Raw genomic sequence first — 144,179 nt, forward strand, 5'->3', positions numbered from 1 at the left:
CGCAATGCTTTTTCCCCTCGAATCGGCCTCCGGATGCTCCAAATCTATCCAAAAACAGATTTATACCATCAAAATATGGTAAGGGAACAAAGCTCACTCGAAAATAACCAATTTACATCACAAATCCCGAAATTGGCCAAATTCGACCCCCGATCCCACGTCTCGGATTCCGATAAAATTATAAAACTAGGATCCTTACACACTCACGAGTTCATACATATCAAATACATCAAAATCCGACCACAAATGACCCCTCAAATCCCTAGATTTAGGTCTCCAATTTCCAAGCCCTAACTTCCAATTTTTAGGCTTAAATTCCACAAATTCCATGATTAATTAGGTAGAAATCACATTAGAATTGAGTATTAAGTTCATAAATCTTACTTCCAAGTATTTCCCCTTGATTTCCTCTTTAATCTTCCTCAAAAAGCTCTAAAATCGCCCAACAATGGTGAAACTTAGACCCAAAATCGCGGATATAGCCTTTTAAAACATTCTGCCCAGCTATTCAAAATCCTTCTTCGCGATCGTGACTCCCTGTATGAGAACGCGAAGCCTCAGCTTCCCAACTCATACGAACGCGATTCCCCACCCGCGAACGCGAAAAACAAATCGACCTGGACCCAGCTGCTCACCTTTCCTCTACGCGAACGCGGCTAAACCCTCACGAACACGATGACCATTGATCTCAACCCTTCACGATCGCGGGACCACCTTCGCGAACGTGAAGGCCAACTTCACAGCCTCATATCCCAACCCTTCACGAATGTAGGACATGCATCGCGAACGCGAAGGTCAAAAACTTGCAACACCAACAACAGTTTTTCTGCAATTTCCTCCAACATGAAATGGTCCGTTTAACATATCTCATAACATTATTCAAACTTGTTCCAACCTTCAGAACACTCAAAACAACATCAAAACACCAAATTTGCATTGGATTCAAGCCTAAGAATTCCAAAAACTTCCAAATTCCGCTTTTGATCAAAAAGTCTATCAAACCCCATCCAAATGACCTGAAATTTTGCACACACGTAACAAATGACACAACGGACCTACTTCAACTTTCGGAATTCCATTTTGACCCCTATATCAAAATCTCACCTATCAACCGGAAAACGCCAAAATTTCAATTTCGCCAATTCAAGCCTAAATCTACTCCGGACCTCCAAAATACATTCCGATCACGCTCCTAAGTTCCAAATCACTTCCCAAAGTTATTCGAATCATCCGAATTCACATCCGAGCCCTTTTTCACATAAGTCAATATCTGGTTGACTTTTCCAACTTAAACTTACTCAAAAGAGACTAATTGTCTCAAACCTCACCAAAACCTCTCCGAACCCGAGCCAACCAACTCAATAACACATAATATAGCTGAACAAGACAATAAGAAGCAGAAATAGGGGAAACGGAGCGATAACTCATGAAACGACCGACCGGATCGTTACACTCACTTAATATCTGAGATCGAAATAATTAAAATTCAGACCTCCATTAAGTGCAAACAAACAAGGACCAAGTTAGTAAGGTCTATTGAAAAGATAGCCAACGCTAGAAAATAAAAGAGGATGACACTCGAAATGTCCAAAAGAAATTCACAGTGTATATACTAAGAATCTATATATTAATATTAATATAAAGCAGAGACATAGAATTGTGATGTGGCACTTAAGCTAGGAATTTCATTTATCTTTAATCTCTTTTTTTAGGGGTTTTATATTTTTCCCCTTAACAAAACCCAGACGGTTTCACTGAAAAGGCACCACCCCTCTTATTGAAGAATCCCAATGGTTCACGAAAAAAAATATGGGTTTCTTCTGTCGATTGGTACATTCTTGCAAACACACAAGATAAACTCCTATTTTATCTCTTTATTGAACATTCCAGTTGATTTCCATTAACAGTTGTATTTATGCATCTCTTTTTCTCTTTATCCAATGAGAAGAAATTTCAAGAGTCTGCACCATAATTAAACTCTCATGTTGTTTCACACATGAAACAAGAAATAATACGCCGATTTTGTCTTCTTTAGTACCGACCAAGACTTTCAGATTGGCACCGGCTAAGAATTTTCAGATCATTAACCATTTTTCTACCCAGACCCTTTATTGCGGGAGTATTTCATTGTGTTGATTTGAGAAAATCTTGACGGGAATGAAAGTTGTTAGCGGGCTGAGAGGACTTCCGCCGGTCGGAATGCACAGAATAGCCGAAGTGGTTTTTCTGTAAAGTTGTGGGCGATGATTTCTATTGTTATTCTTTTGTAGAAGTAAGCTTCCTAATTCTCCTTCAATATCCACTGATCTTGGTGTTTTTGTTTTAATTTTTCTAGGCTTCTTCTATTTGACATGCAATTCTTTTTTTACTTAATCGTAATTTGATAATTTATAGTAATGAATTATTTTATTGACGAGGCTATGGATTCTGTGTTGAGAAGTTCATTAGAAAAGATGAAGTTTTGCAATTTGGTTCGTAAATCAACTTTTGAATTCTTTTTAGATCACCTGTTAATACTTTTACTTGGTCTGGGGAATAATTTGATTATAGTTGGGGGATGATATATATTTTGTTAATTTGATCGGTTAATAATTTTATTTGCCTTTATTTTTGGATGGATGATTGGCAATGTTATCTTTAGAGAGGAAACTGAGGCTGGCCAGGCAAGTCATTTGTTGGAGGCATTTCGTTGGATTAAAATGGTGATCGGTTCAGAGAATTTCAAAGCTTTTGAAGATGTCTTTGAAGTTGTGATCATGAAAGATCGGACCACTGCATGCCATGCAGCCATGCTCCTTGTTTTGATTTGCAGAGGCTACTGTTGTTGAAAAGCACATGAATGATGGTAGAAATATAAATAAAGCAGTAATTTTCTGAACGACACCTTACAAAGTGTTCGTTTGCAATTTTTATTGAAATTTTGTGTCAATTTTTGGATTAAATTCACGTGATGTCGATGAAGCGTATCAAATGTAGAATTTCTAATTGTGTCCATATTTCTTCAAGTTCTCTCTATTGAAATACTTATCTAATTGTTGTTTTAGAAGTGTTGTAATTATTTAAGATTACTATAATATATTGGAATCCACTTTCATGGATTTAAATAGTTCCATCTATTGACATATCTGAAATATTGACATTGCATGGTCAAAGAAATTGATTCAGTCTGAAGAGCTTTAGCATTACATGAGCGAATCTGCTTGGAGCCACATAATTCGAAGGTATTAAAAGTGTTCAGTTATAGCACCATTGGTCAATTAGCTTGATCTCTAAAAACGTGAAGGTTAAAATGTTAATATGTTGCCTGAGATGAAAGTGAAGTAGTTACTATTTGGAAATATGTATTCAAACCATGCCTTAATTAGGCAGATGTAGCGCTTACGATTTTGGCTTAATCATCACATTCTCTTTGAATTGTCAAATTTTGTTGTAACCCCATTGCTATAAAACTATATGCCTATATCAAGGCAAGAAATTCCAATTAATATAGTAATTATATGCCATCAAAACAATGTCTTGATAGAAAATCAAATAATAAACTAAAAAAGAATGTATGTTTCTTTAATATTCCATTTTATTAAGAGGTAGAATCAGAAATAGTTTATTCTTTCTTCTTTTCCTTTTCAAGGTATTTGCACATTATTTGCCAAAATTTGACTCAACAATTAATAAAGGAGTACTTAATTGTAGGAAAGAAGGAGAAAATAAAAGAAAGAAGAAAAAATAAATTAAGGATTTTTTAAATTTATTTTATCTTGATTTAATTTAAAAATAATTATTATTATTCACCTGTATCTTATATAACTGTGCGAAGTGCTACCAATTCACTAGTGGAGTATATAATTTTGTGGTGTTTAGGACCTTAATTAGGTGCCTCTGTCACCGCTTGTGAGTCGTTGTTAAGAACTTTCCACTGTACTGGTGATTCACTGCTCTAGATACTAGATAGTACATTTAATTTGTAGCACGGGCTTTGTTGTATTTAGCCATGAATAAAAATGGCTAAATGCATATGCAACCCCTTAAACTTGTCATGTTTTTTTCATTCAGATTCCTAAACTAAGCATAGTACTTATTGAACACTTGGGATCATTTGGTATGAGGTATAAGAAGATATAAGGGTGGTATAAAAATTTAATACCATTTTAATATTCTGTTTGGTTAGCAAACCAGGTACAAGTTATTCCGATGTTAATTTTAACACTGAGATAACTTATACCTTATAGAAGATAGGGTAATTAGCACCGGTATAACTTATATCTTCTTCTTAGAAATGATGTAATTGTCATTCTTAATACAACATACCAACTAATGAATAAACAACAATCCCAGCATAACTAATCCCAACATAACTTATCCCAATATAACTTATACCGACATAACTTATACCGGTATAAATCATATTCCAACCAAACGACCCCTTAAAGTTGATAGGAGAGTGATATGGCATGGAGCGTGCATTACACTGCCTTTGAGAGCGTGAAACAGTCCAATTATTTCATCTCCGTTGCCACCATCTCCGACACCTCAACCACCACCGTGCTTTCTCCACCACGACACCACCTACATACAGACCACCCTAATGGTACGAAAAAAATAAACTTACAAATTTGTACGACGACATAAACTTAGATCGACAACAAAACTAATGCTTAAAAGTCAACTACTAGTATTATTGATGGAATCATGCCATTTTTGAAGAGAAATCTACGGCTGTTAATGGTGTTAACAATTGGTGGGTGTTTACTGTTTCTCCTTGAAACTATTTTCTGTCAAACTCCGGTGAAGTTCTCTACGAGTCTTTTCAGATTTTCTGGGTTTTTTTTGCACGATTTCGTATTCTAAAGTTGATTTTAAGAGAGGAACATGAGTTAGAAGATCGGGCGATTACCGGTTGGATATTTTCCGGCGGAACTCCGATGAGATTTTTCACCATTATTGGGTCCGATAATTTGTAACAGAGTGTTTTGTGGGGGAGGGGGGCTATGGAGGAGAAAATAAATAAGAAAAAGATCACCGGAATATGTTCCAACCACCGTCCACTCCGGTCATCTCTTTCTTTTACGGTGGCCTCCAAGCTCATGGTCATCAGCCTTTCTCGTGAGAGGCAACAAGACAGAAGGGGATTGGTCGGAAGGGGTCTTATTTGACACGTCATTTTTCTTTCCAAATGTATCTTTTTTATTGGTTGCACTTTCCAAGTCAGATGTGTGAACTTCATGCGTTTAAACGTATGAGCATATTACTAAAAATGTGTTCAATAGATACATTTTACACTTACATCAAGTGTTCAATAGGTACTACCCTAAGTTTACGTGTTTAAATGGTAAAACTTAACAAGTTTAAGGGGCTGCACATGTATTTTGCCAATAAAAATCATTATGTTTCTCGACTTTTTTCTTTGAGATGGGAGAAAGAGAGGGTGGTTTGGTTTACATATTAGTGATGTGAGAATTATTTTATATTCTTCGTATGACTATTTATCCGATAATTAACACCTTTGAAAAAATTATTATATGGTGATTCATAATATAGAAATTATTATACATGTATAAAGCACTTACTCTAAAAGGGTATTTTTTATATTTAGATAATTTAATCCTTGCATTACTAATACTAGACGTATTCTTATTCCATATTCTATCCCGCATAGCTTAATGTTAATATTACTCCTACATAATACCACTAACCAAATATGGCACTATAGTTACGTGGCGATTATTTTTATTATATGATCAATCAAATACTACAATATTAACTTATAAAAGATTTAATGCTGGAATAAATTAATAAATTTTATACCATCAACTATACGACCAAAAAACTTGACATATGCATGAATCGTACTAGGAGATGCTTTTATAATTAGAGTACTATATATGTCAAACGTCATTAGCAATTGACACACTATAAAACTCGATTTGTTTAGCTTTTGTCGTGACAATTGATGTGAAATATCAACTAATCAAAACTGTAAATGGATTCACAATACGTGAAACAGTGACGTAAAAGAATTTGCATATAGCTGTACAATTCAAACTTGGGAACTTACTTTTTTTCTTAGTAGAAAAAAAGGAAACGCAACTTGTCTGCATATATTTTGATGGTTGTACAACCATTTATAGTTGTAACTTGTTAGTATATTCCGCTGTATATTAGGAGGGTTTTTGGTATAGATAAAAACATCTTTCATAAGAAATATTTATAACGACCCGACCGGTCGTTTCATGAGTTATCGCTCCGTTTTCCCCATTTCTACTTCTTATTGTCTTGTTCAGCGGTATTATGTATTATCGTGTTGGTTGGCTTGGGTTCGGAAAGGTTTTGGTAAGGTTTGAGACACTTAATCTCTTTTGAGTAAGCTTAAGTTGGAAAAGTTAATCGGATGTTGACTTATGTGAAAAAGGGCTCATATGTGAATTTTGATGGTTCGAATAGCTTCGGGAGATGATTTGGGACTTAGAAGTGTGATCGGAACGTGTTTTGGAGGTTCGTAGTAGATTTAGGCTTGAATTGACAAAATTAGAATTTTGACGTTTTATGTGTTTATCTTTTCTCACTGCTTCTCATTCACTCGTTTTACTGTTAAAAGATGTATTAAAGAAGCTTATACTGAACTGAGGTGTTTTTATAAGTTTTCACTATTTTATTGCATTGTATTGGTTTTACACTGCCTCTTTGTAGCATTTTGTTGTGTTTTATGTGTTTTCTTATCGCTCAGTTGCTTTTACTTTTATTACTCACTGAGTTGGCGTACTGACATTACTCCCTGCATCCTGTGTGCAGATTCAGGAGCTTCGGGTCCCGTTAGCGAGGGTTGATTGCTTCCAGTAGGCTGTTCGGAGTTCACTAGGTAGCTTTTCGGCGTTCGCAACCCAGTGCTTCTCCTTCCTATCTCTATTTTCATTTGTGTTGGAATTGTACTAGACTGTGTAGACTTTTCGAACTCTTAGACGGATGTTTTAGATGCTCATGATTGATGACACCCCGATGCCGGGCTGTATTTGTTTCCGCAAATTGTACTATTTCACTTTTCTTTTGGGATTTAATCATGCTAATGAATTAAGTTGAATTGTTCTAACTGTTTAAATGGATTGGAAGTTTGTGTCAGCTGGTCTTGTTTCACAATAGGCGTCATCATGATCGGGTCCGGGTTTAGGGTCGTGACAAGTTGGTATCAAAGCCTAGGTTACATATATAGATCTCACGAGTCATGAGCAGGTTTAGTAGAGTCTCACGGATCGGTACGGAGATGTTTGTAGTTATCCTCGGGAGGTTGCAGAACTTTTAGGAAAAACTTCATATTCTTGAAATTTTTGTCGTGCAAATCTGTTGATCCGAGTACTAAACTTCTGTTATTCTATTCTCTCGCGGATGGTGAGGACACGCACTACCGGTCAGGATGGACGACCACCAGTACCACCAGCTGGGGCCACTAGAGGCTGAGGACGCGGTCGAGGTTGCGGTAGGGGCAGGGGTGTAGCTCGCACAACAGCTAGGGCAGCACCTACAGATCCACCAGCCGCCCCAGTTCATGATCAAGTCCCAGTTGTGGACACTCCAGCAACACCAACTCATGCCCCAGTTGTGACCATTGTGATCCCGGGTCTTCAGGAGGCCCTAGCCCAGATTCTATCAGTATGCACTGGTCTAGCTCAGGCGGTCTCAGTTACTACAGCCGCAACTACTTCTCAGGCCAGGGGAGGCACTCAGACTACCGTCGCTCGCACACCTGAGCAGGTCGTGCAGGGACTTTAGACACCAGGGGCACCTCCAGTCCAGCCGGTTGCAGCTGTTCAGGACTATGTAGCCCCTGCTATGCCAGAGGACGAGCATCGCAGGTTGGAGAGGTTTGGTAGACTTCAGCCTCCGACTTTCAGTGGTGCAGAGGGCGAAGATGCCTAGGGTTTCTTGGACAAGTGTTAGAGGATTCTTTGTACAACAGGTATTCTGGAGACCAGCGGGGTCGCTTTCACTACTTTTTAGTTTTCTGGAGCTACCTTTACTTGGTGGGAGGCTTATGAGAGGCGTTGGCCAGTTGGTGCAGTACCTCTTACCTGACAGCAGTTCTCCGTTCTCTTTTTGGAGAAGTTTGTGCCACAGTCTCGCAAAGAGGAGCTGCGGAGGCAGTTCAAGTGGTTACGTTAGGAAGATTTGACTGTGACGCAGTATGAGATGAGGTTCTCAAAGTTAGCTCGTCATGCTGTTTGGTTGGTTCCGGCAGATAGAGAGAGGATCAGGAGGTTCGTTGATGGCCTCACTTATCAGCTTCGGATTCTCATGATCAAGGAGAGGGTGTATGGTACTACTTTTGAGGAGGTTGTAGACATTGCTCGTGAGATTGAGTCAGTTCATCGCCAGGAGCGAGATAAGATGGAGGCCAAGAGGCCTCGGGGATCTAATAGTTATGGTGATGCTCCATCGAGATGTCAGTTTCAGTACGATAGAGGCCGCCCATTCATGCATGCTCAATCATCTCGCCCAAGTTATCGAGGGGCATCATCGGGTCATGGTTCTCACAGTTCTCATCAGGGCCAGTCATCACTCAATGCCCTTCCAGCCCAGAGTTCATCCCGTGCTCCATCAGTTCAGGGCTCTTCTATGCCAGGTGCATTTTCTAGTCATTCCGGTGCTAGGGGTTCCCTTCAGTCCCCGTCTCCAGCACCCGGGAGCTTCTATGAGTGTAGAGAGATGTGTCATATGTAGAGGTAGTGTCCTTGTCATCTTGGGGGTTCATCTCAGCAGAGAAGTCAGCCATCGGCTTCAGCGCCAATTACTTCACCACCACCCTCCCACCCAGCTAGGGGTGGAGGTCAGTCAGCTAGGGGTCGCCCTAGAGGGGGAGGTCGATCAGGTGGTGGTCAAACCCATTTCTATGCACTTCCAGCTAGACCCGATACTATCACTTCTGATGCTATGATCACGGGTATTGTCTTAGTCTGCCATAGAGATGCCTCTGTATTATTTGATCCTGGTTTCACTTATTCTTATGTGTCATCATATTTTGCTCGTTACTTGGATACGCCCCGTGAGTCTCTTGTTTCATCTGTTCGTGTATCTACTCCGATGGGCGATACTGTTATTATATATTGTATGTATCAGTCGTGTGTGGTGACTATTAGGGTCTGGAGACCCGAGTAGATCTTTTGTTGTTATATATGGTAGATTTCGATGTTATATTGGGCATGGATTGGCTCTCTCCATGTCGTGGTATTTTGGATTGTCATGCTAAGACAGTGACATTGGCTATGCCGGGTGTGCCACGGATTGAATGGCGAGGTTCGACTGATTATGTTACTAGTAGGGTAATTTCATTCTCGAAGGCCCAGCATATGGTTGAGAAGGATTGTCTTTCATATTTAGCCTTTGTGAGGGATGTCAGTGCAAAGACTCCTAGTATTGATTCTGTTCTTGTTGTGAGGAATTTTCTCGATGTGTTCCCAGTAGACCTGTCGGGCATGCCACCGAACATGGATATTAATTTTGGTATTAATTTGGTACCGGGCACTTAGCCCATTTCTATTCCACCGTATCGTATAACACCAGCGGAGTTAAAGGAACAGCTTCAGGAACTCCTTGATAAGGGGTTTATTCGGCCTAGTATGTCGCTTTGGGGTGCGCTTGTTCTATTTGTGAAGAAGAAGGATGGCTCGATGAGGATGTGCATTGATTACAGGCAGTTGAACAAAGTAACAATCAAGAACGAGTACCCTTTGCATCGTATCAATGATTTGTTTGACCAGCTTCAGGGAGTGAGAGTGTTCTCGAAGATTAATCTCCGTTCAGGTTATCACTAGTTGAAGATCAGGGACTCGTATATTTTTAAGACATCTTTCAGGACCCGATATGGTCATTATGAGTTCTTAGTGATGTCTTTAAGGCTGACCAATGCCCCAGCAACATTCATGCATTTGATGAACAACGTGTTTCGGCCTTATCTCGACTCATTTGTCATAGTTTTCATTGATGATATTCTGGTGTACTCACGTAGTCAGAAGGAGCATGCGGAGCATTTGAGAGTTGTGTTGCAGAGATTAAGGGAGGAGAAACTTTATGCAAAGTTCTCCAAGTGTGAGTTTTGGCTCAGTTCAGTGGCTTTCTTAGGGCACGTGTTGTCCAGTGAGGGTATTCAGGTTGATCCAAAGAAGATAGAGGTAGTTCAGAGTTGGCCCAGACCATCCTCAGCCACAGATATTCGCAGCTTCCTTAGTTTGGTGGGTTATTACCGTCGGCTGTTCAGGAATTTTCATTCATCGCATTGCCCTTGACCAAGTTGACTCAAAAGGGTGCTCCTTTCATGTGGTCGGATGAGTGTGAAAAGAGATTTCAGAAACTCATGATTGCCTTGACCACAGCTCCAGTGTTAGTATTTCCATCAGCTTATGTTCATATACCGTGTATATGATACTTCGAGGGTTGGTATTGAGTGTATATTGATGCAGAAGGGTAGAGTTATTGCTTATGCTTCTCGTCAGTTGAAGCCCCATGAGAAGAACTACCCTGTTCATGATTTGGAGTTGGCTTCCATTGTTCATGCGTTGAAGATTTGGAGGCATTATTTGTATGGTGTGTTTTGTGAGGTGTTTACCGATCATCGTAGCCTTCAACACTTGTTCAAATAGAAGTATCTCAATTTGAGGCAGCGGAAATGGTTGGAGTTGCTAAAGGACTATGATATTACTATCTTTTACCATTCGGGAAAGGCCAATATGGTGGCCGATGCCTTGAGCCGGAAAGCGGTGAGTATAGGAAGTTTGGCAGATATTCCAGTTGGAGAGAGACCTCTTGCAGTTGATGTTCAGGCCTTGGTCAATCGGTTCGTGAGGCTAGATATTTCAGAGCCCAGTCAGGTATTGGCTTGTGTGATTTCTCGATCTTCCTTATTTGATCGCATTAGAGAGCGCTAATATGATGATCCTTATTTGCTTTTCCTTAAGGACAGAGTTCAGCACGATGATGCCAGAGATGTGACTATTGGTGATGATGGGGTATTGAAGATGTAGGGTCAGATATGTGTGCCCAATGTAGATGGGCTCCGGGAGTTGATTCTGGAGGAGGCCCATAGCTCGCGGTATTCCATTCATCTGGGTGTTGTAAATATGTATCAGGATCCGAGACAATATTATTGGTGGAGGAGAATGAAAAAGGACATTTTGGGATTTGTAGCTCGGTGTCTTGATTGTCAGCAGGTGAAATATGAGCATCAGAGACTGGGTGGCTTGCTTCAACAAATGGATATTCCAGAGTGGAAGTGAGAGCGGGACTTTGTAGTTGGGCTCCCACGGACTTTGAAAAAGTTTGATGCTATTTGGGTGATTGTGGATCGGCTGACCAAGTTCACGCACTTCATTCCGGTTTGTACTACCTATTCTTCAGAGCGGTTGGAAGGGATCTATATTCGGGAGATTGTTTGTTTGCATGGTGTCCCAGTTTCTATCATTTCAGATAGGGGCACTCAGTTTACTTCACAGTTTTGGAGGTCTGTGCAACGAGAGTTGGGTACTTAGGTTGAGTTGAGCACAACTTTTCACCCTCAGACGGACGGGCAGTCCGAGTGCACTATTCAGATATTGGAGGACATGTTGCGTTTGTGTCATTGATTTTGGATGGTCATGGGATCAATTTCTACCGCTCGCAGAGTTTGCTTATAACAACAACTACCAGTCGAGTATTTAGATGGCTCCATATGAGGTTTTGTATGGGAGACGTTGTAGATCTCCAGTTGGTTGGTTTGAGTCGGGTGAGGGCAGGCTATTGGGTACAGACTTGGTGCAGGATGCTTTTGGACAAAATGAAGGTGATTTAGGAGAGGCTTCCTACAGCCTAATCGAGACAAAAGAGTTATGCTGATAGGAAGGTTCGGGATGTGTCCTACATGGTTGGTGAGAAGGTCTTGTTGAAGGTTTTGCCCATGAAGGGTGTTATGAGATTTAGGAAGAAGGGTAAATTGAGTCCTCGGTTCATTGGGCCTTTTGAGGTGCTTCGGAGGATTAGGGGTGGCTTGTGAGCTTGTTTTGCCACCCAGCTTGTCGAGTGTACATCCGGTATTTCATGTTTCTATGCTCCAGAAGTATATTGGCGATCCATTTCATATTTTGGATTTTAGCACGGTTCAGTTAGATGATGATTTGACTTATGGTGTGGAGCCAGTAGCTATTTTGGAGTGTCAGGTTCGAAAGTTGATTTCAAAGGATATAATTTCAGTTAAAGTACAGTGGAGAGGTCGGCACGTGGAGGAGGCTACCTGGGAGACCGAGCGGGAGATGCGGAGCAGATATCCTCACCTATTTGAGGCTTCAGGTATGTTTCTTGACCCGTTCGATGACGAATGTTTGTTTAAGAAGGGAAGGATATAACGACTCGACCGGTCATTTCATGAGTTACCACTCTAATTCCCCTATTTCTGCATTTTATTGTCTTGTTCAGTGGTATTATATTTATCGGGTTGGTTGGCTTGGGTTCGGAAAGGTTTTGGTAAGGTTTGAGACACTTAGTCTCTTTTGAGTAAACTTAAGTTGGAAAAGTCAATCGGATGTTGACTTATGTGAAAAAGGGCTCGGATGTGAATTTCAATGGTTCCGATAGCTTCGGGATATGATTTGGGACTTAGGAGTGTGATCGGAACGTGTTTTGGAGGTCCGTAGTAGATTTAGGCTTGAATTGGCGAAATTGAAATTTTGGCGTTTTCCAGTTGATAGGTGAGATTTTGATATAGGGGTCGGAATGGAATTTTGGAAGTTGCAGTAGGTCCGTTGTGTCATTTGGGATGTGTGTGCAAAATTTCAGGTCATTTGGACGTGGTTTGATAGACTTTTTGATCGAAAGCGGAATTTGGAAGTTTTTGAAACTCTTAGGCTTGAATCCGATGTGTTTTGGTTGATTTAATATTGTTTGAGGTGTTTTGAAGATTGGTATAAGTTTGAATAGTGGTATATGACTTGTTGGTGCTTTTGGTTGAGGTCCCGGGGGCCTCGGGGTGATTCAGATGGTTGACGGGAGATTAGAGTTTGGTTTTTGGCAGCTGAAGATTTCCCATTGCTGTCATAACCGCACCTGCGGCTAGGGGACCGCAAGTGCGGGCTCGCAGAAGCGCCCAGATGCTCACAAATGCAGAATTGGCCATGTGGGGCTGGGATCGCAGAATCGGCTGCTCGATCGCACCTGAGGTGGCGCATGTGCGACTTCTTAATCGTAGATGCGGAAATGGGCGCATTCGTGAGAACCGCAGATGCGGTGCATTTGACCGCAGAAACGGAGGAAGGGCCGCAGGTGCGAAAACCCTGGGCCAGAAAGTATATAAACCCTCATTCGCGATTTTCAGCCTTCTTCACCATTTTAAATCGATTTTTGGAGTTTTTGGGGGATTTTGAAGAGGGAATTAGAGGGAACTTCGTTGAGGTAAGAATTTTCATCATAAAACTCGTTCCTATGGTTTTATTTTATTGATTAGGCTTGAAATTTATGGAAAATTTGTGGGTAAATATTGAAGAAACTAGAGCTTGAGATTGGAGATCTTTGAGCAAGGGTTTGAGGGGCCATTTGTGGTCGGATTTTAGTACTTTTGATATGTATGAACTCTTGGGGAGATAATGAGTTTATTGATATAAATTTTATCGAATTTTGAGACGTGGGCCCAGGGGTCGGGTTTGGTTAATTTCGGGATTTGCGTTGTATTTTGATTACTTTCGAGTGGACTTTGTTCCTTTAGCATATTTTGATGGTTATGTACTGATTTTGGTTAGATTTGGAGCATCCGGAGGCCGATTCGAGAGGCAAAGGCATCGCGGGCTAGAGTTGGACCGGATAGAGGTGAGTGATGATTGTAAATGTTGTTCTGAGGGTATGAAACCTCGGATTTCACATCGTTGTGCTAGTTTGAGGTGATGCACACGCTAGATGACGAGTGTGAGGTCATGCACTGTTGGGAATTGTAACTTAGTCCGTCCCGAATGACTGTTTTACTGCGTAATTGATTGAAAACTGTTTGCTATCATCATGTTTTGGGCTGAATGCCATATTTGGGCTTCGTGCCGACTGTTTTGGACCCTTAGGGGATTTTTACTACTATTCCTCACTGTCTTGACTTTATACTTGTACTTAGTCATGCTATATTCTACTGTTTTTCATAACTCATCTATGTTTACTCTGTTTTGACATCTTAAATGATATTTTGAGTTGAGCATCATATTTTACTGTGCCCGAGTGGCTTTTAGAGATTTTTGACTGAGTAGGGCCGAGAGCCTGTATTGTGAGGTTATTATGGGATCTGGCTGTGCGCCGCAACGGTATTGTGCTGATTCATGATATGAGGCCGAGAGCCTGTTTGATTATGCCACGAGATGGCTTGTTATTGCGTTTGGGCCGTAAGGGGCCCTTTCCAGAGTCTGTACACCCCCAGTGAGCGCGGATACCCAGTGTGATATGTGATATAGCCCGAATGGCTGATGTTGTTCCTTGTTATTGCCCAAGGGGCTGATACGAGTGATTGTGAGATAGCCCGAGGGGCTGATTCTGTTGGTACTTTGCCCGAGGGGCTGGTTTTATGTGTTTATCTTTTCTCACTGCTTTTCATTCACTCGTTTTACTGTTAAAAGATGTCTTAAAGAAGCTTGTACTGAACTAAAGTATTTTTATAAGTTTTCACTGTTTTATTGCATTATATTGGTTTTATACTGCCTCTTTGTAGCATTGTGCTGTGTTTTACGTGTTTTCTTATCGCTCAACTGCTTTTACTTTTATTACTCACTGAGTTGGCGTACTCACATTACTCCTTGTACCCTGTGTGCAGATTCAGGAGCTTCAGGTCCCGTTAGCGAGGGCTGATTGCTTCCAACAGGCTGTTCGGAGTTCACTAGGTAGCTGCTCGACGTTCACAGCCCAGTGCTCCTCCTTGCTATCTCTATTTTCATTTGTGTTGGAATTGTACTAGACTGTGTAGACTTTTCGAACTCTTAGACGGATGTTTTAGATGCTCATGACTGGTGAAACCCCTATGTCAGGTTATGTTTGTTTCCGCAAATTGTACTATTTCACTTTTCTTTTGGGATTTAATCATGCTAATGACTTAAATTGAATTGTTATAACTGTTTAAATGGATTGGAAGTTTGTGTCGGCTGACCTTGTTTCACGATAGGCGCCATCACGACCAGATCCGGGTTTAGGATCGTAACAATATTTTACACAAAAATCTGTCTACCTTTTAAAAAATAATTGTTTGGGATCATTTACAAATTACAATATTTGGTTGACTTAAAGTATGTGATATATATTTATTTTACAAAGTGGAGGATAATGTATGGGTATATATTGATAATGTTTTTTCTAATAATAAGGTTTCGTATTTCAGGGTCATTGTAAGCTGCATTAGGAGTTTAGGAATTCTACATAAAAAATTTAATGTTTGCATAATTAGTACATGGTTTCGATTTAAAAATTCTGCATAAAACACTGTTTTCCTTTGCTAATCTTTGTTATATTCTCAATCTTTGTTATATGCCCATTTTACCAATCGAAGCAACTGCACTAAAAACGTGAATATTGTGCCACGAGTATATTTAAATTACAAGTAAAAACGGTATATTGGATTCAAGCTAAGATATGATATTCTGTTAAGTGTTAATTATCCATTAATAAGGACTCTAATTTCATTAAAATCCCCTAATGAAGTTATTAATCACAAGATTTAAATCATGGATATACAACTAACAACCACTTTATAGTAATTTTCACAAACAGAAAATTGAGAATATTCACCCTCAAAAGAAAATTCAGACACCTGCCGTGTCAGCAAGTAATCATAAAGGGTGGCAAAGAAAGAGGAAAAAGAGCAATTTGTTCATTTTACACTTTCTTGTCAACTTCAAAAACCCATCTCTAGCTCTCTTTCAAGATTCCCCTATTGGAAATAGACCATTTTTCACTTTCTTTAGCGACAAACGCCTAGCTCTTGCCTTTCTCTCTCTCTCTCGCTCTGCCTGTGATTTTGTGTGCGTGTTCTTGTGATATTTCCAAAGCAACCACTTTTAGCACTAAGATTCATCGTCGATCACAATATGGCTGACGAATCGATTTCAGGTTCTGCATCTATCTCTTAATGGGTACATAAAACATACATTTACAAATATTGAATGTATACTCTGTCTGTTATTGTTTCAGAATTCTGGTTTTAGTTGCTTATTTGTTTCAAGGTTCTACATTATCTTGAATCTTGTTCAGATATTCGATCTTTGTTGTTTCATGATAGTAGTAGCTTTCTTGGGTTGTTGTTTTTGTAATGATCATTATAGAAGCATCATATTTTAAAGAAGAGTTAGTGTTTTTTTCTTTACACTGTAATTCTAGTTGATCTGAACGAGTTCCTTATATTGCTATTAAGAAATTATGAATAAGAAAATTGGCCAAATGTGTCATATTTCGGTAGTAGATTTTCTTTTGTGGTTCTCTTCAAGTGTTGTCTTTTAATTTTTATTGTGTATATTGGAATTAAGTCCCGTTAATTCAGATTTTCACAAGATTGGAAGCTTTCTGGTAGAAAGAAAGAAAAATGATTTCTGGTTTATCTAATTCTGAACTACTTGATATAGCTCATGTAAACAAGGATTCATTTTGACGAAGTTTGTTAATGCATGCCCAAGTCTTGAATGAAATTAGTAGTAGTTGTATTTGTTAGCGTGGGGGGTTTAGCAAATTAGGAAAGAAAATTACAGGTCTGTTTTTTTATTTTAAAATAAAAATTTTGATGCTTTTAATTTAGAAGCTGCTATGATTTGATTTGATTCAAGAGAACTTGGTCATTTGGTTGTAAGCTCCGTTGAGCTCTGAACTTTGGTTGTTTGCAGGCAATTTGAAAGACCTTTCTTTGAACACGAATGGTGCGGCAACAAAGAAGTCTCATTTGGTTGTTTGCTTTGGAGAGATGCTGATTGACTTTGTCCCAACTGTCGGTGGAGTTTCACTTGCGGAAGCTCCTGCCTTCGAAAAAGCTCCTGGTGGTGCACCCGCTAATGTTGCTGTGTGCATTGCGAACTTAGGTGGTTCTTCTGCTTTTATTGGGAAGGTACAATTCTTTTCCTATTGTTCTTAATTCTCATTATATGCAGTAACGGAGGGTTGTTTGGATGAGAATGCTCCTTTTTTTCTCTTTTGGGTGGGAGGTTGAAAATGTTTGATCTAACATTTATTATGTTCTATAAGTGCATGTCTGATATTGGATTACAAATTTCTCCTATCAGAGGGTACCTACTTTGAATTGTTGAAGTCGTCCTTGACTCCTTGTGCTTTTGCCGTACTATATGGGGAGCAAGAATTCTTTGTTTTATTTTCTTGGTGCTTAAATATGTACAAGAACCATGCAGTGCAATTCTACTGTGAGATGTGTAGCATGAGAGCAATGCTGCCTTGTCCATGTACTGTGTTATATTGATACTTAAATTGTAAAATTCAAATCAGTTATTGTCTTTCAAATGGTGAATTCCGCTGATGCATGCCTAAATTTTTAGGTTGTGTTCACTCTCAAATAGAAAACTGAAAACAGATTCCTTCTTAGTAGTTCATGCGAATAGTTACTAAGTTCTTCTTTTTCTTTGGTCTTTTAAAAAAAAAAGGGAATTCATAAAGAAAAAGTTTAAATTGCTATTTTCTTGTTTGAAAATGCTAAGAATCCTTATCATTCTATAAAAAAGGCTTAAATCGCTACTTCTGCCTTCTGTGAGTGGATAAATGTGTAAATGATTTTGCATACTATGAGATAGGCTAGTGTAGAGTCTACTCAATCGCATAGAAACAGCAAACAGATTGTCCAGTCTATTGGTATCATCATGCTTTACGTATATATCGTCATCCAACTAGTTTTCAGATGAAGAATTTGGAACAGTGCTTGCATTAACATTTTTATATGTTTTGAGTTTCTGTATATATTGTTTATCAGTCAATAGAATGGATCTGGGATGAGGAATTTTACTTTTGCAAGACCCTGCACTGGTTCCACTTAGTCATGTTATGTACTTTCTTTTTGTTGCTTGTTCATCTTGTGGACTGAACGTTTTTCCCTTGCTTCTGTACTGATTATTATTCTTAATTGAAACCTTTGTGCTATGCTTTAATTGGCGATGACTTCAAATGCGGCCTATAGATAGCTTTAAGATCTGTGCATTTTGAATTAGGTCGGTGAGGATGACTTCGGGCGTATGTTAGCTGACATTTTGAAGCAACACAACGTTGACAATTCTGGCATGCGGTTTGACCATGATGCAAGGACTGCACTAGCCTTCGTTACACTCACAGCTGAAGGTGAGCGGGAATTCGTGTTTTTCCGCAATCCTAGTGCTGATATGTTTCTTCGGGAGTCAGAACTCGATGTAAATCTTGTTAAAAAGGTGTAAATTCCTGCTTTATTCCTTCAATGCATAGAAGCATTTTCCATTTAGCTTCAATGCAAGATTTCCTAAAAGGCGTATTAATCATGTCCAGGCCACCATCTTCCATTATGGTTCAATTAGTTTGATCGAAGAACCCTGTAGATCAACACAACTTGCTGCAATGGACATAGCCAAAAGATCAGGTAGCATACTCTCGTATGATCCAAACCTGAGATTGCCCTTGTGGCCTTCAGAAGATGCTGCTCGAAGTGGAATAATGAGTGTGTGGAACCTAGCAGATGTTATTAAGGTATGATTTTTCTCGATAAATGCATCACCTGCTGAGTTCTCTTTAACAATGAAATACTGTGTTTACATGCAGATAAGTGAGGACGAAATTTCATTCTTGACTGGAGCTGATGATCCAAATGATGATGACGTGGTGTTGAAGAGGCTTTTCCATCCTAATCTGAAGCTTTTGCTTGTAACTGAAGGTTCGGCTGGTTGTAGATATTACACCAAGGTATTATTTTCCCTATTTTATCCATATATTTTCTTTGATTTTGCAGGAAAACTAACATATAATGCTTAGAGTTGAAGATTTTACTATGCAGCTACAACATTATTTTCTCTGAAGATGTAAAATGTCTCAGCCTGCCAGGCACATTAAATTTTACCAAATAGTATTAAACAATAAGTAGAATTTACATTATGTATATTTATCATAAAAAAGAATTTTATGTTATTTATGCAGTGCATTTTTGTACTTACATGTTACTGTTAGTGATGTTAAATGCATGAATATCTTAGTTTTTGTCCTCTTAGAAACATTATTTGCCTGTAGATGCTGACTCAATTGATGCAGGAATTCAAGGGAAGAGTACATGGTATTAAAGTAAAAGCTGTTGATACAACTGGTGCGGGTGATGCATTTGTCGGTGGAATTCTCAAGTGTCTAGCTTCTGATGCTGATCTCTATCAGGTGCATGAATTTGGATATGAGCAAAAAAGCCAATAGTAGTTTTCTCATTGTTCATGCTTCTTACCGCAATCTATTGTTCACCTTATCATACTTTCTTCCCCTTGTCAACTCTTTTCTTGATTTGGTAAAAAAAAAAAGGCCCATTGTGACATCTTCACCCAATTGCATACCTTCACCCCCTCCCCTCTCTTTCTAATTCTAGTCTCTATTCTTACGAGGTTATAAATAGGGAGAATAACTCACAGAAGTTTGTAGTTTCAAGTAGCTGCTTCATGTTGACTTCGCAATTTTAACCGTGTCCTCTTGCTGAGAGGGCAAAATCCTTCCAGCAGTACTGAAAATCGAGTTACCCTGTCAAAACCAATTTGTCAGTTCACTGCTTTCGCGACTGTATAGTTATTTGATTGATGAGGTAATTTGTTCCCTGATAGTTTGATCGTACACCCCAGCAAGTTAAGATTGTTTTGCTTTCACCGGCTTAATTGGTCTTTCTCAGGATTGTTTTGCTTTCATCGGTGTAATTGGTCTTTCTCTAACTATATCCCATCACAACATTGTGAAAGATTCTATTGTCTCCTTTTGGTGGGCACTTTTTCTCGTTTATTTCCATTTTTTGATCTCATCATGTCTGTTTCATTGAGTGAACATCAAGCTCCTAACTTTGGAAATCCTTTTTATAATTTCTTGGTAGGATGAGAAGCGGTTAAGGGAGGCTCTCTTTTTCGCTAATGTTTGTGCTGCCCTGACAGTGACAGGAAGAGGTGGAATCCCTTCCCTTCCTACACAAGAAGCAGTTCAACAAACTCTCACCGAGGTCACTGCATAAGAAGACAAAACAAGTTTTGTTCTCATCATGTTGTATCTGCATTATTTTAGATTTATCTGCATAATGAGCTATTCATTTTCTTTTCGTCTCTGGTATCTGCTGGTTCTTTCCTCAATTTGGAAAGTTGTTGCAGTGAAAGAGACATCTAAGAGATGCAAGAAAAATAGCCTAGCGTCTTCTTTCGTCATACAAGGAAATGGTGGAAGCCTTTTCTGCTAATCCAAAAGAACTTTTGTACAAGCTGGGATGTCTCTGGTACATATCTGATCCTTGTTATGGATCCATCAGATCATGGTATACTTAGGATGTTAAACAGCGAAGATAGGGAGGGTTAATATTGAATTTTGAGGGAAAAATAAAGTGTGTATGCATTTCACGACCTTTGGTTATAGCTTTTGTTGTTGTTGTTCAATAATGGTACCACTGTAACAGAATGCCATTTCTTTCCTTTTCAATTGCCTTTCTTTTGTTTCCTTTAAGTCTCTGTATTAGGATCTGACTTCATGAGATCATTGTTTCGTGAGAACTAATGGGGAATCTGTCTTAATATGAAACAGCGGAACGAAACATTATGTGGTTTGACAAACAAGATATAATACTATTCTCAAATTAAGGGAAGCAAGTTAGCAGTATTACCTGTCAAAGCATGGGGTTTCACTGATTTGCATAATTTGATCTTATTACAATCGAATGAACTATTATACTCGGTGGGTGGGTACAATTCCAGCCTAACGTGAGAGGATGATGGGTCAGAAAAGTTGAACTTTCTTGGGACGATTTATCAGCAAATGTATACTACTACATATCAAATAAAAATGTGCTAAATGTTCAACACAGATAGTGCTTAGACTATCATCATGTTATCTAATAGAACCAAACCACAAAAACAATTAATAGTCAACCACATGCTTTAAAATTTTGTATCAGCATCCCGTTAATTTTATGTAACTATTTGCAATTCTATTTTTTTTTTTTCGATAATGACATTTTTTAAACTCCCGCAACGGTAGCCGAAGAGGGAAATAATCAAAAGTGAAGCTAGTTGGTATTTGCAGCTCTTCATCCATTTTTTGTTTATGGGGCCAACTTTGGCAAACTGATACTCGTAAAATTGACAAATGTGCTCTTCTTTCTTTTGCGCCCAACATTCCCCAAAATAAACATACTACCTGCAAATGCCAACGACGTGCTGGCGCCGCCTGCTGCTAATTAAAGCAAATTTCGCCAACTAGTTCCCACATTCAGCGAAACTCTCACTCTTTAGAAATTAGGATTCCTTCTACGAAAAAACTATTGTCAATTTCCCTAATCCACTGTCCGTATCGATCACTTTCCTTCTTCTTTTGGTTACTAGTGAAATTAGAGTGTTGTATCAATGGCAACCGACACCAATTCAGATCGGAATGCCACAGCCAAAACTGTGCTGCTTCCGGAGATTGGGCCCGATGGCATTGCTAGAGAATCACCCGCCATCGCTTACACCGAGAAGGTCCGTCTCTAATTTATACACTTAATGCGTGCTTGCTTTCAATACTTAAGTTACACTACTGACTACACGCACTGTTGATTGTTGCAATGTTGTTTCCAGATAATTGAGGACGAGCAGCTTCAGTTAAGAAAGTAAGTTGACTTGTTACTTCTACTCTCATGTATCTTACACTTCAGTGGGCAAATTCATGACTAAAGTATCTGTTAAATGTAGATTCGAGAGGTGAATATGGTGGTAAAATATGAAAAGCTAAGTATATAAACAAATTGACAAATCATATTGGTCCTGATTAGTATGTAAAGCTCATTTATGACTGATAAACTTATGGACAAACCAAATAATCCAAATCCTTTTTCTCATAAGGAGTTTAGTTTAGGAGCATTAAGAATTACATAGATTTTCCACAAATTGGAATTCGTGAAAGAGCTTTTCCTTCATTCTGCATATGAGAGCATCGCTGATAGAATGGAAAGATCAAGAAAATTGAAAAGGTAAAGTTGTTTCCATCACTGGAAAGCTCTTTTATCCTTGGAGATCCTTGTTCTACGGATTCTTACTGTTTTGCCAGTTTTTAGTCCGTGATCTTAGTTCCTCCTATCAAGTGAATACATTGTCAACAGTAATTGATTAGAGCAGAATATCTGAATAGGAACCTGAGATTATATGGAAGTAATGGAAGCATCTTGTAATCATGTTATCACCAGCATTTAAGTTCTTTTTACATCAGATATGCTCCCTAAGTTTTGCATAATGATTTTGCTCTTCTTTGTGTATCTTGTCAGATATATTGATGAAAATTACTCCAAGATCCGTGATGTTGAAAGGGAACTGGCAAATCTTTCAATGGAGATGAAACTTACAGCTGGGCCTAAGAAAGCAGGTCTGTGCCTTGAGTATGCTGCTTATTTGTAACCTTCAGGTCTTGTAATTGTATGGCTGATTTATGAGCACCGCTATAACCTTCAGCACTTGAACAAATGAGAAAGAAAATAGAAATGTCAACAGAGAAAATCCATATTGCTAAGCTCAAGGAAGAACAAGTACGAAAGGTTCGTCTCCCCTCTTTCTGTTCTTTTTGGTTTTAAAATCACTAGTTTCTTGCCACGTGCGTTGCACGTGTATTACCAGTCATATAATACACTATTTTATAAAATAATGTCAACATATTAGAATGAAGCTTTTATTAAATAATTATATATAAAAGAATAATGTATAAACGATTAATGTGGTTCACTGTATTGTGACTTGTTTGTCAAGGTTGAGATGATTGGATATTATCTGAACCTATTAAATCCAAGGAGAAAGATCTTTAATATTGTAGCATTGTTTTCTACTTTCGTCACCATTATAATTTGTTGTGCATAACCATCAACCGTAATCTTGATGCAAGAAGAATATCATTGCTCTTCTTTATTTATAATGTCGGTGATGTTTATATTAAACCTATGGTATGAATCCTATACATGAACATTTACCAATTTATTAGATCATATTATAAGAAAAGCATGTCTACTGTGAAAAAATCTTAAAAGCTACCTGCACATACATATGCCAGTAAGATATCCACAATATTAGCTATCTTCACTTCTTGATTTTTTCTAATTACGGACTAATACCAGTAACATGTTAGAAGAGTACCAAACAAATTTACATCGAGTTTAATATTATAAGGAAGGTAGCAAAAAAATTCAGATGCAAGTTCGTAAATGGCAAACTTTAAATGTTCGCTCCAGGCAAAAACCAATCTTTGCCAACAGCCAATTAACTTAAGCGAAATAGTAACTTCATTACCGAGTGAAACCTCCCAATACCATCTGATGACAAGATAAATATATGCATATGATGTTAGTACGTACACTATCTTCCAGCTTTTGAATAATTAAATGTATACTACAATAATCATCATAATAAAAGTAATAACGATACTATAACAATAACAACAACAACCACAAAAAAAATTCTAGAAATTAACATCACAATGATACCTCTACTTCATAACTTTCAAATTTTGCTTGTTCTGTAGCCAAGACCAAATTCTACCGATCAGTAAAATAGTTCTGTCAAGGACCAAAGTGCATTATAATCATAAAATGCAAGCAAATCATCAAATCACTTCATTTTGACTAAAATTAGCATCATTGAGTAACCAAACACATAAACTGTTATGAACTTTTTTGAAGAGAACATGCTAAGAAATCAAAACTAAAAGTAAAAAGATAAAAGGAAAGTTATCAGTGTCATCAACATTGAATTGAAGACACATAGATAGGCGTAGGACACGATTGATGAATACACTGGGACAAATAATCATATACTGTTTTCGATGAGAGCTCACTGGAGTTTACGTGTTTGGTATGGTGATTGTTTATGGAATAAGCCAAGGCTTTGGTGGAGCTTTTTCCCGCATAATATATGAAGAATATAAAAATTGCACCCTTCTTAATCTTAGTGTTATTCAGATATAACTTCAATTGTAATTTTTACTCGGTAAACTAAGATGCATTAATAAACATGACAAGAGTTATATGAAGAGATAAATATGGTGCTGTTACTGGTAAACGAAGGCAAGTGGCAATTACAAAGTTGCAATATAATTAAACACAATATTGACATCATACAATATGAATATGTTTCTAATTCACTTGATTCCTCATCCAAATAACTGAACCATAAACCCACAGATACATCCTACTTAGCATATTTGTGCAGAACGTGCCTAAGATGATTAGATTTCAAGATTAGCAAACAGTATTCGCACAAAAAAAATAAAATACAATCCATGTGTATTGGAGAAATCAAATATTTACTGCATCATACAGATATATAAATGTCTAAGTCATAGGGGCAATATATTTTTAAAGAGAATGAAACTAAACGGTGAAACTCTTCGGGAGCGAACAACGGTTGTCGCTTACTCTATTATGGATTAATCTTCTATGATTCTAGGATGGTGGGTTAGGAATGGCTTTGTCAGCCAGCAGCATTAGATTGTTCTATAGAAGTAGCACCTCTAGAATAAACAAATAATTGTGGATTTGTGGTCTCAGAATTCGAACTTTCATGCAGATGAAGTAGGTTGGAACATTATAGTAAAGAAGTCTGATCGCATACATACTAACAACATAAATCGGGGACCTAAATGACGCGAGCAAATTTCAGATCTTGCTCTTTCACATCAAAATTACTGTACTTATCTTTTTGAGTCTTGTATATTCATAGCGATGTATTGATTTTTAAAGGAATGAAACTAAAAGGTGCAACTCTTCAAGAGCGAGCAACAACTGACGTGAATTCTTTCAATCGGTATGATTCCATTGCCTTAGGTTTTTTGGATAAGCATGATATTTTGGTTATTTAGAAGGACATTTAGGTAATTTAACTTTTAGCTTTTGAGGTTCCCACTTTTATAATATTATAGATTATCTATCTAAATAATACTCATTCAATCTTTACTGTCCTTTTTTTTTTGGTATTTGACACTCAAAAGCACTTACTATTTCTAGGCTTGGACATGCTGTTTTAGATGGTGAAAGCTTGAAATGACGAGAAGGTGAAAGAAAAAGTGGTTATCAAATAATGGCTTTTAAATCTTTTGTTAAATTGTTAAAGGCACCTAAACTTTGAAATATAGAGTATTGTTCCTCTGTTCCATTTTATATGACACTATTACTATTGGGGAATCAAACAGCTTTTTCTGACTATTTTCAATTATGAAAAATTGTTACATAATAACTTTATGTAGTTTGTAAATTGTACATTTTATTTTCTTGATCGGAATCAATGTTCCAATTGATGCCAAAAAATCGAATGGTTTGACTCTTATACTTCAAATCCTACCATTCTTTCTGCAATGGATGGAAGTAATAGAAAAGTTACAGGATTTCAGCAGGTTTTCCTCTTCCTTGGTAACCTTCATGCAAGATCTTTGTTTTTCCGAAAGAGGTCAGCATAATCTTATTACATATGCATTTTCTGAAAATTGTGGAGAAAAGTAGAGATGGTTTGAAGGAGTCATCATGCCTATTCCGTCCCTAAAGGCCAGATGCTTGGTGAATAGTATATTTTTTCAGTGTAATCTCAAAGTTGTTAATGAAATTTGTATCTCTGCATGTACTGGATGCCAACCTCATGCAAAGGAGCTTGTGTGTTTTACAAAAAATATCCTCATAATTAAAAGAGAAATTTAATGATACAATCCATCTGCCTTTCCTCTTGTTTATTGCACACTTTGGAAGAACCTCTCACCATCACTGACAATTTGGTGACCCATTACTAACTCATTGAAAGAATACACACAACAACTACGCCTCAATCCCAAGCAAGTTGGGGTCGGCTATATGAATCCTCATTCATCATGCTGCTTCGTTTAATCCTCATCTTAGAACTCGCTGAAGAATTATAAGCAAAAAATTCTATATCTGAATAATTGCCTTGATGATTCACTGGGGATCCTATTGCTTTGTCCAGTCGTCTATTGTGAGGGTGAACAACTGAACGCGTACTATGCACCTCCCTCCCTCTGTATCTCATCATCTCCTGTCTCCTAAGGAGAAAGAGCTTTGCAGCGCCTTCAATGACCATCTAACCAACACCAAATAGCACTAAGATCAAATGCCACTTTTTGTTGGTCTAGCGTAATTTCTGTTCTGCCAATTCGTGCATATAGAAATCTATGGTCCATCTACAAGATTGGGGGGGGGGGGGCAACCACTATATTGTGTTGTTTTTTTGGTTCCTTCTCCAATCTTTGGTTTTCCTCCCTCTGAACTACACGAGGGGTTTGCCAAGGAAGAAACTAGACCGCGAATCTGTACTGTGAGCATAGATGATATTAGCTTCTACAAATAATTAGTTATTCATTCCCAAGAAATCAGATATATGATAATAAAGTCTATTCTCAGGTCCATCTTATTACTTTATATCCTGTAGTTTCCTGTCTTATCAGTTACCTAGAGAAGGTCTTATCCTTCTCTCAATTGCCTGCATTTCCTCTTACAATACCCTAATGAGAATTTGTTTGTTTTCATATCTCTTTAATGGTTCTTCTTCCACAATTGCAACCTTTCTTCTGTATGTGATTTTCACCATTCAAAAAAGTTTTAGAAAAAAAGGACGGAGGAAAAGACAAAGAACATATAAAAAAGGGAAAAAAAAAATATTAAAAGGAGACATGGAAGAAGAGCTTCAGATTTTCCATTTAAAGAAAATTGTAACCAACTTCTAAATTTGGTATGTGATTTACTTCTTCTCATCTGATGATATCTCTAGGCATGGGAAGCAGCATCAAAAGCTGTTAAGGATGAGGAGGATATCAAGCAAAAGCTCTGTGAAGACTTGAATAATCTGGTACTTAACCCTCAGGGGTTGGCCTGGTGGCAATTGACTTGAGTCTTGGGGTTTGCTCCCTTTCAAGGTTTCAAGTTCGAATCTCACTGGGTGCAAACAATTTCTGAGGGACATCGGACTGGGTAAAACCTGAATTAACCGTGGTGCACTTGCGGGAAACTCCTTGCCGAGGGCCTGTGTACCCCCGGGATTAGTCGGGGCTCTTAGAGACTCGGACACCCGGTGCAAATAAAAAAAAAAATAATCTGGTACTTTGCTTTTGTATAATTTCCTTGTTTTTATTTATGGTGAGATTGTGTGAATCTTTTTGAAGTGTCATTACCTTTTACAGGTTCGTGAAAGTAGTAACAGTCAGCTTGCTAGATTGGAGGAACTGAAAAGGAAGCTGGAAGCTCTAAATCCAAGCAGAGCATCCACGTCCCCTGCCTTGGTAAGAATTACTTTTTATTTTCTAGATGGCTACTAGTTCTGTTAGCAGTTTGATATCTCCTTTTATGCTGTGGTATTTTATCTCCATTGGGACATGTGTTAATTGAGGTGCTGAGGATTTTCTTGACCTGTGATCCTCTTAGTAACTCAAGTCTTTGACTAATTCTAGAGTCCGGCAACACGCACTAAGTAGTATCTGCGGCAACCAACCTGCTGATTCAATATAAGCCTGCCTACAAGATGATGGTGCAAGAGGGAGTTTTAGAGACAATTGGAACTTGAGTCTCTGTTTAATCAATATGGTAATCTCAGATTGAATATATGAAACTTGAGTAGTTTTTGGGATATGGAGCCAAATTCTTTTACTTGATTTTCTTGTTGCTTATGAGTACTGATGTATTTTTCAACTGAATGTGGAGAATTATGATTTGATTCTTATTGCTTTTTATTAACCTTCTGTTTGCTTCTATGTTGCTTAACGAACTTTGTCATATATGGTTACTCTGTGAATATCATGATTGAATTTCCAATACACTTGTTTTCTGTTATTCCTTTTGCTTGATGGTGCTGAGCTCACCATTATTCCTTTCTCTTTTCCCAGACTGCATAAGATACTGTCTTTTGTTTGCTAAAACTTTCCCTGCTGTCTTCTATCCTTGATCACGAAAAGTGCCAAGTTTTCCACCCTTCCACCCACAAAATCAAATCAAGACCAGTCATTCACTCCCAAATATGCTATTCTTTTTTCCAATTGTAGGGTAGTGATTGCCTCGCATTTTGCATCTCCAAAATTATTCCATACTAGCATCAAGGTAAAGCTGTCTTATTTGTAAACCTGAAGAATTCTATTTGGCAGCACTTAAGCTTGAACAAAGTCCAACTTATTTGGGGTTTAAGGACAGTTCCCAAGCTGTCCAATTTGGCTGGACTGTAAGATTGGATGAGCTTGTGCCTAAAGAACAGTACCCAGAATGCCCCAGTTTGGCCAATGCTCTGAGCCATTTCATCAGAAAGCCCTTACTTCCCCTTGTTTGTCAGATGTACGACTATGTTTCATACTTATGTTATGTAAAGTGTGAGTAACTTTCCTAGCATCTCCCTTGCAAAAGAGATGACAATGTTGAGGGGAGAATGAGCATAATGTAGACCAGATGACATATTACCGCAGTGTAGCCAAAACTAGAAACTGAAAGGATCCTCCAGTGTTTGCATGAAACCTTTATCCTTCAAATAAGGCTAGCAGAGTTCCTCGTGCTTCTTTTTTGCTCCTTCCATAATCTTGATCGGTACTCCAAGAGTAAAAGTGGCACTGAGAATCTGATATGATATAATGCTTGCTGTGTTATCTGGTTAGTAATGCTTATTGTTAGAGATAACTATGTAATTGTCCCACATTGGAATAGGAGTAGTATCCCATTTGTATAGAGTAGCTATAAATAACACGTCTTGTATTACATTACACACAATATCAATATATATCATATTTTCTCCCGTGCCTTCTCACATGGTATCAGAACTATCTTGAGAGATTTATCGCTGTGCATAAATTCCAGCAATTCCGGGAAGTGAAATCAGTCACCAGAACCCTTTTTCCGGTGACTTTCAAAGTTGTTTTGCGTCTGCTTTGTCTCAGTTAGTGTTGTGCAAAAAATCCAACACTACCACAAGAGTAGTCACTGTCCGGCGACCAAACCCCAGTGAAAATCTCCGGCGGTACTGTAGCTGTCCAAAGAAAATTTTTCGGCGAAGTTCCGACGTCGCGTGGGCCACCTTCCGGCCATTTTTGGCGACGACTCTTCAGGACAGATTGTTCCCCTTACAATTCCGAGCCTACCCATCCAGGTTACACCAAATTCCGACCACTTTTATATTTTTCCGGCGTGAATAGTGATTTCAAAAGTGGACTTCCGGCCATTTTTTGAAAAAGTTCCTTTAGAACAGTTGGGTCTTCTGGTAATTCCGATCCTATGCCTACTGTTTTTATTTCATTCCGACCACTTTGAATATTTTCCGGCAGCTACAGTACTTTCCGGTTGCTACAGTAACTTTCCAACTGCTACAGTGGTTTCCTATTCTGGTTCAGTGTTCCTTACTCTATTTTCAGTGGATTATAGTTGATTATTTCTCTTATTTGGTAATAATTTACAAGATGTCTTTGGAAATTGATGTTTTTGGGTTTAAAAGCATGAGTTCTGGAAACTCTAATGTTATGATTACCTCGGAATCTTTAATGGGAGGTTCAAACTACTTAGTTTTGGCTTCATCTGTCGAGTTGTGGTGTAAAGGTCAAGGTGTGCAAGATCATCTAATTAAACAGTCTAGCGAAGGAGATGAAAAGGCGATAGCGCTTTGGGCAAAAATTGATGCTTAATTATGTAACATCTTGTGGCGTTCTATTGATTCTAAGTTGATGCCTTTGTTTCGGCCATTCCAGACATGTTATTTGGTTTGGGCAAAGGCTCGTACCTTATACACTAATGACATATCTTGCTTCTATGATGTGACATCACGGATGATAAACTTAAAGAAGCAAGAATTAGATATGTCCACATACTTGGGTCAGGTACAGACAGTCATGGAGGAATTTGAGATATTGATGCCAGTTTCTGCTAGTGTGTCAAAACAACAAGAGCAACGACAGAAAATATTTCTAGTTCTTACACTCGCTGGACTTCCTCATGATCTTGATTCAGTACGAGACCAGATTTTGGCGAGTCCGACTGTCCCCACAGTTGATGAATTATTCTCTCGATTACTTCGCCTTGCTGCAGCACCAAGTCACCCAGTGATTTCATCACAGATACTTGATTCCTCTGTTCTTGAATCCCGGACAGGGGATGTTCGGGCATCTCAAACTATGGAGAATAGATGAGGAGGAGGAGATCTAAACCCAAGTGTTCTTATTGTCACAAACTTGGACACACTCGTGAAATGTGTTATTCCCTACATGGCCGTCCACCTAAAAATGCCTACGTTGCTCAGAGCGAGACTACAGGTAACCAGGGCTTTTCTGTATCTAAAGAAGAATATAATGAGCTCCTTCAGTATCGAGCAAGTAAGCAGACATCTCCACAAGTAGCCTCAGTTGCCCAGACTGATACTCATGTTGCTGGTAATTCTTTTGCTTGTGTTTCCCAGTCTAGTACTCTTGGACCATGGGTCATGGACTCGGGCGCTTCTGCTCACATCTCTGGTAATAAATTACTTTTGTCGAATATTGTATATTCACAGTCTCTTCCTACTGTTACTTTAGTCAATGGATGTCAAACTAAGGCACAAGGAGTTGGACAAGCCAACCCATTGTCTTCTATCACCCTAGATTCCGTTCTTTATGTTCCTAGTTGTCCTTTTAGTTTTGCATCTGTTAGTCGTTTGACTCGTGCCCACAGTTGTGGTATATATTTTATTGATGATTCTTTTATTATGCAGGACCGCAGTACGGGACGGACAATTGGTACAGGTCGTGAATCAGAAGGTCTTTACTACCTTAACTCGCTCAGTCCTTCCACAACATGTCTAGTTACAGATCCTCCAGATCTAATCCACAGACGTTTAGGACATCCGAGTTTATCCAAACTTCAAAAGATGGTGCCTAGTTTATCCAGTTTGTCTAGATTAGATTGTGAGTCGTGTCAGCTTGGGAAACATACCCGAGCTTCCTTTACGCGTAGTGTTGAGAGTCATGCAGAGTCTGTTTTCTCCTTGGTTCATTCTGATATATGGGGTCCTAGTAGAGTCAGTTCAACCTTGGGATTTCGTTATTTTGTTAGCTTTATTGATGATTACTCAAGATGTACTTGGCTTTTCTTAATGAAAGATCGTTCTGAGTTATTCTCTATATTCCAGAGTTTTTGTGCTGAAATCAAAAACCAATTTGGTGTCTCTATCCGCATTTTTCGCAGTGATAATGCCTTAGAATATGTATCTTCTCAGTTTCAGCAGTTTATGTCTTCTCATGGAATTATTCATCAGACATCTTGTCCTTATACCCCTCAGCAAAATGGGGTTGCAGAAAGAAAGAATAGGCACCTTATTGAGACTGCTCGCACACTTCTAATTGAGTCTCGTGTTCCGCTGCGTTTTTGGGGCGATGCAGTTCTCACAGCTTGTTATTTGATTAATAGGATGCCTTCATCTCCCATCAAGGGTCAGATTCCACATTCAATATTGTTTCCCCAGTCAGCCTTATACCCTCTTCCACCTCGGGTTTTTGGGAGCACATGTTTTGTTCATAACTTAGCCCCGGGGAAAGATAAGTTAGCTCCTCGTGCTCTCAAGTGTGTCTTCCTTGGTTATTCTCGTGTTCAGAAGGGATATCGTTGTTATTCACCTGATCTTCATAGGTACCTTATGTCAGCTGACGTCACATTTTTCGAGTCTAAACCTTTCTTCACAACTGATGTCACTTCTGCTGACCACCATGACATATCTGAGGTCTTACCTATACCGACTTTTGAGGAGTTTAGTAATCCTCCTCCACCTTCAACCACAGAGGTTTCACCCATACCAACTTTTGAGGAGTCCAGTGTTATCCCTCCTAGTTCCCCAGCCACAGGAACACCACTCTTGACTTATCATCGTCGTTCGCACCTTACATTAGGCCTATCTGGTTCTCGTTCTGCACCTGACACGGCTCCTACTGCGGATCCTGCTCCTAGTACACCGATTGCACTTCGGAAAGGTATACATACCATACTAAACCCTAATCCTCATTATGTTGGTTTGAGTTATCATCGTCTGTCATCTCCCCATTATGCTTTTATATCTTCATTGTCCTCGGTTTCCATCCCTAAGTCTACAGGTGAAGCGTTGTCTCATCCAGGATGGTGACAGGCTATGAGTGACGAGATGTCTGCTTTACATACAAGTGGTACATGAGAGCTTGTTCCTCTTCCTTAAGGCAATTCTACCGTTGGTTGTCGTTGGGTTTATGCAGTCAAAGTTGGTCTCGATGGCCAGATTGATCGACTTAAGGCACGTCTTGTTGCCAAAGGATACACTCAGATATTTGGGCTAGATTATAGTGATATCTTCTCTCTAGTGGCTAAAGTGGCATCCGTTCGCCTTTTTCTATCCATGGCTGCGGTTCGTCATTGGCCCCTCTATCAGTTGGACATTAAAAATGCCTTTCTTCACGGTGATCTTGAGGATGAGGTTTATATGGAGCAACTACCTAGTTTTGTTGCTCAGGGGGAGTCTCGTGGCCTTGTATGTCGCTTGCGTCGGTCACCTTATGGTCTAAAGCAGTCTCCTCGAGCCTGGTTTGGTAAGTTCAACACGGTTATCCAGGAGTTTGGCATGACTAGTAGTGAAGCTGATCACTCTGTGTTTTATCGGCACTCTGCTTCAAGTCTATGTATTTATCTGGTAGTCTATGTTGATGATATTGTTATTACGGGCAATGATCAGGATGATATTACTAATCTGAAGCAGCATCTCTTCCAACACTTTCAAACTAAGGATCTAGGCAGATTGAAGTACTTTCTAGATATTGAGGTTGCTCAATCTAGCTCAGGTATTGTTATTTCTCAAAGGAAATATTTTTAGGCATTCTTGAGGAAACATGGATGACAGGTTGCAGACCTGTTGACACGTCGATGGATCCGAATTCTAAACTTCTGCCTGGACAGGGGGAGCCGCTTAGCGATCCTGCAAGCTATAGGTGGCTGGTTGGCAAATTAAATTATCTCACAGTGACTAGACCCGACATTTCTTATCCTGTGAGTGTTGTAAGTCAGTTTATGAATTCTCCATGTGATAGTCATTGGGATGCAGTTGTCCGCATTATCCGGTATATAAAATCGGCTCCAGGCAAAGGATTACTGTTTGAGGATCGAGGTCATGAGCAGATCGTTGGTTACTCGGATGCTGATTGGGCAAGATCACCTTCTGATAGACGTTCTACGTCTGGATATTGTGTTTTAGTAGGAGGAAATTTGGTGTCCTGGAAAAGTAAGAAACAGAATGTAGTTGCTCGGTCTAGTGCAGAAGCAGAATACCGAGCAATGGCTATGGCAACATGTGAACTAGTCTGGACCAAACAATTGCTCAAGGAGTTGAAATTTGGTGAAATCAGTCGGATGGAACTTGTGTGCGATAATCAAGCTGCACTTCATATTGCATCAAATCCGGTGTTTCATGAGAGAACTAAACACATTGAGATTGATTGTCACTTCGTCAGAGAAAAGATACTTTCAGGAGATATTACTACGAAGTTTGTGAGATCGAATGATCAACTTGCAGATATTTTCACCAAGTCCCTTACTGGTCCTCACATTGATTATATATGTAACAAGCTCGGTAAATATGATTTATATGCTCCGGCTTGAGGGGGAGTGTTAGAGATAGCTATGTAATTGTCCCACATTGGAATAAGAGTAGTATCCCCTTTGTATAGAGTAGCTATAAATAGCATCTCTTGTATTGCATTACACAAAATATCAATATATATCATATTTTCTCCCGTGCCTTCTCACACTTCCTAACCAAAGCTGCACAAAACTGATGGACCAAAATGATCTTAGGATCTGAATCCGGTGGGACCTGCACCGAGCAGTATTACTCAAGATGTTTCCTCAGTTCAAGGTACACAAGAATCAACAAATGGATCATCTGACACTACATTGAAAGAAGAAAATGCTAGAAATGCTGCAGCAGAAAATGGACTAAACCAACAACATGAAACAAGAGGGAAGAAGAAAATTAATGTACAAGGAAGAAGGAAGGGAATCGGCATGCTTCCTAAAAGTAGAGTTTCAGCGCCACCTAGTTGGACGAGGGCTGGGTTTGATGTGGATGGTAGAAGTTGATCGCAGTTAAGCTTCATTGAAAAAGGTACACCTGCTGGCCTTAATTGTTATAATGTTTAGTCCTAGCTTTGGATTAAGATATCTTTACTCCCTTCTGTTATGCCCTGTTTGTAAAATGACGATACACATATTCAATTCTGAAAAATTTCTTAACAACTCATGACTAATGCTTTGAGTTATAACATTATTTGTCACGGTCCAAAATCCCATCTTAAGGATCGTGATGACACCTAGTCTCTAAAACTAAGTAAGCCAATCAATTACAACAGTTAAACCAATAAAACATGATATTATGAAGTAGAGTTTAATATAAATGCAGAAATAAAGGCGATACAAGCCAACATGACGATAATTACAGCAAATCTCCAAGACTAGGTGGTACAGAGTCACGAGTTCTAACTAAATACGTAATATATCTCTAATTACAATGCTGTTCGGATAGAGAATTGACAATATACATGTAAGGAAATGACTCCAAGGGACTGACGAACAAAGCAACTCTACCTTGGATCCTTGCGATCAAAGAGGCTCTCACAACTTGTGTCCGCTACTTACAATACCTGGATTTGCACAAAAATGTGCAGAAGTGTAGTATGAGTACACCACAGTCGGTACCTAGTAAGTATCAAGACTAACCTCGGTGAAGTAGTGACGAGGTTTAAGTCAAGACACTCACTAGTCAAATATAACATGTGCAAAATATCAAACGACGATAATAGGAAGAATAACATAAGGCAATAACAGAATCTCATCAGAAAATATGATAACAATTTAGAACAAATAAAGGTCCAGTTTCGATGATAAGCCATCAAATTGAATCACACACATATGGCACTTCGTGCCCACATTATCAATCACCCTCGCACGACAGAAACCTCGTGCCACAACATAAGTCACACTCATACGGCAAAGACCTCGTGCCACAATATAAGTCACACTCACACAACAAAGACCTCGTGCCACAATATATACCACAATCGCACGGCAAAGACCCCGTGCCACAATACATACCACAACCGCACGGCAAAGATCTCGTGCCACAATATATACCACAACCGCATGACAAAGACCTCGTGCCACCACATATCGTACCCGTGTCAGTTACCAATAACACGTTCAAGAAGCATTTATCAAGAATCATATAAAGGAAAGCGTGATAATAACTTTCTTTTTACTTCAATCTGTTATGTAACCAACAACTCAACAGAATATGAGATAACAACTCCACGTAGGTGAATCCATCTTGGCAACCAAATCATCAAGTAATAACAGAGACATAGATTAGTACATTAAAAACAACGCAACAAATCACGTAAAATGCATGACACACACAAAGAAGTCATGCCACCACACAAATATCAACAATGAAACACCTCCAGGCCATCACGCCCGCCTTGTCTCGCCACACTCATTTTATTAATCATCCCATCTTGTCTCACCACATGCGCAAACCCGATATATATAGCCCGCCTTGTCTCGTCGCATGTGCAATATCAACAATAACAATAACACGGGAGAACACCTGAACAATCTGCTCAACAAGTCCACATGTGCCATAATCACAACAACACAACATACCAACAATTGTCATCAAGACATAAACTTATAATTTGCCAACACATTGCACAAGGACAAACCAAATAAGGAAATGCAGATGGGTGTTCAACATATAAGCATGAATTCAGCTAACTCAATTTAGCAAAAATCTCACAAACGCCCAACTTGGCCAATTTAGGAAATGCAAATCCTAAAACATGATCTCTAATATGGAACATGAACTCAAGTAATCATCCAAGGCAAATCCACGTCGAGCAGAGACCTCACAATCAAAGCAAAGCAATAAGAGCAACCTTGGGTCAAATTCGGTCATTAATCCCACATACGACCGTGTACACACTAGTCACCTCGTGTACACGTCGTTCCACACATATCACAAATAAACAATTAAGCCAAATCCTAAGGGGTAATTTCCCCACACAAGGTTAGGCAAGATACTTACCTCAAAAGCCCTCAATCAATACTTTAAAATTGCTTTTCCCTTAAAAATTCGCCTCCGCTCGGCTCAAAACTAGCAAAAAGTGACTTAATAATATCAAAAAATGCAAGAGAAACCAATTTTGATTAATAAAGTTAAGATATTTACACAATTCCCCAAAAGTCAACAAAAGTCAACTCCGGGCCCGTTCGGTCAAAATCCGAGTCAAAGGGTAGATCTTGACTACCCATAATCCCACGAGTCCAAATATGTGTTTGGATTTCAGAGTCGAATCGAGTCCAATTCGACTCTGAAATCTCAAATTTTTATTTTTCAAAACATAGTCAAACATACCCAAAATTTCTACAAAATTCCATGATTTTAATATTAAAATCCATAAGACATCACGTTAAAATATTGAAATTGAGTCAAAATAACTTACCCAATAGCTAGATATGAAAATCCCCTCCAAAAATCGTCTCCCACCAAGTCTAGGGCTCAAAATGTGATAAAATGAGTCTAAGTCTCGAAATCCCAACCTTAATACCACCTGCAGATGTCGCATTTGTGACTGGAGGTTCGCAAATGCGACACAGGGATCGCAAAAGCGAACCCTGTCTGTCTCTGCAAATGTTGCAAATACGACAAGCTCTTCGCAAATGCGAAGCCAGAACCATTGCAAAAGCGACAGTCCAATCGCAATTGTGAGTACTCCAGCCTAGACCTCCCATCGCAAAAGCGATCCTAATGTTCGCAAATGCAAACATCTCCATGCTAGCCCACCTCTCAAATGCGGTTCCCACCTTGCAAATGCAAGGTCCGCAAATGTGAACAGGATATCGCATTTGCGAGACCTGAAGCACCAGCAATGAACCAGACATTCTAAAACTCAACTCAAATGGCCTGAAGCACGTCCGAAACTCACCTGAACCCCTGGGGCTCCCCATCAAACATCCGCACAAGTATATAAACATCATACGAACTCGCTTTCGAGCTCAAAACACCAAAATAACATCCGGAATCACAAATCGAATACCAAAACACATGGAAATTACAATGAAACTCAAGAACTTCTAAAATCACAACCAATCGTTCGATTCCTACCAAACCAACTCAGAATGACACCATGCTTTGCAAATAAGTTCCAAATGACACAACGGACCTATTCCAAGTCCCGAAACCACAATCTGAACCCGATGGCCACAAAGTCAACCCATGATCAATCTTAGGAAATTTCTAAACCTTCAACTTGCCAACTTTGGCCAATTGGAGGCAAAACCTTCTAGAAACACCCAAATGCAAATCCGGGCATATGCCCAAGTCCAAAATCACCATCCGGACCTATCGGAACCATATCTGAGGTCAAATTCATAAATGTCAAACGTGTTCAACCATTTCACCTTAAAGCTTCTAAATTGAGAATCATTCTTCCAAATCAAATGTCGAACCGCTCAAAAACCAAAACCGACCATACACGAAGTCATAATACATCATATGAAACTACTCATGACCTTAAACCACCGGACGAAATGCAAATGCTCAAAACGACCGGTCAGGTCGTTACATTATTAAATCCCTTCTGTAATAGAACTTTTCTAGTTGGTTGACCTAGTTAGTAAGTCGCAACGATATCACTTGCTGTTTTTTAAGTGAAGGGGGTGAGGGAGGAAGGACTTGACAAATTATGCGTCTTGCTCTCATTTGGGGATGATTTTGCTTGGTTAGTGTTGATGTGGACAGAAGTTGACATCTCGATTACTAGAGTACATCACTCATGATATGGGCGATAAATGTCCTTCAAGTTGGGCTTCAAAGGGGGTTAACTACTGCATACAGCTCTTAAATCAATGATATTTCCAGCTTTCAACGTACTCAATTATTGTTAGGCAGTTTACAACACCGAACACCATTTGAAGTATACTTTAAGATAATTCCTTACATCTTAGGTTAAGATATATCTTGTGCGGATATTTGTAACATGTACAAATTAAGTCCTGTTATTCGGGCATATGCTACACCTATATGCTATGTGGAAGCATAGATGTGGTAGTGTATTATGAATTTTTGTCACTTTAATTTAACAAAGCTGTTTCACACAGTAGGGGTAAGGTCTGCATACACATTACCCTCCCCAGACCTCACGTGTGAGATTTCACTAGGTTTGTTGTTGTTGTTGTTGTTGTTATTTTAACAAGGCTGCTTATCTCCTCCTCCTTTTTATTTTATTTAATTCAAATCGTGATGACATGCTCTCCATGATTTCATAGATGTAACTTATAATCGCGGCTTCTGGTCAAGTAAATTCATAAGATATATAGAGCTGATAATTGAGCAAAATGAGCCACCTCTAAGGTACAAACTCAGTTCGGCTATTTGTTATACAAGCCAAGAGTTGAATTCAAACTGGGGTAGAATAAATTTTTACGAAGTTGATCGAGCTTGAGCGTATGCTTGAGGCCAGTTAACATCCAGCCCTTCTAGGAAATCGTTTTCGATTGGTTGAAAGGCGTGAAAGAAAACGTTGTTTTTTCCCACAAATGGTACTAATTCTTGAAGAAAAATACAACTAGAAGTAGGCAAAATATAACAACCCAAAACAATAGTTTTTCTAAGCACCAGAAGTCACAAGTCTTATGTAAAATATCCTAAGATGGTACCAATTCTCTAAGAGAAATATAACCAGAATTAGGCAAAAGAAGACAACCAGACCAAAGAATTCACTTGGAAGAAAAAAAATTGACAATTGTAGTGTTAAAATTCCTGAAATAATATCAATTTATGAAGAAAAGTACAGCAAGAGGCGAAGGACGGTTTATCATAGAGTAAAGGTGGAGGTGGTGAAACGGTGGTCATTATGGTGGTGGTGATGGTCGCAATGGTGGTAAAAGGAGAGAAGGTGCAAGTGATGGAAGAGGAAGTGGAGAGATGTGGTAAAATGTGTTGGGGCTGATGAGATGGCATGCCACGTGGTGTCCATGTCATCAAATTATAGTACTATATGAGATTGGGTGTCTACCTTGGACATCTTTAACAGAAGAGGGGCATATTTGAGCCATGTCGGGGCTACTTTTGTACAGGAAGTATAACAGAGGGTAAATATGATCCTTTTCCCGTAGTAGATGGGAAAATTTGACCTTTTTCCCTTTCCCTTTTAGGTAAACGAGGTACTATATTATTATGCTAAACTATTGTTCTTGTTTGCTCGGTAGCTATCCTCTCCTGCAGCTGTCCTTTTTCTATTATCTTTGTGGTCACGTGTGTTAAGTCAAAATCTAAGTTTCAATTATGACAAATTTATAGCCCGTTTGGCCAAGCTTCTAAAATTAGCTTATTTTGAGAAGTGCTTTTCTCAAAAGTACTTTTAAAAAAGTGTTTTTGGTAAGAAGTAGTTTGTGTTTGGCTAATTAATTAGAAAATCACTTTTGAGCAGTAATTAGTATTTGGCCAAGCTTTTGAAAACTGCTTCTAAGTGTATTTTTCTCAAAAGTGCTTCTCAGAAAAGTGCTTTTGGAGAGAAGCTACTTTTTTCTGCTTCTCCAAAACTGCTTCTGCTCAAAAGCACTTTTTTTCCTTCCAAAAGTTTGGCCAAACACCTCAATTTTTGGCCAAAAGTGCTTTTGGCAAAAAAAAAAAACACTTTTGGCCCCCAAAAAGCTTGGCCAAACAGGCTATTACTTACCTTGTTTTGCAGAAATCAGGAATCAACAAAAGGAAAAAAAAACTATTGAGAAGCTGTCCAATGATGGGTTGCTGAATTCATGGACAAGAAAAAGGAATCCAAATCTATCATATCCTTTCAGCCTCAATCGAAGGAAATCAAGATTACAAAGAAAAAGGAATCAGATCCTTTCAGCCTCAATCGAAGGAAATCAAGACTACAAATCAGGGGCTATTTCCAGCAAATATTTCGTATCCTCAATTAGCTCAATCGAAGGCACAAATTTCTCCACAATGTAAGATCGTGACAAGGAAAGTCATGAACGAATCCGGCCCTCCCCAAAAGCAGGATTCGAGAGGCACCCCTTAGGTCAAATCCCTTTGAAAATCCTGTGCCTCTAACTCAGTCAAGGTTCAACGGCTCTCAACTCTTCTATAAGAAGTCTGCTAAGATCAATTGGAAAATATGTGCAACTACAAACATTGTTTTCTAAATCTCTCTACTTAGCCTAAACACTGTATTCCCCAGTTTATCAGTGTCACAAAAGATAGGAAGAGTTAGAACGCAAAAGAGAATTGTATCACCATTCAAGATACACTGTTGCTATACTTCATTGATGGTGAGCGAATTAAAACCATACTTGTTGTAATAACTTTCAAGATCTAAGGGAACCCTTGTGACCCAAGGGAAACTGGATGTAAGTACCATACCGGTACCGAACCAATATAAAAATTGCCATGTGTCTTTCTCATTCTATTTACTGTTTTTTTCATCCTGCAAGAAATCTAGTCGACTAAAATCATCGTTAGTCGACTAATTTTTAAATAGACTACAATTCACCCCCTTGTACTTTCAACCTACAAGTACATTTCATTGTTTTGGTTTCTGTGCTCCAGCTTGCTAGGCAAAATCTAGTCAATTTAGCTGTACTATTTATGTACGCTAGTTGTTGAATTCCTAGTATGGTTTTCCATCCAATATGCAGGCATTGTGGAAATGATTTGGTAAGCAAGCAATTCTTCGGAGTCAATAACCTGACAGTAGATGCACCATTGTAAAGAGTTGCATTTCCAAGATAATTGCTAAATATGATTCTTGGTTATTTGTAGGCTATTGTGGAAGCTTATAGCATGAGTAAACTGATTACTTTTTCAGGTTAACGTATAGTCAGCCCACTGTTTTCTGGTACCAAGTGGTCTGCCTTAGTTATGACTCATAGGTAGTGTGGGGGACTACACTGCAATGCTTAATGACGTTTAAGGCAGTTTTGCAGGCCAGTAATTTGGTGATCCCAGTCAGATGTCAGTTAGATATGGCAATAAAGTTTGTTTTAGTTGGGTTGGTTTGTGCATTTTCCAGAAATCAAAAGCTCTAAAGAAGTCTGTAACGTGCTAATAAGGCACAGCAAGTCTGTAACGTGCTAATCAGTTTGAAATTTGATTTTTTTAATTTGATTGTTAATTACTTTATATAAATTTATTTTATTGACATTAGTATGAGTCTGATAAAATGCAATCGCTGCGCTTGAGAAAACCATGTCGAAGGAACTCGGCAAAATGATCCTGTAACTTCGGGAGAAGGGGTGCTCTCCTATCTTTTGATTAGAAAAGTGGCAGCCCGAGCGACCAGACTTAACATAAATGTAGCCGATAGAGCCATTCTAAAAAGGGAGAAATTAGATGGAAAACGAAGTGTATCGATCCTCCCCGGCCTCTTCTCTTTTTAGTGGGTGAGGAGCTCTATAGTCCAGGTGCACTTCTTCGTAGAATTTCCCGTATCTCTCAGCGCATCACCAGTATTTCCTTCACGTGAATAGGCTCTTGCTAGTGGGATTTGGTTCCACATTCTACACCCTATTTTTTACACAGAAGCTTATTTTTCATCGAGACTGGCTTGGTCTTCGGTTAATGTTAATAAAGGACTCAAAAAGAAGTCCCTAACCATTATTGTACCCCTTTAGAGGTAAAGTGATGTCGTTCTATAGGTAATATACCTATAGGGGTCCATGGAGCTTCGACCAACTACCACCAGTCAATTCCGCTTTAGGGCCACCCCTGACTCTACCATTATTATAGGAGCATGGGGTTCGAGACAAAGAAAGATCAAGGCAGTATAACGGGGGTGGGGGGTGGTAGTGGAAGAGAGACCGTACTAGTCAAACCCAATTCATGTTTATATATCAGCAGATGATGACATGCTTAGAAATTAGAACTATTAGTTATGATTTTAAGGCAAAATACATAATTTACCCATTGACCTTGCACCAAAATCTCTGTTACACACCTCTTTGTCACATGCAACCTTTTACACACCCAACCTTTTAGAAGTGTGTCAATGACATACTATTCTGCTTAGCTGGCATGTGCGTGTTTAACACAAAAAATAAGAGCGTGAGAAAGGTAAATCTTTTGTCCAAAATCTTATTTAAGTGCCATCTGTCAAGACCAAAATGGAAATTATTTTAAAAAAACAAACACAAAAATAAGAGAAGAAAAGGAAAAGTCCATCTGGTCTGAATTCGCGGACAGCTTCACCATAAAGAAGATAAAACCCAATCTACAATTTACACCATAACATTCAATCAAATAAAGTAATTTAGTCATCTTCTCTTTCTTTTCCTTTTCCATTCAGAAATTTGGACGATTTGTGGTGGCGTCGAATTTTTGAATCGTCATTTGGGAGGAGAAAGTTTCGAACCTCCATTGTTAGGGTTTCTTGAGTTTTCGAATCGGCGTTTGGGCGGAGAAATCTAGCAACAATGTTAGAAATTATTTGGACCGAATTTTTGAGCTTGTTTACTGAATTAAATTTTTGTTGTTATTCTGAAATTGATTTTAAAGTTATTCTTGGATTTTTGAATCAGCTGTTGGGTTTGCCAAAATTCGAACCAGTGTCAAAAAAATTCGAATTATAATTTTAAGCTGCCGGTTCAATGGATGTGGAGGTGATATGATGAGTGGTGTCAGCTATGGTGGTGGTGGTCACCTGCGATGATCTGCCGGAGAGATGGGGGAGCTGTCACACCCTTTTTTTATTTACAAACTTCACTAAACCCTCTCAAAAATATAAAAAGATTTGTAAAACTCAAACAAGGTTTTCAATTAGAAAGTGACAAAGATGGTGTTCAAAAGGATTAACTCAGAGTCGCCACCTGACATTGGTTTCGGTGTGCCAGGTCACCGTTTTATAAAAATGAATTTTCCTTTTTAAACACTTTGGACTCCAAAACTAAGTCTGCACCAGAGATTCGGGTAAGAGGGTTCATTTGACTCGAGGAGAAGGTGTTAGGCACTCCCCAAGTCCCGTAACAAATACGGTTGCATACTTGATCTAGTTGGCTTTTAAAATATTCAAGTTGAGGTAAAAAAACACATACAATAGGAAAATAAATATCATAAGAGGTTCGAGGTCGTCCCCACCTAATAAAAGAAAAAAAATAAAAAGTAAAATCCTATGCTAGCCTATACTATATTTCCTCCACGGTGCTCGTCGAGGCCTCCAAAATATTTACAAAGTTTTTTGGGGCATTCCCCGGAATGAAATATCTACAAATCCTTCGGGGCATTCCCCAGATAAATTTAACTAAAGGAGGCGACCTCTTACCTCAAAAGAAACTTAAGCACGAACGTCCTAAAGGCTTGCCTATCCAAGTGTGGTCGGCCTAGGCATGCTCCTAGCGGACAATGTAATAGAAGCAAAATAAATAAAACTAAAGAAATAAAAACTAATTTCATGCTCATTCTCTTTTTAACTTTTCATTTTTATTAGACCAAGCCCGATACCTAAACCATGGAGATAAATCCTTAAATCAATTCAATGCAACTAAATGAAACCAATCACTGAAAGTACTAGACCAAATGACTACATTGATGATAGCACATAAGAGATGAAAAATTACTATCTGAACACTTAGCATCAACAGAAACAAGACCTAAAAAATCAGAAACTAAACTTGAACCTATAAGCTTTAATGGGATCTAAGAAAAATGAAAATAAATTATCTAAAATATTTTAATAAGTGATAATTCTAAATGGGGTCAATGAAAGAGGTTCTGAATCAAGAAATGACACTGATCTGTTAAAACTCATAAGGAATTTCTTAGACGCCAAAGTTTCACGAATTAAACATACTAACTAATTCACTAAGGAAAAATAACGCAATTTTGTATTCTTTTCCGGTATTTCCATCGAACATGTGACTAAATTTAGATATATAAATGTCAAATGACACTAAGGTCAATAATTGTTGTGAGACAAGGAAAATAACATGTCCAATGAACACTTTATGATGAAACATAATTTGAAAACTGACAAACCAAGCCTAACATGCATTATCTAAGATATTTTAAAATGATTCTTTAGATTAAAAAAATCTGTGTTGTTAACTACTTGATTATGACTTCTAGAAAATCACTACAACTTACTAAAAGTTAATGCAGTAAAATATTTAAGAACTGAAGACGAGTGACTATGCGGCTTTAAACCAGGCAACGAGATTTAGAGGAGAAAACCGAAATCCACAACTTAATAGAATCTAAAGGAATATACACAGTTTTCTCATGGCAATTCCAGCAATTTTAAACAAAGAAGTTTTAAGAAAAGCAGTATGATAAACCAAGAAATTTCGAGAAAAAACAGTAGGCCTATATCACAATATTCATCACAACGTATGGCACAAAATCACAAGTAATAGAGAAATATAGAAGAAGTGAACCTGAAATCAGAGAAATCAGCAACTACGCAGAGTTTGACTCCAAACTTCAAGCGAGGAAACAATGACAAGAGCCCGAACGGAAACCGCGAACAACGACTCCAAAAATTCGAACACCTACTTGGCTCTTTTCCGTCCGATTTTTTCCCCTATGTTTTGTTTGTATTAAGAAAAGGATTCTTAATTGCGTACATGAATGAGGATATTTTGGAGCATGGGCAGTTTGTTCACGCCTCTAGTTCTTCATTTATGTCAGTTGAACCAAGTAGGAGTATTAGTTACTGCTGGATTAGATCTATATGCAATGGTGCGTTGTCAACTCAGGGAGATTTTCGTTTCATGTGAAAAATTAGAACCTCCAAACTCATACAAAGATAAATATTGCCAAGAAAATAGCAACGACCGGAGTTGGATAGAGCGTGGCTGATTTCTTTGTTGAAAACAGTGATGGTACGCGTCTGAAGAACCAGAAATCAGGGGGTGTGGCCGATTCGCTTCTCCTCTTGTCCAAGTGAAAGAGATCAATTAAATGAGAGGATATGTTAGGTCTTAGGGTTAGGCTAGTGGGTCAATTGGGCCAAGAAGATTGGGCTTGGTGAATTGGGTTATAAATTTGGCTTTTAATTCCATAATTCTTGCAATTTGGCTAAAAATATTAATTTCTTTTTCTAAAATAATACCATAAAAATGTAAAATTAATCCTAATTAACTAAAACAACTATATTATGACATGAAACTATTTTTGATATTTTCAAAGATTATATTAAAATAAAATAAAAATAGGTTCAAAGTAATATATCCTTCTATAAATATCTAATACGTGAATTAAATAGAGAAATATGGAACTATTTTTTGTATTTTTCAATTTTGTGATAAAAATAATGTAAAAAAGTCAAAATTAGTTGAAATAACTATATTAGACCTAAACTAAGTAGTAAAATGCTAAAATATGTAAAATCTTGGGGAGAGTCAAAAATCACATGTCTACAGCTGCCCCTCTTAGACTGGAAATACGAAGTATTTTTTAGACAAAGAACGACTAGACATGTGTTTTACCCGACCCTTATTTAGGAAGACAAAAAACTAAGAGAAAAGAGGAGAATGTGGCCGAGCCCTAGTATTTGAGCTGCCTACATATCCTTGGCTATAAAGGAATCAGGCCACGTGTAGTTCAAAAGTAGGAATAGTGATGGAGTTTACCGAGGTGAAGAGTCGATTGAGGTGCCGTTGAGGTTCCGATCCGCGGTTCCTGTTATTACATCAAAATTAAAAAATGAAAAGACTAACTAAGCCTGTCAGCTATGAGTTACAAAATTCCTATCTATAAGTCTTCTGAAACTTGATCTTGAGTCTTGAATGGTTCTTCATGCAGACTTTAGATTTGAACCTTGACGCTCGCTAGTTGCAGGTGTTAGTTCATTCTCTTTCAGCTTTTGGATCACGACGGGATATGCAATGCTCGTAACTTCATCCACGTCTTGAGCAGTTCACAACTTTCATCTGTTTCTGCATTCGGATTTACTTCTTCTTCTTCTTTTTTCTTTTTCTTTTTTCATTCTGGTTTGGGACTTCTTCTTTTGGTTATCTAAGATTGTTGACTCGCATTCTTGCCGCGAGCTTCTGCTACTTCTAACTTGAATTGGATTCTGAAATGACTTCCCTTGTTCTCTAGGTGGGCGCCTGATTGCCAAAATTTGAACTGTATTCTCTTGTTCCACGGGTGGGCGTTTGATTGCCAAAAACTTGAAATAATTCCGAAATAAATTCGCTCGTCCTTCAGGTGGGTGCCTGCAATCAAGACAACAAGACAAAAAAAATTTTCTGCCCTAGTTTGCACTAGGAAGATTTGTGAGTTATTAGCAAAATTATAAATCACCTATGTTATTGATGCAATGATGAGAGTAAAACTAAAGACTCGACTAGGATGTGCGTCTCTTGTGAATCAAACCAAGAATATTTGACTAGCAAGTGTGTCTGTTAAGAATAGAACCTGAATGACCCAGACTAGGAAGTACATCTCCTAGATTTAAGATTGAGCTTGCGGAGAACTATAAACTAAGCTTGACTAAAGTAAAAACTGACCCTATTCTCCAGGCGGGACCCCTGATTTCAAGAAAACTAAAGATTAATAACTTAAGAAAACTAAAGATTGATCCCAAGAGAAAGTTCATCAGACTAGGTCCCTTTTGTTATCTTAGGAGAAAGATTCATCCGACTAAGATTTCTATCCTAGGAGAAAATTTATCATACTAGGTCTTCTATCTTAGGAGAAAAATTTATCAGACTAAGATTTGATCCTAGGAGAAAGTTCATCAGACTAGGTCTTCTATCTTAGGATAAAGATTCATCAGACTAAGATTTTGATCCTAGGAGAAAGTTCATCAGACTAAGTCCCTTTTTGTTATCTTAGGAGAACGATTCATCAGACTAAGATTTTGATAGCTTAGGAGAAAGATTCATCAGACTAAGATTTTGATCCTAGGAGAAAGTTCATCAGACTAGGTCCCTTTTTGTTATCTTAGGAGAAAGATTCATCAGACTAAGATTTTGATATCTTAGGAGAAAGATTCATGTGACTAACTCTTCTATCTTAGGAGAAAGATTCATCAGACTAAAATTTTGATCCTAGGAGAAAATTCATCAAACTAAGTCTTCTATCTTAGAAGAAAGATTCATCAGACTAAGATTTTGATCCTAGGAAAAAATTCATCAGACTAGGTCTTCTATCTTAGGAAAAAGATTCATCAGACTAAGATTTTGATCCTAGAAGAAAGTTCATCTGACTAGGTCTTTTGTTATCTTAGGAGAAAGATTCATCAAACTAAGATTTTGATCCTAGGAGAAAGTTCATCAGACTAGGTTTTCTATCTTAGAAGAAAAATTCATCAGACTAAGATTTGATTGGAAGGAAAATCCACCAGACTAGGACTTTTATCCTAGGAGGAAAAATATGAAGAGCAGTGGCAATATTTTATGCACACTAGCAAGGCAGATAAAGACAAAGATTTGAGAAACTTCCTTTTGTCGGCTCTTCTCTTCCTTTTTTCTTTTTCTTTCTTTTCTTTTCTCTTTTTCTTGTTTTTGAACCACTTGCTTGCATTGCTTTGTTCCTGTTTCAAATAAAGAAAACTTGTGAGTTTAAAATGTGGTGGTTAGTTTGTGGCCCTGACCTTGAAGGCGGCTACTTCTGCACTTGCCAAGATAACTTTGATTTCAACTTGGAAGACCTTGCTTGTTATCAACCAACCATTTTCTTTCAAACCCTATCACAGAAAACACTTCCGCTCCATTCGATCCCAATATTCTCTATCTGTTGCATTTTGCTCATGAATTGATATTACCGAACCTTTGCATTTCACGTGAATCCCAAAGCATGTTGATTGTTACCAACTCAATGCGCATACTGCTTTTCCCTGACTTATGCCACTTTGATGTGCTAGCCAAATTCATTTTGTGCAATTGAAAATTTGGTAGCAAATCTTGAAGTCATTTCTCACTTGTTCTGACCAAACAGACTTATGAGGGACTCAAACAAAATAAGAGGAACAAAATAAGGGAAAAGAGAAGATACCTAACAAGCAAATTACAAAGTAGAAACTTATCAGATGTGGATACCAACTCTAATGACCATGACATGCACCTTTGGATTAAGTGGCCTAATTTCTCAAGCAAGTCTAATATTCAACTCTTATTGTACCTCTTCACTGTGAAACTAGGCTTCAGTGCTTCAATTGTCTCATCTGATCCACAATCCTCAGTCGACTTGTAGTGCCCTGAAGTGTTTTCACCATCAAGCCTCTCTTGTTTTGCTTTTTTCTCAACTCACCGTCTCCTTACGGTGCACATGAGGGTTTTCACCGATAAGACTCTCTCATTTTATCATTTTCTCTCTTTGTGCTGAGAATAAAGTATTATCCATGATATAAGAAGATCATACTTTCACCACACACTTTATTTGACATCCTCAAAGATTGGTCGGAAGGTCTTTCTTTGGACCGTAATGTAGGCTTTTGGACAGAGTTGGAAAGAAAGGGTGGCATGAAGGCTCAAAATAATTTAAGATGAAAGAGTTCAAAATTACAATTTTTGGAATCAAATATTTTGGCCAAATTAAAACTTCTGCCCCAGTTTCTTGGAGTTTGGGAATTATTATTTCTTGGGATTTCTAAGAAAAACTGCCCCACTCTTGACTTCGGGGGATTATGCAACACTTTATTTGGTGTGACCGAATCCTAAGGCTGCCTATGTATCTTGTGGTGACAAGAATCAAATCGAACGTAGTTCAAAAGACAAAGTTGTTTTTTTTCTTCTTTTCCTCTTCTATTTTTTTTCTTTTTTTCTTTTTTTTTCTTCTCTCCTTTTTCTTTTTTTTTTCTTTTCCTTTTTTTTCCTTCTTTTTCTCTTTTTCTTTTCCTTTTCTAGTTCCTAGCTCTATTTCATATTCCAAAAGAGGGGTATGAAACAAAAATTATGGCTCAAAATGGGTAGCAAAGGATAAAAGTGTTTGGGTAGCAGAATAAAGTGTCTTCGTCATACCAAAGTTAAAAATGCCAAGTACAAACATGCAATTAAAGATAAGCAAACAAATCACACATAGTATCTATTGATGGCATCAACACAAACAAAAAATGCCAATGGGCAATACCTTTGTCCCAATGAATGACCCTTGCCAGTTCGAAGCAGACTTGACTCAACCTTATCTTGATGTGGAAGAATGCATTTCAGCACTGATTGATTTACCTAAAACTACTTGAGAGATATTTTCTTGTTGTATGCTCTTATCAACCTCTTGATTTCCCAGGCTTACTGCCTCAGTTTCACTCAATTCAAAGTTTAGGTCATCTCAGAATACATGAATCTTTAATTGTTTCCTCAAACACATCCTTTTATCATATTCAAAATTGTGCCATTGCTTCATGATTAGACTAACTTTCAAGATCAGGCTGAGAATTATGCGTGCATGTCATGTCACTAGAGTCGACATGAAAAGAACTATAAAAGGAAAAATGACCTAAACAAAAACTGACTAGAACTAACAGAAAATAGGAGATTGCATTAGACAAATGATGAAAAGGGTTTGAACAAGACAAGCAAGATACACATGGGTTACAACCCTGGAACAATCCTAAATAACACTAGACGAGTTACTACAACTAAACGAACTAGACAAAATGAGAAGAAGAAGAGTTTGGGCCACAAGACAATATCCAGATTATAACCCTGAAATAACCCGGACAAACAGAAATGACAACAAAATAAACCACCACAACTCCTCCCTGGCTAGCCAAGAAAGGAGTGTCTTTCCAAGCTCGGCATCTTAGCCACTTGGTTGCACATCAAAATTACTGGGACCTTCACCAATTTCAATATCATTAACTTCAGTCAGCAAGTTTCCAAGAAGATTCTCATACTCCCTGTCACCGTGCATCCTCCCCACGAAGTGTGCATCATCATGTGCAGATAAAGGATTCTGTGTGATGTTTTGGGTGTCACTGTCCTGGACCACAATTATCCCTTCTTCAATCATTCTTTCTATCTCTCTTTTCAAATCTCGACAACTTTCAACATTGTGCCCCTGGGCATTGGAATAATATTCACACCTTTTAGAATGATCAAAGCTTCTTGCACGCGGGTCCACATGATTCGGAGGAATAGGTGCAATCATGTCATAATGCTTTAATTTCTCAAACAAGCTTGCATAGGACTCTTCTATCGGTGTAAATTTATCTTTCAACATTTGTTTACCTCTATACCCCTGGCTTGGATGTGGGTTATGGGGCACCTGAAAATTTCGTGGAGGCTGGTGGAGATTTTGCGGTGCTGGCGCTCGCCTTCTGGGGGTGACCCAGTGGCTGTACATAGGATAAGACGTTGTTAGGAGGATAGTATCGAGGAGGATTATGTAGAGCTCGGGGATAGGTTTGGGGTTGGGGTTGGGGTCGAGGCTGAGTATATTGGTGAGGCGGACCCTTTGGGCCATGTCGTGATCCTGAGACAACCATGGCAACATCATCATGTTCCTTCTAACCCGGCAAGCTTCCTGCGTCATTCTAAATTGCCTGTGTTGTGGCTTTTAAGGCAGAATAGTTCATGATCTTGCTTGACTTCAGCCCCTCTTCCACCATTTCTCCCATCTTTACCACATCATTGAAAGGCTTACCAATGGCTGAGATCAAATGGCTGAAGTAAGTAGGCTCTAGGGCTTGAAGAAAGTACTCGACCATTTCATCTTCTTCCATCGGAGGATTGACTCGCGCGGCTGGCTTCTCCATCTGAAACCATATTCCCTGAAACTTTCATTGGGTTTCTTCTCTATATTGGTCAAGGATAGACGATCCGGGACAATGTCTATATTGTACTAAAAATGCCGAGCAAAGGCCTGAGCCAAATCATCCCATGTGTACCACCTGCTGGAGTCTTGACGGGTGTATCATTCTAGAGCTGCCCCACTCAGACTTTGGCTGAAGTATGCCATTAGTAATTCGTCTTTTCCCCCGGCTCCTCTTATTTTACTGCAGTAACCTCTCAGATGAGCTACATGATCCCCATGTCCATCATACAAGTTAAACTTGGGCATCTTGAACCCAGTAGGCAGTTGAACATCAGGGAACAAACACAAATCCTTATAAGCCACACTTACCTGGCTTCCTAACCCTTGCATATTTCTCAATGATTGCTCCAGATTCTTTACCTTCCTAAATATCTCCTCTTGCTCCATGTTCTTGAGTGGTTTCTCATTTTCAACATGAGGCTCAAAGTAGGGAGTGTAGGAGTAAGGATCCGGGACCTTGAAAGTGGGTTTCGGGGCATAGTATTGGGTATCTGGAGCTAGGAATGCGGTTGTTTTGGCTGGTGAAGCATGGAAAGTTTGGGAGGAAGTACCAGGGTAATTATGGTAAGGGGTAAATCCCGGTGCATGTTGAGGAGAAAGGTCAACGGTAATGTGAACCTGGGCTTGTGATAGTGGTGGGATAGTTGCAGGGTTTTCAGTGTAGTTAGTGGGGAATGAAGGTGGAGGATGCCCCCTGATCCATGACTGATACATTTTTGCCATCTGCTGTTTCAACCTTTGGACCTCCTCTTTCAATTCAGATTCCGACTTCTCAATCTCCCTCGACGGGTCAACAATTCTTGTTTCCACGTCTTTGCTAGCCATGTCTACCTTGCTCTTTGATCTTATGTTGTACAGATGACTCGCCAAAATGCCACAAACTAACCACCCTCTGTTATGTCAAAAATGAAAGTAACAAAGGAGAGCAAAACAAAGCCAATATGTTAGCGTTAGGTCATTTATCAGACATAAATATTACATTACATGCAATGCCCCTAGCAACAGTTAACGGTTCTAGAATGGCTTCGAGGGTCACAAGGTCATTTGGCATCATCCCAATTTCACTCTTCTTGCCCCATTTCCTTCTTCATTTTCCTTTCTAACATCGCCTGGCTTTTCATTTCTTCCCCTCTCTTTTCTTTCTGATTATCACTCTTTTCTTTCCTCTCGTTTCTCACGTCCCACAACTTCATTCTCTTTTTCTTTTTCTTCTTTTTTTTCTCTCTCTTCTCACATCCACAATTTCATTCTCTTTTTTTTCTTTTTTAATAATGATTCGATCGAACTCTATGTAGGTTTCCTACGTATCATGGTCCTCATGAATCAGATCAAGCGTAGTTTTGGAAAAGTGGACAAAATAAATTAAGAAACAAAAATCTTTTATGGATTTTTCATTTATAATTTTTTTCGATTTTCAAATACAAAACAGGATGTACGATAATGAGAGACTCGACAAACTAAACTATACTATGACAACACTGACACCAACTAAATGACTGAATACTACTGTACAAGACTAGGAAGTAAAACATGAACAATAGACTCAAAAACATAAAAAGGCTCCTCAAGCAGCTCCTGAATGTAGTGGTCCTGGGGTATCTGTCATGCTCGAGTCCTGGTAGATGGATCCACACCGGAATGAGAAAAATTAGACTAAATAAATCAGTGACTCAAGACACTATGCGACACCACAACACCTCCTGTTAGACACATGCAAAACATGATTGGGCTATTTTTTGAAAATTAACCTACGTGGCCAAGAGTGGCTATAAGTGCAAAATCAACAAGGGTGACTACTCAGATATGGAAATACCTCACTAAGGCTTACATGGATTCACACTCCCAATAATCATGACCCAAAATTAATTTGCAGAAATGACCCACTTTACAAAAACAACCAATATGGCCAGAAGCGGCCAAAGATGCAAACTCAACAAGGACGGACCTTAAAGTAATATGACACCTAGTTGTGAAATCAAGATCCTAAGACATGGGTTATTGAATCACTTTTGCGAAAATGATCCCATTTTGCGAGAATGACCGATGTGACCAAAAATGGCTAGTCATGCAAGATTTGGCTAAGACCTCGCGAAGCCAAGAACCTAAGATTCACTAGGATGACCGGACCCTATGTGCGTTGCCTACGTATCACGTCCCGAAAGACGAGAATCAGGTTCGCGTAGTTCGGGAAAATTGGACATGGGAGAAAGCCTTTTAAAAATGCAACTAATTTGGAAAACCATATTTTTTGTCTTTTTGAGAAATGATAGAAAATGTAAAATCTATTTGGATTTTCTTTTTCTCCTTTTTTTGAATTTTTGGAAAATGATGGAAAATGTAAAATCTTTTTGGATTTTCTTTTTCTCTTTTTTTTTTTGGATTTTTGGAAAATAATGGAAAAGTGTAAAATCTTTTTGGATTTTCTTTTTCTCCTTTTTTTTTTTGGATTTTTGGAAAAAAATGGAAAGTGTAAAATCTTTTTGGATTCTCTTTTTCAATTTTTTTTTTTGGTTTTTTCTCGAAAAAGAAAAATATAACTGGGCCTTACTTGCTTCATTTTTCACCCTTCCTTCCCAAACATCGGTCCACCAAATGACCTTTTTAACCCAAAGATGCAACGTGTATCATATATGGATGAATGAATGTCTTTTTGGGCCACGGGCCCTTTTGACAAAATTTGGATAGGCTTCCTACAAAGGGACACGGTGCCTGGAATCGAGCCCTACTAGGTGTAAATGGCATGATGCAAATAAAAGTGACCTAAAGGCTGACCTAAGTTTGGGGTTCACTAGACAAGGCAATTCGGGGCGGCACGTGGTCGATGGCGACTGCTCTAGCTGTCCGACCACTCCACGCTCCCACGCCACCCCCTAAAGACACGGGTGACTCACAAAAAGGCCGTGTACGCTCAAACGTACTCCAGAAGACTTGTTACAGAAAGAAGACTCGGGGTTATACAAATGATGACAATTTATAAAGCGGTAACATATAAAGGAAATATTATAGACAAATAAGCAACTAACAAAAAACAAAACGACATAAAAATAAAAATCAAATAAAGCAAATAAAACAGATAAAAACCTCAACCGAACATCCTAAAAAGCCAACAAGATCAAGTACAAGCTCGAACCTGCAACTCCCCAGCAGAGTCGCCAGAGCTGTCACACCCTTTTTTTTACAAACTTCACTAAACCCTCTCAAAAATATAAAAAGATTTGTAAATCTCAAAAAAGGTTTTCAATTAGAAAGTGACAAAGATGGTGTTCAAAAGGATTAACTTAGAGTCACCACCTGACATTGGTTTCGGTGTTCCAGGTCACCGTTTTATAAAAATAATTTTTCCTTTTTAAACACTTTGGACTCCAAAACTAAGTCTGCACCAGAGATTTGGGTAAGAGGGTTCATTTGACTCGGGAAGAAGGTGTTACGCATTCCCCAAGTCCCGTAACTAATACGGTTGCATACTTGATCTAGTTGGCTTTTAATATATTCAAATTGAGGTAAAAAACACACAATAGGAAAATAAATATCAAAAGAGGTTCGAGGTTGTCCCCACCTAATAAAAGAAAAAAAATAAAAAGTAAAATCCTATGCTAGCCTATACTATACTTCCTCCACGGTGCTCGTCGATACCTCCAAAATATTTACAAAGTTCTTCGGGGCATTCCCCGGAATGAAATATCTACAAATCCTTCGGGGCATTCCCCGGATAAATTTAACTAAAGGAGGCGACCTCTCACCTCAAAAGAAACTTAAGCACGGACGTCCTAAAGGCTTGCCTATCCAAGTGTGGTCGGCCTAGGCATGCTCCTAGCGGACAATGTAATAGAAGCAAAATAAAAAAAACTAAAGAAATAAAAACTAATTTTATGTTCATTCTTTTTTTAACTTTTCATTTTTATTAGACCAAGCCCGATACCTAAAACATAGAGACAAATCCTTAAATCAATTCAATGCAACTAAATGAAACCAATCACTGAAAGTACTAGACCAAATGACTACATTGATGATAGCACATAAGAGATGAAAAATTACTATCTGAACACTTAGCATCAACAGAAACAAGACCTAAAAAATCAGAAACTAAACTTGAACCTATAAACTTTAATGGGATCTAAGGAAAAGGAAAATAAATTATCCAAAATATTTTAATAAGTGATAATTCTAAATGGGGTCAATGAAAGAGGTTCTGAATCAAGAAATGACACTGATCTGTTAAAACTCATAAGGAATTTCCTAGACGCCAAAGTTTCACGAATTAAACATACTAACTAATTCACTAAAGAAAAATAACGCAATTTTGTATTCTTTTCAAGTATTTCCATCGAACACGTGACTAAATTTAGATATATAAATGTCAAATGACACTAAGGTCAATAACTGTTGTGAGACAAGGAAAATAACATGTCCAATGAACACTTTATGATGAAAGATAATTTGAAAACTGACAAACCAAGGCTAACATGCATTATCTAAGATATTTTAAAATGATTCTTTAGATAAAAAAATCTATGTTGTTAACTACTTGATTATGACTTCTAGAAAATCACTACAACTTACTAAAAGTTGATACAGTAAAATATTTAAGACTTGAAGACGAGTGACTATGCGGCTTTAAACCAGGCAACGAGATTTAGAGGAGAAAACCGGAATCCACAACTTAATAAAATCTAAAGGAATCTATATAGTTTTCTCATGGCAATTCAACCAATTTTAAACAAAGAAGTTTTAAGAAAAGCAATATGATAAACCAAGAAATTTCGAGAAAAAACAGTAGGCCTATATCACAATATTCATCACAACGTATGGCACAAAATCACAAGTAATAGAGAAATATAGAAGAAGTGAACCTGAAATCAGAGAAATCAGCAACTACGCAGAGTTTGACTCCAAACTTCAAGCGAGGAAACAATGACAAGAGCCCGAACGGAAACCGCGAACAACGACTCCAAAAATTCGAACACCCACTTGGCTCTTTTCCGTCCGATTTTTTTCCCTATGTTTTGTTTGTATTAAGAAAAGGATTCTTAATTGCGTACATGAATGAGGATATTTTGGAGCATGGGCAGTTTGTTCACGCCTCTAGTTCTTCATTTATGTCAGTTGAACCAAGTAGGAGTATTAGTTACTGCTGGATTAGATCTATATACAATGGTGCGTTGCCAACTCAGGGAGATTTTCTTTTCATATGAAAAATTAGAACCTCCAAACTGATACAAAGATAAATATTGCCAAGAAAATAGCAACGACCGGAGTTTGATAGAGCGTGGCTGATTTCTTGGTTGAAAACAGTGATGGTACGCGTCTAAAGAACCAGAAATCAAGGGGTGCGGCCGATTCACTTCTCCTCTTGTCCAAGTGAAAGAGATCAATTAAATGGGAGGATATGTTAGGTCTTAGGGTTAGGCTAGTGGGCCAATTGGGCCAAGAAGATTGGGCTTGGTGAATTGGGTTATAAATTTGGCTTTTACTTCCATAATTCTTGCAATTTGGCTAAAAATATTAATTTCTTTTTCTAAAATAATACCATAAAAATGTAAAATTAATCCTAATTAACTAAAACAAATATATTATGACATGAAACTATTTTTGATATTTTCAAAGATTATATTAAAATAAAATAAAAATAGGTTCAAAGTAATATATCCTTCTAAAATATCTAATACATGATGTAAATAGAGAAATATGGAACTATTTTTTGTATTTTTCAATTTTGTGATAAAAATAATGTAAAAGATTCAAAATTAGTTGAAATAACTATATTTGACCTAAACTAAGTATTTAAATGCTAAAATATGTAAAATCTTGGGGAGGGTCAAAAAACACATGTCTACAGGAGCAGAGATCTAATTTGGTTTTTCTAAAAAAATAAAGTTCTTTTGTAGCCATAATTTAAAACCTAATGAATTTGTGGAATTGAAATCTGGTGTATTTGTAGAAAATGTGAAATTATTTGTGATGACCCGAAAGATCATCACTTGTTTTAGAAATAAATTCTGTGTTCCGATGCCTAAAAACCTCCTATTTGTCTCACCTCATTTTACATGCGCAGTCCGGGCATGTATCCGAAAAGCCATTATGTAAAAATCTGTGAAAAATGATGAATGTTGCTTTTAAAATGAATTTAGGTTGACTTCAGTCAACATTTTGGTTAAACAGACCCGAACCCGTAATTTTACAGTCCTAGAGGGTCCGTAGGAAACTATGGGACTTGGGCGTATGTCCGGAATCGAATTCCGAGGTCCCAAGCTAGAGAAATAAATTTTTAAAGAGAATTATTTTCTGGAAAATATATGAGTTTTTGAAAATTTGAATGTTTTTGAAATTGATAGTATCAGGCCCGTATCTTGGTTCCGGAGACCGGTACAGGTTTTATATGGCGTTTAGATTGAGCCTGTAAAATTTGGTAAGAAACGGAAGTCGTTTGATGTGATTCAGACCCGTAGTTGTGAAATTTGATACGTTGGAAGTTTTGAGATTTTTTCTTGATTTTGATACTAAATTCATTGTTAAAGCTGTTAATTTGGCGATTTGATCACACAAATAAGTTCATATGATGTTTTTGGGTTAGTATGCATGTTTGGTTTGGAGCCCCGAGGGCTCGAGTGAGTTTCAGATAGGTTTCGAAAGGTTTTTAAACTTAGAAAAGTTATAGGTTTTCAGTTTCTGGTGTTCTGAAGTTTTGTTCTTCGCGTTCGCGGAAGGAATTTCGCGAACGCGAAGGGTAAGTCGGGCTGAAGGAATTTTCCTTCTATGCGAACGTGAGAAACAGGTCGTGAACGCGAAGCTTTGGGGGTGCTACCCTTCGCAAACGCGGACCTGCTATCGCGAACGTGAAGTCCTTTGGGCTGGGACAGGGGGAAGGGGATTTTGTTCTACGCGAACGCGGCCATTGGCCCGCGAACGCGAAGGCTTGAGGAGTCAAAGCTCCGCGAACGCGAGCAGCTAAATGCAAACGCGAAGGCTAATGGGCCTGACCCTTCGCGAATGCGAAGAAGGCCTGTCCAGTGAATTAAAAATAGAAGCAAATCGGAATTTAGTTCAAAACTTCATATTTTCAAAACTAGAGAGCATTGAAGCAATTTTCAAAGAACAAGTTCTTCCCCAAAGCATTGGTATTGATTATAAACCTTTTTCTTTCGATTTCCCATTGCATTTCATCAATTTTCATCCAAAAAACCTAGGGTTTTTGTGGTAGAAATTAGGAATTTAGGTAGAGTTAGGGCTTTTTGATTAATTGGAATTTAGACCTCATTTTGGGGTCGGATTTCGAAACTAATTGCATATTCGGGCTCGTAGGTGAATGGATGATCAGGTTTTGGTTCGAACCTCGAGTTTTGACTAAGTGGGCCCGGGGTCGATTTTTGACTTTTTGGGGAAAATGATAGAAACCCTATAATTAAGCATTGGGTATGAATTATTTAGCATTTATTGATGTAAAATCAATTTGGACTAGATACGAGTTATTTGGAGGCGAATTCTAAAAGAAAAGCAGTGTTTGAGGCTTGAGTTAGCCGTGAAAGTTTGAGGTAAGTGTTTGGTCTAACCTTAGCTTGAGGAATTAAGAGTTGTGTCTTATTTGCTATGTGTTAATTGTGGAGTACGACGTATAGGCATGGTGACGAATATCTATATGTCGGTGTCAAGCATGCCCGTGAGTCTTGTATTGTAATTGTTGTGACTCCGTTATGGTTTATTCGTGCTTCATTTAAGGATTATCATTACTGTTCCCTTGTTGGGATGTTGTTATGATATTATTGTTCCCTTGCCGGGATGTTATTGTCATATTATTGTTCCCTTGCCGGGATGTTGTTGTTGTTATATTATTGTTCCCTTGTCGGGATCTTATTATTATATTATTGTTCCTTTGCCGGGATTCTTTTATGATTGGTGTTGATAAATGAAAAGGGAGCGGGTTGCATGCCTGCAATGGTACTATATAAAATGGGAGCTAGTTGCACGCCTGTAACGGTACTATATGAAATGGGAGCAGGTTGCATGCCTGCAACGGTATTATATGAGATGGGATTGGGTTGCACGTCTGCAACTGTATTACATGCGTACTTGTTTCTTATTTCCTTATATTTTGCTGGTAATTGATTTATGGCGTTCCTTACATTTCTCTACTATTATTCTGTTGTTATCTGTTACTCCCCGCAGCATGTTTCCCTGCCCAACTTTAGTTGTAATTATCTGCTTTCATTTTCGCTTATAGGATTTAACTGCACATGTTTATTTGGTAGTCTGTTCCTAGCATCGTCACTACTTCATCGAGGTTAGGCTAGGTACTTACCAGCACTTGGGGTCGGTTGTGCTGATACTACACTTTGTACTTGGTGCAGATTCTGATACCGAAGCATTTGGACCGCAGTGAGGGTGCTGTCTTCAGTCCATTCAGGCGACCCGAAGTAGTCCTGCAGACGTCCACGGGCCTTGGCGTCTCCTCCTATCTTTTGTCTTTCTGTTTTTACTTATTCAGAGATAGACTTGTGTATTTCCATTCAGACCTTATTTGTAGTATTCTTAGATAGTCCATGACTTGTGACACCAAATTCTGGATAGTATTGTACTTTAGATTATGTAACAGTGTTTGGTTGAACTATTAAGTTTTTTGTCTTCCGCATTTTTGGTAATCTAAATTTATTCCACTGTTTAATCACTTAATACTTTGAATTGTTGAGCATGCTTAATAAAAAGGGTAATGAATTTCTAATACTCCGCTTGCCTAGCTTTCACGAGTAGGCACCATCACAATTTCTGAGGGTGGGAAATCTGCATCGTGACAAGTTTGTATCAGAGCTCTATGTTACATAGGTCTCACAATTCATGGACAAACTTAGTAGAGTCTGAGGGATCTGTACGGAGACGTCTGTATTTATCCCCAGAGGCTACACAGTTAGAAAAAAATTCACTTCTATTCTTCTCTGTCGTGCAATTTTATTCTCTCAATGCTAAATTGAAACCTCTACTTTTGTCCTTTCGCGAATGGCGAGGTCACGTACTGCTTCTTCAACCGAGCAGTAGCACAGACCAGTAATAGATCAGCTACGTTTTTGGAGGCTTTGTGGAGGTTGGATAGGTTTCACCAAGCTCTTCACTATCACTTACAGTGGTGCATCTTCTGAGAATCCCTAGGATTATTTAGACAGCTGCCATGAGGTTCTCAGGAACATGGGGATAGTGGAGACCAATGGGGTCAACTCTGCTACTTTTTACTTATTTGGATCCGCCAAGACTTGGTGGAGGGATTATTGTTTGGCTAGACGAGTTGGGTCTCCAGCTTTGACTTGGGATCAGTTTTCTCAGCTATTTCTAGAGAAGTTTCTTCCTATCACTCAGAGAGAGATCTATTAGAGGCAGTTTGAGCGTCTCCAGTAGGGTTTTATGAGTGTTACTCAGTACGAGACCAGATTTATCGACTTGGCCCCTCATGCTCTTCTTATACACCTTACTAAGAGAGAGAGAGAGGAGGTTCATTGTGGGACTCATTCATCCTATTCGACATCAGATGGCTAAGGAGACAGGGAGCGAGATTTCATTTCAGGATGCGGCCAATACGGCTATGAGGGTTGAGATGGTTCTATCACATGGAGGTGATCAGGGGTCTGACAAGAGGTCTCGTTATTCAGGAGGATTTAGTGGTGCCTCGTCTGGAGGTAGGGATTCTTTTGGTAGAGGCCATCCTCCTAGGTCTTTTCAGTAAGCACTTCAGACTTCTCACGGTGCCCCAGGTAGCCGTGGTTCTTATATTCAGTATTCTGATCAGTAGTCCTACAGTGCATCACCAGCTCCTATCAATGCACCTCCGCTCCAGAGCTTTTTGGGTCGTCAGTTCCATCAACAGAAGGCTTGTTTTACTTGTGGCAACATAGAGCATATTGATAGATTTTGTCCTCGAGCACTGAGCAGTTCTCAGCACCAGGATTCCCGTGCCATGGTTCAGGCACTGAGTGTTCCACCGCTCGTCTAGCCAGATAGAGGTGGAGGTAGAGGTGCTAAAGGTGGAGGTAGAGGTATTAGAGGTGGAGCTCAGGCCGCTAGAGGTGGAGGCCAGCCAGCAACAGGCCGTCCTAGAGATGTAGTTCAGAGTTGTGGAGCCTAGCCCCAATGTTATGCTCTTCCAGCCAGGCCTGAGGCTAAGGCTTCCGATACAGTTATCACAGGTACTGTTCTGATTTGTAGTAGAGATGCTTCAATTCTATTTGATATAGGATCTATGTACTCCTATGTGTCATCTTATTTTGCACCGTATTTGATCATGCCTAGTGATTCTTTGAGTGCTCCTGTATATGTGTCTACTCTAGTAGGTGATTCTATTGTTGTAGATCGTGTTCATCATTGTTGTATAGTTGTGATCGGGGGTCTTGAGACCCGAGTAGACTTATTACTTTTGGACATGGTTGATTTTGATGTCATATTGAGGATGGACTGGTTATCACCTTACCACACGATCTTGGACTGTCATGCCAAGACTGTGACCTTAGCCTTGCCGGGTTTGCCTCGTTTAAAGTGGAGAGGACTCTTGGTCATTCTACCCGCAGTGTTATCTCATATATGAAGGCTTGGCTTATGGTCGAGAAGGGAATGTTTGGATTATTTGGCATATGTTTGCGATTCTAGTACCGAGGTTCCTTCTATTGAATCTGTGCTTGTTGTTCGTGAGTTTACTGAGGTATTTCCTTCAAACCTGCCGGATATGCCACCCGACAAGGATATTGACTTCTGCATTGATTTGGCTCTGGGCGCTCAACCTATTTCTATCCCACCGTATCGTATGGATCCGCCTGAGTTGAATGAATTGAAGGAGCAGTTGCAAGACTTTCTTGAGAAAGGCTTCATTAGACCTAGTGTCTCACCTTGGGATGCGCCGGTGTTGTTTGTTAAGAAGAAGGATGGATCGATGCGAATGTGTATAGATTACTAGCAGTTGAACAAGGTTACAATCAAGAATAAGTATCCATTACCGAGGATTGATGATTTGTTTGATTAGCTTTAGGGTGCCAAGCTATTTTCGAAGATTGACTTGAGATCTGGCTACCACCAGTTGAGGATTAGAGCATCCGATGTCCCTAAGACATCTTTCCGCACTCGGTACGGGCATTATGAGTTCTTGGTGATGTCATTTGGGTTGACAAATGCCCCGGCAGCTTTTATGGATTTGATGAACCGAGTGTTCAAGCCTCACTTGGATTCGTTCGTGATAGTCTTCATTGATGATATTTTCTATCTATTACCGCATCCAGGAGGAGGATGTGCAGCATCTGAGAGTGGTCTTCAGACTTTGAGAGATAGTCAGTTGTATACTAAGTTTTTAAAGTGTGAGTTCTGGTTGAGTTCAGTTGCTTTCTTGGGTCATGTTGTTTCAGCAGAGGGTATTCAGGTGGATTCGAAGAAGATAGAGGCAGTTAAGAACTGGCCTAGACCAACATCAGCTACAGAGATCCGGAGTTTCTTGGATTTGGCAGGCTATTATCGTCACTTTGTGGAGGGGTTTCCATCTATTGCAGCCTCGGTGACCAAGTTGACCCAAAATGGTGCCCAGTTCAGGTGGTCGGACGAGTGTTGGCGAGCATTCAGAAGCTCAAGACAGCTTTGACTAAGGCGCTGGTGTTGGTTTTGCCCACAGGTTCAGGGCCATATATAGCTTATTGCGATGCATATCCTATTGGACTTGGTGCGGTATTGATGCATGATGGCAAGGTTATTGCTTATGCTTCGTGTCAGTTGAAGAATCATGAAAAGAACTATCCAGTCCATGATTTGGAGTTAGCAGCCATTGTTCACGCGTTGAAGATTTGGAGGCATTATCTATATGGCATGTCATGTGAGGTGTTCACGGATCACAAGAGTCTGCAGTACTTGTTCAAGCAAAAAGGAGCTAAATTTGAGGCAGGGAAGGTGGTTGGAGTTGTTGAAAGACTATGATATCACCATCTTATATCACCCGGGAAAGGCCAATGTGGTGGCCGATGCTTTGAGTAGAAAGTCAGCTAGTATGGGTAGTTTAACGTATATTCCGGTCGGTGAGAGACCGCTTGCTTTGGATGTTTAGGCTTTGGCCAATCAGTTCGTGAAGTTGGATGTGTCTGGGCCCCGCCGTTTGTTAGCTTACATAGTCGTTCGTTTTCTTTATTGGAGTGTATCCGAGATCGGCAGTATGATGATTCTCATTTGTGTTTCCTTAGGGACATAGTGTAGCACGGTGGTGCCAAGCAGGTTATATTAGGAGATGATGGAGTTTTGAGGATGCAGGGTCGAGTTTGTATGCCTAATGTGGATGGACTCCGGAAGTTGATTTTAGAGGAGGCCCATAGTTCCCGATACTCTATTCATCCGGGCGCCGCTAAAATGTATCAGGAATTGCGACAACATTATTGGTAGAGGAGAATGAAGAAGGATATTGTTGCATATGTGGCTCAGTGTTTGAATTGTCAGCAGGTTAAGTACGAGCATCAGAGACCTGGTGGTTTGTTCCAGAAGATTGAGATTCTTGAGTGGAAGTGGGAGCGTATCACTATAGACTTCGTTGTTGGACTCCCACGGACTCATAGGAAGTTCGATGCAGTGTGGGTTATTGTTGATAGGCTGACCAAGTCAGCACATTTCATTCCGGTAGCAGTCTCCTATTCTTCCTAGAGGTTAGATGATATCTCTATCCGGGAGATTGTTCATCTTTATGGTGTGCCGCTGTCTATCATTTCAGATCGAGGTACACAGTTTACCTCACATTTCTGGAGAGCAGTTTAGCGGGAGTTGGGCACACGGGTCGAGTTGAGCACAACATTTCATCCTCAGACGGATGGACAATTCGAGCGTACTATTCATATTTTGGATGATATGCTCAGAGATTGTGTCATTGACTTTGGAGGCTCATGGGATCAGTTTTTGCCTTTAGCGGAGTTTTCCTACAACAATAGCTACCAGTCGAGCATCCAGATAGCTCCTTATAAGGCTTTATATAGTAGGCCGTATCAGTCACTGGTTGGATGGTTTGAGCCGGGAGAGGCTCGGTTGTTGGGTACAGATCTAGTACAGGATGACTTGGACAAGGTCAGGATCATTCAGGATAGGCTTCGTACAGCTCAGTCCAGGTAAAAGAGTTATGCCTACCGTAAGGTTCGTGATGTGGCATTCATGGTTGGCGAGCGAGTGTTGCTTCGGGTGTTTCCTATGATAGGCGTGATGAGATTTGGAAAGAAGGACAAGCTTAGCCCTAGGTTCATTGGCCCATTTGAGATTCTTGATTGAGTGGGAGAGGTGGCTTATAGACTTGTGTTGTCGTCGAGTTTATCAGTCGTGCATCCAGTGTTTCATGTGTCCATGCTTCTAAAGTATCATGGCGATCCATCCCACGTGTTAGACCTCAGCACTGTCCAGTTGGACAAGGACTTGTCATATGAGGAGGAGCCGGTAGCTATTCTAGACCTGCAGGTTCGTCAGTTGAGATCGAAGAGTTTCCCTTCTATTCGTGTTCAGTGGAGAGGTCAGCCTGTTGAGTCATCGACTTGGGAGTCCGAGTCCGATATGCGGAGCCATTATCCCCATCTTTTCTCCGATTCAGGTACTTCCTTCTTATGTCCGTTCGGGGACGAACAGTTGTTTTAGAGGTGGAGAATGTGATGACCCGAAAGGTCATCACTTGTTTTAGAAATAAATTCTGTGTTTCGAGGCCTAAAACCTCCTATTTGTCTCACCTCGATTTGTGAGTGCAGTCCGAGCGTGTATCCAAAAAGCCATTATGTGAAAATCTGCGAAAAATAATGAATTTTGCTTTTAAAATAAATTTAGGTTGACTTCGGTCAATATTTTGGGTAAACGTACCTGGACCTTTAATTTGACAGTCCCGGAGGGTCCGTAGGAAAATATGGGACTTGGGCGTATGCTTGGAATCGAATTCCGAGGTCCCAAGCCCGAGAAATGAATTTTTAAAGAAAATTATTTTCTGGAAAATATATGAGTTTTTGAAATTGATGGTATCGGACCCGTATCTTGGTTCCGGAGCCTGGTACAAGTCTTATATGGCGTTTAGATTGAGCCTGTAAAATTTTGTAAGAAACGCAAGTCGTTTTGATGTAATTCAGACCCGTAGTTGTGAAATTTGATACTTTGGAAGTTTTGAGATTTTTCCTTGATTTTGATGCTAAATTCGTTGTTAAAGCTATTAATTTGGCGATTTGATCGCATGAATAAGTTCATATGATGTTTTTGGGTTAGTATGCATGTTTGGTTTGAAGCCCCGAGGGCTCGGGTGAGTTTCAGATAGGTTTCGGAAGGTTTTTAAACTTAGAAAAGTTTCAGGTTTTTAGTTTCTGGTGTTATGAAGTTTTGTTCTTCGCGTTCGCGGAAGGACTTGATAAGTAGGATTTTAACATGTTTTATACCCATACTTGCCTGCGCTTTTAGTGTAAATTGCTACAAAATAGTCCCAAAAAGCTTACAGATTGCGCTTGATTGCAGGTTTGAGCTATAACGTGACAAATCGTCAAAGATCGGCTCAAATTGGAGTGAAACTTGCTCAAGTGCCAAAGATCAGTAGAGTGAAGACATTCAGAACTTGGTGCGGACCACACCATCATGTCATGCGGCCGTACCATAGAAGTTCAGAGACTGTGAACTTACAAGCCATGCCCCATGCGGCCGCGTCCCAATTAATGCGGCCCGCGTCTCACTCATACGGCCACACAATTTTGCTATGCGGTCGCGTCCAATAAGTTCAGAGAGTATTATATTCCAGAAGCAAACCACGCGGCCGCGTCCAACTTCATGTGGCCCGCACTCCCCCAATGTGGCCGCACTCTATGGTCACGCGGCCCGCATCAGTGAAGTTCAGAGAAGCTGCAAAACCTTTCATGCGGCCCGCACTCCCCCCTATGTGGCCGCACTCTATGGTCACGCGGCCCGCATTAGTGAAGTTCAGAGAAGTTGCAAAACCTTTCATGCGGCCGCACAACAACTTTGTGCGGTCCGCGCCAGTTTTTATGCGGCCGCACCCCAACTTTGTGCGGTCCGCATCACCATTTTCAGAGAGCAAGATTTAGAGGTCAAGCAACCTAGTGTGGCCGCGTGCCATCTTTGTGCGGTCCGCACTAACCCCGCAGGGGCATTTTTGTCCAGCCCACTATAAATAGAACATTTTACCATTTTTAGGTCAAGTTTTGTACAACTGACAGCTGCTGACTTATGTTTTGGCCTATCTTGGGCATTTTTAGCTTAGTTTCATCATAGATTATTGTAGTTTAGCATTAGCAATTAATTAATATGGTTGTTTCATCTTCTATTTCTTCATTTTCTGCTTTAATTATGTCTAGCTAAACCCATTAGCTAGGGTTGTGGCTCAACCCTAGTGTGGGTAATTAATGGGTGTTGCTTCTTACTGATAGATTGATATTGGGTGTTTGTTATTTGGGTTAATTTTATGGTTTAATTAAGGATTGATGGTTGCAAACATTGATTCTAGCTTAGTGGGTCTTGACCTTTCTTGAGAAAGAGAGTCTATGACCCCAGAATTGACCCAACAAGGGATTGGGGTGGATCCATGAGAAATGGTAGTCCCAATTAACGGGTTAAACCTCGAGAGAGTAATCACCCTACTTGAACCCTAGTTGCTTGGTCTAATTGGCCTACCCAATTGATCTCGAGAGAGTCAATTGGGCAATATCTCTCTCTCTACCGAGAGGTGTGAGAATGAGTACAAATGTTCACGGTTATAACATTGATCCCAAATATGTCAATCTATTATTAGTAACCTCTACCCATTAGTTAACCACCTAGGTGATGTCACGACCCTAGTGCCTTTCTCTATATTAATCACAACTTAGAACATACCCTTTTAGCATAAATTAGCTTAAACTTGTAGTTGATAATAGTAGTGATTAAACAAAACCCCAAAAAATGGTAGAAGTACAATTAGGAGCAAACACGCATTCCTAGTCTAAACAAATACGCAACTCCATTCCATGCTCCCTGTGGAAATTGACCCCGATACCACTATTCGAGTAAAAGTATTAGCGCCCGCTCCTCCTACCATTGTGTAAGGTTGAGTTCGCCGCGATCAACTTTTTGGCGCTGTTGCCGGGGAGCTTACGGTGTTGACTATTTGTGTAGCTAGAATTGTGTTTTACTTCTCTTTCCTTCTTGTTTACTAATTTTGTTTGTGTCGATCAATCAGGTACAATGACTCTTAATGCAAATGACCCTCTCGGTAATGTGATAGCGGGGGAGGAGGTAGAGGATCTAGAACAAGATGAGGTCTTACCTCAACTTCCACGGAGAGGCCGACATGTCAATATAAATGCAAATGAGAACAACAACATTCCAGACCCTCCTCCAGCACCGCCGAGAGTGGCTCCTAGAGTTTTACCAAATCAAGGATACGCCAGTGCTATTGTTCCTCCCCGAATCCGGGCGGGGAACTTTCAAATCACAAATGTTATGCTGACCTTGCTCGAGCAAAGAGGTTATTTCACGGGGTCCTCCGATCAAATGCCTACAAGCACTTGAAGGGGTTCGTGGATACATGTTGGGGTAGCAAGAAGACAAACGCGTCCGAGGATGCATTGAGATTGAGGCTTTTCCCGTTTTCTCTTCGGGGTAAAGCATTGGATTGGTTAGAAAGACTCCCCAATCATTCTATTACAACATGGGATGAATTGGCGGACAAATTTATTGCCAAGTTTTTCTCTCCAAGTCATATGGCAGCTCTTCGGGATGAAATTCTAGCTTTCAAGCAAGAGCCAACGGAACCTTTGCATGAGATATGGGAAAGATATAGAACAATGGTGAAAGAGAGCCCTAATAACGATATGACCGAGGCTATGATTCAACAAACCTTTTATCGGGGCATCAACACCACAAATCAATGCATCGTGAACCAATTAGCCGGAGGGAACTTTATGAAACTTTCTTACCAAGAGGCATGTGATGTACTTGATGAAATGACCGACACCTCTTTGGCATGTCAAAGCTGAGCAAACGTTCCCCAAGGTGACCCCACGGTCATCCATTTGCACAAGGAGTTGCACGATCATGTCCAAGCTATCGCCGAGCTTACAACAACTATGAATCAATTGGCAAAGGCGCAATTGCAACAAGTCCAAAACCCGCGCCAAGTCAACGCAATGGAAGGTGTTTCTATGTTGAAAAGGAGGCAAAGAGGACAACAACCTCAAGCTAATTGTGAACAATATGACAACAACAATGATGGTGGTGGTTATTCAAATGAGTGCTATGATGATCAAAGCGAAGAAGTCCAATATGTCAACAACTATCAAGGGAATAGAGGTAACTTTTCAAACCAACAATGGCGTCCTCAAGGTAATTGGGGCAATCAACAACAAGGCGGAGTTAATTGGAATAACAACAACCAAAACAACAATTGGGGTAATCAAGGCAACCAAGGAAATTGGCATGGTAATAATAATAATTGGGGAAACAACAACAATCAAGGAGGGTGGCACAATGGCGGGAACCAAGGCAACCGGGGGCAAGGTTTTCAAAGGCCCCCCATGTACCAACAACCGAACAATCCACCCCCTTTCCTTCTCAAGGTCTGAGTTCGTCCGGAAGCGAGATGGGGAGAATTGAAAGCATGTTCGAGCAAATGATGAAAAAGAACCAGGATTCCGAGGCCCAATTAGCTTCGCATAACACATCTATCCGGAACTTGGAAGTGCAATTAGGCCAAATCTCTCAGTCTTTAAATACTCGCCCAAAGGGTGCTCTACCAAGTGATACGGTAGTAAACCCCAAGGGTGGGCACAATAATCATGTGATGGCAGTGACAACGCGAAGTGGAAGAGGCGGTGATGTGCATGCCTCAAGAGGAAACCAAGTTACGGTGGATGAAGATGAGTTACGAGATAATGAAATACCTTTGGTGGTTGAAGATGTAGTTGAACCAAGTGTGAGAGATGATGTGCGGATTGATGTTCATGAGGTTGAGGAAGAAACACAAGAGGTCGTGAACCCGTCTAGGGAACACGTGATTGATATGCCCGAGCCGGTGGTGCCCAAAGCTCGAGCACCCTTACCTCGACCTCCTCCGCCCTATCCTCAACGGTTTGCCAAGCAAAAGGGTGACAACCAATTTAAGAAATTCATTGAGATGATGAAGAGTTTGACCATCAACGTGCCCTTGGTGGAGGCACTCGAGCAAATGCCGGGATACGCAAAGTTCATGAAAGATTTGGTTACAAAAAAGAGATCAATGGAGTGTGAGACAATCAATATGACCCATCAAGTGAGCGCAATTGTACATTCTATGGCTCCGAAACTTGAGGACCCCGGTGCATTCTCTATACCATGTACCATTGGAAGTGCCGACTTTGCAAAAGCCCTTTGTGACTTGGGGGCAAGTATCAATTTAATGTCATATTCGGTCTTCAAGACCTTGGGAATTGGACAACCTCGTCCAACTTCTATTAGGCTTCAAATGGCGGACCGGTCAATGAAGTGACCTTTGGGGATTATTGATGACGTCCTTGTTCGTGTTGATAAGTTTATATTGCCGGCCGATTTCGTTATCTTGGATTGTGAGGTGGATTTTGAGGTTCCAATTATCCTTGGAAGACCTTTCCTAGCTACTAGGAAGGCATTGGTAGATGTTGAGGCGGGAGAGTTGACCTTCCGTGTTGGTGATGAAAAGGTGGTGTTCCATGTATGCAAATCTATGAGGCAATCGAATAGCACCGAGGTGTGCTCGTTTGTTAACATTGTCACGACGGTGATAGTAGATGACACAAGTGCAATGGTGAATGTTGAAGACCCACTTGAAGCCGTTCTCTTGAACATGGATGTTGATAATGATGCTGGGAGAGTTGAATGTGTAAACGCTTTGCATGGTATGGGCTCGTATTCTTATGAGCCTAGGAAGTTATCTTTGGATCTTGAGAATCGCAAAACTCCCCCAACCAAGCCATCTATTGAGGAGCCGCCGGTGTTGGAGTTGAAACCACTTCCTCCTCACCTCAGGTATGAATACTTGGGCCCTAATTTCACTTTGCCTGTTATTCTTTCGTCTTGTTTGACTAACGTGCAGGTTGACGCCACTTTGGCGGTTCTACAAAAGTGCAAGAGGGCAATTGGATGGACATTGGCGGATATACGGGGCATAAGCCCCGCCTTTTACATGCATAAGATCATATTGGAGGAGGATTCGAGTCCCTCACTTGAACACCAAAGGAGACTCAACGAAGCTATGCAAGAAGTGGTCAAAAAGGAAGTTATCAAGTGGCTTGACGCCGGTGTGGTGTATCCTATTTCTGATAGCTCATGGACTTCTCCGGTGCAATGCGTACCGAAGAATGGCGGGATGACTGTGGTAACCAATGCCAACAATGAGTTGATTCCTACTTGGATGGTGACAGGATGGAGAGTTTGTATGGACTATAGAAAGCTTAACAAGGTGACTAGAAAGGATCATTTCCCGTTGTCGTTCCTCGACCAAATGCTTGATCATCTTGCGAGTCAGTCGTTTTATTGCTTTTTAGATGGGTATTTGGGGTACAATAAAATTCTCATTGCCCCAGAAGATCAAGAAAAGACGACCTTTACATGTCCCTACGGCACATTCGCATTTTCGAGGATGCCGTTTTGATTGTGTAATGCCCCAGCGACCTTTCAACGATGTATGATGACAATTTTCACCGACATGGTGGAAGATATATTGGAGGTCTTTATGGATGATTTTAGCGTGGTGGGAAACTCCTTTGAGGAATGCTTGACAAATTTGGACTGAGTGTTGGCCCGATGTAAAGATACAAACCTAGTCTCCAATTGGGAAAAATGCCATTTTATGGTAGAAGAGGGTATTGTATTGGGTCATAAGATTTCGAAGAAAGGTATTGAAGTTGACAAAGCCAAGATTGAAGTCATTTCAAGGTTACCTCCCCTACTTCTGTCAAAGGGGTGAGGAGCTTTTTGGGCACGCAGGTTTCTACCGAAGGTTCATCAAAGATTTCTCTAAGGTAGTTAATCCGTTGTGCAAGTTGTTAAAGAAGGAGGCCAAATTTTTTTTTGATGAGAAGTGCATGGAGGCTTTCGAGCTGCTAAAACACAAGTTGACAACAACCCCTATCATTACCGCACCCAATTGGAGCTTGCCATTTGAGCTCATATGTGACGCTAGTGATGTTGCAGTAGGGGTGGTCTTGGGCCAAAGAATCAACAAGATGTTCCATATGGTGTACTACTCAAGCAAGATGATGAATGAAGCTCAAAGAAACTATACAGTCACCGAGAAGGAATTGCTAGCTATTGTGTTTGCCATGGAAAAGTTCTGACCATACCTTATGGGGGCCAAAGTAATTATCCATACCGATCATGTCGCCCTTAGGTATTTGATGACCAAGAAAGATTCAAAAGCAAGGTTGATGAGATGGGTGCTTCTTCTTCAAGAGTTTGATATCGAAATCGTGGACCGCAAAGGAAGTGAAAATCAAGTGACGGACCACTTGTCCCGCTTGGAAGAAGAGGGGAGGCCTTCTGACGGCCTTGAAATCAATGATGCGTTCCCGGATGAACAACTCTTTGTGGTATCTATGCATGATATGCCATGGTTTGCTGACGTGGCAAATTATCTTGTGACCGGTATAATCCCGTATGAGCTCTCTTCTAACCAAAGGAAGAAGCTCAAGCAGGATAGTTTGGATTATTATTGGGATGAGCCATATTTGTTCAAGATTTGCACCGATGGTGTGATTCGCCGGTGTGTCCCGGAAGAAGAACAATTGAGTATTTTGGAGGCTTGTCATTCCTCTCCCTATGGTGGCCATCATGGCGGGGTGAGGACGGCTTCTAAGGTGCTTAGTTGCGGTTTCTATTGGCCCTCCTTGTTTAAAGATGCCGGTGATTTTTTCAAGAGATGTGATGAATGCCAACGAACCGGTAGGATTTCTAAAAAGGATGAGATGACTCTCAACACAATTCTAGAGGTAGATATTTTTGATGTGTGGGGTATCAACTTTATGGGGCCGTTCGTGAGTTCTTGTGGGAACACCTATATCTTGGTAGCGGTTGATTATGTGTCGAAATGGGTCGAAGCCGTCGCTTTGCCCAACAACGAAGCTCGAAGTGTGGTGACATTCTTGAAAAAGAGTATCTTCACAAGGTTTGGCACTCCACGTGCTATCATTAGTGATGGTGGCTCTCATTTTTGCAACCGGGCTTTTGATTCATTGCTTGCTAAGTATGGTTTAAATCACAAGGTGACCACTCCTTATCATCCTCAAGCGAGTGGCCAAGTTGAGGTTTCCAACCGAGAGATCAAGAATATAATGTCCAAAACTGTCAATGCCAATAGGACCGATTGGTCGAAGAAACTAGATGACGCTCTTTGGGCCTATCGGACAGCTTACAAGACCCCGATTGGTATGTCTCCATACCGGTTGGTGTTTGGGAAATCTTGTCATCTTCTGGTGGAATTGAAGCATAAGGATATGTGGGCCTTGAGAAAATTGAACTTAGAATGGGATGTCGCTGCGAATCTCTGGGTTGAGCAACTCAATGAGCTAGACGAGTTTAGATTTCATGCCTACTCCAGTTCGTCCTTGTACAAGGACAAGATGAAGTATCTTCACGATAAGTATGCCCGGGGGAAGGAATTCAAAGTTGGTGACATGGTTCTTCTTTTCAACTCCCGGTTGAGGTTATTTCCGGGAAATCTTAAGTCTAAGTGGAGTGGTCCATTTGAAGTTGTCGGTGTAACCCCATTTGGTGCTATTGATCTCAAAAACAAAAATGGTGAAGTTTTCCGGGTCAATGGGCATCGTGTCAAGCATTACTTGGGAAAGTTTGATGACAGTACCATGGTGGCACTCATTCATTTGAAGTGACTTTGATGGTAACATGCGTCGTGCCGTGACGTTAAATCAGGTGCTTCTTGGGAGGCAACCCATGTCTTTTTCTTTCTTTTTGATTTCTATGGTAGATTAGGATTTTTGAGCTAATGGTTTGTGAGATGTTGTAGGAATTGCGATTGAACCAGTGCAAAAACAATTGTGTAAAACAACAGTCTCTGAACAGCGACCGACGCGGCCGCAATCCCACTTTGCGCGGTCCGCACCGGCCAAAGAAATTATTACCAAGTCTCTGAACTGTGTTCACGCGGTCGCATCCCACTTTGTGCGGCCCGCATAGTACTCATGCGGCCGCATCCCATTTCATACGGTCCGCGTGCTTTCGCTGCAGCTTCAGGTAAAAAGGTTAAATCCCAGTGCGGCCCGTGGTCGTGTTCACGCGGCCGCACTGGACGGTAAGTGATGGGCCCCCCTTGTTTCCTATAAATAGACCATTAAGGTCTTTAGTAGAACTTTTCGCCAAAATTCACTCCTGAGCCCTAAAAGTTACTGTTCACCTTCATAGATCCTTATTAGTGTTAATATCAATGGAATTTCTTCGCTTTCCTGGTAACATATCTCTCACATTACTCTTTACTTAGCATTAATTTAAATTTTATACATGTTCCCCTAGTCATAACTTCTTCAATTTTTCTTTTTGATTTTCATTTTTTCATGATTAGGATTGTTCTATAGTGTTCTTGTTGCTCTTTCAAATGATGTGCATGTTATAAATGAGTAGGGACAAAGTAGGATGCTAAAACATGAAAGATTTGAGCCCAGTAATTAAAGCCCTAGTTGCCCCTGTATTTTCAGCTCAGCGCGGCCGCGCACCCTGTTTGTGCGGTCCGCGCCATACCTAACGCAGCCGCATCAGTCTGTTACGCGGTCCGCGTAAACCTTGAGCCCAAAGGTTGATTCTCTCAGCGCGGCCGCATGCCGGGTTTGTGCGGTCCGCGCCATGCTTCATGCAGCCACATGCCATATTTGCGTGGTCCGCATGGGTGAGGTTCAGAGGGCACCACTTTTCAATATTATGGCCAATGCGGCCGCATGAACAGTTTGTGAGGACCGCGTTGGCTCCCATGTGGTCGCGCACCCTGTTTATGCGGTCCACACGATCCCTAATCAGAGAGGTGTTGAATTCAAAAGTTGGTCAGTGCGGTCCGCATGCCTAGTTTGTGCGGTCCCAATGCTGTCAGCTATTCTCTATCTGTGTTTCTGTTCTGTACTTAAACTCTGCAACTACCTGAACTAACAATGTTAGAATTATTTGTGTGCAGAAAATGGTTAAACAACGAGGTCGTGGAGCTAAACAGCCTGGACGAGGAGGTGACCCCTCCCGGGGAGGTAAAGCTAAATTGAAGAAACTCACTCCCCAATCATAGCTAAAAACAAGAAAGCAGGTGGTGAGTGCTGAAGAGCAGTCGAGGAGTGAGTACCTCCCCTCCCAGGATTTCTCAACGGGTTCGTGGAAAGCCCCAGCAGGCCCTGCTAAAGCTCCAATTGTTATACAACCTGAGTCGTCTGAGGGCTCAAAAGCAGGCAGTACCAAATACTCCACCTCCCCTACAGCTTCAGGATCCGGGGAAAGTGCAGAAGACAAAAACAAGAATGATGAGGAGGTCCCGGACAGTGGGGTACCTAGAGTTGGGGGAATTGAAAGAAGTAGAAACCCAGCTGTATGGCAGGACAGATTTGTCAGCGAGGTAGCCTTTCATAAATTTTGGGAAGTGTGGCCAAAGAAGAAGCTGATTCCAGAAAGAAGAATAGTCACCCGGGATTTGTTACCCTACCTTCCCAGAGTCTATGATCAATATCTTACTAGAGTGGGGTGGGATTTCTTTAAAGATAAGCTGATCGATGCAAATGAACATATGGTGAAGGAATTCTACTGCAATGTAGCCCACACCAAAGAAGGGTCAATTGCAATCAAAGTGCGGGATAAGACGATAGTGTTTTCGGCAGAGGCGTTGAACGAATATTTGGGTTTCAACGAGGAGGATGACGCTTTGTACAGAGAGAAATTAGCGTTGAAAGAGGAAGCTCGTCATTGGGTGTCACATTTCTTAGCTCAACCGGGTACCATTCCGGAATGGATTCAAGCGGGGAAGAAAATACTGAGAAAGGACCTTAATTTTGAGGCGAGAGGATGGTTAACTTTTGTATGCAACAGGTTGGACCCTTCGTCCCATGACCAAACCATTCCAATCGCCCGAGTGGTTTTCATTGTGTCCATCATGGCAGGTTTCCCCATCAATGTGGGGAATGTTATGTACAGTGTGATAACATCCATTGGCATTGATACATACAAAAACTACCCCTACCCGAACACCCTCACAATGTACTTTGAAGATGTAAAGGTAAAAAAATACCCCTTCGATGTTGAAGTCCGGCCGGTGTCCCCGTTCTCATGGTTTAATATTCAGGTTCCGGACAACCTTAAGGGGGATAAGAAGGGAAAAACATCCACCTCTACCCCGACTGGCCAGTCAGAGGAGCCAGTTGCAGTAGAAGCCTCTGTTGAGCCACCCACTCCCGCTGCCACTACTGTTCCGGACATCCCATCCTCCTCTGTGGGTCATAGTTCTTCAACTGGCCCAGTGGTTCCCACCTCCAAATCCAACCCCCTCACGGCCCAACAATTAGCAAAGACATTGGCCAGTTTGAACAACTGGATGTCAGTCTCGACATCCAAGTTGTCCACTTTGGCTACCACAGTTGCGGCCCAGTCTGTTCCAGCCACAGTTGAGATTCCTCAGTCCATTGAGGAGACATTGAAGACACTCCTGTCCAACCAGGAGAAGATTTTAGCTACTCAGGCTGCCTTGACAAAGGCAGTTGATGCACAGGGCAAAGCTCTAAAGGAGCTTGCACGAGAACATAAAAAGATGAGAAAATCCCGGGCATCCAAGGATGAGGTGAAGGAGATCCGAACTGAGGTTGACAATCTAAAGGCAGACCAACTGCCTTTAGACTTGTTCTTTGACGAGTCAGCACCTCCACCATCAGTAGTTATACCGGAGCCACAGCAGGAGGATGAGCCTAGGCACCCAAGGAAGAAGAGGAAACTTTCTAGCACTGAGGGTGTTGTGATAGAGGTAACACAGGTTCAGCAGGATAATTCCAGTGCTCCACCAGATGTTCAGTCGGTCCATGACCCGACCTCTGTCCCAGCAGCAGAGCAGCAGCAGGTCGGAAACCAGTCTGAGGTTCCCGCCAGTACAGAGGACCAGGGGACCACTGATCAGCCCATGACGACGGATCAGGCTTGAGGAGCCACTCTATATCCTTTCTCTGTTTATATGCTTATTTTGGTAGTTGGCATTGGGGAAAATGCCAGCTTTTATTCGTGGGGGTGCGCCCTACTATTTTGTATTTTGATGGTTGATACATTTAGGATGACTGTACATATTCATTTGATTCTTAGCTTATGTTGCTAGTTGATAGTTGGCATGTATATAACTTTTCATTCTTGTTACTTTTCTACTTTATATACATATTCATTCCCCCCGTTGTATATTCTACTCCCATATTGTACATATTCATTCGGTTCTTTTTTTTTTTCGTTAAATTTTTTTAGTTTGTAGCTTCATAGTAAGCTCGTAGCCTTTTTGTTTTGTTTTGGCATTTGCAATAAGCCCTCGGTTTTCTTAATGCCACAGTTCTTTCCAAGGGTAGAGTGTTGTGCGAACCGGGTGGCTCTTCCCAATGATAGATGGCGTGACAACCTTCTTAAGGGTTTGAGTCCGTTTTTGGTTTTTCGTTTTTTGATTTTCAAGTTTTGCAGTCAAGGATACCTCAGGCAAAGCTTCACTTGGGCCTAACACATTTGCCTTTGATCCCATGGTCAAAGACATAATGTTGTGCTTAGGATGGTGAAAGTCGTGGCCTTGAGACTCTTGTGTTGACCAAACAGTCATCATGTGGTCGTATTGAACCATTGTGCGCTTGAATCGTAACTAAGGTCATTGTGGGCCCTTGACTCGACATCTTTAGCAATCCTTGAGTGTGTATGGTGAGAGTTCGATTTGCGAGTCCAGGTCGCGAGCCGATGGTCTATAACTTGCCCCGAATGTTTGTTGAGGCGAAATCTTAGGTGAAATTTGGCTTGAGAAGTGATTGTAGGCTCTCCTTGATCCAAAATGCTAAGATTGAAAAATTCCATGACCTACCAATGAAATGATCCCTAGTTAACCCTTTTGACCCTTGAACCTTCTTCTTTCAAGAACCGAAGCTACAAGCCTATACCCGTTCTTAACGATACCCTCTCGTGGCACCCAAATCTTCCCTTGAGTAGATGGAAAACGTCTAAGTTTGGGGGGGGGGAAGACAAGAAAGAAAACAATGTGGTAAAAAGGTACAAAAGCAAAAAGAAAAAGAAAAGATAAGACAAAAAGAAAGACCCAATTGAATAAGGTCAAAAACGGGATTCAAAGAAAACAAAAGTGAAAAAGGGTGTGGAAAAAGTAAAAAAGGAGAAATGTGTTGAATTGCATGAAAAGGGTGACAATGTGTCTCTCTAACCCCTTGAAAAAGAAGTGAATACTCAAATGAGTCAAGAAAGTGTGCCGAAATGAATCAAAAGAAATGATTAAGGGAAGATTGAACCCACTTGAACAAAACTTTGTCCTACCCTTACCCAAAAGCCTTCACAATGACTCCATAAAAGCCCTACATGATTTTGAGTTGAAAGGAACCTACATTAGTAGATACTTACATAAGGGGCAAGCATATGGTACTTAGAATCGGACTTGTGGCCTCTTCCTTGAGAGAGATGAGTGGAAATCCATCAACCTCGGTTTGTGCGATAATACTCAAAAAGGTGAGGTTCGCTTAGGGAGAGTTGAGGGTGTTTGAGTTTGGGTTCCACAATGGCCAAGGTAATTGAGAAAAGTTCTTTGATGAAATGTGTCAACTCTTGAAGCTCTTGTGTCACACTTGATCCACAAGCTTTCAAAGTTTAAATGTGTTAATGATGCATTCGCATTGAGGGCAATTGTTAGTCCCAATTGACGCTTGTTGAGGTTACTTTAGGATAAGCTGAAATTGCTTGGATGTTGCCTTTGAGGGGTGGGTTTTGTTTTGTTCGCTTGAGGACAAGCAAAGGTTTAAGTTTGGAGGAGTTGATAAGTAGGATTTTAACATGTTTTATACCCATACTTGCCTGCGCTTTGAGTGTAAATTGCTACAAAATAGTCCCAAAAAGCTTACATATTGCGCTTGATTGAAGGTTTGAGCTATAAAGTGACAAATCGTCAAAGATCGGCTCAAATTGGAGTGAAACCTGCTCAAGTGCCAAAGATCAGTAGAGTGAAGACATTCAGAACTTGGTGCGGACCGCACCATCATGTCATGCGGCCGCACCATAGAAGTTCAGAGACTGTGAACTTACAAGCCATGCCCCATGCGGCCGCGTCCCAATTCATGCGGCCGCACAATTTTGCTATGCGGTCGCGTCCAATAAGTTTAGAGAGTATTATATTCCAGAAGCAAACCACGCAGCCGCGTCCAACTTCATGCGGCCCGCACTCCCCCCATGCGGCCGCACTCTATGGTCACGCGGCCCGCATCAGTGAAGTTCAGAGAAGCTGCAAAACCTTTCATGCGGCCGTACAACAACTTTGTGCGGTCCGCGCCAGTTTTCATGCGGCCGTACCCCAACTTTGTGCGGTCCGCATCACCATTTTCAGAGAGCAAGATTCAGAGGTCAAGCAACCTAGTGTGGCCGCGTGCCATCTTTTTGCGGTCCGCACTAACCCCGCAGGGGTATTTTTGTCCAGTTTTTCCAGCCCACTATAAATAGAACATTTTACCATTTTTAGGTCAAGTTTTGTACAACTGACAGCTGCTGCACTCGTGAGACTTATGTTTTGGCCTATCTTTGGCATTTTTAGTTTAGTTTCATCATAGATTATTGTAGTTTAGCATTGGCAATTAATTAATATGGTTGTTTCATCTTCTATTTCTTCATTTTCTGCTTTAATTATGTCTAGCTAAACCCATTAGCTAGGGTTGTGGCTCAACCCTAGTGTGGGTAATTAATGGGTGTTGCTTCTTACTGATAGATTGATATTGGGTGTTTGTTATTTGGGTTAATTTTATGGTTTAATTAAGGATTGATGGTTGCAAACATTGATTCTAGCTTAGTGGGTCTTGACCTTTCTTGAGAAAGAGAGTCTATGACCCCAGAATTGACCCAACAAGGGATTGGGGTGGATCCATGAGAAATGGTAGTCCCAATTAACGGGTTAAACCTCGAGAGAGTAATCACCCTACTTGAACCCTAGTTGCTTGGTCTAATTGGCCTACCCAATTGATCTCGAGAGAGTCAATTGGGCAAAATCGCTCTCTCTACCGAGAGGTGTGAGAGTGAGTACAAATGTGCACGGTTATAACATTGATCCCAAATATGTCAATCTATTATTAGTAACCTCTACCCGTTAGTTAACCACCTAGGTGATGCCACGACCCTAGTGCCTTTCTCTATATTAATCACAACTTAGAACATACCCTTTTAGCATAAATTAGCTTAAACTTGTAGTTGATAATAGTAGTGATTAAACAAAAACACAAAAAATGGTAGAAGTACAATTAGGAGCAAACATGCATTCCTAGTCTAAACAAATACGCAACTCCATTCCAAGCTCCCTGTGGAAATTGACCCCGATACCACTATTTGGGTAAAAGTATTAGCGCCCGCTCCTCCTACTGTTGTGTAAGGTTGAGTTCGCCGCGATCAGGACTCTCGCGAACGCGAATGGTAAGTCGGGCTGAAGGAAATTTCCTTCTACACGAACGTGATAAACAGGTCGCGAACGCGAAGCTTTGGGGGTGCTACCCATCGCGAACACGGACCTGCTATCGTGAACGCAAAGGCCTTTGTGCTGGGGCAGGGGGAAGGGGATTTTGTTCTACATTAACGCGGCCACTGGCCCGCGAACGTGAAGGCTTGAGGAGTTAAAGCTCCCTGAACCCAAGCCGCTAAATGCGAACGTGAAGGCTAATGGGCCTGACCCTTCGTGAACGTGACAGGCCCTTCGCGAACGCGAAGAAGGCCTGTTCAGTGAATTAAAAACAATAGCAAATTGGGATTTAGTTCAAAACTTCATATTTTCAAAACTAGAGAGCATTGATGCGACTTTCAAAGAACAAGTTCTTCCCCAAAGCATTGGTATATGATTCTAAACCTTTTTCTTTTGATTTTCCATTGCATTTCATCAATTTTCATCCAAAAATCTAGGATTGTTATAGTAGAAATTAGGAATTTGGGTAGAGTTAGGGCTTTTTGATTAATTGGAATTTAGACCTCATTTTGGGGTCGGATTTCAAAACTAATTGCATATTTGGGCTCGTGGGTGAATAGGTGATCGAGTTTTGAACCCAACCTCGAGTTTTGACCAAGCGGGGCCGGAGTCGATTTTTGACGTTTTAGGAAAAATGATAGAAAACCTATAATTAAGCATTGGGTATGAATTCTTTAGCAGTTATTGATGTTGTTAAATCAATTTGGACTAGATACGAGTTATTTGGAGGCGAATTCTAAAGGAAAAGCGGTGTTTGAGGCTTGAGTTGGCCGTGGAAGTTTGAGGTAAGTGTTTGGTCTAACCTTAGCTTGAGGGATTAAGAGTCGTTTCTTATTTGCTATGTGTTAATTGTGGAGTACGATGTATAGGCATGGTGACAAGTATCTATACGTCGGTGTCAAGCATGCCCGTGAGTCATATATTGTAATTATTGTGACTCCGTTGTGGTTTATTCGTGCTTCATATGAGGATTATCATTATTGTTCCCTTGCCGGGATGTTGTTATGATATTATTGTTTCCTTGCCGGGATGTTGTTTTCATATTATTGTTCCCTTGCCGGGATGTTGTTGTTATATTATTGTTCCCTTGCCGGGATGTTGTTATATTATTGTTCCCTTACCGGAATTCTTTTATGATTGGTGTTGATAAATAAAAAGGGAGCAGGTTGCACGCCTGCAACGATACTATATGAAATGGGAGCGGGTTGCATGCCTACAACGGTACTATATGAAATGGGAGCGGGTTGCACGCCTGCAATAGTATTATATGAAATGGGATCGGGTTGCACGCCTGCAACGGTATTACATGTGTAGTTGTTTCTTATTTCCTTATCTTTTGCTGGTAATTGATTTATGGCGTTCCTTACATTTCTCTACTATTATTCTGTTGTTATCTGTTACTACCCGCACCATGTTTCCCCTGCCCAACTTTAGCTGTAATTATCTGCTTTCATTTCCGTTGTATAGGATTTAACTGCACAGGTTTATTTGGTAGTCTAGTCCTAGCCTCGTCACTAGTTCGCCGAGGTTAAGCTAGGTACTTACTAGCACATAGGGTCGGTTGTGCTGATACTACACTCTGCACTATGTGCAGATACTGATACCGGAGCATTTGGACCGTAGTGAGGGTGATGTCTTCAGTCCATTCAGGCGAGCCGAGGTAGTCCTGCAGACGTCCGCGGGCCTTGGTGTCTCCTCCTATATTTTGTCTTTCTGTTTTTACTTATTCAGAGACAAACTTGTGTATTTCCATTCAGACCTTATTTGTAGTATTCTTAGATAGTCCGTGACTTGTGACACCAAATTCTGGGTAGTATTGTACTTCAGATTATGTAGCAGTGTTTGGTTGAACTATTAAGTTTTTCGTCTTCCGCATTTTCGGTTATTTAAATTTATTCCATTATTTAATCACTTAATACTTTGAATTGTTGAGCATGCTTATTAAAAAGGGTAATAAATTTATAAGACTCGGGTTGCCTAGCTTTCACGAGTATGCTCCATCGCGATTCCCGAGGGTGGAAAATCCGGGTCGTGACATTATTATACAAAGATTGCTCTCAACATTGGTGGCCGGAGTGGATTCTCCGATGAGTGGGTGGGGTGTCCTTTTCTTTTTCTTTATTTTTTAATTAAAACTTGGATGGATTATTCATGTGTGACACACACATGTTTAGAAAAAGTGGTAAAACACAGAAGTGGTGTGTCATTGACACACTTCTAAAAGGTTGGGTGTGTAAAAGGTTGATCGTGATAGAGAGATGTGTAACAGAGATTTGGGTATAAGATCAATGGGTAAACTATGTATTTTGCTTGATTTTAGTGCCTGTTAAGACCTGAAATTTAAACAAACTGGGTTGGAACGGCTAGATATTCAAGGCATAAACTTGGAGGGAAGAGAAAACACTAGAGATTAGTTTAAACAATTAGTTTCTTACTGCTCAAATTAGTTGAGTGTTAATTAAGTGAGAGATAGAGTAGTTTAAACAATTAGTTTTATGATTAAGGCCATATAGTGCCTTTCTTAAGGAGTGACAACTTTCAAAAAATCTAGACAAAATGTAAGTTGTAATCCAAGGGAATGCTATATAGTGCCTTTCTTAAGGATGTAATAATTGTAATCTAATTAGCGGGTAGAATAGTATTTCAGTGATAGTCCTTCAAAATTCAAATTCATCCATCAATCACATTTAGAAAGATGCATCAAATCAATGTTTTCGTATAGAAGTAGCAATACAAATAGTTAATGCTTTATATCTGTAAACTGAAGGCGCTTTAAAACATCGTCCTCCCCACCTGCAATTGCAGCTTCTCCTATTGCCGATTATGGTGGCTGCCATTCTCTCCACACTCAAGTTTTTTGCCTCCCTGACAACAGTGCCTGTGCTCTGCAAATATATCAACATCACTACTGAAACTTACAAGTGTTTCTCCAATACTATTCCAACTACGTTAATAAATTGAAGCCAAAAGCCATGGATATAGGCATGAAAAATGTATTAATAACACTTGTTGTGGATACAAGTCTTTTTCTCTACACAAATCCCCAGCATCCATTAAATTCGAATGATGGCTAGCCAATCCATTGCCTTATGTATCTGCTTTCGACCAGTACATTATTGTCATTCTTATTACTCCTACAATTAACCATAGTTATTTTCCATGTGCCTCAAATTCAAAGAGGCGTCCTCCACTGCCACTTCTGCATCTGCATTTGGAATTGATTTTGTTAGCATTTATTTAGAAGCTTAGTGCACATTTATTTAATTTTTTTTTAAAGTAATCTCCGACATCTTTACCCATAATTTGATTAATAATTGTTTAATGAGGAATCAGTGCTCTAACGTTCACTGGGTGTCTGGTGACTGACAGGGTTGCAACCCCAGAGATGATGTATCCCACTCTTTGGCTAACCCCAGCTCCAAACCCGTCCAACAAATACCCTATTTATTTCTCCTTAATTTTAAAAAAAACAATAAGAATTAATTAGGTTTGAATAAAGAGAAAGATTCATGTAATTGATTTTAACTACTTTGTGAATTAAGAATTAGTTGATTGGCTGACGATCTATTGGCACATGAGCAAACGATGTCGACCTATGTCACTACCTAGGTAGTAAACAAGTTTGGATTTGAAGTTATGGGATTTTAATAAGGCTTTACTTTAATTTCACACTGTTGTTTACATCATTTTCAGGCGTGTATGTGTGTGTATATATATATGCAGTCCAGTGCACTAAGCTCCCGTTATGTGCAGGGTCCGAGGAAGAATTTGATCACAAGGATCTATTGTGCGCAAGCTTACCCTGCATTTCTGCAAGCGTATATACATAATGTTAATACACAAATATTCTTAGGCTACTATTTTCGAAGTGTCCAATGACAACACACCACAACCTAATATATTTATAGCTACGAAATCTTAGCTATGAATTTAAAAATCGTAGCTAATACCTAACAATAGCCACAAAAAATTAAATTGGTAAAACTAATTTCTTATTTTTGCTATAATTGCTAACAATCGTAGCAATAATTGCCTAAATAGATTTGTTGCTACAATAAATTGTGGAGCTAACTTATACGTTTTAGCCATGCATTAAAAGTTATTATAGCAATAGTAACCTTTTAGCTACAATAAATTATTTAAATAAAATATTGTAGTTAAAGAAATACATCTGCTTCAGGCTATAAAAATTATGGCAATAGGTAAATGATATAGCCACGAATTTATTGTTATGACATAATATTGTAGCTAATTGTTAATTTTTGCTACGAACGAAAAGTTACTGTAGCAAAAATAACCTTTTAACCATAATAAAATATTTAAAATAAACTATTATAGTTAGATAAATATTTTTGCTTCAAGTTCTAAAAAGAACACTGCAATAGTTGGCTTAATAGCTATAATTATTTGTCATTACAGAATAATCTAGCCACAAATTTATTGTTCTGATAAAATTTCATAGTTAATTATTAGCTTTTGCTGCAAGTTGATACTCGTTATAGTAATAATAACCTTTTAGGCCTATGAAATTATTCAAAACAAAATTTGTAGCTAAATAAGTATTTATGATTCGAATTATAAACAAAAAAAATAGTTAGCTTAAAAAATGAAAATGGTTGCCATGACAAAAATGATGAATATTTTTGATCGATTATGAAAATCTTGACAAGAGTTGTCTAATACTATTAGGTAATGAAATATTAATGTCAAATGTAATGCTTATATTTATCTTATAAGATAGAAAAATAATAATTGTATATGATTAAGGAAGAGAGTAGTGGGTTTAGGAATTGAATTACAAGAACACCAGTCCTGGCCTAGCCACTAATATCAAGGGAAACCTTAAACCACGATGCTCTTCACAACCCTTCAACAGCCACCTGCCTAAACGGGTTAACGAGCACCACCGGTTAGCTTGGGACTAACCAAGGTTTACTGTCGAGACTAGTAACTGCCTGGTCTATATAGTCCTTAACCCAAAACCCCATCGGATTTGATACAGTAGACTCCTAACTACCATAAACATGAATAGCATATAACCATCGAGAACCAAGTCTAACACTTACCTGTTTAACCTGTCATTTAGGCTAACAATATTTCAGATATGGAAGAGGGAATGAGAAGAACAGTACCAGCAGAGAAATCTCTAGTTGTGGCCAAATGACCTTTTTGATTTTATTTCAAACTTGGAAAAATTATTACAGAAGAGGTTCTTTACAAGTAGAGAGATAAACTAGAGAGAAGGCAGAGAGTTCTAGTATTGTCTAACGCTTGCCTCTAACTAAAGAAGAGTGATCCTTATATAATGGATCTGTATACAAACAAACAAAATGAAAAAGTAAAAGTAGCCGACAAGATAATTAAAATGTGGCCAAAAGAAAAACTACATTATTAAAATTGGACAAACTACTTTTATAAAAGTAGATTCCTTCCGATAATGGAGGGACCCCTTACTTTATTAAAGTTGTCTCGGGGACCTATTACTTTATAAAAGTCTTCGTCTTTTTACCCCAATAATCAATCGGTGGGGCATTCTATTTCTTTATGCTTTATCTTTTCCTTTGTCATTTTTCTTGGCAGAAGATGCCTCTGCACTTGCTTTCAACTTGTTGATAAAATCTTCAATTTCTGTATCACTAACTTCCTCTGTATTTGATTGATTTTGGGCTTCTCCGGCTAAACACACATTTTCATTTGAAGTACTGCCAATAGAAACCATAGAGATATTATCTCCAATAGTAGTACCAAGATTTTTTGCTAAATCCTTTTTTATTTCTTCAAAATATGAAGCAAGGATTTCTTTCTGTGAAACAGCTCCCTTCTTCATTTGGAGTCTCTTGCTGATAATTTCCAAAGGACTTAGATCTTCTTCTTCATCCTTTGTATGATCGATCTGTGAATAAGCCTCTATCTTGGCCTGTATTTGTTGTATTAATTCTTCACCATATAACTTTCCTTGTTGATTTGACTGGAGCAATTTGGACCAGAACTTATGATAGAAAAGTCTGTTAAGGCAAGGAATACCTTCACTAGTATAACCTGTCTGTACATCCCATTTCATAATCGAGGGAATAGAAAATTCAATAAAGAAATACATGGTAGCAATACCATTATAAAAAATATGATCTTTTTGGAGAGAAATAAATTTGGGAGATATATCTACCCATTGAGAATATAATCCTTTGAAGAGAGGGTTTAAAATATCTAATGATGGTTCGTACAACTTCCACCATTTGAAAAACCAATTTGGAATTTGTTGTCCGAATAAATTAGGACAAAGTTTTATAAACCAAGAATGTCTTCTCGTAGGATTTTCATATAAGAAAGTCTTATTAAAACTTTCGACATAATCCCAATAATTGAATTTGACCGAAATCTTTTGGTCTGGATGTGTATATTCACGATCTTTGAGTGTGCTGATTCCCCATTCATCAGAAAGTATAACCTTCTTAATTATAATCTTTGAAAAACTATAAGTTTTTCTAGTATTAGCAGGATAGAAATGCTGAATATCTGCAGATCCTGTTGTTGAGAGTATAATCTCATAATGCATTCTGTATTTGTATGCAGGAGTAGCATATGACGCTGCATCAAAGTATCTTGCCATAATTTGCCAAGGATTATCCTTCTATTTAAGGTCAGATTGTTCCAAAAGAATTATTAACCCTTTGGATTCTTTTTGACTATAAGTCTCAAAATTGTCATTAGCATCCTCTGATATAACTGAGGAGTATGTAGGTACATTAGATGATGACGTACCTTCATCTTTTTTGGATTTTATAAAATCCATAAATTCCTTGCATAATGGATGTTCGGTATTACCTTCTGTAACATTAGCGGCTATGAGCCTTTGATTTCCTATTTGGGCAAGAATATTATTCTCTCTGCTATTAGTAGCTGCCCTTCCTTTTCCTCGTTGCCGAGGAGGCTTGTATGTAGGTCACATAATCTGTAGACAAAGTAGTAGAACTTATTAGTTCAGGTATTCTCTAGTAAGAAAATCAGGAAGGGTATTATCAGACCCTTTTTTGTAAATAATTTCAAAATTAAAAGGGGCTAATAAAGCTTGTCACCTTGCAAACATTTGTTTGGAAACATCATGCTTGAAATCTTTATTAAAGATAAATTTAGCAGCCTGACAATCAGTTTTAATAATAAATTTCTGATTATATAAGTCAGTCTGAAATTTCATCACACATTTAACAATAACAAGAATTTCTTTAGCTACAGTTGCATAATTTTTCTGGGAGTTATTCCAGTTACTAGAATAAAATTGAACAAGGTATTCCTGTTTATCTACAGGGGAACATTGTTTCAGTATTCCGCCATAACCAATATCAGAGGCATCATTTTCCACAACTTTTGCCCAAGTAGGATTGGCGAGAGTTAAACATGGGAGGTTATTAACCTTCTGCTTAATTCTCTTGACTGCTTCAGTATGATTGTCAGTCTAAGCTTTAGGATTCTTCTTTAATCTTTCATAAAGAAGAGCAGTGTCTTTAGCAAGGTCCTTTATAAAAGGGGAAATATAATTTAAGCTTCCTAAAAATCTTTAAAGCTGAGTTTTATCAGTAATAATATCGGGGAATTTGGATGCAAATTCAATACTTCTATTAATGAGAATAATCCTACCTTTCTCAATGTTATGACCCAAAAATCTAACAGAAGTTTGAAAAATCATCATTTTCGGTTTTGATATAACTAAACCATTTTGTATAATAATCTTTTTAAATAAATCAAGTTGTTTGAAATGAGATTCTATATTTTTTGAAAATACTAGAATATCATCAATATAAACAATTATGAAATCCGTATAAGGAAGGAAAATATCATTCTTAATTTTTTGAAATTCTGAAGGTGCATTTTTTAAACCAAAGGGCATAACATTCCATTCATACTGACCCATTGGTACATTAAAAGCAGTCTTATATCTATCTGATTTAGATATCTGGATTTGCCAATAACCTGATTTTAAATCAAATTTTGAAAATATAATGGCCTCATGCAATCTATCAAGTAAATCCTTTTTATTAGGAATGATACATCTAATCCATTTTAAAACCTTATTAAGGGGTTTATAATTAATAACTAATCTAGGAACTCCTCGTTCCTGTTCCGCATGTTTATTAACATAAAAAGCATGCAAGACCATTTGGACTTTGATGCTCTAATTAAACCCTTCTGCTTTAATGAATTAATTTCCTTATTGCATAACTCCAAGTAATCGGAGTTCATTTGACAAGGTCGAGCCTTGGTGAGGATATTATCCTCAGAAAAGTCTTCTTCATAAGGAAGGCTTATAATATGCTTCTTCCTACTCCAAAATCGATTCGGATGGTCACCACAAATAGAAGCAGCAAATTGATTCTTGAGAAAATTAATTTTTTCTACTAGCTTAGGATTCTTTAAATCCTGTTCTATAGTAATGGAACAAATTTCATGCTTCAAAAATTCAATTTGATTGGCTTTTGAAGAAATATTATTAGAGATAATTTCATTCAAAAATCTTTGAACTAGCTCAGTTATAAACTCAAAAGTGATACTTTTACTATTATAAGTACCTGTAAAGCTTTTTATATCCCAATATAAAAACGGCATTAATTTTATAAAAAAATGGGACACCAAGTATAACGTCACGTTCAATATCTTTTACCAAAACAAAGCTTTCTGGTATACAAACATCTTGTTGGCAAATATAGGCCCTAGGCAATTTATTTGAAATGCCCATTGCACCCCACTAGCATTTTTCAAGCGATGAGTGGTTTTATAAAAATATCTAGAGGGTATTACCCCTTCTTTCACGCAATTCAAATATGTTCCACTATCAAATAAAGCAATAAACTCTTTTTTGAAATAATAATCAATTAAAAGAGTTATTTTTATTAAAAACTTTTGAGTGATAGAATATTGTAATTTTTCTAAAAATTCATCTTCAGGAAAATCCATTGCTGCAAGTAAAGTATTAGCAGTTCTTTCTGCAGAAGAACTAACAATATTATCTAATTCAGCAATTTTTATCCTGGGGTCTGTATTAATAACTCCAGATTTTTCGAATTTGAAATTCTCTCATCCAAAGCTACATTTGAAGCTTTTAATTCAGAGATTTCTTTCTTGAGATGATTTATCTCAATACTTAAATCTTGGACTGTAGCTAGTCTTTCAGGTTGAGACCTGTTTTTCACCATCTTCCTTATTTCAGACATGGTGTAAGGTCCTTTTTAAGATGGAATTTCTTCCGTCTCTGTTCCTACTTCTGAACTTGTAGGAAGCTGATCTATAAGTTGGGACCTTATTACAGGGTCTTTGATAACCCTTAGAAGATCAATTAAATTGTCATTAGAAATAACATTGATCTGTAAGTCTCTGAATTGGGAGTATATATTAAAGAGGTCATCATCAGTATTACAACAATGATTTGAGCATTGTCCCTTATTACAGGATTCTTGCTCATCTTCAGAAGATGAAGTATAACTTTCTTCATGAAGGACCCTTAGGTCGTCACTGGTTGAAGAATCATCTTCATCAGTGTCAGATATTTCTGGGGAAGAATTTAGAAGGATCTTATATAAAGAATCTTTGATACTATCGTCTAAATCCAGCTCCTTAATTTTATCCTTGATTTTGCAATCCTTTGTATAGTAGCCTACTCTACCGCATTTGTAACAGGCCTGAGGGTTCTTTGATTTAACAAAACCCTTTCTGGCTTTATGAACAGCCTTTCTTCGTAGGGTTTTTTCACGCCGTTTCTTCGACGAACCCTTTCGTTTCTTGAGATCCTTTTTATGGGATTTTTTCTTCTTATAAGATATATCAATGGAGAATTAATCACAGAATTCACCCAATTGTTGTCTCTCAGTGAGACGATGTTTCTTAATTTGCTGGTTTAGCTTGATTTTATTACACAGAGCTAAGCCTTCCTAAGTGCATACACTGAAGAGTTTTCCATATGAGTAATTATTATAATCAATACTCATTCCTATGTCTCTAAGGACTTTACGAATCCTTTCAGCAAATAAGGGAGGGAGTCCATCTATAAACTTAGACTTCCAATGAGTACTATTACTCTTTGGAAATTCCATCACTCTGGATAAGAAAACATCTTTATACCATCTAAAAGATGTGAGGGTTTTACACCTCAAATTCTGGAGCATTGTCCTAATGGTCTCACTATTATCAGACCATCTTCCAGAAAAGTGTTCAATGATATTCATGACCAAAGAATAGACTGAGTTCTGAACAATCTTATCATCTTCAGTCTTGGTTGCATGCATTATTTGAAAGCGCTGGTCTTGGATGAGATAATTATCCCACCAGCCTTTCAGTTGACCAGTAAATCCGGCAATAATCATTTCTGTAATTGCCCTATCTGTATTCTTATTAACTTTACAGATAGTACTGTACATAAGCATTCTATGTACTGTCGTATAAATTTGCCTTTCGGCAAGACCATGAGTTACTGTCTCGTGAGTTACTGTCTCGTTTGTCCCATTTTCTGCTTCCTCATGTTTCATTACCGGTATTGGGTGCATTAGAATTTATTTGGAGCGATTTTGATAAGAAATGAGACATTTAGTCTCTTTTAAGAAGGTTTAAGTTGGAAAAGTCAACCGGACATTGACTTATGAGTTAGAGGGCTCGGATGTGAATTTCGACGGTTCGGTTAGTTCCGGAGGTGATTTGTGACTTAGGAGCAAGACCAGAAGTAATTTTGGAGGTCCGGTGTTGAATTAGGCTTGAATTGGCGAAGTTAGTATTTTAGCGAATTCCGGTTGATAGGTGAGATTTTGATCTGGTTGTCGGAATGAAATTCTGAGAGTTGTTGTAGCTTCATTGTGTCATTTGGGATATGTCTGCAAAATTTCAAGTAATTCGGACATCATTTGGTCGGGTTTTTGATCGAATGTATGTTTTAGAAGTTTTAAAAAGAACTTAGGCTTGAATTCGATATAATTTGATGATTTTGGAGTTAGTTGAGGTGTTTTGACGATTGGAGCAAGTTTGGATAATGTTTTAAGACATTTTGGTGCTTTTAGTTGAGGTCTCGGGGGCCTCGGGTGTATTTCGGAAGGTTAACGGATCGATTTAGGCACGAAAAAAATAAAAGTTGCTGCATTTTTTTATAGCACTGTGAACAGTAGTTATGAACAGTGCCCCGTAACAGTATCCGTGAACAGTGCCGTGAACAGTACCACCGTAACACTATCCGTGAATAGTGCCGTGAACAATACCCACGTAACAGTACCCGTAATAGTATCTGTGAACATTACCCCGTGAACAGTAACACGAGTGAACAGTAATTCCGAAAAATTCTGGGCAGAATGTTTACATTTCATTCGCGAAAAACACCCCATTTCTCCACCATTTTTAGTCATTTTGAGAGCTTTTGGACGGGGATTGAAGGGAGTTTCAACTAAGATCGATTGGAGGTAAGTTTTATGAGTTAAATACATGATTTTATTGAAGAATCATCCTAGAAATCCATGAAAACATAGCCAAATTATAAGAAATTAGGGTTTGAGATTGAAATTCTAAATTTGGGATTTGACGTGCCAAATGGACTCCGATTCTTGTGAATTTGGTATGTATAGACTCGTGGCGAGATAAGGAACATTTTAATGTAAAAATTTCTGGATTTCAAGACGTGGGCCCGGGGCTCGGGTTTTGCAAATTTCGTAATTTTTGATATTTTTCGAGTCTTTTCGATTGGGTTATATTCCCTTAGCCTATTGTGATGTATTCATTGTGGTTTTGGCCTGATTTGACGTGCGAGGAGGTCGATACGAAAGAAAAGGGCATCGCGGAGTAGTATTGGCTGGCTAGAGGTGAGTAATAGATGTAAATGATGTCCTGAGGGTTTGAAACCCCAGAAATTCACATCGTAACGCTATATTGAGGTGACTTGCACGCCGGATAACGGGCGTGGGGTAGAGCACCGTTGGGGATTGTGACTTGGTCCGTCCTGAGAGATATTTTACTACATTTTTGGTTGATACATATACTTTATTATTGTGAATTGGGCTTGTTTCCATGCTTGGGGCCTTGTGCCGACCTGTAGAACCCTTAGGGGTTTTTGACTGGTTTTCCTCACTTATTTTGTTTAAGAATTTATATCCTCAGTCATGTTTCCAATTGTAGGCTTCTTGCCAATTATTTGAATCCTTCAAGGATTGATATCACTGCTTTCGCATATTTTGCATATCATTTGACCTCAGTCCAAGGTTTTAAATACTGTTTTGCAAACTCAGCCATCTTTCTAAGATTTGAAAACTTAAATGATATTTCGGGCTGAGAACTACTGTTTTACAAATGCCCAAGGGGCTTATGATGATTTCTGGACTGAGAATGGATCGGGTTGCGCGCCGCAACAGTGTTATATTGATATTGAGGCCGAGATCCTGGTTGATTACATTGATATTAAGGCCGAGAGCCTGGTTGATTACATTGATATTGAGGCTGAGAGCCTGAGTGATTATACTGAGATTGATATGAGGCCGAGGGCCTAGATTTGATGCCACGAGATGGCTTGATATTGTGCTTGGGCTGTAGGAGCCCCTCTAGAGTCTGTACAAACCCCCAGTGAGCGCCGTCGACGATAAATAAATATGGATGGCTCGGGCTGCACGTCGCAGTGGGTACCAGAGGGTAGCGTCATATGCATTGCATTGCACTCATGCATTTATTCTTTAACTGTATTATCTGCTATAATAATTATGTGCTCTTATTTCATTGACTGGTTGCTTTATACTGTTCTGAGCCCGAGGGGAAGATTTCTACTTATTATTTTGATATTGAGCCCGAGGGGCAGATTTCTAATTATTGTTTTGATATTGAGCCCTAGGGGCAGATTTCTACTTATTATTTTGATACTGAGCTCGAGGGGCAGATTTCTAGTTATTATTTTGATATTGAGCCCGAGGGGCAGATTTCTCCTTGTTGTTTTGATATTGAGCCCGAGGGGCAGATTTCTACTCGTCATTTTACTGCCAAATTACCCATTTTACTGGTTTAAAAGAAATTTCACATGATGTTTCACTGAATTGTTATTTTAAATGATTTCACTGCTTCTGTATAGAATGTTGTGTGCCTTGTAAGCACGTGATTTTTGACCCTCCCCGAGAATTTTCACATTTTTAGCGTGAATATGTGAAATTGGGTCTAGTATAGCTATTTTAACTATTTTTACTTTATTTCGTTGCAAAAAGAAAATTTCAAAAAAATATATATAAATTTTAGTTTATGTATTTCTCATAAACTTGAAAAATACAAAAATTGCACTTTATTTTTGTACCTTATATAATTTCGAAAAAATACAAAAATAATAATTCTATTAAAGTTTTATAGGCATTTTTAACTTTGAAAAAATACAAAAATATTACCTCATATTTTATCTTAATATTTTAAAACGAAAATTACAAAAAAAAAATAATATAGTTTTATTAATATTTTGTAGCTATTTTAAACCTTGAAAAATATTTAAAAAGATATAGTTTTGTTTAAATACTAGTCTTATTTTTGGTAGTTATTTTGCTTACATAGGACTAGTTAAGCAACGTGTTCCTATTTCTCGGGTCCGGGCAAAAGAATAATATTCGGGTTTAAACTACCCGGTTTTAGGCCTAATTTTCGGACCTAGCCCATAATAAACAGTGTCCAGGACACATGGGGAACCCCACCACGCGTGGGGGACATATGCCTTGAACCCCACCACGCGTGGGCTCATTTTTCATGGCAAACCATGCCAAATACACGGACATTTTTTGAAAAAAGAGTACTGTTTCATCATCTTCTTAAAAAGAAGAAAGAAAGGAAACCTGCAAAAGAAAAAAGGACGAACGAAGAGGACTCTGGGGAATATTTTGAAAGAGGGTACTGTTTCATCTTCTTCTACACATGAAGAAGAAGCAGGAACCCTACTAAACGAAGCTCCCTCATCCCTTCCGGTCACCTCAACGCCCAAAACCTCCATCGTCGACCGCCCGTCACCTTCCCCGGCACCCCCACTGCCCATAACCACCAGATCCCCTCCCTCGTCACCACTGTTCCTCCGTCTTCTTTGAGGAAACGAAACAAAAAAAAAACCTACTGCAAAAACGATCGAGCTCCCCTCTCCTCGTCATCACTGTTCGCAACCTTCTTCCTCATCGTTACGACCACCAGTCCAAAACCAACAACCCGTCAGCCACCTTCCTCGTCGGAACTCCATCGTCGAAAACGACCAACGAACCAGAAAACCCTACCTTCAAAAAACTCCATTTCCGGACCACCCCAAACGGAAAAAACCAGTCGACCTCCATCACCGGCAACCACCCCTCCTCCTCCTAAGCTTCCCACCGGAATAACCAGACGACGTCAACCTCCCAGCTGCCCAAACAACCCACCCTACTGTCGCAACCAACGCCCTCGTCATTTTCCAGTCGACAACCATCACCCCGTCACCATTAAACACTGCCCGTCGACTCCCACAATCGTCGACTAAACAGTCCGTCAGCTTCACGCCACTAGTTGAGCCGGAGTTCATGGAGGTGAGCTGCTCGACCTTGTGTTGAAGTCGAGTTCCAGTCCAAAGCCCAAAAGCTGAGTCGAGGTCCGGTCCGTCGAATTTGTTCCGGGGTTTTCGTTGTTGTGCCTTGTTCAGTGAAGTCCGGTTCGAGTTCCGTAGGAAGCACTGTTTGTCGTTCTAGGATTGTCGAGGTTCGAAGGTTGGTGTTCTTCGTCCTTTGTCTCATTTCATTCATTTTGCATATTATGGTTCAAGGCAATAAATGAGAATATTCAATATATATGAATGTCAACAATGCAATTTTTGTTGTTATGTTAAAAATGTTTATTCTATGTTTAGTTACTGCATGCTTAAAGTAAATGTGAGCATATGAACGAAGTTATTCTATTTTTTTCATTTTTACCCTGGATATTATTACCTGTTAGAATCGTTGTTTTTTTTGTTTGACCTCGGATGATTTCATGGGTAGAAAATCGTAATTGCTTTAAGTTTGCCCTCAAATAAATAAATAAAAAAAAAACGAGACTAGCTTCACCAAATAAAAATGTATGGATTGCGAAGCCCTCACAAAATATATGTCTTAAATACTTAGATTCCGGGGCGGGCCGTTTAGCAAATTTCACGGCCCTACCCCAAATAATAATGCGCTAGTTGTTGTAGGCGCGCCTTTAATAATGTTATCTCCCTAAACTCGGGTGCACATTTATGTGACCCAAATCCAAATCTCAACGGAGTCGAAATATGTCTCTAGTCACGGGCGCATTGATTGTGGCGTGGCCCGAGATGCATTTTCATGACGTTGCAAATTCTTTTTAAAAAAAAATAAGAATGAGATGAGCCTCGCCGAATAAAAACACAAATTGCGGGGCCCTCAGTAAATACTTGTTTAAAATTACTTAGAATTCAGGAGGGTCGTTTAGCGAATTTCACGGCCTCCGCAAAATAATAACGCGATAGTCTCTTTAGGCGCGCGTTTAATAATTTACTTTCTTAAACTCGGGTGTGCATTTCATGCGACCCAAATCCAAATCTCAAAACATCAAATAAAATGCGTTCCGGATTGTGGGTGCATTTCATGTGACGCAGTCCAAAGACGTGTTTTAAGCGATGTTCACATTCTTGTAAAAACAATAATAATAAAGCGGTTAAAAGTTAAAATTTGCACATAAGTTCATATTTGTATAAAATCAGATAATCAAGCCGAATATAACAATTGAGCGACCGTGCTAGAACCACGGAACTCGGGAATGCCTAACACCTTCTCCCGGGTTAACAGAATTCCTTATCCGGATTTCTGGTACGCAGACTATAATATAGAGTCATTATTTTCCTCGATTCGGGATTAAAATTGGTGACTTGGGACACCCTAAATCTCCCAAGTGGCGACTCTGAAATAATTAAACCAATCCCGTTTCGATTGTCCTTTAATTGGAAAAACTCCCTTGCGCCCCCCCGGGCGCGGAAAAAGGAGGTGTGACAGCTCTGGCGACTCTGCTGGGGATTTTGGACCCAGAACCACTGGTTCAGGGTTAAGAATTCGAGCTTAGTGTAATTGTTATTATTTGGCTTTATTTATTATCTGATTTTATTACATGTTTTGAGCCTAATGTGCTAAATGCTGCTTTTACTGCTTTGATATTGTTTGAACTGTACATATAAATTGTGCCGAAACCCTTCTCTTCTCTCTTGAGGAGCGCACGCTGGTCGTGGCTTCTTTCTGTTAGTGTCATATGCCAAAATAGAACGAGGATTCGGAGGAGTTGCAAAATCGGATGGCCTTTTGGTTACCGGTACACAGCTCCCATCCTTGGCTCGAGTTGTCCGCTCGGGTAAGCCAGGTCTAGAACAAATACCCAGGTTATGAACTTAGTATAACAAAGCCACATGTCGGATCCCTAGTAGGAACGTTTATTTGCATCATGTGCATTTGACTTAGGGGACTCAACACAGGGGTTGGGTCCGTCTAGGACAAGCAACCTGAAAATAATAGACCATCTTTGGCATCCTATGTGCTACATGTTATATTTATTCAAGGGTGAATGAGTCATTTGGCGGACCAATGATATTTGCGGACAAATGACACTTCTTATCATGCTGATCACGTTAAATAAGAAAGTTGCACGATTTTTTTATTAAGCATGCTATTATATTAATCAAAGCATGGGGAACATTTGTGGAATCCAAGAAGCCTTGGAATTCCCTATGTCCCCCACGCTTGCTTTTTGGGAAAGCACATGGGGAACATTTGTGGAATCCAAGAAGTCTTGGAATTCCCATATGTCCCCCACGCTTCATATGTTGGGAAAAGCGCATGGGGAGCATTTGCGGAATCCAAGAAGTCTTGGAAATCGTTATGTCTCCCATGCCACATTTTTGAAAGAAATAATAAATATAAAAAATAAAATTACAAATAAAAACAAAGCAAGAAAATCCAAATTTTTTTTTATGTTGTCATCATTTTCCACATATAAGAAAATCGTGAAAAAAGGAGAAAATAACAGCATAGAAGTCCTAGTAGAGTCGAAACTCTGACGAAATTTTGAAAATGAAAAAATGTCTTGTTAGTTTGTTATATTGAAAGCAAAGGAAAAATAAATAAAAAAAAAGGATCATCATTGTTCTGTCTGTTTTTTTTTTTAAATATTAAAGAAAATAGTTTGTTTTGCCATTAAATGAAAATAAAAAAGCATCTGTTTTTTTTTTAAAAAAAAAATAATAATAATAAAAAAATGTTTTATTTATTTTACTTTGTTTGTCTATGAAAATGGCAGAAATAAAAATAAAAAGAGTCCGGCGTTGAATGTGATTTTATTACTTGTTCCAAAAATAAGTATATATATAATCCAAAAAAAATTCAAAAGAAAGTTCAAAATTCAACAAGATAAAATAGATAAATAAAAATCCAAAAATATTTTGATTCTTCTTTAGAAAATTCAAAATCCAAAAAAAATATTTTGAGAAGCATTTCTTTTATTAAAAGCAAAATTCCGAAAAAATATTTTCTTCTTCTTCTTTAGAATAAAAAAAAAGAGCAAATGAAAATTCAAAATATATCTTAGAAGTGTTTCTTTTAAAAAAGAAAATCAATAAAAAAAATGCTTCCTTTCTTCTTTTAAAGTAGTTCTTGTGACCGAACTACGCGGGTTTGATTCTCACCGGGTGTGAGATACGTAGGCAACCCTCATAGGGTCCAACCCCACCTTCTCAAAAAAGAAGGAATGTTTTATGTTTTCGTTAATTCGTTTGTTATGAGTGAAAATAATAGTCTATTTGATTGTTGTGAAAAAAAGAATAATACTAAAAATAGAAAATGGAAAAGGGTCTTCTCAAAAATAGTTTATTTGCCCGAACTACGCGGGTTTGATTCTCACCGGATGTGAGATACGTAGGCAACCCTCATCGGGTCCAACCCCACCTTTTGCTAAAAAAGCCAAAAGCAAACAAATAATGAAAAACATGTCGAATTATAAAAGAGTCGTAAATAAGTCAGGTGATGTTGTTTTGTCATGAGTAGCCGAATGTTCCTGAAAGGGACGCCGGAAGGCTGACTTTGCATAAATAGCCACCTTCGGGTCATGTTTAGAATTTTTGGTCTAAGTTGACCCACACAGCCTTATAAATCTTCGTCCCCGAGGCGCTGAAGGGCCGTGTTTACAACGCCAAGTTTTTTTATTGTAATTTTGAAAAGAAAAAAATCAAAGAGTCAGCGGTCATGTGAATACCGTCTTTTGTCATAATAAGCCGAGCCAGCTTCGGCCGCGTCTTAAACCGTTCTTGCCGAAATAGCCTTAGAGTATCTTTCAGTTGTCGAAAGGTTATTTTCGTAAAAGAATGGACAAGTTTTAAAGTGTCAAAATAATCCTCCCCGGCCTCAAAATTCATGTGAAAATTGGAAGGGGCCACATTTGCAAAAAATAACCATTTGGTTGCATTTGTCGAACAGAGAAAGGGAGCTGGAATTTTGTTTTTAAGTCTACCAATCTTTTGATTAGAACATGCGGGTTGTTTAATTTTCAAGCTGGTGGGTAATCTTTAAATCCTTGAAACCCAGTTTGTTTTAAATTTTTTTTAAAAAAAATGTGTGTTTAGTGTTGTTTATCTTTTATTGGTCCGAATTACGCAAGGTCTGATTCATGCGGGGTCATGATACGTAGGCAATCTCCATAAGATTCGACCACAATGAAAAAAAAATTGAAAAAAAATTGAAAAAAAAATCGAAAACATCGAAAAAGAAAAAGAAAAAAAGATGTTGTTAATAATGAGGACCGACTGAGTCCATTCTAACCTGTTTGTTTCGCAAATAAAGTTAAGGTGGTTGGTTTGTGGTAAGCCGGACAATGACACCCAGAATCCTTTATTTGCACCTCATGATGCACACTCTGCGAGGATCAGGCCTGATGACAGAAGCACTCGAATCCTGTTGGAAACTTGTTGACGGAGATATGGAAGCTGGCAATGGTCATTGCAATACTAATGCAAAGCTCAGTGGCTACGATGCCAAGTTTGATAAAATGGGAGGACGCTCCGTTCCTTGGTTAACAAGAAAGAAGCAGTTGGTGGCTTATTTTGTTGTCATTCCTGTTTGTTCGGATTATTAGGATTGTAATTCGGATTTTGTTTTGTGTCAATATCTTTCCGCTTATCTTTCCGTTTTGTCATAGCGGTTTGTTTAAGTTTTGTCCAGGTTGTTTAGGATTTTATTTCGTTTGTTTGTTATTCAAACCATTTCACCGGTAGTCTAGCACAAAATCCAATCTTTTATTATTTCTATTCACCTTTTTGTTTAGTCTTTTTATCATTTTCGTTCAATGCCGATTCTAGGGACATGACGTGCGCACACACTTTGGGCCTAGTCTTTAAAGTTAATCATAAAACCCTGGAAAGGCGATCAGACCATTTAAAGGAAATAAAGACGGTTTGAGATTATTCAAAGCCCGAGTCATGTGGAACTGGGGCAAGTTAAACACAAAGAAAACCGTTAAAGAAAGATTCGCCTAAATTGGCATGAGGGTCGTTCATAATAATGAGAATGAGAGTGTCACCCAACGGTGCTTTAGAAATGACAAAGGAAGAATGAAACGTTTAACATAATTGTCAAGTCCAGCACCATCAGAAGAGACTACAAATTTAAATTGTGTTGTTTGCACTTGGCATGTTTGAAGACTGAAATGACGAAGGCATTTTGTTCTGCTACCTAAACACTTTATCCTTCGTTACCCCTTTTGAGCCTTGTTTATTTTTTCTTTCATACCCCTCATTCGGAATCAGTAAGCAACGACTAGAAGATGCGAACATGGAAGATTAAAAAAAAAAAAAAAAAACGAAAAAGAGAAAAATGAAAGAAGAAAAAAAGAAAAGAAAAGAAAAAAACAAACAAAAGAAAGTCGGAATGAAAAGAGGAATTGGGAACTACGTTTGACCTGATTCCTCAAAGAGGATACGTAGGCGCTTCACGGCTCGGTCATAGTTTTGAAAAATGAAAAAAAAACAATTAAAATATCCCCAAGCAAGAAACTGGGGCAAAAGTTGCGTTTGTTGTAAATAAATCTAATTCCGAAGGTTGTAATTAATAACCCAAAAATTAATGCATTTTTGAGCCTTTAATACCCTTTCTTTCTAGCCCTATCCAAAACCCACATTACGGTCCAAAGAAAGACCTTCCGATCATTCTTCAAAAGATGTCAAGTCAGACTAATGAAGAGTCTTGCCGGTGAGCATAACATTCTGTCCCACAGCAAAAGGGACTCTAATCTCCAGCAGAAAGAGTCATACCGGCGACACTCCAAATCCCCAGCTGGAAAGTGATACAAATGAGAGAGTCTTATCGGTGAAAACCTTCACAGGCACCATAAGACGATGAAAGCTGAGAGAAAAGCCAAAAATGAGAGAGACTTGATAGTGAAAACCCTTCGGGCACTGCAAGTCGAATAAGATCAAGAATCAGATGGGGAATCACCAATTGAAGATCTTGAAAGATGATTGACGGTAAAGGATAGGCCACATACGCATGTCATGGCCATTAGAGTCGGTATCTGCATTTGATATATTTTTATTTATAGTTCTTTTGTAAAAGAGTCATCGTTTCCTTTGTCTTTTATTTTGTTTCTGTTATCTTTCTCCTTTCATAAAAAATTTCCCCAATAGAGTCTGTCCGGTCAGAACAAGTATGAAATGACTTCAAAATATGCCATCAGCTTTCCAAGATGAGATCTGACTAGTATATCCAAATGGTATAGTCAGCAAGGAACAAGCGCGAGGCCAGTGTCAAAAAAGATATCCCCAGCAAAGGGAATTGACAAAAGGATTGACGAGCGTCAAGAGAGATATCCTTGCCAAAACCAAGGTTATAAACCTCAAAGGCCAAGGCCCATGAACAGAGCAAGGAGAGCGGCGAGCATGATTTGGCGAAATCCATACTAGACTAAAAGGTTGGGGAAATGTCGGTTTCCGAGCTATGCCACAAAAGAAGAGGGATAACCCCAGCAGAAAGGGATTGTACCCAGCAAATAAAATCGTCCCCAACAAGTTGTGCAACGCAAAGCAAAGAAGGAAAAAGGAAAAGCCATCCCGTTAGGAGTATCACAACCAACCACCATGTTTTAAACTAACAATTTTGTTTGATTTGAAACAGGTAAAGGAAATAGCATTGATGCCAGAACTGCGTGCCACAAGGGATATTATCAAACTGGGGCAGAAAATTTTCCTTCCATTTAGAAAATTTTCTGGAAGTCAGGTACCCCAGCTGATAACATTTTACCCCCAATAGGTAAGTAAATCAAGGGAGGTAGTCTTTGAAGGAAGAAGCTATGCAAAAACAAAACAAAAACAAAAAAGGGCTTAAAAAAAATAAATAAAAAAATAATAATAAAAATGGGGAAGGTAGAAAAGGAAAATTCATCCCAATCCCCAGCAAGTATTCGAGGTAAGACATTTTCAAGTCTTAAGGATATTTTGGGTTCATCCGCCCTCAAATAGGATATGTTGGGTTCATCCGCCCTCAAATAGGATATGTTGGGTTCATCCGCCCTCAAATAGGATCTGTTGGGTTAATCCGCCCTCAAATAGGATCTGTCGGGTTCATCCGCCCTCAAATAGGATCTGTCGGGTTCATCCGCCCTCAAATAGGATCTGTCGGGTTCATCCGCCCTCAAATAGGATCTGTCGGGTTCATCCGCCCTCAAATAGGATCTGTCGGGTTCATCCGCCCTCAAATAGGATCTGTTGGGTTCATCCGCCCTCAAATAGGATATGTTGGGTTCATCCGCCCTCAAATAGGATATGTTGGGTTCATCCGCCCTCGAATAGGATATTTTGGGTTCATCCGCCCTCAAATAGGATCTGTCGGGTTCATCCGCCCTCAAATAGGATCTGTCGGGTTCATCCGCCCTCAAATAGGATATGTTGGGTTCATCCGCCCTCAAATAGGATATGTTGGGTTCATCCGCCCTCAAATAGGATCTGTCGGGTTCATCCGCCCTCAAATAGGATATGTTGGGTTCATCCGCCCTCAAATAGGATCTGTCGGGTTCATCCGCCCTCAAATAGGATATTTTGGGTTCATCCGCCCTCAAACAGGATATGTCGGGTTCATCCGCCCTCAAATAGGATCTTATTTTCAAAGTTATTGTTGAAGACAGGCGCCCACCTGAATAACAAGAGGAATACATTTTGTCTTTTCATTTCTGTTCTGGGTCACCCACCAGTATAATGCGGGAATACATTTCTGTCTTTTCATTTCTGTTCTAGGTCACCCACCAGTATAATACGGGCATATCATTTTTCATATCTTTACAACCAGGCGCCCACCTGTATAACGAGAGGAATACTTTCAGTCTTTGCATTTCATGTACTAGGCGCCCACCTGTATAACGAGAGGAATACATTTCAGTCTTTTTTTACTTTCAAGTGTTGAAATTGGGAGCCCGCCCAGATAACAGAGGCATAAATTCAGTCTTTTTATTTTTAAGTGTCGAAGTTGGGAGCCCGCCCAGATAATAGAGGCATACTTTCAGTCTTTTATTTTAAGTGTTGAAATTGGGAGCCCGCCCAGATAATAGAGGCATACATTCAGTCTTTTATTTTAAGTGTTGAAATTGGGAGCCCGCCCAGATAACAGAGGCATACATTCAGTCTTTTTATTTTTTAAGTGTTGAAATTGGGAGCCCGCCCAGATAACAGAGGCATACATTCAGTTTTTACTTTCAAGTGTTGAAATTGGGAGCCCGCCCATAATAACAGAGGAATACATTCAGTCTTTAATTTTAAGTGTTGAAATTGGGAGCCCGCCCAGATAACAGAGGCATACATTCAGTTTTTACTTTCAAGTGTTGAAATTGGGAGCCCGCCCATAATAACAGAGGAATACATTCAGTTTTTATTTTTTAAGTGTTGAAATTGGGAGCCCGCCCAGATAACAGAGGCATACATTCAGTTTTTACTTTCAAGTGTTGAAATTGGGAGCCCGCCCATAATAACAGAGGAATACATTCAGTCTTTAATTTTAAGTGTTGAAATTGGGAGCCCGCCCAGATAACAGAGGCATACATTCAGTCTTTTATTTCAAGTGTTGAAATTGGGAGCCCGCCCAGATAATAGAGGCATACATTCCACGTCTTTACCCATAGGAGATGCATTTCCTCCTAAGTTTTAGTTTTACCCATAGGAGATGCATTTCCTCCTAGGTTTGTTCAGTTTTACCCATAGGAGATGCATTTCCTCCTAAGTTCAGTTTTACTATAGGAGACGCACTTCCTAAATTCAAGTTCTACCAATAGGAGACGCACTTCCTAAAAATATTTCACCAGTAGGAGACGCACTTCCTAAGCAAGTTTCACCAGTAGGAGACGCACTTCCTAAAAATATTTCACCAGTAGGAGACGCACTTCCTAAGCAAGTTTTATCAGTAGGAGACGCACTTCCTAAGATCAGTTTCACCATAGGAGACGCACTTCCTAAGTTTCAGTTTCACCAATAGGAGATGCACTTCCTAAGATATGTTTCACCATAGGAGACGCACTTCCTAAAGTTCAGTTTCACCATAGGAGACGCACTTCCTAAAAAGTTTCACCAGTAGGAGACGCACTTCCTAAAGTTTAGTTTTACCCCTAGGAGACGCACTTCCTAAGTTTAATTCCATGCACAGGAAACGCACTTCCTGAATTAAGTTTTCATTATTAGGAGACACACTTCCTAGTCTGGTTCACTCAGGTTATACTTTTGCTTTAGGGGACACACTCCCGAGTTTGGCTTTTTAGATTATATTTTATTTCAGGAGACGCACTTCCGGAATTGAGATTTCACCCCTAGGAGATGCACTTCCTAGTTTGATTCATTTTAAGTTCGACCATAGGAGACACAATTCCTAGTCCAGTTTTTTGAAGTTTACCCGTAGGAGACGCACTTCCTAATCGAGATTTTATTCATAGGAGACACACTTCCTAGTTCTAGTCACTGAAGTTTTCACCCTTAGGAGACGCACTTCCTAGTTTAGCTCATTCCGATTCAACCATAGAAGACACACTTTCTAGTTTGAGTCATTGAGGTTTTTATTTTAGCAGACACATTTGCTAGCAAGAGTTTTGGTTTTACTCATAGGAGATGCACATCCTAGCCTAGTCTTTAGTTTACTCTCATCATTGCATCAGTAGTGTAAGTGAGTTACGATTTTGCTAACGACTCACAAATCTTCCCAGTACAAACTGGGTTAGAAAAGTTTGTTTGTTTTGTTTGTGTTGATTGTCAGGGACCCGCCTGTAGAACGGAGGTTGTTGCGTGTCGAAGATAGAAGAAGTCAGGAGTCCGCCTGTAGAACGGGGAAACATTTTTTCAAGATCAAGCAGTGACCCACTGGAAAGCAGAAGGTTACAACAAAAATCCCCAGCATTCAATCCAAGATAGAAGCAACAAGAAGCTCGCCCCAAGAATGCAAGTCCACAGTCTGGGATGATCAACATAAGCTGGTCACCAAAAAAAAACAAAAAAAAAACAAGAAGAAAAAGAGAAAAAAAAGAAAAAAAGAAAAAGAACCCAAATTACGGAAGTGGAGAACAAATGTGGTCTGCTCAAGAACTAGCACCTACAACTAGCAAGTATCAAGGTTCAGATCCAAAGTCTGTATGAAGCACCATTCAAGACTCAAGACCAAGTTTCAGAAGACTTAAGAGATAGGAATCCTTGTAACTAGTAGCTGATAGGCTTAGTTAGTCTTTTTCAGTTTTCATTTTTGTTGTAATGACAGGACCGCGGACCGGAACCTCGACGGAACGGCACCTCGATCGGCTCTCCACCTCGGTACACTTCACTATCTCTCTCATTCCCGAACTACACGTGGCCTGATTCCTGTATAACCAAGGATATGTAGGCAGCTCAGATACCAGGGCTCGGTCACATTCCCTCCCTTTCCTTAAGTGTAGTCCGTCCAAGTAATGGTCGGGTCAAAAACACGTCTAGTCGTTCTTTGTCGGAAAACTCTTCGTGTTTCCAGTCAAAGAGGGGCAGCTGTAAGCACGTGATTTTTGACCCTCCCCGAGAATTTTCACATTTTTAGCGTGAATATGTGAAATTGGGTCTAGTATAGCTATTTTAACTATTTTTACTTTATTTCGTTGCAAAAAGAAAATTTCAAAAAAATATATAAATTTTAGTTTATGTATTTCTCATAAACTTGAAAAATACAAAAATTGCACTTTATTTTTGTACCTTATATAATTTCGAAAAAATACAAAAATAATAATTCTATTAAAGTTTTATAGGCATTTTTAACTTTGAAAAAATACAAAAATATTACCTCATATTTTATCTTAATATTTTAAAACGAAAATTACAAAAAAAAATATAGTTTTATTAATATTTTGTAGCTATTTTAAACCTTGAAAAATATTTAAAAAGATATAGTTTTGTTTAAATACTAGTCTTATTTTTGGTAGTTATTTTGCTTACATAGGACTAGTTAAGCAACGTGTTCCTATTTCTCGGGTCCGGGCAAAAGAATAATATTCGGGTTTAAACTACCCGGTTTTAGGCCTAATTTTCGGACCTAGCCCATAATAAACCGTGTCCAGGACACGTGGGGAACCCCACCACGCGTGGGGGACATATGCCTCGAACCCCACCACGCGTGGGGCTCATTTTCATGGGCATTGTATTACAAAAACACGGAAAAGGCCAAAGGAACGTGGGGGACCAACGAAAAGGACTTGGAATTTTTTTGAAAAAAGAGTACTGTTTCATCATCTTCTTAAAAAGAAGAAAGAAAGGAAACCTGCAAAAGAAAAAAGGACGAACGAAGAGGACTCTGGGGAATATTTTGAAAGAGGGTACTGTTTCATCTTCTTCTACACATGAAGAAGAAGCAGGAACCCTACTAAACGAAGCTCCCTCATCCCTTCCGGTCACCTCCACGCCCAAAACCTCCATCACCGACCGCCCGTCACCTTCCCCGGCACCCCCACTGCCCATAACCACCAGATCCCCTCCCTCGTCACCACTGTTCCTCCGTCTTCTTTGAGGAAACAAAACAAAAAAAAACCTACTGCAAAAACGATCGAGCTCCCCTCTCCTCGTCATCACTGTTCGCAACCTTCTTCCTCATCGTTACGACCACCAGTCCAAAACCAACAACCCGTCAGCCACCTTCCTCGTCGGAACTCCATCGTCGAAAACGACCAACGAACCAGAAAACCCTACCTTCAAAAAACTCCATTTCCGGACCACCCCAAACGGAAAAAACCAGTCGACCTCCATCACCGGCAACCACCCCTCCTCCTCCTAAGCTTCCCACCGGAATAACCAGACGACGTCAACCTCCCAGCTGCCCAAACAACCCACCCTACTGTCGCAACCAACGCCCTCGTCATTTTCCAGTCGAAAACCATCACCCCGTCACCATTAAACACTGCCCGTCGACTCCCACAATCGTCGACTAAACAGTCCGTCAGCTTCACGCCACTAGTTGAGCCGGAGTTCATGGAGGTGAGCTGCTCGACCTTGTGTTGAAGTCGAGTTCCAGTCCAAAGCCCAAAAGCTGAGTCGAGGTCCGGTCCGTCGAATTTGTTCCGGGGTTTTCGTTGTTGTGCCTTGTTCAGTGAAGTCCGGTTCGAGTTCCGTAGGAAGCACTGTTTGTCGTTCTAGGATTGTCGAGGTTCGAAGGTTGGTGTTCTTCGTCCTTTGTCTCATTTCATTCATTTTGCATATTATGGTTCAAGGCAATAAATGAGAATATTCAATATATATGAATGTCAACAATGCAATTTTTGTTGTTATGTTAAAAATGTTTATTCTATGTTTAGTTACTGCATGCTTAAAGTAAATGTGAGCATATGAACGAAGTTATTCTATTTTTTTCATTTTTACCCTGGATATTATTACCTGTTAGAATCGTTGTTTTTTTTGTTTGACCTCGGATGATTTCATGGGTAGAAAATCGTAATTGCTTTAAGTTTGCCCTCAAATAAATAAATAAAAAAAAAACGAGACTAGCTTCACCAAATAAAAATGTATGGATTGCGAAGCCCTCACAAAATATATGTCTTAAATACTTAGATTCCGGGGCGGGCCGTTTAGCAAATTTCACGGCCCTACCCCAAATAATAATGCGCTAGTTGTTGTAGGCGCGCCTTTAATAATGTTATCTCCCTAAACTCGGGTGCACATTTATGTGACCCAAATCCAAATCTCAACGGAGTCGAAATATGTCTCTAGTCACGGGCGCATTGATTGTGGCGTGGCCCGAGATGCATTTTCATGACGTTGCAAATTCTTTTTAAAAAAAAATAAGAATGAGATGAGCCTCGCCGAATAAAAACACAAATTGCGGGGCCCTCAGTAAATACTTGTTTAAAATTACTTAGAATTCAGGAGGGTCGTTTAGCGAATTTCACGGCCTCCGCAAAATAATAACGCGATAGTCTCTTTAGGCGCGCGTTTAATAATTTACTTTCTTAAACTCGGGTGTGCATTTCATGCGACCCAAATCCAAATCTCAAAACATCAAATAAAATGCGTTCCGGATTGTGGGTGCATTTCATGTGACGCAGTCCAAAGACGTGTTTTAAGCGATGTTCACATTCTTGTAAAAACAATAATAATAAAGCGGTTAAAAGTTAAAATTTGCACATAAGTTCATATTTGTATAAAATCAGATAATCAAGCCGAATATAACAATTGAGCGACCGTGCTAGAACCACGGAACTCGGGAATGCCTAACACCTTCTCCCGGGTTAACAGAATTCCTTATCCGGATTTCTGGTACGCAGACTATAATATAGAGTCATTATTTTCCTCGATTCGGGATTAAAATTGGTGACTTGGGACACCCTAAATCTCCCAAGTGGCGACTCTGAAATAATTAAACCAATCCCGTTTCGATTGTCCTTTAATTGGAAAAACTCCCTTGTACCCCCTCGGGCGCGTAAAAAGGAGGTGTGACATGCCTTAATGTGTTTTCTTACCTTCAGTCATTATTTATATTTATTACTCACTGGGTCGGAGTACTCACATTACTCCGTGGACCATGTGTGCAGGTACATGTATTCCTGAGGCATAAAGCGAGTTTTTTGCTGTTCAGTTTTCATCAGAGTTATCGAGGTAGCTGCATGGCGTTCGTAGACCCGTTCTCTCCCTTATCTTCTGTTATTTATGATATCTTCAGACTTTGTTCCTAATTCCATACTTTGTAGAATTTTAGTAAACTCTGTAGTAGCTCATGACTTGTGACACCCCGGTTAGGGCTGAGTTGGGTTGGATTTCCGTATTTTATCTATACTTTCTGCTATTGGATATTATTAAACCATGTTTATACTATAATTGTGTTAATTAATTATCTTAAAAGGATGAATTGGGTTGAATGGCTGGCCTTGTCTTCATGAGAGGCGCCATCACGACCAGGTTCGGGAATTGGGTTGTGACAAGTTGGTATCAGAGCCTAGGTTAATTGGTCTCGCGAGTCATGAGCCGGTTTAGTAGAGTCTCGCGGATCGGTACGGAGACGTCTGTATTTATCCTCGAGAGGTTGCAGTACCTTTAGGAAAACTTCACATTCTTGAATTCTTATCATGCGTCCTTGATTCAACTTGAAAAGTAACTCTTACGATTCCTTCCACATGTTCGTATGCGCGAACGAGCACTCAGTATTCGATTTACCTTGATGGCTTGTAATTCCCCGATAGAAGGGCGAGACGTGATCTCGGTGAGTTTGATGTTAGGCCAGTCTGGAGGACTTGAGGTCAGATCTTGCCTATGGCTTGAGCACTGAGGTGCTGATTGTGTGAGCAAGTGTTTTGAACCTTTATGTTCGGTATTGTCCCTATTAGTGGGAATCATGGCTGGATAGGTACGTGAGGAGTATGATAGTACTGCGAGATGTATCTATATGACTTGGAAGTGATGAGGAAGGTCTACTGGATGATAGATGAACTATTGAGTGTATGATTTCCATTGTGATAGGATGTGTAGTCCCAAGTTATGGGTGCATGAAGAATCTTTTTATGTCTCTTATTTGGAGTGAAGTAAATTTCATGTTACAGTATGAGTTTAGACTCAGGAAGATTAAGTGATTGTGTAATGTGTATGGCAGTGGAAGGTATACAAAAAATATTAACTAAAGGTAAAGCTAGTGGGTAATTGGCTTATGAGGGGAATCTATTTGTCATACTAGTTAGATAAGTCTGGGAGCTGAGATCGCTTCTGTAAATGTATTATGACGAAATCGTTGAGTCAAGGAGACCACCTTGAGGGTCGAAAACATTAAAGAAAGAATATGTTCTTACTCGGTTGAATAGCCCAATAATGGAGGATTGAAAGGTATTTTCTATGTGTTATGATTCAAATAGGTGCGACGCATGTCCATGTATCAATTTTGATAATATAATACATGTAATATTGAGATTAATGTTGTTGATATACATTGTGATGCTTTGTCAAGTTGTGGACATGTTGTTAGGATGGTTTTGGTGATTCTCTAGCAGGTGGATAGGCCCAATTACAAAGGAAACTCTGCCGAAATTTTTGAAAATTTTGGGACTTAGTAAAAAAATTTGTCGCCTAAAGAGTGGGCTTAACTGTTGTGTGAGTGAATGCAAAAATTGCAGAAGAGTTAAAATTTCCAATGATTCGTGTTTCCACAAGCTTATGAAGGAGTGAGTTTAATCTCACCATGGTATTACGGCAACAATAGAGTATATGTGTTGTGATCTATTGCTTCGATCCAAGTTGGGGAGCTTGCTATTGGTTAGCGGATTGTACAGTTATGTACTATGTTAGTTCCGATTTGATGCATGCTGGTGAATCAGTTCTGGTTGTGGAAATTAGGTCGAGAATGGCACGAGTGAAGGAAATTTTTTGACAAGATGTCATGAGCTCGGATGAGCAGGAGATAAGTTTCGATGTTTACGGTAAGTTGGAATTGTCTTCAGCGTCACCTAAGATCGGTGTTTTGTAAAAAGGGTTTTGCGTCCCGGTTAATGACTCTTGATCGCTCTTCAGCGTTAGTGCAATCGATGGTTTGGAGGTACGCTCCAGATATTGTTGTTGTAGGTTGTGGGAGTGTGTCCCACGGGAAGATTATATAAGTGTGGCATGTGATCACTTGATTGATTAAAGATGTAAACCAAGTATGAAGTTTGTGATGGTGTCGTTAAATTAAAGATTCATGCCTGGAGGGCACTTGGCATATTGGGTTGTGAACTGGGGAGGATTACCCCGATTGTGATGGTTGTTCTTGTGTGTTATGAGAAAAATGGGAGTTATTATGGACCTTTGGAAGGTTATCAGACTAGTTCAGTGTGATCAGAATTGGCTTGAAGTCGATGGATAGATTTAATGTGAATAATGGCTCTATATCAGGCCAGATGTGTGCATTTTAGTAACGCGGTCCTCATGGAGGAGTAGTTAGGTTGATGTTTCATTGTCAGATATTTCGCGTAGTGATACATTGCGCCGTGGGAGTTGTGAGACGACTTGAGAAATTGCTATGTGTTGAGAATCTGTGTAGGAATGACGTTATATGAGCATCTTGGCTCTTGAAATTCAGATTGTACATCGCACCTCAGTTGTGTTTGAGTTTTGTTGCTTATAACGCTATATGTCCCTCAGAGATATTATTATGCACTTAGCATGCTTACGACCGATACTCGGTATTTTGTTGTAATAAGCAAATTTGGCTCGATGTGCATCTTCTTATGTGAGATCTATGTGTAGATCGGGTGGCACGCCGCCATGGGTATGTTATCTGGATCGGGTTGCACGCCGCAACAGTGTGATGTTGAGTATAGTTTTCTATATGCTATTTTGTATGCCTTGCTTCCTGTTTTATAAGGAAAGTCTGTATTAGTGTGTGAGATTGATAATTCCTTCCAGAGTTTGTTTTCCTTTTGTACCGCATTCGAATTGGTAGCTTATTGGCATATTGAGGCATCATATGCGACTTTTGATTATGTCTGGGGTGGCTTATTGCCTGAGTAGTTCGTACTGGGTGAGACGAGATCATTGAATTTGAGATTAGTGCAATCTGAGTATATGATGTAAATTAAGGAGCTAAGACCATGATTTTGCTCAAAATGAGGTGATAGTTCTTGCCAGGAGTATAGAACCAACGAATCGTTGTCTCGACAGTGGTCATGAATTTATGCATACCTCATCCGTCATGTCAATATTGTAAGAGTTAGAACAATACCTATGTACATCATGCAGAACATGAGATGTGTAGCGATTTTCTTCTAGGTGATTAGAGAAAAAAAAGCTTCAGATGATTAGGGCGAATGATCTTCGGATGATTGGGGAAATAGTATTCCTAATTGAAAGTGACTTGACGAGAGTATATGTCTCATAAAAAGGTAATGTTATTAAACTAATGGTATTTCGGTAGTATTGCGGCATGTTCTTGTTGGGTCCGGTGATGGTACTGATAAGCTTGAGGTACGACTCTTTCGTTTGAGTCATTTTTCATGACTTGAGTATGTTCAGGCCGTTTCTTATTGGTGCGCGTATTATGAAAGTTGTGGCTTAGGCCTGTATTGAGGTGTCATATCACCAGAGTGGTGTGTTGGATTCGAGGTGATCATTGGGGTCATTGATGAATACGAACGGATTTGATTTCAGCATGTTTGATGGGTAAATATCGAGGTTCGGTTTTTTAAAAAAAATTGTTACTATAATTGCTAGAGGAGAAATGGCCTCATGAATGGTTGATCTGAGCAATGGTTATGATTTATTGTGTGTTTCAATTATCATTGGCAGTATATGAGAGTGTTGGAATGAGATATTGGATAATAAGAGATTTCTATCGGTATTTGGTTGTTGTGGGCAACTGCTGTGAATGGAAGTTATTGCTGCATTTGTTTGAGTTATTGGTATATCATACAATTGCACCTAATGTTGCAGGCATGGTCTATTACAGCTGGTTCAAACTTATTCTGAACGTAGGTGTGAGGTTCTGATCTTGTGTATGATTCCGAAAAGGTGAAATGTGGCTCTATGATTTATGGGCTAGACTAGATTGTGTGATCTTAGTTACAACGCGTTATCGGACCCATGTGAGATAGGGTGACGTGGGATCATCCCCGGGTTTATGCTTGATAAGGTCATTCATCTTTTGGTTGGTTTCTAGGACAACTCTGGGTACGCTCGAGGACGAGCGTTTGTTTAAGTTGGGGAGAATGTGACGACCCGACCCATCGTCTCATGAGTTACTGTCTCGTTCGTCCCATTTTCTGCTTCCTCATGTTTCATTATCGGTATTGGGTGCATTAGAATTTATTTGGAGCGATTTTGATAAGAAATGAGACATTTAGTCTCTTTTAAGAAGGTTTAAGTTGGAAAAGTCAACCGGACGTTGACTTATGAGTTAGAGGGCTCGGATGTGAATTTCGACGGTTCGGTTAGTTCTGGGAGGTAATTTGTGACTTAGGAACAGGACCGGAAGTAATTTTGGAGGTCCGGTGTTGAATTAGGCTTGAATTGGCGAAATTAGTATTTAGGCGAATTCCGGTTGATAGGTGAGATTTTGATCCGGGTGTCGGAATAAAATTCTGAGAGTTGTTGTAGCTTCATTGTGTCATTTGGGATATGTGTGCAAAATTTCAGGTCATTCGGACATCGTTGGGTCGGGTTTTTGATCGAATGTGTGTTTTAGAAGTTTTAAAAAGAACTTAGGCTTGAATTCGATATAATTTGATGATTTTGGCGTTAGTTGAGATGTTTTAACGATTGGAGCAAGTTTGGATAATGTTTTAAGACATGTTGGGGCTTTTAGTTGAAGTCTCGGGGGCCTCGGGTGTATTTCGGGAGGTTAACGGATCGATTTAGGCACGAAAAAAATAAAGTTGCTGCATTTTTTACAGCACTGTGAACAGTAGTTATGAACAGTGCCCCGTAACATTATCCGTGAATAGTGTCGTGAACAGTACCCCGTAACAGTATCCGTGAATAGTGTCGTACCCCGTAACAGTATCCGTGAATAGTGCCGTGAACAGTACCCCGTAACAGTATCCGTGAACAGTACCCCCTGTGAACAGTAACACGGGTGAACAATAATTCCGAAAAATTCTGAGCAGAATGTTTACATTTCATTCACGAAAAACACCCCATATCTCCACCATTTTTAGTCATTTTGAGAGCTTTTGGATGGGGATTGAAGGGAGTTTCAACTAAGATCGATTGGAGGTAAGTTTTATGAGTTAAATACATGATTTTATTGAAGAATCATCCTAGAAATCCATGAAAACATAGCCAAATTATAAGAAATTAGGGCTTGAGATTGAAATTCTAAATTTGGGATTTGAGGGGTCAAATGGACTCCGATTCTTGTGAATTTAGTATGTATAGACTCGTGGCGAGATAAGGAACATTTTGATGTAAAAATTTCTGGATTTCAAGACGTGGGCCCGGGGCTCGGGTTTTGCAAATTTCGTGATTTTTGATATTTTTCGAGTCTTTTCGATTGGGTTATATTCCCTTAGCCTATTGTGATGTATTCGTTGTGGTTTTGGCCAGATTCGATGCGCGAGGAGGTCGATACGAAAGGAAAGGGCATCGCGGAGTAGTATTTGGCCGGCTAGAGGTGAGTAATAGATGTAAATGATGTCCTGAGGGTTTGAAACCCCAGAAATTCACATCGTAACGCTATATTGAGGTGACTTGCACGCCGGATAACGGGCGTGGGGTAGAGCACCGTTGGGGATTGTGACTTGGTCCGTCCCGAGAGATATTTTACTACATTTTTGGTTGAGACGTATACTTTATTATTGTGAATTGGGCTTGTTGCCATGCTTGGGGCCTTGTGCCGACCTGTAGAACCCTTAGGGGATTTTTGACTGGTTTTCCTCACTTATTTTGTTAAAGAATTTATATCCTCAGTCATGTTTCCAATTGTAGGCTTCTTGCCAATTATTTGAATCCTTCAGGGATTGATATCACTGCTTTCGCATATTTTGCATATCATTTGACCTCAGTCCAAGGTTTTAAATACTGTTTTGCAAACTCAACCATCTTTCTAAGATTTGAAAACTTAAATGATATTTCTAAATGATATTTCGGGCTGAGAACTACTGTTTTACAAATGCCCAAGGGGCTTATGATGATTTCTGGGCATGGATCGGGCTGCGCGCCGCAGCAGTGTTATATTGATATTGAGGCTGAGAGCCTAGTTGATTACATTGATATTGAGGCCGAGAGCCTGGTTGATTACATTGATATTGAGGCTGAGAGCCTGGGTGATTATACTGAGATTGATATGAGGCCGAGGGCCTAGATTTGATGCCACGAGATGGCTTGATATTGCGCTTGGGCTGTAGGATCTCCTCTGGAGTCTGTGCACACCCCCAGTGAGAGCCGTCGATGATAAATAAATATGGATGGCTCGGGCTGCACGCCGCAGTGGGACCAGAGGGTACCGTCATATGCATTGCATTGCACTCATGCATTTATTCTTTATCTGCATTATCTGCCATAATAATTATGTGCTCTTATTTCATTGACTGGTTGCTTTATACTGTTCTGAGCCTGAGGGGCAGATTTCTACTTATTATTTTGATACTGAGCCCGAGGTGTAGATTTCTAATTATTATTTTGATACTGAGCCCGAGGGGCAGATTTCTACTTATTATTTTAATATTGAGCTCGAGGGGCAGATTTCTAGTTATTATTTTGATACTGAGCCCGAGGGGCAGATTTCTACTTGTTGTTTTGATATTGAGCCAGAGGGGCAGATTTCTACTCGTCATTTTACTGCCAAATTACCTGTTTTACTGGTTTAAAAAAAATTTCACATGATGTTTCACTGAATTGTTATTTTAAATGATTTCACTGCTTCTGTATAGAATGTTGTGTGTCTTAACGTGTTTTCTTACCTTCAGCCATTATTTATATTTATTACTCACTGGGTCGGAGTACTCACATTACTCCCTGCACCATGTGTGCAGGTACAGGTATTCCTGAGGCATAGAGCGAGTTTTCTACTGTTCATATTTCATCGGAGTTATCGAGGTAGCTGCATGACGTTCGCAGACCCGTTCTCTCCCTTATCTTCTGTTATTTATGATATCTTCAGACTTTGTTCCTAATTCCATACTTTGTAGAATTTTAGTAAACTCTGTAGTAGCTCATGACTTGTGACACCCCGGTTAGGGTTGAGTTGGGTTGGATTTCCTTATTTTATCTACACTTTCCACTATTGGATATTATTAAACCATGTTTATACTATAATTGTGTTAATTAATTGTCTTAAAAGGATGAATTGGGTTGAATGGCTGGCCTTGTCTTCATGAGAGGCTCCATCACGACCATGTTCAGGAATTGGGTCGTAACAGTAGGTCTCGGGTAGTAAAACATTCTTTGGTATGGTTTTCGAGCATATTTCTCAGAGATTTATTAATCTCGTCATCTACTTTTGTCCCGCTAGTAGATGCATGCTCTAAAATTAGAGGACTAGCTCTAAATTCTCCAAACTTCTTATTAAGAAGTTCCTCAATATCATCAAGACTTTTTAATTTAAAGTCTCTAGCCTCATGAGGTGGTTGGATACTAGTAGTAGCGATTTGCTCTTTACCTTTAGTATCCTTTTGTTGGATTTTTTGGACTTCAGCTATAACCTTGTCCAATTTTTCATGAATCTTAATAACTTGTTCACCCAGAATATTCACATACATATTAGTATTATTATTTTGGGTAAGCATGGTATTCAAATTCTTAGCAGTTATTGTAGCAGTATCATTTTCAACTATTTTTGAAAAAAAATAGTGCAGTAAATGATTTTATCTTTTTCCCCTATATGAAAAGATTGTTGGGGTGGGAAAATAGAATTAACAATATTACCATTAGTGAGCGTATAGTCTCTTTCTAACACAGAAACATAGTTATAAACATGCTTAAACATAAACCAAGGAACAAAAGCAATAATCTTATTATCTTAATGTTTGTATAAAAGTCATGTCTAAAAATTGTACTAATTCAGGGGACATATTTTCATGAAACCATTTTCTGAAAACTGCCCATCTGGGTTTTAAAAATTCTTCTAGAATTATTTTTCTTGCCGGTGAACACGGACTAAAATCTATTTGGTTTTCAGTCATTTTTAAAACCATTTGAAAAATCCATTTCGGATGTAGTGGGTTCAAGATCTGAATTATTATTAACCTTAACAATATTATCACTACCAATGCTGACTTCATTGATTCTATGGTTTTCTCTAATTTGTGATGTGGATGCTCTTGATGGAAAATCTACCACATAATCAATTGGAGAAATATAAGAAGAATTAGATCGAGTTAATCTAGATGATAAACTGATATTATCAGTTTGTTTGGGTTCATTGAACCTGATTTTAATAGTGTCATCTGAGGTTTGTTGTATTTCCGTAACCTCTGTATTACCAGTGTTTCGAGGGGCAACAACCTCTTCTATGACCCATTCTTTTGGGAAATCAATATCATCCCATTTAATAGGTCTTCTGGTAGTCACTTTGGATTTACCAAAGTTGGTTTCTATGAGAATAGTTTCATTTTTCATATCCGTTATTTTACACATAGGATTCAAAGTGTATAATGGTTTGAAATGAATCCTATAACAAATGCATATCACTTCTGTACCAGGCAAATAGTCATAACCATGTAATTTTATGCTAAGTATTAAAGCATTCAAAGAATTTTCATCATAAAGGGAAATCTGCAAATTAGGATAGGCATTAAAATAAACAGGGCCATAGGCCAAACTGGTTTGCACAGTCCCTATAAGAGACTTTTTCCAGTTTTGGTTTCTGCCATCTCTGAGTGCTGCTATAAAGCTTTCAGGTAAGCCTCTTAGAGTGAGTGGCTTGAAGGCAACTTGTATTAAGCCTATATGCAAAAATCTATGTGAATCCCTATAAGGGGCTAGATCACTTTCAGATAATAATCTGAATGTAGCATGGTCACTATCTACCGTGAGTGTTTCTTCAGTAGTTTTAACTACTTGTTTTAAACCTATTCATTCAAAAGTACCTAATTGGTATATAACCTTAGGTTTAACCATTGGAATAGTCCACTTATTAAGTAAGTCTAATTGTTGGGGAAGCTTATATTCTTCCTTTCTACTGTTTTTAACAGTATTCTTTTTCCTAATGATATTCATTAAGAAATTAAGTGTGAGACTTAGACTCTAGGTTTTCTACTAAACATGGCTCTGATACCAGGGGAACCAACCAGAACGCTTCCGAATAGGGTTCAGGAATTGAATTACAAGAACACCAGTCCTGAAATAAACAGGGCCATAGGCCAAACTGGTTTGCACAATCCCTATAAGATACGTTTTCCAGTTTTGGTTTCTGTCATCTCTGAGTGCTGCTATAAAGCTTTCCCTATTTAAATGGGATGAAATTCCCTGTTTAATAGGTCCCTGTTTAAACATTATATTCCCTGTTTAATAGGTCCCTATATGAAGATCTATTAAATGGGATGAAATTGATTTCCCAAAAGAATGGGTCATAGAAGAGGCGGTTGCCCCTCGAAACACTGGTAATACGGAGGTTACGGAAATAGAACAAACCTCAGATGGCACTATTAAAATCAGGTTCAATGAACCTGATTAAACTGATAATATCAGTTTATCATCTAGATTAACTAGATCTAATTCTTCTTATATTTCTCCAATTGATTATGTAGTAGATTTTCCATCAAGAGCATACACATCACAAATTAGAGAAAACCATAGATTCAATAAAGTCAGCATTGGTAGTGATAATATTGTTAAGGTCAATAATAATTCAGATCTTGAACCCACTGCATCCAAAATGGATTTTTCAAATGGTTTTAAAAATGACTGAAAACCAAATAGATTTTAGTCCGGGTTCACCGACAAGAAAAATAATTCTAGAAGAATTTTTAAAACCTAGATGGGCAGTTTTCAGAAAATGATTTCATGAAAATATGTCCCCTGAATTAGTACAATTTTTTAGACATGACTTTTATACAGACATTAGCAAGAATAATAAGATTATTGCTTTTATACCTTGGTTTATGTCTAAGCATATTTATAACTATGTTTCTGTGTTAGAAAGAGACTATACGCTCACTAATGGTAATATTGTTAATTCTGTTTTTCCACCCCAACAATATTTTCATATAGGGGAAAAAGATAAAATCATTTACTGCACTGCTTTTTCAAAAATATTTGAAAATGATACTGCTACAATAACTGCTAAGAATTTGAATACCATGCTTACCCAAAATAATTATACTAATATGTATGTGAATATTCTGGGTGAACAGGTTATTAAGATTCATGAAAAATTGGACAAGGTTATAGCTGAAGTCCAAAAAATCCAACAAAAGGATACTAAAGGTAAAGAGCAAATCGCTACTACTAGTATCCAACCATCTCCTGAGGTTAGAGACTTTAAATTAAAAAGTCTTGATGACATTGAGGAACTTCTTAATAAGAAGTTTGAAGAATTTAGAGCTAGTCCTCTAAGTTTAGAGCATGCATCTACTAGCGGGACAAAAGTAGATGACGAGATTAATAAAATCTCTGAGAAATATGCTCGAAAACCATACCAAAGAATGTTTTACTACCTGAGACCTACCCCCCCAAGATGTCCTGATAGAAGAATAGGACAATGATCATTACCACCAAGGTTATAGTGGGTCAGATATCTATGAATAGAACATAGATGGTCTTGCCGAAAGGCAAATTTATACGATAGTACATAGAATGCTTATGTACAGTACTATCTGTAAAGTTAATAAGAATACAGATAGGGCAATTACAGAAATGATTATTGCCGGATTTACTGGTCAACTGAAAGGCTGGTGGGATAATTATCTCACCCAAGACCAGCGCTTTCAAATAATGCATGCAACCAAGACTAAAGATGATAAGATTGTTCAGAACTCAGTCTATTCTTTGGTCATGAATATCATTGAACACTTTTCTGGAAGATGGTCTGATAATAGTGAGACCATTAGGACAATGCTCCAGAATTTGAGGTGTAAAACCCTCACATCTTTTAGATGGTATAAAGATGTTTTCTTATCCAGAGTGATGGAATTGCCAGAGAGTAATAGTACTCATTGGAAGTCTAAGTTTATAGATAGACTCCCTCCCTTATTTGCTGAAAGGATTCGTAAAGTCCTTAGAGGCACAGGAATGAGTATTGATTATAATAATTACTCATATGGAAAACGCTTCAGTGTATGCACTCAAGAAGGTTTAGCTCTGTGTAATGAAATCAAGCTAAACCAGTAAATTAAGAAACATCGTCTCACTGAGAGACAACAATTGGGTGAATTCTGTGAACAATTCGCCATTGAAATACCTTCTAAGAAGAAAAGATCCCATAAAAGGATCTCAAGAAACGAAAGGGTTCGTCGGAGAAACGTCGTGAAAAGACCCTACGAAGAAAGGCTTTTCATAAAGCCAGAAAGGGTTTTGTTAAATCAAAGAACCCTCAGGCCTGTTACAAATGCGGTAGAGTAGGCCACTATGCAAAGGATTGCAAAATCAAGGATAAAATTAAGGAGCTGGATTTAGACGATAGTATCAAAGATTCTTTATATAAGATCCTTCTAAATTCTTCCCCAGAAATATTTGACACTGATGAAGATGATTCTTCAACCAGTGATGACCTAAGGGTCCTTCATGAAGAAAGTTATACTTCATCTTCTGAAGATGAGCAAGAATTATGTAATAAGGGACAATGCTCAAATCATTGTTGTAATGCTGATGATGACCTCTTTAATATATACTCCCAATTCAGAGACTTACAGATCATTGTTATTTCTAATGACAATTTAATTGATCTTCTAAGGGTTATCAAAGACCCTGTAATAAGGTCCCAACTTTTAGATCAACTTCCTACAAGTTCAGAAGTAGGAACAGAGATGGAAGAAATTCCATCTCAAAAAGGACCTTACACCATGTCTGAAATAAGGAAGATGGTGAAAAACAGGTCTCAACCTGAAAGACTAGCTACATTCCAAGATTTAAGTATTGAGATAAATCTTCTCAAGAAAGAAATCTCTGAATTAAAAGCTTCAAATGTAGCTTTGGATGAGAGAATTTTCAAATTAGAAAATTCTGTGGTTATTAATACAGACCCCAGGATAAAAATTGTTGAATTAGATAATATTGTTACTAATACTTTACTTGCAGCAATAGATTTTCCTGAAGATGAATTTTTAGAAAAATTACAATATTTAATGACTCAAAAGTTTTTAATAAAAATAACTCTTTTAATTGATTATTATTTCAATGGGCATTTCATATAAATTGCCTAGGGCCTATATTTGCCAACAAGATGTTTGTATACCAGAAAGCTTTGTTTTGGTAAAAGATATTGAACGTGATGTTATACTTGGTGTCCCATTTTTTATAAAATTAATGTCTTTTTTATATTGGGATACAAAAAGCTTTACAAGTACTTATAATAGTAAAAGTATTACTTTTGAGTTTATAACTGAGCCAGTTCTAAGATTTTTGAATGAAATTATCTCTAATAATATTTCTTCAAAAGCCAATCAAATTGAATTTTTAGCATGAAATTTGTTCCATTACTATAGAACATGATTTAAAGAATCCTAAGCTAGTAGAAAAAATTAATTTTCTCAAGAATCAATTTACTGCTTCTATTTGTGGTGACCATCCGAATCAATTTTGGAGTAGGAAGAAGCATATTATAAGCCTTCCTTATGAAGAAGACTTTTCTGAGGATAATATCCCCACCAAGGCTCGACCTTGTCAAATGAACTCCGATTACTTGGAGTTATGCAATAAGGAAATTAATTCCTTAAAGCAGAAGGTTTAATTAGAGCATCAAAGTTCAAATGGTCTTGCACTGCTTTTTATGTTAATAAACATGCGGAACAGGAACGAGGAGTTCCTATATTAGTTATTAATTATAAACCCCTTAATAAGGTTTTAAAATGGATTAGATATCTCATTCCTAATAAAAAGGATTTACTTGATAGATTGCATGAGGCCACAGTCCCTATAAGAGACATTTTCCAGTTTTAGTTTCTGCCATCTCTGAGTGCTGCTATAAAGCTTTCAGGTAAGCCTCTTAGAGTGAGTGGCTTGAAGGCAACTTGTATTAAGCCTAATTGCAAAATTCTATGTGAATCCCTATAAGGGGCTAGATCACTTTCAGATAATAATCTGAATGTCGCATGGTCACTATCTACCGTGAGTGTTTCTTCAGTAGTTTTAACTACTTGTTTTAAACCTATTCGTTCAAAAGTACCTAATTGGTATATAACCTTAGGTTTAACCATTGGAATAGTCCACTTATTAAGCCAGTCTAATTGTTGGGGAAGCTCATATTCTTCCTTTCTACTGTTTTTAACAGTATTCTTTTTCCTAATGATATTCATTAAGAAATTAAGTGTGAGACTTAGACTCTAGGTTTTCTACTAAACATGGCTCTGATACCAGGGGAACCAACCGGAATGCTTCCGAATAGTGTTCAGGAATTGAATTACAAGAACACCAGTCCTGGCCTAGCCACTAATCTCTAGGGAAACCTTAAACCACGATGCTCTTCACAACCCTTCAACGGCCACCTGCCTAAACGGGTTAACGAGCACCACTGGTTAGCTTGGGACTAACCAAGGTTTACTATCGAGACTAGTAACTGCCTAGTCTATATAGTCCTTAACCCAAAACCCCATCGGGTTTGATACAATAGACTCCTAATTACCATAAACATGAATAACATATAACCATCGAGAACCAAGTCTAACACTTACCTGTTTAGCCTGTCATTTAGGCTAACAGTACTTCAGATATGGAAGAGGGAAGGAGAAGAACAGTACCAGCAGAGAGACCTCTAGTTGTGGCCAAACGACCTTTTTGATTTTATTTCAATCTTGGAAAAATTATTACAGAAGGGGTTCTTTACAAGTAGAGAGATAAACTAGAGAGAAGGCAGAGAGTTCTAGTGTTGTCTAACGCCTGACTCTAACTAAAGAAGAGTGATCCTTATATAATGAATCTGTCTACAAACAAACAAAATGAAAAAGTAAAAGTGGACGACAAGATAATTAAAATGTGGCCAAAAGGAAAACTACATTATTAAAATCGGACAAACTACTTTTATAAAAGTAGATTCCTTCCGATAATGGAGGGACCCCTTACTTTATTAAAGTTGTCTTGGGGACCTATTACTTTATAAAAGTCTTCGTCTTTTTACCCCAATAATCAATCGGTGGGGCCTTCTATTTCTTTATGCTTTATCTTTTCCTTTGTCGTTTTTCTTGGCAAAAGATGCTTCTGCACTTGCTTTCAATTAATTGATAAAGTCTTCAATTTCTGTATCACTAACTTCCTCTGTATCTGATTGATTCTGGGCTTCTCCGACTAAACACACATCTTCATTTGAAGTAGTGCCAATAGAAACCATAGAGATATCATCTCCAATAGTAGTACCAAGATTTTTTGCTAAATCCTTTTTTATTTCTTCAAAATATGAAGCAAGGATTTCTTTCTGTGAAACAGCTCCCTTCTTCATTTGGAGTCTCTTGCTGATAATTTCCAAATGATTTAGATCTTCTTCTTCATCCTTTGTATGATCGATCTGTGAATAAGCCTCTATCTTGGCCTGTATTTGTTGTATTAACTCTTCACCATATAACTTTCCTTGTTGATTTGACTGGAGCAATTTGGACCAGAACTTATGATAGAAAATTCTATTAAGGCAAGGAATAACTTCACTAGTATAACCAGTCTGTACATCCCATTTCATAATCCAGGGAATAGAAAATTCAATAAAGAAATACATGGTAGCAATACCATCAAAAAAGATATGATCTTTTTGGAGAGAAATAATTTTGGGAGATATATCTACCCATTGAGAATATAATCCTTTGAAGAGAGGGTTTAAAATATCTAATGATGGTCCGTACAACTTCCACCATTTGAAAAACCAATTTGGAATTTGTTGTCCGAATAAATTAGGACAAAGTTTTATAAACCAAGAATGTCTTCTGGTAGGATTTTCATATAAAAGTCTTATTAAAACTTTCGACATAATCCCAATAATTGAATTTGACCGAAATCTTTTGGTCTGGATGTGTATATTCACGATCTTTGAGTGTGCTGATTCCCCATTCATCAGAAGGTATAACCTTTTTAATAATAATCTTCGAAAAACTATAAGTTTTTCTAGTATTAGCAGGATAGAAATGCTGGATATCTGCAGATCCTGTTGTTGAGAGTATAATCTCATAATGCATTCTGTATTTGTATACAGGAGTAGCGTATGACGCTGTATCAAAGTATCTTGCCATAATTTGCCAAGGATTATCCTTCCATTTAAGGTCGGATTGTTCCAAAAGAATTATTAACTCTTTGGATTCTTTTTTACTATAAGTCTCAAAATTGTCATTAGCATCCTCAGATATAACTGAGGAGTATGTAGGTACATTAGATGATGACGTACCTTCATCTTTTTTGGATTTTATAAAATCCATAAATTCTTTGTATAATGGATGTTCGGTATTACCTTCTGTAACATTAGCGGCTATAAGCCTTTGATTTCCTATTTGGGCAAGAATATTATTCTCTCTGCTATTATTAGCTGCCCTTCCTCTTCCTCGTTGCCGAGGAGGCCTGTATGTAGGTTTCATAATCTGTAGACAAAGTAGTAGAACTTATTAGTTCAGGTATTCTCTAGTAAGAAAATCAGGAAGGGTATTATCAGACCCTTTTTTGTATATAATTTCAAAATCAAAAGGGGCTAATAAAGCTTGCCACCTTGCAAACATTTGTTTGGAAACATCATGCTTGAAATCTTTATTAAAGATAAATTTAGCAGCCTGACAATCAGTTTTAATAATAAAATTCTGATTATATAAGTCAGTCTGAAATTTCATCACACATTTAACAATAGCAAGAATTTCTTTAGCTACAGTTGCATAATTTTTCTGGGAGTTATTCCATTTACCAGAATAAAATTGAACAAGGTATTCCTGTTTATCTACAGGGGAACATTGTTTCAGTATTCCGCCATAACCAATATCAGAGGCATCAGTTTCCACAACTTTTGCCCAAGTAGGATTGGCGAGAGTTAAACAGGGGAGGTTATTAACCTTCTGCTTAATTCTCTTGACTGTTTCAGTATGACTGCCAGTCCAAGCTTTAGGATTCTTCTTTAATCTTTCATAAAGAAGAGCAGTGTCTTTAGCAAGGTCCTTTATAAAAGGGGAAATATAATTTAAGCTTCCTAAAATTTTTTGAAGCTGAGTTTTATCAGTAATAATATCGGGGAATTTGGATGCAAATTCAATACTTCTATTAATGGGAATAATCCTACCCTTCTCAATGTTATGACCCAAAAATCTAACAGAAGTTTGAAAAATCATCATTTTCGGTTTTGATATAACTAAACCATTTTGTATAATAACCTTTTTAAATAAATCAAGATGTTTGAAATGAGATTCTATATTTTTTGAAAATACTAGAATATCATCAATATAAACAATTATGAAATCCATATAAGGAAGGAAAATATCATTCATAATTTTTTGAAATTCTGAAGGTGCATTTTTTAATCCAAAGGGCATAACATTCCATTCATACTGACCCATTGGTACATTAGATAATGAAATATTAATGTCAAATGTAATGCTTATATTTATCTTATAAGATAGAAAAATAATAATTGTATATGATTAAGGAAGAGAGTAGTAATTGTATATAAAATTAAAAAAAATATTTAAAATGCAAAATTAATCTTCATTCTCAAACAATAGATCATTTGTTTACCTGTTTATAGCAGCAAAACTTATCAATTGACTTTTTAGACTTATCAAACTCACATTTTATTTATTTTGATAATGACCAAAGGCTTCAATTATATATAAGAAACATATTTAACACTCTAAGAAAATAACAATACTTAATGAAAGATGACATTTCGTAGCTACGTAATCAAAGATTTACCTTGAATTTATAGTTGCATCACTAATTAAAAAATTATATTAAATAATAAGATTTGCAATGTAAAATAAAATTTATTGCTAATTTTGCACTAATATATGACATATTTAAAGACAGGATCTCTATCGATAGCATCATTATTTATATTAAATTTGTATTACTTCTCTTATATCTAGTTACACTAAGATATTTAAGTCCATACAAAAATTAATTATACTTTTATTCTTGTTAAATCAGTGTTAGTAGTAAGTTCCAATTTTATTAAAAACATGAAATTATATCTAATTAATGTGTGAATAACCAATTATTGAGAATTAAGCAAAAATAATATTATATCAATTACATTGTATAACAATTATATATATTTATTCTAGAAGATAAAATACGTTATAATGATATGGTATTTACTATCTTAAATTATCATAAATCAAATTATACACCGAATCTAAAAATCAAAAATTCAATATCGTTCTTATACATGAAGGAGATCTTTTCTCTCTCGTGAGTATTATTTGTATTTATGACTAGTTATATATTTACACTATTCATATGCTTACTAGTGTTAGAACCTGCACAATTTGCGAATAATTTGAAAGAATGTTAATCTGATGTTATACTGTTTAAAATTCTTCAATTATCTAAATTTATCAATAAATTTGAGTATTTTTACTCAAAATTAATATTCTTTAAATTTAATATCTTTACGATTAGATTTTAAATTTGAATGGCTTCATCTATATTTATTAATTCAAATAGAGTAACCAATTTGTCACGACTCCAAACCGGACCCGGTCGTGATGGTGCCTCTCGTATGAAGACAAGGCCAGACGACACAATTCCCAAATTCATTTTTAACAATTTTTGATAAGTCAATTTAAGTCATTGATAAGAAATAAATCCCAAAACTAAGCGAAATAAAACATGTGCGGAAATAGATACAGCCCGACATTGGGGTGTCACAAGTCACGAGTATCTACTAAGGTCTAAATACAACGGAAAGTCTGAAAAATGTACTAAATACAGTCTAATGAAATCAAGAGGGAGAAAAGCAGTGTTGTGAACGTCGGGCAACTACCTTGCTAAACTCCGATGACTCTGCCTCTGAGCAACCAACACCCGCTACCGGGTTCAGAAATACCTGAATCTGCACACAAGGTGCAGGGAGTAATGTGAGTACTCCAACTTAGTGAGCAATAACAATAAATGAAGACTGAGCGATAAGAAATCACGTAAAACACATCAACGTTCTATATAGAAGCGGTATAAAACCAGTAAAATCAATGAAGCACTGAAATCTCTTAAAACATCTTAGCTTAGTTTAAACTTCTTTAAAACACCTTTTTGACAATCAAACAATTAAATGGAAAGCAGCTAGAATAGATAAGCACAGAAAATTCGCCCCTCAGGCACAATACCAACAGAAACAGCCCCTCGGGCAACAACATGGAACAACACCAGCCCCTCGGGCTATATCTCACATCACAATGGGTACCTGCACTCACTGAGGGTGTACAGACTCCTGGAGGGGCCCCTTACGGCCCAAGCGCAATATCAAGCCATCTCGTGGCATAATCACATAGGCTCTTGGCCTCATATCAACAAGCCACCTCGTGGCGCACAAATCTCAGGCCCTCGGCCTCATAATCACAATTAGTGTATCCTCACAACACAGGCCCCCGGTCTTACTCAGTCAGAATCTCATAAGACACTCGGACAACAGTAAAACATGATGTTCAGCGTAAATTATCATTTAATGTATTAAAACAGAGTAGACATGACTGAGTTATGAAAACAGTAGAATATAGCATGACTGAGTACAAGTGTAAAGTCAAAACAGTGAGGAAATATCAGTAAAAATCCCCTAAGGGTCCAAATAGTTGGCACGAGGCCCAAATATGGCATTCAACCCAAAACATGATGATAGCAAATAGCTTTCAATCAAATACGCGGTAAAACAATCATACGGGATGGACTAAATCACAATCCCCAACGGTGCACGACCCCACGCTTGTCATCTAGCATGTGCGTCACCTCAATATAGCACAACGATGTGCAATTTGGGGTTTCATATCCTCAGGACAACATTTACAATCATTACTCACCTCAAACCGGTCCAAACTCTAGCCCGCGATGCCTTTGCCTTTCGAATCGGCCTCCAAATGCTCCAAATCTAACCAAAATGAGTATATTATCATCAATATACGCTAAAGGAACAAAGCTCAGGCGAAAATAATCAAATTAACTCAAGAATCCCGAAATTGCTCAAACCTGGCCCCCACACCCACGTCTCGAAATCCGACCAAAGTCTCAAAATCCGACAATCCATTCAATTACGAGACTATCCATACTAGTTTCACTCAATTCCGACTTCAATCGGCTTTCAAATCCCAAAAATTCATTTTATGAAATTCCACAATTTTTCCAAAATTTACATCCCAAATCTCTATTCAAATGATGAATCCAACATTATAATCATGTATTTTAGCCAAAATTGAGTTAGAATCACTTACCCGGATGAGTTTTCTTGAAAATCCCTCGAAATATCGTCAAAGTCTGAGCTCTCTAGGTCAAAATATGAAATAAAACTCCAAATCTCGTATTTATAGAGTACCTTCCGGATCCCCATCACCGCTGACCGCGGTAAAACTATTGCTGACCACGGTAAAACCTTTGCTACAGCGAAAAATGTTGACTGCAGTGATATGCTTTAGTATTGTGGCCATAACTTTCTCTACAGATGTCCACATTATGATTTCTATATTTTTCTGGAAACTAGACACGAAGGGCTACAACTTTTCTTTTTGAATCAATCTCAAAATTCCTTGTAGATTAAAAGATATAGGCTTCCGAAGTTGGACCAACGACCTGCGGATTCTTCATGACCGCGGACCACGGACCATTTACCGCGCCCAGCGGTAAAACTTCCACCCCAGCTATAAATTTAAGCACCAGATTCAATGCTTGAGTCCCGGTAATGTCCGGACTCGCTCAAAACTCACCCGAAACACACCTGAGACCCTCGGGACCTCAACCCAAACATGCCAACACCTTCCATAACATCATTAAAACTTAGTTGAGCCTTCGAATCACTCAAAATAATGCCAAAATACCAAATCAACTTCGGATTCAACCTTAAGAACTTAGGAACTTTCAAGTTCCACAAACGATGCCGAAACCCACCAATTCAACTCTGAATGACCTGAAATTTTGCACACACGTCACAAATGACACAACGGACATATTCCATCTTCTGAAATTCCATTCCGACCCCTATATCAAAATCTCACCTATCAACCGGAAAACGCCAAAATCCCAATTTCGGCAATTCAAGACTAAACCTTGCACGGACCTCCAAAATACATTCTGATCACGCTCCTAAGTCCCAAATCACCTAATAGAGCTAACCAAATCATAAATTCCAATCCGAGATCATATACTAACAAGTTAAATCTTGGTCAAACCTTTCAAATTTTAAGCTTCAAACTAAGAACTGTTCTTCCAAATTCATTCTGATTATTCTGAAAACCAAAACAGACAATTTACATAAGTCATAATACATCACACGGGGCAAGTCATGCCCGAGAACTGGTGAGCGAAGTGCAAAAACTCAAAACGACCGGTCAGGTCGTTACACAATTAATTCAAAATTTTAAATTTAAAAGATTTTTTAGCTAGAAAGGTAGTTTATTTTGTCTTAACAATGCCATTTGGATTATTATTATTATTATTATTATTACTACTACTGCTACTGCTACTGCTACTGCTACTGCTACTGCTACTGCTACTGCTACTGCTACTGCTACTGCTACTGCTACTCCTGCTACTGCTGCTCCTGCTGTTGCTGCTACTACTGCTACTGCTACTACTGCTGCTACTACTGCTACTGCTACTGCTACTACTACTGCTACTGCTACTGCTACTGCTACTGCTACTGCTACTGCTACTGCTACTGCTACTGCTACTGCTACTGCTACTGCTACTGCTACTGCTACTACTACTACTACTACTACTACTACTACTACTACTACTACTACTGCTACTGCTACTACTACTACTATTATTATGCCACTTGTTTTAATATGGTACTTCTGCCTCTCCTTGTATTATATATTCAAATTTTAAGCTTCAAACTAAGAACCGTTCTTCCAAATTCATTCTGATTATTCTGAAAACCAAAACAGACAATTTATATAAGTCATAATACATCACACGGGGCAAGTCATGCCCGAGAACTGGTGAGCGAAGTGCAAAAACTCAAAACGACCGGTCAGGTCGTTACACAATTAATTCAAAATTTTAAATTTAGAAGATTTTTTAGTACTAATACTACTACTACTAACTACTACTACTACTACTACTACTACTACTACTACTACTACTACTACTACTACTACTACTACTACTACTACTACTACTACTACTACTACTACTACTACTACTGCTACTGCTACTGCTACTGCTACTGCTACTGCTACTGCTACTGCTACTGCTACTGCTACTGCTACTGCTACTGCTACTGCTACTGCTACTGCTACTGCTACTGCTACTGCTACTGCTACTGCTACTACTACTGCTGCTGCTACTGCTGCTGCTACTGCTGCTGCTACTGCTGCTGCTGCTACTACTACTACTACTATTATTATGTCACTTGTTTTAATATGGTACTTCTGCCTCTCCTTGTATTATATATTGATTTTTGAGTATTATTTGTATTTAAAAATTATTACATATTTTCCCTATTATTAACTTTATTTTTGTAAAAAAGTTAAGAACTTAATATGACTGATATATGAGTGTATAACAAAACAAACTAGTATACCATAATTTATTTTTTGGTAAATATTAAATATCATAATTCATATTAAACAAAGTGTTACTTGAAAGTTTCAACTAATTTAAATAAGTATATATATTATAGTTAGTTAAATTTAAATACATTACTATATTAGATTTAAACAATTATGTTCTTGTATCTATCTACATTGATTACTAATTATATTCGATTTAGATAAGTATAAAAGTTATTGCTTTAATAATATAATAATGTTTTAATAACTTAATAAATATCATATAACAAAACTAACAATATCATGAAAAAGCTATAAAGAATAATATAATTTAGAATCTTTTCATTTCATGCAAATAGTTGATTTTTTAAATTTTACTTAGATATAATATATTTATTCTTTTGGGTTTATAGGTAATTTTTTTACTTTTATTTGCATTTATGGCATTTGTATTTTTTTCTTGTACCTATGACATTTGTATTAAGAAGTAAAATAAAGCAAAATATATAAAGAAGGAACGACAAACTAAATCTAAAACCTAAACCTAAACTTCGTACTTCCTTCCCCTCAACCGCCACTCTCCCTCCCCAATTTTTTATGTCTTGACAGATTTTTAACTTCATGGTTTGTCTCTTCCCAGGTAAGTTCATGTCTCTATATATATATCGTAGGGTTTCTGAATCTCTTTTACATCTGCTTGAGTTTGGATTAAGTTCAATTTATGAGTTATTCCAACAATTTAATAGATATTATGCCTTATATTTTATAAGTAGTGAACGTGATTTTGAAAATTTGATAGGTTTTGTACCTTACACCTGATTGACTTGGGTTTCTGCTTTAATTATTTATTTTTTATTTATAGGATGCTCAAGAGAAAAGTGCCTTTGAGAAATTTCAATCTCGTCTAATGTCAAACTGTAAGTTTTACTTCTTTTTTCCATCTCCATAAGTTTATGATGTTTATTTAAATGCTTTTTCTTTTGTCTTTTGTATTGGAGAAAAGTTTAGATCTTCTTTCACCTGATTCATGGCTAAGTTTTTTTTCTTATTCCATGATTCATTGAATATTTTCAATTACTAATTGTAAATACGTCTTTAGATGTTTTGATAATTCAAATATAAGTTTCTCACAAGATCATGTTATTTCATTGTTTCAGTCTAGTAAGAGTGATATATATATATTTGTCACGATTCGAAATTTTCACCGTCGGGACCATGATGACACCTAACATTTTACTTGCTAGGCAAGTCAACATTATAACAATTTGCTTCCTTTAACCATTTAAATGATGACATTAATAATGAACTGAAATAACAGATATGTTCTAAATATAGATGCAGAAACTAAACCAACCAAACATCTATTACAATTCCATGAACCTGGTGACAAGTGCATGAGCTTCTAAAGTAATACATATAAAGGTCTGAAATAAGTACAAAGATGTCTGAATGAAGTTATACAACTAAAAATAAAAGAGGATGGGGACTCCAGGAGCTGCGGATGCTGAATAGTCGTACCTCAAGTCTCCGACAATGTCCAATCCGAACATGCTAATAACCGCCGCTGGGACCGACTACAAAATCTGTATAGTGTACAGAGTGTAGTATCAGTACAACCGATCCCATGTACTGGTAAGTATCGAGCCTAATCTCGATGAAGTAGTGACGAGGCTAAGGCGGGTCACCTACATTATAACCTGTACGCAATATATAATAATGACAGAATAATAAAAATGCTGAGCAGAATTTGTGATGACCCGTCATCACCTGTTTTACAAGTCGATTTTGTGATCCGAGGCCTTAAAACCCTTTTTTATCTTACCTCAATTTACGTACGCATTCCGGGCGTGTATCCAGAAAATCATTATGTGAAAATCTGTGAAAAATGATCAATTTTACTTTTAAAATGAATTTAAGTTGACTTTGGTCAACATTCTTGCTAAACGGACCCGGACCCGTGATCCGACGGTCTTGTAGGGTCTGTAGTAAAATTTGGGACTTGGGCATATGCCCGAAATCGAATTCCGAGGCCCCAAGCCCGAGAAATGAATTTAAAAAAAATATTTTTTGGAATATATAAGAGTTTTTGGAAATGAAAGATGTTTGAAATTGATGGTATCAGGCCCGTATTTTGGTTCCGAAATCCGGTACAAGTTTGAAATAATAATTAGGTTGAATCTGTAAAATTTGGTAAAGATCGCAATTGGTTTGGTATAAAACGGAATTAAAGTTAAGAAATTGGAAATTTTGGTATTCTTGAATGATTCATGAATTTGGGGTTTAATTCATAGTTGTTGATGTTATTTTGATAACTTGATGACACGAGCAAGTCTGTATGATGTTTTTAGGTTAGTGTGCATGTTTGGTTTGGAGCCTCGAGGGTTCGAGTAAATTTTGGATAGGCCATGAAGTGAAATTGGACTTAGGAGAATTGCTGGTGTGTTGCAGGTTTGTAGCAGGCCTCTGATCTCGCATTTGCGAGATCAGGCATCGCAATTATGATGCAAGCAGGGTTCGTAAATACGAGGTTTTTGTCACAAATGCGAAGAACTCCGGGCCAGCCTTATCTCGCATTTGCGAGGTACACTTCGCAAATGCGAAGTCTTCATTTAATGCCAGAAGTCGCAAATACGACCCATGTATCGCAAATGCGACATATCTTTCGCATTTGCAAAGTCAGTAGGTTCCTTAAGGGTTCGCAATTGCGAACCCTGGTCGCAATTGCGACATCTGCAACCTGCTAAATCATAACTTAGCCAAAAATTTCTCATTTTTCAAACTCTCTCAAACCTAAAACACCTTTGGGCGATTTTTCAAAGATAAGTACTCTTTCAAATCGATTATAAGTCATTTCTAACTCGTTTTCATTAATCTTTAACATCTTTTCACATGATTTCAACTCAAAATCAAGGGTTTTCATGGGGAAAATTGGGTGTTTTGGGTAGAACTTAGTTTTTTCAAATTTTGGGGATTTGGACCTCGATTTGAGGTTCGATTTCAAAATAAATTATATATTTGGGGTGGGTGAATGAGTAATCGGGTTTTGACCATGTGTGCCCGGGGTCGATTTTTGACTTTTTGGGGAAATCATTGGAAAACTTATTTTCATGCATTAGAATTGATTCATTTAGCATTTATTGATATAATTAAGTAAATTGTGGCTAGATACAAGCGAATTGGCGGTGGAAACAAGAGGTAAAGCGGTAGTTGATGCTTGAATTGTGTTCGTGACATCGATATAAGTGTTTGGTCTAACCTTAGCTTGATGGATTAGGAGTTATGTCTTATTTGCTATGCGTAAATTGTGGAGTACGACGTATAGGCATGGTGACGAGTATCTATATGTTAGTGTCAAGCATGCCCGTGAGTCTCGTATGGTAATTGTTGTGACTCCGTTGTCATTTGTTCATGCTTAATATGTTGATTATCATTGTTGGTTCCCTTGCGGGGATGTTATTGTTTATGATATTGTTTCCCTTGACAGGATGTTATTGTTATGACACTGTCTCCCTTGCCGGGATGTTATTGTTTACGATATTGTCTCTCTTGTCGGGATGTTGTTGTTATACTCTTGTTCACTTGCCGAGATTCTTTTATGATTGATGTTGATTTGAAATGGGATCGGGTTTCACGCCTACAACAAGATTTATGAAATGGGAGCGTGTGGCATGCCGCCACGGTGATATTTAAAATGAGATCGGGTTGCATGCCTGCAACAAGAGTTATGAAATGGGAGCGGGTGACACGCCGCCACGGTGATATTTGAAATGGGATTGGTTTGCACGCCCGCAACAAGACATATGAAATGGGATCGGGTTGCACGCCGCCACGGTGATATTTGAAATGGGATCGGGTTGCACGCTTGCAACAAGGAAGAAATGAAAGTGAATCCTGTGTTTGTTTTCCTTATTCTTGTTGGCAATTAAATGTTGGTTTCTTTACATTCCTCTTTTGGTATTATGTTTTTATCTGATTCTCCCCGCAGCATGTTTTCCCCTCCCATCTTTAGCTGTAATTATCTGCTTTTATTTTTCCGTTGTATATGATTTAACTACACAGGTTTATTTGGTAGTCCGGTCCTAGCCTCGTCACTACTTTGCCGAGGTTAGGCTAGGCACTTACCAGCACATGGGGTCAGTTGTGCTAATACTACACTCTGCACTGTATGCAGATCCCGGTGCTGCAGCTTTTGGACCGCAGTCAGGTTGTTGCCTTCAGTCCAACAGGCGACCCGAGGTAGTCCTGACGGCGTCTGCAGGCCTTGGCGTCTCCTTCTATCTTTCCATTCTGTTTCTTCTATGTATTTCAGAGACAGTATTGTATTTATCTTTAACCCTTACTTATAGTACTTTTAGACAATTTGTGAAATTGTGACACCAGATCCATGTAGTTTTTGGTTTATTGATTTTGTTATTAGTATTAATATTAAATTGCTATATTTTTAATTTATTCCATTGTTTGATCACCTATTATATTGAGCTATTGAAAAGGCTTATTAAAAAGGGTAATGAATTTATAATATTAAGCTTGCCTAGCTTTCACGAGTAGGCGCCATCACGACTCCCAAAGGTGGGAAATCCTGGTCATGACAAGTTGGTATCAGAGCTCTAGGTTACTTAGGTCTCTCAATTTATGGACAAGCTTAGTAGAGTTTGAGGGATCGGTACGGGGACGTCTGTATTTATCCCCAGAGGCTACAAAGTTAGGAAAAAACTTCACATCTATTCTTTCCTGTCGTGTGGTTTGGTTTCTCAATGCTAAATTGAACCCTCTACTCTTGTTCTTTCGCGAATGGCGAGGTCACGTACCGCTTCTTCAGCCAAGCGGCAGCTCAGACCGGTGATGGATCAACAACATCTTCAGATGCCTTGTGGAGTTTGGACAGGTTCCCCAAGCTCTTACCTACCACTTTTAGCGGTGCATCTTCTAAGGATCCCCAGGATTATTTAGACAGTTGTCATGAGGTTCTTAGGAACATAGGGATAGTGGAGACCAATGGGGTCGACTTTGCCACTTTTCACTTGTCTGGATCCGCCAAGACTTGGTGGAGAGATTATTTTTGGCTAGACCAGTTGGGTTACCACCTTTGACTTGGGATCAGTTTTCTCAGCTATTTCTAGAGAAGTTTCTTCCTATCACTCAGAGGGAGAACTATCAGAGGCAGTTTGAGCGTCTCCAGCAGGGTTCTATGACTGTTACTCAGTACGATACTAGGTTTATTGATTTGGCCCGTCATGCTCTTCTTATACTTCCCACTGAGAGAGAAAGAGTGAGGAGGTTCATTTAGGGACTCGTTCAGCCTATTCGACTTCAGATGGCTAAAGAGACGGGGAGCGAGATTTCTTTTCAGGATGCGGCCAATATGGCCAGGAGAGTTAAGATGGTTCTATCCCAGGGGGGTGGTCAGAGGTCTGACAAGAGACCTTGTCATTCTGGTAGGTTCAGTGGTGCCTCGTTTGGAGGCAGGGATTCTTTTGGTAAAGGCCATCCTCCCAGGCCTTTTCAGTCAGCACTTCAGGCTTCTCATGATGCTCCAGGTGGTTGTGGTTCTCACATGCAGTATTCTGATCAGCAGTCCTATAGTGCATCACCAGCTCCTATCAATACACCTCCGCTTCAAAGTTTTCAGGGTCATCAGCCCCAGCAGCCGAGGGCTTGTTTTACTTGTTGTGACACGAGGCATATTGCTAGATTTTTCCCTCGAGCACCGAGCAATTCACAGCACCAGGACTTCCGTGCTATGGTTTAGGCACTGAGTGTTCCATCGCCCGCTCAGCTAGCTAGATGTGTAGGTAAAAGTGCTAGAGGTGGAGGTAGAGGTATTAGATATAGAGCTCAGGCCGCTAGAGGTGGAAGCCAGCCAGCAACAGGCCGTCCTAGAGATGTAGTTCAGAGTGGTGGGGCCTAGCCCCGATGTTATGCTCTTCCAACAAGGCCTGAGGCTGAGGCTTCCGATGCAATTATCACAGGTACTGTTCTGGTTTGTAGTAGAGATGCTTCAGTTCTATTTGATCCAGGATCTACGTACTCCTATGTGTCATCTTATTTTGCACCGTATTTGATCATGCCTAGTAATTCTTTGAGTGCTCTTGTATATGTGTCTACACCGGTGGGTGATTCTATTGTGGTAGATCGTGTTCATCGTTCTTGTATAGTTGTGGTCGGGGGTCTTAAGACCCGAGTAGACTTATTACTTTTGGACATAGTTGATTTTGATGTCATATTGGGGATGGACTGGCTATCACCTTACCACGCTATCTTGGACTGTCATGCCAAGACTGTGACCTTAGCCTTACTGGGGTTGCCTCGTTTAGAGTGGAGAGGAACTTCTGGTCATTCTACCCGTAGTGTTATCTCATATATGGAGGCTCGACATATGGTCGAGAAGGGATGTTTGGCCTGGTTGGCATATGTTTGTGATTCTAGTGATGTGGCTCCTTCTACAGATTTTGTGCCTGTTATTCGTGAGTTTCTAGAGGTATTTCCTTTAGACCTACCGGGTATGCCACCCGACAGGGATATTAACTTCTGCATTGATTTGTCTCTGGGCACTCAGCCCATTTCTATTCTGTCGTATCGTATGGTCCCGCCTGAGTTGAAGGAATTAAAAGAGCAGTTGCAAGGCTTGCTTGATAAGGGCGTTATTAGACCTAGTGTTTCACCTTGGGGTGCACCGATGTTGTTTGTTAAGAAGAAGGACGGATCGATGAGAATGTATATAGATTACCGGCAGTTAAACAAGGTTACATTTAAGAATATGTATCCATTACCGAGGATTGATGATTTTTTTTATCAGCTTCAGGGTGCTAAGGTATTTTTGAAGATTTACTTGAGATCTGGCTACCATCAGTTGAGGATTAGGGCATCCGATGTCCCTAAGACAGCTTTCTGCACTCGGTACGGGCATTATGAGTTCTTGGTGATGTCATTTGGGTTGACTAATGCCCCAACAACTTTTATGGATTTGATGAACCGAGTGTTCAAGACTTACTTGGATTAGTTCGTGATAGTCTTCATTGATGATATTTTGATCTATTCCCGTAGCTGAGAGGAGCATGAGCAGCATTTGAGAGTGGTTCTTCAAACTTTGAGAGATAGTCAGTTGTATGCTAAGTTTTCGAAGTATGAATTTTAGCTGAGTTCGGTTGCATTCTTGGTTCATGTTGTATCAGCAGAGGGTATTCAGGTAGATCTGAAGAAGATTGAGGCAGTCAAGAACTGGTCTGAACCTGCATTATCTATAGAGATCTGGGGTTTCTTGGGTTTGACAGGCTATTACCGTCGGTTTGTGGAGGGGTTCTCGTCTATATTAGCCCTAATGTCCAGGTTGACCCAAAAAGGTGCCTAGTTCAGGTGATCGGATGAGTGTGAGGCGAGCTTTCATAAGCTCAAGACAGCTTTGACTACGGCGTCGGTTTTGGTTTCGCCCATAGGTTCAGGGCCATATACAGTTCATTGGGATGCATCTTGTATATGACTTGGTGCAGTGTTGATGTAGGATGGAAAGGTCATTGCTTATGCTTCGCGTCAGTTGAAGATTCATGAGAAGAATTATCCAGTTCATGATTTAAAGTTAGCAGCCATTGTTCACGCGTTGAAGATTTGGAGGCATTATCTGTATGGCGTGTCATGTGAGGTGTTCACGAATCACAAGAGTCTGCAATACTTGTTCAAGCAGAAGGAGCTAAATTTGAGGCAGCGAAGGTGGTTGGCGCTATTAAAAGACTATGATATCACCATCTTATATCATCCGGGAAAGGCCAATATGGTAGCCGATGCTTTGAGTAGGAAGTCAGCCAGTATGGGCAGTCTTGCGTATATTCCGGTCGGCGAGAGACCGCTTGACTTGGATGTTCAGGCTTTGGCCAATCAGTTCATGAGATTGGATATTTCTAAGCCTAGTCGTGTGTTAGCTTGCACGGTCCCTCGTTCTTCTTTGTTAGAGCGTATCCGAGATCGACAGTATGATAATCCTCATTTGTGTGTCTTTAGGGACACGGTGCAGCACGGTGGTGCCAAGCAGGTTACATTAGGAGATGATGGAGTTTTGAGGTTGGAGGGTCGAGTTTGTGTGCCTAATCTGGATGGACTTCGAGAGTTGATTTTAGAGGAGGCCCATAGTTCCCGGTACTCTATTCATCCAGGCCCCGCTAAGATGTATTAGGATTTGCGGCAGCATTATTGGTGGAGTAGGATGAAGAAGGATATTGTTCCATATGTGGCTCGGTGTTTGAATTGTTAGCAGGTAAAGTACGAGCATCAAGGACCTGGAGGTTTGTTCCAGAAGATTGAGATTCCTGAGTGGAAGTGAGAGCGTATCACTACGGACTTCGTTGTTGGACTCCCACGGACTCAGAGGAAGTTTGATTCAGTATGGGTTATTGTTGATAGGCTGACAAAGTCATCACATTTCATTCCTGTGGCAGCCTCTTATTCTTCCGAGAGGTTAGCTGAGATCTATATCCGGAAGATTGTTCGTCTTCATAGTGTGCCCATGTCTATCATTTCGGACCGAGGTATGTAGTTTACCTCACATTCCTGGAGAGTAGTTCAGTGTGAGTTGGGCACACGGGTCTAGTTGCGCACAACATTTCATCCTCAGATGGACGAACAATCCGAGCGCGCTATTCAGATTTTGGAGGATATGCTCCGAGCTTGTGTCATTGACTTTGGAGGCTCATGGGATTAGTTCTTTCCTTTAGCGGAGTTTTCCTACAATAACAGCTACCAGTCGAGCATCCAAATGGCTACTTATGAGGCTTTATATAGTAGGCAGTGTCGGTCGTCGGTTGGATGGTTTGAGCCGGGAGAGGCTCGGTTGTTGGGTATGGATCTAGTATAGGATGACTTGGACAAGGTCAGGATTATTCAGGATAGGCTTCGTATAGCTCAGTCCAGGAAAAAGAGTTATGTCAACCGTAAGGTTCGCGATGTGGCATTCATTGTCGGCTAGCGGGGTTTGCTTCGAGTGTCGCCTATGAAGGGCGTGATGAGATTTGGGAAGAGGGGCAAGCTTAGCCCTAGATTCATTGGCCCGTTTGAGATTCTTAATCGAGTGGGAGAGGTGGCTTACAGACTTGCGTTGCTGCCGAGCTTATCAGCCGTGCATCCAGTGTTTTATGTATCCATGCTTCGGAAGTATCACATCGATCAATCCCACATATTAGATTTCAGCACTGTCCTGTTGGACAAAGACTTGTCTTATGAGGAGGAGCTGGTAGCTATTCTAGACCGGCAGATTCGTTAGTTGAGATCGAAGAGTTTTCCTTCTGTTCATTTTCAGTGGAGAGGTCAGCCTGTTGAGGCATTGACCTGGCGTTCGAGTCCGATATGCGGAGCCATTATCCCCATCTTTTCTCCGACTCGGATACTTCCTTCTTATGTCCATTTGAGGACGAACGGTTGTTTTAGAGGTGGAGAATGTGATGAGGTCATCACTTGTTTTACAAGTCGATTCTGTGATCCGAGGCCTTAAAAACCTCTTTTTATCTCACCTCAATTTGTGTGCGTAGTCCAGGTGTGTATCCGGAAAGACATTATGTGAAAAATGATAAATTTTACTTTTAAAATGAATTTAAGTTGACTTTGGTCAACATTGTTGGTAAAAGGACCCGTATCCGTGATCCGACGGTCTCGTAGGGACCGTAATAAAATTTGGGACTTGGGCATATGCCTTGAATCAAATTGCGAGGTCCCAAGCCCGAGAAATGAATTTTTAAAGAAAATTATTTTCTATAATATATAAGAGTTTTTGGAAATGAAAGATATTTGAAATTGATGGTATCGGGCCCGTATTTTGGTTCTGGAGCTCGGTACAAGTTTGAAATAATAATTAGGTTGAATCTGTAAAATTTGGTAAATATCGAAATTGGTTTGGTATAAAACGGACTTAAATTTGAGAAATTGAAAATTTTGGTGTTCTGGAATGATTTCATGAATTTGGGGTTTAATTCATAGCTGTTGATGTTATTTTGATGATTTGATGGCACAAGCAAGTCTGTATGATGTTTTTAGGTTAGTGTGCATGTTTGGTTTGGAGCCCCGAGGGCTCGGGTGAGTTTTGTTTAGGCCATGGAATGAAATTGGACTTAGGAGAACTGTTGGTGTGTTGCAGATTTGTAACAGGCCTCTAATCTCGCATTTGCGAGATCAGGCATCGCAATTGCGATGCAAGCAGGGTTCGCAAATGCGAGGATTTCATCGCAAATGCAAAGAACTCTGGGCCAGCTATATCTCGCATTTGCGAGGTACACTCTGCAAATGCGAAGTCTTCAGTTAATGCCAGAAGTCCCAAATGTGACCCATGTATCGCAAATGCGATCTCGCGAATGCGATCTCGCAAATGCGACATATCCTTCGCATTTGCGAAGTCAACAGGTTCCTTAAGAGTTCGCAGTTGTGAACCCTGGTCGCAATTGCGACATCTGCATCCTGCTAAATCATAACTTAGCCGAAAATTTCTCATTTTTCAAACCCTCTCAAACCTAAAACACCTTTGGGCGATTTTCAAAGACAAGTACTCTTCCAAATCAATTGTAAGTCATTTCTAACTCGTTTTCGTTAATTTTTAACATCTTTTCACATGATTTCAACTCAAAATCAAGGGTTTTCATAGGGGAAATTGGGTGTTTTGGGTAGAACTTATTTTTTCAATTTTTGGGGATTTGGACCTCGATTTGAGGTCCGATTTCAAAATAAATTATATATTTGGGTTTGTGGGTGAATGGGTAATCGGGTTTTGGTTCGAACCTCGGGTTTTGACCATGTGGACCCGGGGTCGATTTTTGACTTTTTGGGGAAATCATTGGAAAACTTATTTTCATGCATTAGAATTGATTCATTTAGCATTTATTGATATAATTAAGTAAATTGTGGCTAAATACAAGCGAATTTGTGGTGGAAACAAGAGGTAAGCGGTAGTTGAAGCTTGAATTGTGTTCGTGGCATCGAGGTAAGTGTTTGGTCTAACCTTATCTTGATGGATTAGGAGTTGCGTCTTATTTGCTATGTGTTAATTGTGGAGTACAACGTATAGGCATGGTTACGAGTATCTATACGTCGGTGTCAAGCATGCCCGTGAGTCTCGTATGGTAATTGTTGTGACTCCATTGTGATTTGTTCATGCTTAATATGTTGATTATCATTGTTGGTTCCCTTGTCGAGATGTTATTGTTTATGATATTGTTTCCTTGCCGGAATGTTATTGTTTATTATATTGTCTCCCTTGCTGGGAAGTTATTGTTATGACATTGTCTCCCTTGCCGGGATGTTATTGTTTACGATATTGTATCCCTAGCCAGGATGTTGTTGTTATACTCTTGTTCCCTTGCCGGGATTCTTTTATGATTGATGTTGATTTGAAATGGGATCGGGTTGCATGTCTGCAACAAGATTTTTGAAATGGGAGCGGGTGGCACGCTACCACGGTGATATTTGAAATGGGATCGGGTTGCACACCTGCAACAAGAGTTATGAAATGGGAGAGGGTGGCACGCCACCGCGGTGATATTTGAAATGACATCGGGTTGCACGCCTGTAACAAGATATATAAAATGGGATCGGGTGGAGCGCTGCCACGGTGATATTTGAAATGGGATCGGATTGCACGCTGCCGCGGTGATATTTGAAATGGGATCGGGTTGCATGCGTGCAACTAGGAAGAAATGAAAGTTTCTTTGAAATTGGATCGGATTGGCAATTAAAGGTTGGTTTCTTTACATTCCTCTTTTGGTATTCTGTTGTTATCTAATACTCCCCACAACATATTTTCCCCTCCTATCTTTAGCTGTAATTATCTGCTTTTATTTTTTCGCTGTATTTGATTTAACTGCACAGGTTTATTTGGTAGTCTTTTCCTAGCCTCATCACTACTTCTTTGAGGTTAGGCTAGGCATTTACCAGCACATGGGGTCGATTATGCTGATACTACACTCTGCACTATGTGCAGATCCCAGTGCTATAGCTTTTGGACCGTAATGAGGTTGCTGCCTTTAGTCCAACATGCGACCCGAGGTAGTCCTGCAGGCGTTCGCAGGCCTTGGCGTCTCCTTCTATCTTTCTATTCTGTTTCTTCTATGTACTTCAAAGATAATGTTGTATTTATCTTTCGAACCCTTACTTGTAGTACTCTTAGACAGTCTGTGAAATTGTGACACTAGATCCGGATAGTTTTTGGTTTATGGATTTTGTTATCGGTATTAATATTAAATTGTTATATTTCATTCTTCCGCATTTCTAGTTATTTAATTTATTCTGTTGTTTGATCACATATTATATTGAACTGTTGAATAGGATTAATAAAAAGGGTAATGAATTTATAATACTCGACTTGCCTAGCTTTTACGAGTAGGCGCCATCACGACTCCCGAGGGTGAAAAATCCGGGTCATGACAGAATTTAAATAGCCAACAGAAAATGATAACTACAACCTTGAAAATAAACTAGTGTCATCTAGAATTACCAATCTTTACCAGTTCAAAAAATAATACCGGAAAACAAAGCAACTAAGAAAATGGAAACATACAGGTTGTTGTGGCGCGCAACCCGATCCAACCAGACAACACATAATCCTTCGTTATTCCACCGTAACAACATCAATAATAGTAAATAATATAGATTTGTTGCGGCGCGCAACTTGATCCCACCATATATCAGTATCAATATAATGATTCATCCTTATTTCACCATATCAATCCACCCTTAATTCACTCGATATGGCGTGCAACCCGATCCCACCATATAAACATATTCACCCTTATTCTACCATATAAATCCACTCTTATTACACTTGTTGCGGCATGCAGTCCGATCCCACCATATTAGTACCAAACACTCACTATACACAGTCAAATCAACAGTTCAAACTACATGCCTTTACAATCAGTAAATACCAAACCGAACCAAAGGAAACCTAGCACAATATAGAATCCATATAAGTAACACTACACAGCGAGACCAATCAAGCAATTTACAATTAGAAGGTGTAAACAAGTCAATTAAAGCAAATAGTAAGGATTTGTGAAACTATGTAAAGATCTAACATAATTAGCAGGAGAAGACATTGACTAACGGGTAGCAGTTAAGCACGGAAAGCATTTAAGACATATAACAATTAAGATAGGAAGGAAACAATTAAGGGAAAATGGTAAATCAGGGAAAACAGATAAGTCGATGGCATATAAGCACTCGTCATCTCACATAAACGCCGCTCACATGGATTTCATATAGCAAATAAGTCAAGGGTTCCTAATCCCTCAAGTTAAAGTTAGACACGACACTTACCTCGCTCTACGGGCCACTCAATGCTCAATTACCGCTTTTCCTCTAGTATTGTGATGCCCCGACCCGTCGTCATGTGAGTTACCGCCCCGTTTCCCCCGTTTTATGCTTCTTCATGTTTCGTTATCGGTATTCGGTGTGTTAGAGTTAAATCGGATTAGTTTTGATAGAAAATGAGACACTTAGTCTCTTTTAAGAAGGTTTAAGTTGGAAAAGTCAACCGGACATTGACTTATGTGTTAGAGGGCTCGGATTTGAATTCCGATGATTCGGTTAGCTTCGGGGGATGATTTGTGACTTAGAAGTGTGATCGGAAGTAATTTTGGAGGTTCGGTGTAGAATTAGGCTTGAATTGACGAAGTTAGTATTTTGGCGAATTCCGGTTGATAGGTGAGATTTTGATCCGAGAGTTGGAATGGAGTTCCGAGAGTTGTTGTAGCTTCGTTAGGTGATTTGGAATATGTGTGCAAAATTTCAGGTCATTCGGACGTGGTTTGGTCGGATTTTTGATCGAAAGTGTATTTCAGAAGTTTTTAGAAAATTAGGCTTAAATTCGATGAGTTTTTGGTAATTTGATGTTGTTTGAGGTGTTTTGATGATTGTTTTAAATAATATTATGAATTATATTGGCATATTTGGTCGGGGTCCCATGAGGCTCGAATAAGTTTTGGAAGAGTTTTTGGAAGATTTTTACCGTTTGAGCATAAGCATGTAATGATCCAAAGGTCTATTTTTAGTTCTAGACATCGAAATTTTATTTTGAGATTTTCAGAATTTAAATAATGAATTATAAGAGTGATCTGGAAAGTTTGGTCTAATTTCATCAAGTCGCGGTTGGGTTTTTGACGCGAAATATGAGTTAATTGTTTAACGAGAGAAATGGATATCGCACTGAGCAAACGAGCTCCGAATTGAGTTTCGATTGAATGACTATGTTTGTATCATTATTTGTGACTCATAGGAACAAGAATCATCGAATTCCGAATTCGTATGATGGAGTTAGAGCCATGTTAGTGAAACAAAAAAAAGCTACAATTTTTTTGGCTGCTGCTGTAATTTTTTAGAAGCGTGAACAGTAACCGCGTGTGAATAGTAACTGCACGTGAACAGTAACCGCGCGGGTGAACAGTGATCACGCGGGTGAACAGTAACCGCGCAGTGAACAATACTTCCGAAAAATTAACATTTTATCCGCGAACCAAACCCATTTTTCCACCATTTTTGAGCAACCTTGAGAGCTTTTGGATGGGAATTGAAGGGGTTTTGATGGGAAGTGATTGGAGGTAAGTCCTATGATGATTATATTGTGAAATCATCCTTGAAATTCATGAAAATATAGCCAAATTGTAAGAAAATAGGGCTTGAAATTGAAATTCTAAATTTGGGATTTGAGGGGCCATTTGTGGTCCGATTTGAGAGATTTTTGTATGTATAGACTCGTGGCGAGATAAGAAACCCGATGGCGTAAAAATTTCTGAGTTTCGAGACGTGGGCCTGGGGCTCGGGTTTTGTCAAATTCGTGAATTTTGATATTTTTCGAGTGTTTTCGATTGGGTATTATCCCTTTAGCATAATGCGACATATTCGTTGTGATTTTGGGCAGATTCGTCGCACGAGCAGGCTAAATTGAGAAGCAAGGGCATAGCGAGCTAGAGCTTTGGCCG

The 144,179-nt window shown here is 39.0% G+C and overlaps 4 protein-coding genes and 1 long non-coding RNA gene across 5 annotated transcripts; 3 read left to right on the forward strand and 2 right to left on the reverse strand.

Moving 5' to 3' along the window:
- The first annotated feature begins 15,817 nt into the window (after positions 1-15,817).
- On the forward strand, positions 15,818-20,619 carry LOC104227742 (probable fructokinase-7). The gene is made up of 7 exons (XM_009780049.2): positions 15,818-16,074; positions 16,839-17,056; positions 18,162-18,374; positions 18,469-18,666; positions 18,739-18,879; positions 19,222-19,338; positions 20,030-20,619. Exons 1-7 carry the CDS (start codon positions 16,053-16,055, stop codon positions 20,162-20,164), a joined length of 1,044 nt encoding a protein of 347 aa, XP_009778351.1. The 5' UTR covers positions 15,818-16,052; the 3' UTR covers positions 20,165-20,619.
- A 637-nt stretch (positions 20,620-21,256) lies between these two features.
- LOC104227744 (uncharacterized) lies at positions 21,257-59,305 on the forward strand. Its single transcript, XM_070170998.1, has 8 exons — positions 21,257-21,653; positions 21,753-21,784; positions 22,436-22,533; positions 22,620-22,702; positions 26,922-26,999; positions 27,331-27,423; positions 33,953-34,262; positions 59,255-59,305. The coding sequence occupies exons 1-7, from the start codon at positions 21,540-21,542 to the stop codon at positions 34,235-34,237; spliced, it is 783 nt and encodes a 260-aa protein (XP_070027099.1). The 5' UTR covers positions 21,257-21,539; the 3' UTR covers positions 34,238-34,262; positions 59,255-59,305.
- On the reverse strand, positions 51,012-51,737 carry LOC138888001 (uncharacterized). The gene has a single exon (XM_070169796.1). The coding sequence runs from the start codon at positions 51,735-51,737 to the stop codon at positions 51,012-51,014; it is 726 nt and encodes a 241-aa protein (XP_070025897.1).
- Positions 59,306-60,420: 1,115 nt separating the features above from the next.
- On the forward strand, positions 60,421-70,506 carry LOC138888002 (uncharacterized). Its single transcript, XM_070169797.1, has 5 exons — positions 60,421-60,568; positions 62,156-62,284; positions 68,798-69,261; positions 69,448-69,735; positions 69,949-70,506. The coding sequence occupies exons 1-5, from the start codon at positions 60,421-60,423 to the stop codon at positions 70,504-70,506; spliced, it is 1,587 nt and encodes a 528-aa protein (XP_070025898.1).
- Positions 70,507-82,192: 11,686 nt separating this feature from the next.
- Positions 82,193-84,808, reverse strand: LOC104244748 (uncharacterized). The gene is made up of 2 exons (XR_715567.2): positions 84,618-84,808; positions 82,193-82,756 (listed from the first exon to the last, which is right to left on the reverse strand). It is a non-coding gene; the product is annotated as an uncharacterized lncRNA (long non-coding RNA).
- Positions 84,809-144,179: the final 59,371 nt, after the last annotated feature.

This window comes from Nicotiana sylvestris, chromosome 3 (assembly GCF_000393655.2).
Source record: "Nicotiana sylvestris chromosome 3, ASM39365v2, whole genome shotgun sequence".
Taxonomy (NCBI): domain Eukaryota; kingdom Viridiplantae; phylum Streptophyta; class Magnoliopsida; order Solanales; family Solanaceae; genus Nicotiana; species Nicotiana sylvestris.

Coding starts and splice junctions, on each gene's coding strand:
- LOC138888001 (XM_070169796.1), bottom strand. CDS start 51,737: ATGGCTAGCAAAGACGTGGAAACAAGAATTGTTGACCCGTCGAGGGAG.
- LOC104227744 (XM_070170998.1), top strand. CDS start 21,540: ATGGCAACCGACACCAATTCAGATCGGAATGCCACAGCCAAAACTGTG. Junction 27,000..27,330: donor GTGAAGACTTGAATAATCTG/GTACTTAACCCT, acceptor TACCTTTTACAG/GTTCGTGAAAGTAGTAACAG. Junction 27,424..33,952: donor GCAGAGCATCCACGTCCCCT/GCCTTGGTAAGA, acceptor AAATGATCTTAG/GATCTGAATCCGGTGGGACC.
- LOC104227742 (XM_009780049.2), top strand. CDS start 16,053: ATGGCTGACGAATCGATTTCAG. Junction 17,057..18,161: donor CTTCTGCTTTTATTGGGAAG/GTACAATTCTTT, acceptor ATTTTGAATTAG/GTCGGTGAGGATGACTTCGG. Junction 18,880..19,221: donor GTTGTAGATATTACACCAAG/GTATTATTTTCC, acceptor CAATTGATGCAG/GAATTCAAGGGAAGAGTACA.
- LOC138888002 (XM_070169797.1), top strand. CDS start 60,421: ATGGCTAAGGAGACAGGGAGCGAGATTTCATTTCAGGATGCGGCCAAT. Junction 62,285..68,797: donor TCATGTTGTTTCAGCAGAGG/GTATTCAGGTGG, acceptor TGGTGGTTGAAG/ATGTAGTTGAACCAAGTGTG. Junction 69,736..69,948: donor ATGCTGGGAGAGTTGAATGT/GTAAACGCTTTG, acceptor ACTAACGTGCAG/GTTGACGCCACTTTGGCGGT.